Raw genomic sequence first — 129,065 nt, forward strand, 5'->3', positions numbered from 1 at the left:
AACCAACTAACCAACCAACCAGCCAGCCAGCCAACCCTCCAACCAACCAACCAACCACCCAGCCAACTAACCATACAGAGAACTAGATGGTGCATCTGCCGTCAGTTTAGTGAACTTGTCTCTCTGAGCCCCCCCTCTCAGGTACTGCCAGGATATCTGTAGGTGTGACAGCCAAAGTCCTTCATGTCTCCTTTGCAAACCAAGTTGGCCCTATATATTTGTGTTTTCTAAACTTTAAGAGAAACTGAGACACCGAGAAGGGCTCTACAGTTCAGAGGCAGACAGCTCGCTGATCACAGGTCCTGGCTGCTATGTCCTGAAAGACTCACAAGCCAAGCTTTTGGCCCTGGCTGAGGTGTATTCCAGACTCAGATGCCCTGTAGCTTAGCTGACCAGCACTCTGTGGCATGAGGACAGATGTGTGCACTAACCAGTCAGGTCAGGGTGTGGCTTCATCTCCTATCCACGACCCCAGCATCCTTGTTTGTATGTGATGCTGAGACCCCATGAAGCCTTCACTGTCCAGCCAGCCCTCCTCTGTTTCTGTCACTCCTTCCCTTTTCTGGCAAAAGTTACCTCTCTCTTGCCTCGGTCCTTTTGTAAACTGTCTTCCTTTTGTTTTAAATAGCCTTTCTTTTTAGAATGATATTTATATGTATGAGTGCTTTGCTTATGTGTATGTATGTATGTATGTATGTATGTGCACCACATGCATGTCTGGTTCCCTCTGAAGTCAGAAAGTTAGAGATGGTTGTGAGCCACCATGTGGGTGCTAGAGACTGAATCTGGATCCTCGGCAGGAATAAGAAGTGTTCTTAACCACCAAGCCATCTCTCCAGCTCCTCCTCTGTGGATTCCCGACTTGCCAGCAAGGAGGACGTCACAACAGGATTCTTCTGCACATGTTTATTGGAAGAGCTTGATAGCGAAGGCAAGAAGACCCCGAGCCCCAAAACTGGCACCACTTATATAGGCCTAGGAGTGGTGTGTCTATACCTGATTGGTTGTGCTTTCAGTGCCTCATTTACATTCCCAGGATGGGCTGTGACTTGACGCTAAACCCTTATGCACATGCGCACATTGTTTGTTTACCAGAACTTACGGGCGGTGACAAGCGGTAGCCAGCGCCATCTTGTAATGGTGTATGTGGCTTCCCACATCTCCCCCTTTTTTATTATTATGGCCTAATCCAACAATCTAGTCACTAGCCTCTTCAGCTCGCAACGATCAAGAAGGATCTCGTTTTTTGGCAGACCATGATCACCCTATCGCATGCAATGGGCATAGCCTCAGTGATGTGCAAGGGCTGATCAAGGAAATCGAGTCTTACTCATCCCAGTGCAATGGGTACACAGACCCGTGAGGTGCTAGAGCTAAGGACTCGAATGTCTATTATTTATGTAGCATGGATAACCATACTTCGGAGGAGGCCCTTTGTTCAATGGCCATGAGTGCTTGGGTGATGACCACCTTGTCACGTTTCTGTTGAGATCTGAACTTGCAAACCAACCAAAGCATGAATACCAATCCACAGGATATGGCAGCGCCTAAAAGAACAACTCTCACCCACTCCTTAAAATAGGAAAATGCAGAGGTAAGCCAAGAGGTAGTGAAGCATTAGATGTAAAGAATTGAGGAAACACTTGAATGTGTCAACAGCATGGGTTTCAGGAACATAGAGCTCTTCAGTTCTCACTAGCGGGAGCATTCCCAGACACAGGAACATCCACGCCCTCATTGTTCTGCTTGTTTTGAATTGCTCTGGTCAGCCGTTCTGGAACCCACAGCGGTTGTCGGTGATCCTGGGGAAACACAAGCAGACCCTCTCTGAGGACCTACTATTGTTGTGTGCGTGTACAAACATAATATACACATGTTCACACAAACACATACACATGTGCCACTAAAATAAATTTATACATGCACACACATAAAAATACACATGTGTACAAGTAGACATGTGTACACATAAACATACACATGTGCAAACAAATATAAATATACACGTGTACATATATAACACACATATACACATGGATGAGTATGCACATGTATGTACACAAACAGAAAGTTACATGGGCAGACACATAGATATACACACAAACATATATACGTACACACATTCAAATACACGTATATACAAATAAACATAAACATACTCATGTACACATATAAATATACACATAAGCATATACATATATGCATAAAACCAGAAACATACACATTGATACACTAAAGTACACATGTACTCACACATATATATTTATTTGCAAATATAATATATGTATTATATTTGCAAACAGATATTTAATGTTTACATATAAATAGACACATGTATACACAGATATAGTTTCAAACAAAATTATATGCATGTACACACTCCAATATATACATCTATATGTACATGTACACAGATATAAATTTACAACACGCTCAGATGTGCTGCAACAAAAGCAACCTCACACTGTAAAGCAGTGTGCAGGAGAATATTCTTGCAGCAGAACACATGGACATTGCATTAGTGCAGAAGCAGACAAATGCACACTCAAAGCCTACTATCAGTGTGTGAATGTGTTTGCTAGCACATCAGAACTCATGGGTGTTTGCATACAGTGGTCAAAAACAGGTGTGCTAGTACCGCCACATGCATGAGAATACAGGTAGAGGATTGTAGGGGAGAGCATGCATACTCTCATGCAGCATACATGGATGTCCAAGTACAGGCGAGCACAGAGAGACTAACAACACAGAGATGCAAAAGTACAGTAGGAATCATGGGTCTCCAACCTCAGCGCTCACAAAAGTACAACACAGGAGCATAATAGGATGCCCTAGAGCATTACTGTGCATGAATATGTTAGCAGAGCGCTGCTCACACATTCTCTCTCTGTCTCTTTCTGTTTCTTTCTGTGTCTCTGTCTCTCTCTGTGTCTCTGTCTCTCTCTGGCTTTTCTGTAGCCATGGCTGTCCTGGATCAGGCTGGCCTTGAACTCAGAGCTCCATCCACCTCTGCTTCCGGAGTACTGGGACGAAAGGTGTGTGTGCCACCACCGCCCAGCGATGCATTTATTTCTAAAGCATTACCCGATGGTGTCTTCACAGATGTTTTACTACTCCAGTGTAAACAGATGACATTCACAGCTTAGCAGATGGGTGAGCTGCTCTGCGCGCTTCTGCACCTGGCTGGGCAAGGGCTCAGTACAAATGCAAGCGTCTGTCCAACAAAAGCAAGCGCGGTTTTATTATTATTAATGCACAGTTTTATTATTATTAATGCACTGAGCACTGCTGTATGGCAACAGACACCATCGTAGATTTACCAGAAGCGGTACATATGAGAACACTGTCATAGCAAGGCACTTGGATATGAATGGAGTTGTGCAGAAAGAGAGCAATGAATATCATTCGGTGTATCTACGTGCTTTCTAGCAATCTGAGTACATCAATGTCCACAAACTGCAAACTACATGAGGGTGTTACTACAGCAGCAGACATGGAAATACAAGCAAAGAAGTGCACATGGATTCAATACCACAGGAGACAACACACTCCATGATGCCCATGTGTTTACTCGCACATCAGAACGCGTGGAGGTCTGTAAACAGTAGTCCCACAGGTGTATAATTATAGCAGCACACCTGGAGTGTAGGTAAAGGAGCATGCAAGGATTCAGTATTAAGTGAATGATCACAAATGTCCTCATAATGCAGCCCATACGGATGCTGTTGTACGACGGTGCACAGATGTGCTGCTACAGAGACATACACGGATCTAGTACTACAGCAGGGCTAACAAATGTACAGCATCAGCACCCAAGGGAGCGCTAGACCAGAGCACACAAGGATATACGGCAATATCGCTGCACATGAGTGTATTAGCTGAGCATTGCACACACATCTGGTACAAAAGCCCTACACAGTTTTCAGTGACTGATGCACCACTCCTGCAGTGTAAACTGATGGGGACTTACAAGACAGCAGATGGATGGACATGTCCTGCTCTTCACACACCTGAAGATCAGTGTCTGGGATGGACACCTACACATTGTAAATGGAGGTAAGGGTACAGCACCAATAATGGTTGTATTATTATAGCAGCACACCTGGAGTTGAAATGCTAGTGTAGACATAGGGCAGGGACAGCAATGTCCTAGTGCCTGTGTGTCCATGCATTTACCAGCACATCAGAGCACACAGATGTTCATGAACATCAGTCCATACAGGTTTACTATTATAGTAGTACAGATGGAAAGAGAACTAAAGGTCTGTACATGGATTTAATAGTCAATGGTCATGAGTTTCATTGACATTTGCATTCGTGGAAGAGCTAGAGGAGCACACAAGGCTATTCTAGTGTGGCATAACCAGTGAATGTACTCGAACAGCATAGCACGCACGTTTATCATGCAAGCACTGTGCAATGGCGCCTTTGCAAAAACAACGTACTAGCACTACAGTGTAAGCTGATGTGCATTTACCATAAAGATGAAGGTGTTAGTGTACAGCTATGACCATACCTGAGCTAGACCTGCAGTGCACATGATTTTAGGAATAGAGGCATGCACTGGAGTGGACAGTTACGCAGTGCAATAAAAATAATGAAAGCTGCAGGAACAGTTGCCCTGATGCACCACACACAGATGAGCTGCAATGTGGTGAGAGATTTAATAGTCACCGTGTCTGCTGTAAACATCAAAATGAAGAAGCTGTTTTCTGGGAGTACTTAGACCTTGAAGAAACCATTGTAGAGAACAGTGATTGCTCTCTGTGATGTATAGAGTTGTTTTTCTGAAGGAGCTTGCATGACTTTAGTCACAAGGTGTTCCTGGCAAACCAGGAATGTATTGCATTACTGAGTACTGCAGACAGAGCCCACAGTAAGCAGCAAAACTGCAGGGGTGAGCTGTTCCTTCAAGACACACGGGGATTAGAGCTGAGTTTTAGGATGAGGAATCTGTTTTAGTTTAAAAATAAGTTTAATGTAACCGATAAATATGCTTCTGCAAGGCTGTCTGGGGTTCAGTCCACAGAGTTCGTTTCTCCCTGTGGCTGCAAAGCCTGATTTCATCCTCGGGTGTCTCTCTTTCTTCTATTGTCCCGTGTGACTCTGGTACCATCCCTGTAACAGGAGTGATGGAAGATTCACTAGAAATCGGCTCATATGAGAATATCAGTATAACACTCCACCAGGACACTGAAGTGCTAATGCAGGCACACAACAGTGCACACTGAAGTCCCGGGGTCTGTGTTTCCATGCATGGCGTAGCACATCAGGACAGCCAGCTGTCAGGGACCTTTAGTCCACACAAGGATACTAGTACAGCACCATCCAGCATCCATGCAAATACACATCAAGGAGTGGGCATGGATTCCATGTTATAGGCATGATGCCATGTCCTTGTACAGCAGCACACATGGAAGTCTGAGTATAGCCATACATGGATGAATGTAGTATTACAGTTGGATTCATGGGTGTCAGTTATAAGCACCCGTGAAAGTAATACATAGGCACACTGAAAGGTACAATAGTGCCTCGGTGCACACAATGTGTCAGTCACCACACATGGTCAGGCATTACACAATGGCTTCTTTCCCAAAACTTGTTTACTACTACTGCTGCCTAAACTGATGCGCATTTAACAAATCCGACGGGAATTCACGAACAGCAGTCCCCAGTGGTGTACTAATGCAGCAGCTCACATTTAAACACAAGAGATGAGTGCACGTGAATTCAATAGGAGAGTGATCATACATGCTCTTTGTGTTTATACATAGTACAGCTGTGCATGGCTGTGTTCATACACCCACGAACACTGCTTTAGTTGTATTTCCTGTGTGCTGAGGCACTGGGACACGATATGGACGGATGCTGAGCAATTTCGATGTGTCTGGATGTGCTGGTAAATGCATATGCGTGCAGAAGTTAGGACATCTGCTTTCAAGGCACGTCTTCAATGCAGAGGGCACTGCCATGACTACCTCTCATTTGCACACCTAGTAAATCCATGCTCACTCCTGGTGCAGGACGCCTGCATGTGGTACATCAGGTTTTATTGCTGTGCACTTTCGAGTACATTGTGTACTTGTAAATCCCAGCTCTACTCCTGAAAATGTATACAGTGTTGTTCTATTGCAGGCATGTCCAGAGCTATATCTATCTGCTCTGCTATAAATGCATGTTAGCTCTGCAACAGTAGTACACCAGTTTTTGCAATGACCTCTATTACTGGCAGAGAGACAATCCATGGGAAGCAGTTTAATGCAACACGGATAAGTAGCTAGTGCTGGTTCAAAATTCTGGAGTAGTTTATCTTAGGCATATTTAAGCACAGCACAATTTGGTGAAATCTTATTCTGGTGATAATTATCGCAAGCCCATATGCACAGAAAAACATACATACATCTCTTTGAGGAGCAATGTAAGCTCAATATAGAGCAGACACGACTACATGGAGCCTCTTTGCAAAGCCCAGAATGACGGGCTCTGTAGATTGACTGAGAAAAAAGAAGCTGATGATAAAGGTCAGGGGGAGGACCTGCTGTGGTCTCAGCCACACGGTGCAAAGGTTCCCAGGCTATTAACCATATCCACTCCTGGTCTTCTGTGTAGACAACTGGTCATGCATTCTTTTCTTCGGAGCAACAACCCTGAGTGTTTAACAGTCCTGGCTCCCCTAGTGCTCATCTGTGAGCACAAGGACCTCTGTGGCTCCTACAGGGTTTTACACAGAGGCCATTGTGTAGTGCATCAGTAACCTATGTGCACATGGGGCTCTACTAATATGAGTCATGTGCAGAAAATACTAAGGTTATCTTTGTGGGTTCCTGTCTAGTCCTTTCATGAATGCTGATGTCCTAAACCCATGAGTCCCGCATTATTAAATTCATGTGCTTTTCTGAAATAAGACTTCTGCATATGGCTGAACTTGGGCATCCAGGTGTGCTGCTTTATCTGTGAGCACAGGGACAGCTGGGTCTTCTACAGGTTTTTACAAAGATGCTGTGTGTGCTGCTTTAGGTGTGTGTGTGTGTGTGTGTGTGTGTGTGCGCGTGAGTGTACGTGTGATGCTCTGCTAATATATTTCATGCACAGAAGATACTACTAATGCTTTTTAAATATGATTTATGTGCAGAGAACATGCATGATCAAGTGTCTTATAGTGAATCCACAAACACTCTTTTACTTTATATTTATGTGAGCTCCTGTACCCACACTCCATTGTAGACTGTTGTTCATGAAAATACAAGTAAAGGCGTGCCTATGGATTCCACATTAGAGAAGTGCTTACACATGTTCTTGTAAGGTTGTACTCGTGGATAAATGAATTCAGTGGCACACAGTACTACACCTGAAAAGCACACAGATATGATACTACAGCAGAACCTATGGGTCTTAGACATCCACACTCGTGGGATTATTAGACAGGCATGAGGACATATTAGTACCCCTCTGCACATGAATGTACTAGTGGAGCAGCACACAGGCATCTAGCACTAAATCTCTACACAATGGTGTCTTGGCCAAAGCCAACGGACTCACACTGCAATGTAAGATGATGTGCACTTACAACACAGCAGATGGCTGGACAGGCACAACTCCACGCAAGCCTGAACGAGGACAGCAGCACACATTGTATAGTATTACAGGGCTGAAGGGAGATGGAGCAGCACACTGTGCAGCACACCGTGCAAATGGGATTTACCATACAACTGCAAGCACAGTTATGCCACTAATGCACCACAAATGCCTGCAGCAGAAGTGATCATAGATTTATCAGAATGCAGCACTGCACCTGGACACCAAGGCTCTTGTTCAGGAGCAGAGGGGTGCACTCAAGGAGTCATATGTACACGTCCTAACAGCCTATCAGAACACATGGATGTCCCTGATATGGAGCACAGGCTACAACAGATACTAGTGCAGCACATGTGGAAATCCAACTGAGCACACATGGACTCAGTAAAACAGGAGTATTCTTGCATGTTCCTCTGTAGCCACAGTCATGGATTTCCAAGTGCAACTTGTATTACAGAAATGGACTCCAGTGTAATACTACTGCAGGACTCGAGGATGTAGACTCTTGGTGCTCACTGACGTTCTAGACAGGAGCACAGAAGGATAGACTGTGGGTGGATGAATGTGGATGGACTGTTAGAGCAGTGCTCATGCATCTATCATGAAAACGACATAGGGAATCCTTCAAAAGCCGATGTGCTGCTGCCATCGTGTAAAGTGCTGTGCATTTACAATAGAGCAGGTGGAATTCTCGTACAGCCTCACACGTGCTTAAGCTAGAATAGCTGAGCCCATACTTTTAGGAACAGAGCAGTGCATTGGGATGAAGAATTAGGTAGAGAAAATGGTAGTAAGAGTACAGTGGCAAGAATTACTGGGCTACTAAAGCTCCTCCCACAGATGTAATGTAAGAGAACTGATTGTATGTTGACTAGAAATCAGCAAACATGAGAACATTATTCTAACAGTGCTCCTGGACATTGACATACTAATGCAGAAGTAGATCAATGCACACTGAGGACCTACTATTGTTGTGTGCGTGTACAAACATAATATACACATGTTCACACAAACACATACACATGTGCCACTAAAATAAATTTATACATGCACACACATAAAAATACACATGTGTACAAGTAGACATGTGTACACATAAACATACACATGTGCAAACAAATATAAATATACACGTGTACATATATAACACACATATACACATGGATGAGTATGCACATGTATGTACACAAACAGAAAGTTACATGGGCAGACACATAGATATACACACAAACATATATACGTACACACATTCAAATACACGTATATACAAATAAACATAAACATACTCATGTACACATATAAATATACACATAAGCATATACATATATGCATAAAACCAGAAACATACACATTGATACACTAAAGTACACATGTACTCACACATATATATTTATTTGCAAATATAATATATGTATTATATTTGCAAACAGATATTTAATGTTTACATATAAATAGACACATGTATACACAGATATAGTTTCAAACAAAATTATATGCATGTACACACTCCAATATATACATCTATATGTACATGTACACAGATATAAATTTACAACACACAGTAAATATATACATGCGAACATATAAATGTACATATTAACATATGTATACACAAATGTATACATTCACACTCACATGATATGTGCACACACATAAATATACACATGTGTACCATTTCATTCAAGGGACCAGAGCATTTGTGAATTTTCATAGTGAGGGGCTCAGGAAGACACTGTCTTCTCTGCCCGTTACAGGAGTCAGTGTGTTACTCTCTAGCACTTCCTACATCTAAGCCACAAATAAGACTTTTCTAGACTGATCCCTGTGGGCAGCAGTTCCCTAATGCGTTGATCTGGTTGTGGCTTTCCTTGGGCTTCTCTGAGAGTCTATTCTGGAGGTGGGGTTGGGTGCGCATGTCAGTTACTCTTCTGCTGCCGTGATGAAATAGCACCACCGCAAGCAACTCTGAGAAAGGTATAATTTGGCTCACAGTTCCAGAGGTAGAGTCCATAATGGCAGGGAAGGTATGGAAGCAGGAGCAGGAAGCAAAGCTACCACATTCCGTCCATACACAAGGAGAAAGAACAGGAAGTGGGATGAGGCTGGGAGCCCTCAAAACCCGCCACCTAGTGATGCAATTCCTCGAGCAAGGCCACACCTCCTAAAGGTTCCACAGCCTCCTCAAACAGCATGACCACCAGGGACTCAGACACACGAGGGGCCTGTTGAGACAGGCTGACTCCATGACAGGCTTCAAATGGGCAGTTCAGGAGACTAGGCCTAAATCTCTGTTTCTAAGAACTGGGCAAGCCCAGGCCTCAGAAGCTGCCCTGCCACCTGGCCTGAGGCTGCTAACAATGGGTCAGCAGCAGTTTTCAGACTTCCTGAGCGACAGTTTCCAGACTTCTCCAGCAATGAACCATGTCCCTAGCAATAGAGCCAATGATAGAGGTCACCTACCCCTCCCTGGAAGTCCCCTAATGTGCTTTTAATTGGGCCTTCAAATTCACTTGGTTGTCCATCATAGCGGGGAGAACATAGTCATAGTTTAGGGGTGTGTGCTGATGACTCTGCATGCCAGGCAACCTGGGAGCAGGAGCCCAAACAGGATCAGGTCTGTCCCCAGCAGCCAGGACACACTTCCTAAAGGGTCCTCAGAATCCCCCAAATAACGTCACCAGGTGAGGGACAAGGGCTCTAAACATCAGTCTGTGGGGACCTTTCTAGATTTAGCACATGCTGGCTACTGTCCTGGCACAGGACCCCATTTTGTTTCCAGGTTCCCTCTGCATGAATCTGGACCCATTTAACTGGGGCTCTGATGGGGTCTGCATGGCCTCGGAGCTCCCTCATCTGAAGGGTTTCATGTCTGCCTTGCTGGAGAAGCCGAATCACAAGCGTGAAGAAGGCAGGGAGAATCTGAGGTAGGTCGGCAGGCAGGGGTCGAGTGTTTGAACATTCTGCCCTCCTGCCTCTGTGCCAGCTTCAGTCATTCCTCACTGGGCAGCCAACCAGCTTCCATTCTGGTCCCATGCTAGGGTATTCACTCAGTCAGTGGCTGTGCTGATCTTGGCTGGGCTCAATCATGGGGCAGGAGGTAGGGATGGGAAGAACAGCTAGCTATTGGCTGTTCTATTTGGCCTCTATATATTTTACCAGCCCCCTCCCCAGACCAGCCACGGCAAGTTGTCATGGTGATGGGAGATGTGTAAGAGTGAGCATGCTCAGTGTTCATTCTCTCATCGGGATTCTGCCAGCATCCCATTGGCCAAGGCCAGGCACGTGTCTGAGCCCAGCCAGTGCTGCGGACCCTGCAGCTCAATGAGATGCATGGGTACTGAGTCACTTTTGCTATTCACGATGTCATCCATGCCAAACTGGGTTTATACTTTGAATATCACCTCTGAGCCTTGTGCTGGGGATGACTCTAAGCTCATTTCCTGCTCACTAGAAGGTGTAGTATGATTGATTAGTAATGTCTGTCACGGGCATGGCTATGAGGAGTGGTTGTGTTCCCTGCCCACAGCTGATCAAACTGTCTGCTAGCTTTTTTGTACCCCAGGCCTGGTTCAGCATGGGGTAGTGTGAGCGCCTGTCTCTGACCTTTTCTCCCTTCCTAGCATCAGGCAGCGCCAACTTGTGTGGCTGGCCTGGGCCCTACTGAGGAAGACATTCCAGTGTTTGATGGGGCAACAGTGACTGTGGACTTAGCGATGGATGTCCCCACTCAGTCCATCATTCGGACACAGTTTGAAGGCTGTACTGTGCTCGCGGTTGCCCACCAGCTCAATATCACCACGTGCTATACAGGTGAGCCCCACAGCAGACCCATGGGCCTGCGGTGTTGACCCTGTTCACGGTGTGTAGGATGTGTTTCTGAACTCCAGCTCCAGCCTTTGAGAGCTCACTGAGGAATTAACTGGAATGGGGCATTGGGTCCCAGGGTCAAGTTTAATCTGCTCTGTGAAGAGGCAGCTGAGGGAAACATTAATCAAAGCAGGGCTTCAGAGCATAAGAGAAAGGCTCTTCCTTGGGGCTCTCCTGACGTCTGTCTTTAGCAACCCTACTCAGTTACACAGTCTGTCTTTCACACAGAAGCCACACTGATCCCGTGAACGCAGGAGTCAATGGTGTAACTCTGTCACAATCTTCCAGTGTCCTCCCCCAAGTCCTGGTTCAAACTGGCTTTGCTCCTCTGGTCTCTGCTTATTGGTCTCTGCTCATCCAGACGGTTTCCTTCGCTAGAGTGTCCCACACAGCTCCACATAGAGCCATGGTTCTCAGATAAGACAGAGCCTACGGATTGGACTGTTGTCACCAGGGCCTCTTGAACTTAACCCTTTAGGTACTGCAGATCCTGCATTGGTGTGGTGGTGGTCATCACACACCGCTGGCTGAGGTTTAATGGGTTTGCAACAGTTCAGAAAAACACCTGGTGCAGGGCCTGAATCCCGAGCCCACTTGCCAACCAGTGGGTTGTATTCACTAGTCCCTCCTTCCTGCCCTTGGCTCGCCCAATCAGAATGTGCTATGTCCATGCTGTGTGCTATGCAGGGCTCTGGAGACACACAGTGGACAAACCTCCAACTTCTCAAGCAAGTCTCTCAGTTGAAGAACAGGAGCAAGCACGTCCTCAGCTTCCGCCCTTGAGGCAGGAATCTAGGGTAGATGGATTCCAGGCACATGCTGAGGAGGTGGTGAGGCCTGGTGGCCGGGAAGCTGGCCTGCTGGGCCTCAGTTTTCTCTTCTGTCAAAGGGGTTTTAGTGACTCAGGACATCCACAGAGGGATGTAGGATGGAAGGAGCCGAATGATGGTGCCTGCCTCTTCTGAGTGACCTGCAGTTACAGCCATGCCTGGTACACAGTAGTACCTGCAGTGTAGAGGGACACTGTGGCATAGCTGAGACACTTTCAGTGTCACACAGGGAAGTAGATTAGGGATAATGTTTACCAGGCATGGGTTCCATCCCCAACACCACAGGAAAGAACAAGGGGCAGCAAAAGCCTGAGAATATGTGCCCTGTGACCTGCTGAGGACAGCCAGAGCCTGAGAATGTGTGCCCTGTGGACTGCTGGGGCTGACTGCTGATCCTTCCACAGGCTGGGCCCTGCAGGCAGGAGACCTTGGCTAAGGAATTAATGGCCTGGACTACCATGCCTGCCTACCTGAAGCTCCCATGTGATGGCTACCCTATGGGTCAGGCTCTATTCCCAGACCAAGCTGGGGTCTCCACAGAGTCCCCCCTGCACCCCCAGCTGGATTTGCAGACACACAGCAGCCTCTGCTCCAGGCCAGGCTGCTGAATGGCAGGCCAAGTGCTGTGTGCCCCATCTCTGGCTCCTCCAGGGCAGAACTGCCCACAGGACCTCTGGGACTGGGTCATTAGAAGCCCAGGAACAAGTTTCCACTTGGGCACTAGATACCCCTTGTCCCCACTTTTTGGCTCCAGTTTCCTTTTTTTGCACAAGAAAAGTAGCCATGGTGATGAAGCTGGCTCCTTGTCCCACAGAAACCCTCAGAATGAGCTGCAGGCTATACTAGCAAAGGGGAATCTTCTGGGCTGAAAGGAAACCCCATAAACTGTTTATTAAGGGTAGCTAATCAGAGATGCCTCAGGGTAGAGGAAGAACAGGCTCTGTGTCCTAGAAGCAAGCAGGAATCCTTTCCTGAACCCAACACATCACTGCCTGTGCATCATCAGGGAGTCATGGGTTCTACTAGGGCTGATCAGTCAGTGATTGAAGGGCACCTCTGAGTAGAAGCTAAGGATGCAACCAGCACACTATCATACACAGGACTTGCCAGCCCTGACCCACAGCTGACAGTGGTGGTTATGTCACTACTTAACTGAAGTGAGTCAAGATAGGTGTAGTGGCATATGCCTGTCATCCCAGCACTCCGGAGACTGAGACAGGAGGATCTTGAGTTTGAGGCCAGCCTGGGATACATAGTAAGAGACCCTTCACTATTACAATTTTAAACAGGTGCAGAACTGAGTCTAGAGCTGGGGAGGTAACGCAGTTGTTAAGAGCGATGGTCCAGCACACACAAAGCCTTGGGTTTGCAGGAGCATCAGACGTTCAAGGACATCCTCAGCAACAAAGAGAGTTCAGGGCTAGCCTGGGCTATGTGAAATCCTGTCTCAAAAACCAACGAGAACACAAAGCACTGAATCCAAACACAGACACGAGACCAACAGAGGAGTTGTAAAGACGAGTCGGTCAGAGTCGGTGTGATGCTCTAGAGTTGGACAAGGTGTCACCCTTGGAATAAACAGGGCAGAGGGGTCACAGTTTCTCTCCGTGTTATTTCTTAAAACTGTGACTGAAATCTACAATGACTTCAAAATAAGGAGTTAGGGAATATGTGCACACCATCACCTGGGTCCAGGGCATCCAATCTGATTGGCCTGGAGTGGGCGTGGCCTTGAAGTAGACAGCTTGGGCTGAGAGTTACCATTCTCTTTGGCCTGGGGTGGGCATGGCCTTGCTCAGGCCAACCTGGGCGTGCTGGGTTCTTCTGGGTCTGGTATCCCAATACTCCATCACTTTCTCTGCCATCTCCCTCCCAAAGAGGAGTTTAGATTGGAGTCTCTGGCATCTCCAGCCACTGCAGGCTCTATGGCTGGCTCCACGGGGGTTGGTAAGAATCCTTATTCAAGCGAGGCCCGACTCATGGGCTAGCCTGTAAAACAGGCCTTTCTGGGCCAGCAGCTGAGCAGGACTGCCACTTTCTGCCACCTGCCCCTCATCCATGACTAGGACTCTGCAAGGAAGACATGGGGCAGTTCTTGTGACAGTAGCTGAGGCTCTTGTCACTGAGAGAGAGCCCAGCTCGACTTTTAATTCACTCCCCCAGATGTCTGACTTCCCAAGCTGCTACCTGACCCCCCACCCCCAACTTCCTGGATGCACGGGTTCCGTGCCAAATGCCTTTCCCCGGGGGCTTGGTCATGCTCCTCACACAGTGGGCACTTTGTGAGCCATCCCAGGACACTTGCACACGTTCCATGTCTTCCCATGCCTCCCTGGCCCTGTGCACCACTGTCAGGAGGGACATCTTACCTGGCACAGTCCATCACGGAGCGCAGGCGGTGAGCGATAAGCAGTACGGTACACTGTGTAAACCAGCGCTCCAGGGCCGCCTGCATCTGCATCTCCGTCCCTGGGTCCACAGAGGCAGTCGCCTCGTCCAGGATGAGGATCTGGGTTTTCCGGAGAAGGGCTCGTGCCAGGCACAGGAGCTGTTTCTGACCCACGCTGTGAATAAGCTGCATGGTTAGGCTAAGGCGGTGTCATGGGTTAGTACAGGTCTGTCTACAAGCTGGCTCTGGAGACAGCTGCGGATGGAGCCTGTAGGTGTTGTCCCCATCCCACCATGAGGACCCAAGTCTTCAGGGGTGGGACGATTCCATTCCTGTTGCCTTGGTGTAGGTTGACTGTGGCAACTCATTCACACATTCTGGGCCTTGGGATCTCCACTTGTTTTCTTCTTCTTCTCTGCGGGTGCATGTATGTGTACATGTGTGTGGAGGCCAGAGGCTGACATCAAGTGTCTTCCTCAATCATTCTCTACTTTATCAACAGAGGCGGTTGATATCACTTTCTCCTTGAACCCAGGCTGAGTTAGCTAGTCTGCCTAGCTAGCTTGATCCAGGAATCTTCCATCTCTGCATCCTGAGTACTGAGATGATAGGCAGCTGCTTAGCCCACCTGGCTCTTACATGCACTCAGGGGATTTGAACTCTGGTCTTCCCACTTGCTCAGCAAGCACTTAACCCACTGAGCATCTCCCAGCCCCCATCACAACATACTAAGTGTTTAAGTGGATACCAGCCTCAGAAGGTGACTATTGCCCCTTTTGTGTGTCCCTTTATTTGAAACAGGATCTTACCATGTAGCCCTGGCTGGCCTGAAACTCACTGTGTAGACCAGTCCTCACACTCACAGAGATCTGCCTGCATCTGCCTTCTGAACGCTGGGATTAATGGTGTGGAACACAGCCTTACTTGGTCTTGTTTTTTTTTTTTTTTTTTTTGAGACAATGTCTCATCTTATTATGTAGCCCAGGCTGGTCTCAAACTTGAAATCTTCCTAGCTCAGCCCTTGAGAGCTGGGATCACAAGCCTGCACCACGAGGACCAGCTATGCATAATGAATGATGGTTCCTTCACGATGCTAACCTCAAACACAGGAAAGGCTAGGGCAGGAGAGCAGGAGAGCACTAGCGCATTTCCTCAGTGAGCACAAGGCTCTAGTTAATCGTCCTGCACTAGGAAAAAAATAGTACAATGTTTCTCTCCAGCCTCTGTTTATGTTATGTGTAGTTCATCTTTAAAACATTGTGGCAGAAGGCATTACTAGAGATGATGGTTCAGGCTGGAAAATTCCTGCTTTGCAAACATGAGGACCTGGGATCAGATCGCCAACACGCACACAGAAGCTGGTCACGATGGCACGTGTCTGTAATCCCAGCTCTGGGAAGGCAGAGACAGGGGGGAACCCTGGGAACCTTTTAGCCCACCAGCCTAGGAGAAGCAATGAGCACCTGGTTCAGTGAGAGACCCTGCCTCAAGACAAGGTGGAGAGCTATAGAGGCCAAGGTTGACCTTTGGTCTACACACACACACACACACACACACACACACACACACACTTACTTCATGGAAAGAACACACATTATCACTTAGCTACAACAAATCTGAGATCAGTGCCAACATCAAGCATAGTATTTTGTAGCAAAGCTGAAGGGACTGTGGCCAGGGTGAGCATGGGGGTGTGGCTCTGGCAGGCCTTGCCCTTCCCTCCCATTCCCCCTGCCTTGCTAAAAGCCATAAGCTACATTCCTGAAGCTAGCTACCAAGGTCTATTCTCTTATTTGGTTGCTTCCTCCTTCTGAGGCTGACTACCAAGATCCAGCTATCAAAATATTGAAGTGGGCAATCAAAAGCCCCCTTTGGCCATCCTAATTAACATGCCCAATCAAAATTAAACACCCCATCCTAATACAGGGTTTCCCCTTATACCTTTATAAACAAACTGCCATTTTCCCATGGGCCATATCTGTCTCCTCTCCACCCAGGGGCAGTCCTTTGTCCCTCTGGGGCTAATACCCCTTCCCTCTCTCCCTCTTCCCTTCCCTCTCTCCCTTATCCTCCAGCCCTTTATCACTGCCTTCTGCCCCTCTGGGGCATATAAATCTTGGTCTTGGGGGTCCTGAGCCAATATGTTTCCTTTCAAAATTGAATATGGAGTAGGATCAAGAGTCTAGGCTAGGTTTCGCCATGGGAAAAAGATCATAGTACGGAGATCCCGAGGGTTGGGACTGCAGGAAAGGATTGGGACCAATATTAGCAGAAGGGGGCTGTTCCCTGGAGTCTGTGCAGAGCCCAGACTGTCCCTACCCTTGCCCACTTCCTTCTGGCCCTGCCATTGGTGGATGGCCATACCTCAGGTCATCTCCCTGGCCTGCACACTCATATTGCAGCTGGCCAGGCAGGCTGGTCACGAAGGCCTTGAGCTGCACTGTCTCCAGCGCTGCCCAGATGCCTTCATCTGTGTGCTCCTGAAGCAGGTCCAGGTTCATCCGCAGAGAGCCTGGGAACAGGACAGGGTCCTGGCCGGAGGGATGCCGGGGTCAGGACTGGGGCATACCATAGCTCCCTCCCCCATCTCTCTCCAGGGTCCTAGGCCTCACCTGAGGGATGATGGTGATTCGGGACCTCAGTGTGTGCAGCCCCACATGGGTGATAGGGACCCCATCGATCCAGATATTACCCTCGGCAGCCTCCTGAAGCCGCAGCAGGCCCCAAGCCAGGGAGGACTTCCCGGCCCCTGTTCTGCCCACGATGCCCACCTGCCAGGTAACGGAAGACTGAGACCCACACAGAGCAGGTCTGCCCCAGCCCTGGGATTCCTGGATACCTATCTGAAAGACTCTTGCCCTGCACAGGACTTGTCTCTGTGCTCACTGTCCTGGCTGGTTTTGTGTGTCAACTTGACACAAGCTGGAGTTACCACAGAAAGGAGCTTCAGGTGAGAAAGTGCCTCCATGAGATCCAGCTGTAAGGCATTTTCTCAATTAGTGATCAAGGAAGGAGGGCCCATTGTGGGTGGTGCCATCTCTGGGCTGGTAGTCTTGGGTTCTATAAGAAAGCAAACTGAGCAAGCCAGGGGAAGCAAGCCAGTAAGCAGCATTCCTCCATGGCCTCTGCATCAGCTCCTGCTCCCTGCCCTGTGTATGTTCCAGGCCTGACTTCCTTTGGTGATGAACAGCAACGTAAGTGTGTAAGCTGAATAAACCCTTTCTTCCTCAACTTGTTCCTTGGTCATGATGTCTGTGCAGGAATAGAAACCCTGACTAAGACACTCACCCTCCACTGAGCATGCCCCCTCAACACATCGCTCATCCTTCCATCCCAGCTCCCAGCTCCCCTCTTCCCCGGCATCCTGATCTACCCATACCTTCTCCTTCCAGCCCCTGGTCTTTCTTCCATCCATCAACTAGTCTGTCCATGTATTCTTTCATTTACTCCCCATCTTTCCTTCCAGTCATTCCCGACATTATCCATGGGTCTCACTCTTGCCTACAGTCCATCCTCTCTCATCTATCCCTTATTCATCCTTCTATGCAGCCCAACACGCCCCTCATACAGGGAGATCAAGGGAGATCCAGGAAGCCACCCCTAGAGGCAGATCAGGGTGTGTGAGCTGGAATCTGAGAAACCTGGGCAGGGGTCTCAGACTTGGAGTCTGATGCCCACAAGGCGGTAACGCGAGGGCTGCCCACCTTCTCTCCTGCATGGATCTTCAGGGACACTCCCTGCACAGCCAAGGGCAGCTCTGGTCGGTGTCTGAGCCCAAAGTCCCGGAACTCAATCTGTCCCCCACAAGGCCAGAGAGGCTGGGCTGCGCAGGTGGGCAGCCTCCAGGGAGCCTGGGTCAAGGAACAGGTTGGGCACAGGTCAGAAGAGCTGTCCCCCCAAGCTTCTCACAGGTGGTCTCCTTCCCAGAACCTCAGCTTCCTGATACACCTTCCATTTGGAAACCACTCCAGGTCATTCTAGCATAGTTCTACTGTTGTTTTGGGACAAGGTCTCAGTCTACAGCCCAGGCTAGCGTCTCACATTCCTGTAACACTGACTAACCTCTAACTCATTATTTAACCCAGGCTGTCCTCCAAATCACTGTTTATCCCAGCTACACTGCAACTCTCTAGGTAGCCTAGACTAACCGCTAATTTCTTATGTAGCTACTGCTTGCTTTATATAGCTAAGACTGGCTACTAACCTACTATGTAGCCCCGGCTAGCCCCTAACTTGCTATGTCTCCCAGGCTAACTTCAAACTTTCTACCCAGCATAGCTTCTGTTTGGCTCAGACTAGTCTACCTCAAACTCACTACATAGACCAGGCTAGCTTCAACCTAGCAGCAATCCTCCTGCCTCACTTTCAAATGCTGGGGTTTAGTTGTGAACATTGACGCCAGCTTGATGCCACGTCATTACATCACTCTGTTCCTGTGGCATTGCTGCCATACTCCTGAAGTGTCATGCGCCACTGGTCTGTTCTGGCACACTGCAGCTGTGAGGCTGTCCTGTCCCTCCCTGGCTTGCTGCTTGGTTACGATGTCACTGTAACAGCATTGTTCTCTGCCTCAGTGATGGCCTTGTCCTGTCCTGTGCCCTGCTGCATGGCTGGACTACGCCACTGTAAGGTCATCACAAAGATAAGGGAACATCCCACCCTCTGCTGTTACAGGGACACTGTCACTACTGCTTGGCACTCAGATGAATGACATACCCAGCAGAGCTAGTAAGCAGGGTTTTAACTCTTCACTATTGCTGCCACAATGGCTGTGACTCCAGCCCACAGGGATGTTGCTTTGTGGGAAAGGAGGGGGGCAGGCACCACCCTGGAACCACGGTCCCTCATTCCATCTCCCAATCTTCACCTCTTTGGGGATGCGAGCGTAGTCCTGCACGCGCTCCACGGCTACCATGCTGTTCTCCAGATCTGTCCAGCTGCGGACCACCCACTGCAGAGTCTGTGTCACCTGGTATGAGACCACACCTCAGCTGGGCTTCTCTGGGTTCCCATAAGCCCTCCTCTCTACCCAGGTGCCAGGGGAGGCAAAGAAAGAGGGGCTGTGGGAAAAGGGAAGTTGAGGACCTGGGCCCACAGAGGTGGGGCTTGGCTAATAAGACAGTGCATAGAGCAAGCAGGTGACTCTCTCACAAATCTACTGGCACAAAACAGAGAGAGGATCAGAGAGTGTGCCTGGCCTTCCCAGAACCCCCAGCAAGATCTGGGTCTGTGGATTCCATTCAGGCAGCTTCCGCAGAGGGGCTAGGCCTCCCCAGATGTTCACTCTGAGCCTCCAAGCGCCTTGCCAGGACCTATGAGCAGTTCCATGGCTGGCCCTGCCTTGTCTCTACTCCTTCTTCTGGCTCGACCTCTCCAGCTGTGCCAGCCTGATACAGCAGGGGCAGCTGCCACATGACCCCTCCATGGCTTTTCCTAATGGTGGCTCTGCCCAGAGCACTGACCCTTAAAGGAGATTTGAACAGCAATTTATAAAGCTCTCGGGGCAACAACTTTTTTTTTTAATCTGATATTGCCTGTGTAGATATGAGAGAGAGAGAAAGAGAGAGAGAGAATATGTATATGTAAGAGTGTGTGAGAGTGTGTAAGCAGTATGTAAGAGAGAGGAGAATGTGTGTGAGTGTGTTTAAGAGTGTGTGTGTGTGTAAGCAGTGTGTAAAAAAGGAGAGAGAATGTGTGTATAAGAGAGTGTGTGTATGTGTGCATTTGTGGACAGACACTGTGACCAACACTGCATATTATCAAGAGCTAACAACAAACACACCACTGGAAACTGGCTCTCAACACTCTTCACGTGTCTCAGCTAATCTACAGGATGTCTGAAATGGCAGTGCCGGCCCATTATTCAGATGGGCACATAGTGGGTCTTGAGCTACTTGCTTGAGGTCACTCAAAGTTCCCTGACAAGTGTACTTCCCTAGTTCTGGGCAGTAGAGACTCAGGAGTCCTTGGAACTACTCCTGCAGGGGTCCATCCATCTCTGATCTGACCCACCTCCAGCCAGGGGTAAGATGCTGGAGTACCTGGAGGGCAGCGGAGACCGAGAAGCCCACGAGGCCAGCACTTAGGTGAGCCTTGCTCAGCACAGCACATGTAGCAGCCACGAATACCAAGCCATTCCCTAGAAGCTCCAGGTTAGTAGCCAGCCACCTGTGAAGGGAAACAGGGCTCAGCAGGGCCAGCAGGGCCCACTTTAGTGGGCACGGTGTGGACTGGTCATGGTAAATGCTCACCAGCCCCTGGGGTCCTGCAATGGGACCTAACTGCAGGAGGAGGGGTACCACTATTCTGTCTTACCCAATGACTCAGCTGCAGGCCTGACACATGCTGGGTGTTCCATAGAGCTTCCTGTTTTAGAGAGGTATATTTTCTACCCCTGATCTAGCCTGTTCCTCACCTGCCACCTCCCTGGTGTGCGGGTAACTACTCGTGTGTGCTAGCTAGAGGACAATCTCAACTGTCCTTCCTCAGGTGTCACATGCCATTTATTTATTTATTTATTTATTTATTTATGAGACAGGGTTTCTCTGTGTAGCCCTGGCTGTCCTGGAACTCACTCTGTAGACCAGGCTGGCCTCAAACTCAAGAACTCAAGAGATTCACCTGCCTCTGCCTCCTGAGTGCTGAGATTAAAGGTGCAAGGACACCACCCGGCTCTACCAGTGAGACAGGGTCTCTGGCTGGTTTAGAACTTGGCAAGAGAGTTAGGCTGGCTTGCCAGTGAGCCTTGGGAACTGACATGCCTCCATCCCAAGCCCCCTCTCGCAAGTGTTGAGACAACAAGCTTCTGCCATCATGCCTGGATTCATTATACAGTGAGCTCTGATGAGCACATCTCTCCCCTGCAAGGCAAGCAGCCCTGGCCTGCCTCCTCATTAGGCCACGTTCCCATCCTCGAGTGCATTCAGCTCCAACGTGCCCTCTCCCGGGAGCCCACCCTGTGTTTCTGTTTCTCCTCATGCACTGACCTCCATCAAATGATTCTCTTCCCAGCCAAATCCTGTAATGTCAGCAACTACTGTCACCATTAAGAGTCCCTGGGCTCTATGGCAACAAGGATCTTGTTTTCTCATCCCTGGCTCTAGTTCCAGTCCATACTTCAGCATGAAGCATGTGCTCAACAAATGCATTTTCAAAGGATGGGCACAGTGTATCTATCTTGCTGCGTCCTGCTCTACCATTCATCCATTCAACAGCTAGCATGCATTATGAGCCTGGGCGTGTTCACTGAGCTGGGGACCTAGCCTGAACAAGAGCCTCTCATGTCCCTGAGAAGGGAGAAGGATACTGATACCCATTTGATAGCTGAGAAAACTAAGGCTCAAGAAGGGCTGGAGCAGTGACAGGCATGTGGCAAGCACTCCCTGTAACGATTTAATCCTTAAAGCCACCTTGAGTGTGGTAGTAGTTGAATAAATGAGGCTCAGAGAGGTTGTGTAACTTGTTCAGGGTCTACCAGCTTGCAACTGGCAGAACCGGGAGTTGTCTTGCTCTTTCTTAGTCCCAAAAGGTGATGAAAGATTAAGGATACCAGATCCCTGTCATCAAGGAAACAGAGGTTGGTATGGTTGCCTGGCAACCATCCTTTCTGTATCTCCAACCCATTGACGGCCAGGGACTTTGGTTGTTCCGTGTGTTCAGATGTTCTGAGTGGGACTCAGTCTCAGATGGTCCCTAGCTTGTGTGACTGTCCTCAAGCCATGTGACCCCTCTAACTACAGAGTGCAGCTCTTGTGGGGAGTGGGTTCCAGATCTACTCTGATCCCAGGCTCATCCTACCTGTCAGCCACCAGTTTCGGGAAACTGACCCTCTGGTTCTCATCCATGAGAGCATCGTGCTGAGCCGTGAAGGATGCCTGGGCCCGGAAGGCCCTGACCACCAGACTTCCCTGGAAGGTCTCAGCCATATGGGAACACACAGATGAGTAGCGGGCCGACTCTAGACGTCTCAGCTGGCAAGATGTGGCCACATAGAGGCTCTGTGGCGGGAGAGGGGAGGAGGGGCAGAGACACAGAGAGGGGGCTGTAAGTGCACAAGGAGGAACAGATGCCCTCCGCTGGGCCTCCTCAGGCCCCTTGATTGCCTTCACAAGAGCAGGGGGATCTGACAGCTGCTGAATCCTAGCAATGGGACCCAGTTCAAGCTCTCTCTGCCTAATTCCAAAAGTCCCGCAGACTGAGAGATGACCTGGGCAGCTGGGGCCACTAGCAGTCATGATTGCTAACAGGAGGGTTGGGAAGGAGGTACCCTCAGAAATTGCCCTAGACATATAGATGGTCACATGGACATATAAATGGTCACATGGCCCAGCCTAGCAGATCGGAGCATTGGCCCTATGATTGGTTTAGAACAGGCACATGACCATCACAGGCCAATCAAAATCTTTCCTGGGTTGGATTCATGAAAGACTTCCTTGGTGTTGGGGAGGTTGGGGGGTGGGGGGGTGGGGGGGGTGGGGGGGTGGGGTGAGCCAGAGCAGAGGGCAACTGAGGTCTGCTTGTCCTCTTGTAAACGCATGTATAAACTGAGGCCTGGCTCGGCTAGCCTGAGCTTCTTAAAGATCAACTAGTTGAGTGTCCCATGCAGCCCAGACTGCCAGGCTGTGTGTCCACTCAGGCGGCAAAGCTCTGGAGTTCACATCTGCTTCCCAAAGAGATTTTTTTTTTTGAGACAGGGTTTCTCTGTGTAGCCCTGGCCTGTCCTGGAACTCACTTTGTAGACCAGGCTGGCCTCGAACTCAGAAATCTGTCTGCCTCTGCCTCCCAAGTGCTGGGATTAAAGGCATGCGGTACCACGCCCGGCCAAACAGACATCTTAATACAATATAATCCAACCCATACAGCATTGTGCCCTGCAGTGTGCAAATGCGAGGAGACTTTGCAGCCGTAGGATCCAACGTTAGACACAGAGGAACTCTTGGGAGGAGGTGGGGCTTCTAGTCTCTCCATCCCTTAGCAAGCTGCAGAACCTCTCCCACTGAGCCTTGCCCAGAGGCAGGGGACTGATAGATGTGACCTCAGCTAGCCCTGGGCTCTGACCTCTCCATACCTGAAACCCAGCATAGAGGACCATGAGAGGTAGGATGGCCACAATGGCCAGAGGCGTGGCCATCGTCACTGCCAGGCCGACCTCCAGGAGCCCAAAGGCGTAGGTCAGAAGGGACCTCAGCTTGTCCGGGATGTCCACATCCACTGTGTCTGTCTCCTTGGAAAAGCGGTTCAGCAGGTTCCCGACTGGCGTGCGCTCAAAGAAGCCGATGGGAGAGCGAGCCACGTCCCACAGGAGACTCCGGAAAAGGAGGCCTGAGGCCCGGGCTCCACCCAGGAACACCGCAGCCATGGAGGCAAACAGTCCGATGGCTGCAGAGGGAGAGTTGGGGTGGAAGCCACTGCTGGGCTGGGGCGGGTCTCCCAGCACCCAGATGACCGTGATGTGATAGATGCACTGCCGGAGGGGGAATAGTGTCTCCCCAAACTCAAACCTACCTCTACCTCTAAATACAACCTTATTTAGAAATATGAGTTTCATATGTACAATAAAGGAATATTCTAGATTTAGGGTGAGTCCTACACCTGTTCTTTATATCCTTCTAAGAACTGGACACAGGCAGAAGACAGATGCACAAGCACAGATAGAGACCGGAGTAGCAGTAACAGCTAAGGTAAACAAGGGTCTAGAAGCCACCAGAAGCTGGGAAAAGTTGCAAGGGGAGAAGCACTGCTAAGGCGACCCTACTGTCAATTAAAGCCCCATTGTACTGTGTAGGCAGCCACATGACTCAACTAGCCAATCAGAGCGCACCAACCATGGGGCTTTCTGTGATTGGTTCTTAGTGATCACCTGACTCATAAAGGGGCCAATCAGAATCTTCCCTGTGGATGAAGGCCAAGCTGGAGTGAAGTGCAGTGTTGGGGATGCTGAGGTGGCCTGTTGCCAGCAGGGTGCTACTGAATCTTCTGCACCTGCTCCCATGGTCTTGCCCCCCCCCCCGCCCCCCCCCCGCCCGGCAGCTCCCAAGGAGCTCCCTCAGCCTTCTCCAGGAGCCAGCTCCACAGCTGGATGCTCCACCTAAGTATGTGGAAGAATACGTTTCTGTGATTCTAGAGACTGCATAGTTCACAGATACGCTTTGTTTCTTTCGAGACAGGGTCGCGTGTAGCCCAAGCTGGCCTTAAACTTGTGATGAAGCAGAGGATAAGTTGAATGCCTAATCTTTCTGCCTCCACCTCTGGAGTGATGAGACTTAAGGGGCATGTCACCAGCCCAGGCTAGCCCTAGCTAGGTAGCCAACATGCAGCTGCGTGCCACCTAAATGGTTCATTCCAGCCTGGCTGACTGACAGCTCATAGTCTGTCTGGCTTAAACGACCATCTGCATTCAAGCAACTTCTCCCAGCTGTGGCAGACAGGTCTACAAACTGTAAGGGTTCCTAAAGCCAGGGTTGACGTGCCTATTTTCAAGCTAGACAGAGGCTGACAGCATCTCGCTGATGTGGCAATGGTCCTAGTGGATCGTGCTGAAGCCGCTTTTTGTCTGTAGTGCTAGGGAATGAACTCAGGGCTCCACACATCCTACGCAAGCACTGTACACTAAGCTAGATCCTCAGACAGTCCACCTTTTCTCACTTAAAAAAAAATCACATTTATTTTATACATGTATATGCATACATACATGCGTGTGTGTGTGTGTGTGTTTCCTGCTATAGCATGTGTGTAGAAGTCAGAAGACCACCTGTGGAAGTCAGATCTCTCTTTCTACCACATGACTTGCAAGAGTCAAACACTAGTCAACAGGTTTGGTGGCAGGAGCCTTTACACTGAGCCATCTCCCCAGTCCCCCATTTTACTTATTTTGCAATGGTATGTCACCAAGTTACCTGGGCTGTCCTTGAGCCCAGGATAGTCTTAACTTGCACTGGTCCTACCTTCACCCTCCTGGGTAGCTGGGGTTACAGGAGTATGTCACGATTTCTGGCTACCTCAAACAAATTTCAGAAGGGGCCAAACCCACGTGCCCAGCAGCATTTTCTTTTCACTGTGGCCATGTTTGACATGTAGGGGGATGGGGGATGGGGGATGGGGGATGGGGGATGGGGGATGGGGGTCAGGACAGTGTGGACTGGAATAGGGAGGAGGATGCTCTATGAAAGGGCACTGTAGCCAGTCCTTGCAGGGACATGGCTGCTCAGTAGCCTGAGTGTGGAGGTTGTGGGGATATCTACATAAACCATAAACCAGTGCCATTCCACATAAGGTCACAGGATTGGCTTAGATAATCTGGTGTTGCAATATGACAATATCACTTTGCAGCCTGGTGTCCCTGGCAGAGGCCACATGGGAGCTCTTTGCACCTTGCCTTGCGACAGAAATGAACCTGCAATCATTTCAGTAATAATAATAATAGTTATTATTATATTATATAATAATATAAAGTATAAAATATATGATATATAACATGCTGTATTATATATGTTATATATTATATACTTTATTATAAAATGAAAATTATCACAATTTTACCATTATCATTATTTTATCAATTATTATTATTAATTATTATCATTATGGTTTACTCGAATGAACCATTTGGGTGGCTCGCAGCTTCAGGTTGGCTACCTAGCTAGGGCTAGCCTGGGCTAGTGGCATCATTACAATATTTATTATTGTATCTGTAGTGGTACAGACCTGTAATCCTACCATGTAGGAGCTTGAAGCAGGGGGATCTTGAGTTTGAGGTCAGCCTGGACTGGAAGGAAAGACTGCCTCTGATTAAAATAATAAATTAAGCTGGGCTGGTGAGAAGACTCAATAGGAAAGGGACTTGCTGCTATGGCTGGCGGCCTGAGCATGCCCACCCTGGACTAGCTTGGTAGATGGAGAGAACGTACTCTGGCAGGCGTGAACATGCACGTACTGTGGTGTTTATGTGTTCATGCACACACCGAAGATGAGTGAGTAAAGGAATAGAAAAATGAGAAAGGGGGAAATGAGTGCAGCGAAGGAGGCAGAGCGTGTGCCGGGGAAGGGGTGGTTTGGGAGGAGGCTGAGCCTTGAGGATTGGCGGGAGATTGAGTCATTCACTAGCAAACTTCACAGACTCCTTAGCAGTAAGGCACTGTCCCCAGGCCCCTCTTCCCTCCAAGCCACACTTAAGGACCCAGGGATGGTTGGTCCTAGGACGTTCTGAGCAGACATTCAAGGACAGAAGACGTGGGGTGGAAGGCAGGGCTTGAGCCGTGCTCTCTGACATGGGTACCTTGCAGACAGCCAAGGAGCCCAAAGACCCAGCCACGCAGGGCTGCATGCATCTGCCGCCCATCCACAACCGGGTCATCGGCCCAAAGGCTCAGCCAGTAGCCTTGGGAGAAGGATGCCACTTGCTGGCAGAGGAAGAGGAACAGGGTGTAGGTACAGAGGGGTGTGCCCACCGCCCGCAGGTAGCTCAGGTATATGGTGGTCTTCACCTATGAGACATGTAAGGGAGGGGTGGCAGAGAAGGGAATGAGAGGAGAGTGAGTTGTGTGTAGGTCAGGTTCCCAAAGGCAGCATTAACAGAGCCTCGCTGGGCATGCCATCTTCCCCTACACACCCCTGCCCCAGGAGCCTCCTGCTGGAGACTGGAGACCATGTGGGAAGCCACGTCTGGGTGGGTAGATGAATGAAGGATGGCTGAGGGGATGCACGTATGGGTTCAGGATAAAGTGGACTGAGGGACAGATCAAGGCAGTATGGAAGGAGAGATGATACTGTGGATTTCAGATTTGGACTTTCCTAGTCTTGAGTGTTGGTTATAGAGACAAGTATTGGCCCATATACACCCTGGCTCTTTCATCTTTATAATGAGGCTATTGCCGGCTGGCTTTTTTGAGGGACCAAGGTGAGGTGGGATATTGTGAGGATTAAGAATCAGGAAGGTTACAATCCCATTTGGCCCACAGTAGGTACTTGAGAAAGGTGAGCACCCTCCCAGGTGTGTTAGAACTGAAGCAACAACAGTGGTCTTTACCCGGCCATATCGCACACTATCCTCTTCTGCTGTCAATCCTGTGGCCTCAGGGTCATCCAGAGAAGCCTCCATCTGTACCTCAGATGTGCTCCTGCCCTTCACAGGGGCTGCCTCCGTGGGCCTGGGCCTATGGTTTAAAGGAAATCAGGACATGTTAGCATCTCTTCCCATGGGGATTGTGAGCTCCTTCTGAAGGTAGCCAGTGAGCTCTGCAGGATTCTTTCTAGCTCTTCATTCACCCAGGAAGGAGGGAGGGGTTACACATCCATGAACACATGGGCAGATGGATAGAAAAGATGGCTGCATGGATGCATGGACAAAAAGTGTAGATAGATAAGAAGACAGAAGATAGATACAAGATGGATGGATAGAAAAAAGGAGAAGTGGTCACATGGATGGATAAAAGGAAGGGTGTGTGCACGAATGAGTGAGTGTGAATGCATGGGTGGGTGTGAATGCATGGGTGGTGTGAATGCATGGGTGGGTGTGAATGCATGTGGTGTGTGAATACATGGGTGGGTGTGAATGCATGTGGTGTGTGAATGCATGGGTGTGTGTGAACGCATGAGTAGGTGTGAATGCATGGGTTGGTGTGAACGCATGGGTGGGTAGGTGCATGGACAGATACATGGGTAGGTGCATGGTCCAGGCACCACACTTCCTCCTACATGACACTCAGCTCCATCACTCTAGAATCTTGTTTAAGCCTGTCCCCTGACGCCGTTTCACCAGATTAAAACGGTTGTTCACACACCATCACTCTAGAGTCTTGTTTAAGCCTGTCCCCAATGCCGTTTCACCAGATTAAAGCAGCTGTCCACTCAGGAAACTCTGTCTTCTGAGGTTCCACTCTGGCCTTAGCTCCTGTTCCATTGTTTTGTCCCTGCTGTTTGCCCTCAGACCTGTCGGTCCAGCTTGTCTGAATGTCAGTGTTTCACCTTTTCATGCTAAAGACATTCATATTCCTGTCATCTGTGGAGGAGGGCATTGATTTAACTATTCTGTGCTTCTGTTTCCCTAGATACAAGACGGAGGTCTCTATCATTTATTACCTGTTTATTGTCTTCCTAGCATTTATCTGTCATTTATTGTCTCTCAAGAATCATCTACCCACCCATCCTTTTTTCTATCCATCTATCTCTGCTTCTTTCCTTCCCTCCATCATCCAGCCCAGCATCCTTCAATCTGCCCATCCATCCATGTATCTAACCTCCGTCCTTCCATCCATCCATGCCTCTTTACCTTTCCTTCCATGCTTCCATTCATGCATCCACCACCTGCCCTTCCATACTCCTTCATTCTATTCATCCAGACAAGCATGAACATTTCTCTCCCTCCCTCACCATCACAATCCACACCCACATCCACACGTGCACGTCTACCTGATCTTACTCAGGTTCCTGTGCACTGCCCTACTTCTCAGGAGCACTCTCGGGGTGGCCATGATGTCAGAGGATCTGTCCCCATCCTCGGAATCCCTCAGGCCCAGAGCTTCCCTCAGCTTCCCTTGTATGCTCCCCCACTGCTGGTATAGAACCCCGGTCCACAGTGACCTATTGTCAAAGCCCAGGTCGATGTTGAGTTCACATGTGCCCTGGCTGCAGGGGACTGGTAATAAGGGGGGCAGTGGACTCCCTCTTGGTGCCCCCTACCTGTGTGCTCTGGACAGATTCCAGCCCAGCCTACATGGCAAAATTGGAACAGTGCAGAGTCCAGCACAGCCGTTTCCAGTCATGCTGAGAGGCTCTCCTGGAAGCCAACCTGCCCTGCTTTAATGACTGACATTGGCCCACTCCAAGGTACTGGTCTTAGAAGTGACAATTTGGAGGCTTATCACTCTCAGTTGACTGATGGGTCATTTGGGGGTGAATGAATCGTCCATTCCTGAGTCCATAGGGGTGTTAAGCAGGCACTCCATAAATGATTGTGGCTGCCCCCTCTGCCTGAGGCACAGAAGCCACAAGCAGATCTCATTTTGGCCTTAACCTGGCCGCCCCTTGCTCAGCACCCGTGAACCCACCTGTCTGGTCTGCATGTGGGCCTCCCACCTCCAGGAAAGCCTCCGAGGTCGTCACTGGTAGCTGCATCGTGTGTTCCTGCAAGGGTTAAGGATGTCAGGGAAGCCACACTGTAGAGTCCAGATGTTGGCTTTGACACTCCTGGCTGGGGTGCTTCTACCTCTCTGAGCAAACATCTCCTAGCACGGTTCCTGCTGCTGCTCTAACCACCTTCCTTAGCTCTCAGCTCTTCCCCGGGGTCACCAGAAGCATTACTGGTTCATCCCCTTTCATTCATTCAGAAAACACTGCGCGCATGCTGTAGAGTTGGGAAATAGCATGGCTATTGCGTAAGGTCAAGTTGCCTCTGCTTCCCCAACACACGTGCTCAGGCAGTGCACTGTGCCTAGAATGTTCTTTCCCAGCTAACTCACACGAACCTTCAGATGCCAGATTCCCCCAGCGATAGTCTCTTATCTGATGTTTCCCAGGTTGGGCCAGAAATCTGAGCAGAAATACAATAGCTTTGCTCCAGACCTCTGAACAAGAAGTAGCTGCTATTACAAACCACTGAACTATGGATGATGTTTGTTACACAGCCCTGGCTCAGCAAAAGCTGTCCAATGCAAATGGGCAAGTTCTGTACCCAAGCTACCATTTAAGCTCAATAACAATGACACTGTGTGCCGGGCAGTGGTGGCGCACGCCTTTAATCCCAGCACTTGGAGGCAGAGGCAGGCAGATTTTTGAGTTCGAGGCCAGCCTGGTCTACAAAGTGAGTTCCAGGACAGCCAGGGCTATACAGAGAAACCCTGTCTCAAAAAAACCAACCAACCAACCAGACAGACAAACAAACAAACAAACAAACAAACAAACCAATTACACTGTGAGTCAACTGTTAAGTGCTGTGGTGGTTTGAAGGAGAATGACTCCCTGAGACTCATACATTTGAATGCGTGGCCCCAGTTGTTAGAACTGTTTGAGAAGGATTAGGAGGCATTGCTTTGTTGGACGAGGTATGTCACTGGCAACAGGCTTTGAGAATTTTCAAAAGCCCAAGTCATTCCCAGTCTCTCTCTCTCTGCCCTGTGAATTGTGTTTCAAGATGTTAGCTCATAGCTACCATGCCTGCTTGCCTGCTGCCATGTTCCCCACTATGATGGTCATGGACTCTCAGCCTTTGAACTGTAAGCCCCAAGTAAACTTTTTCTTCTATAAGTTGTCTTGATCCTGATGTCTTATTAGAGCAATAGAAAAGTAACTAAGACAGGTGCTTTGTGTGTGTGTGTGCATGCATGGGTACATATGTGTGCATGCATGCAAAGTCTAGAAGAGAATCTTTCTTTCTTTCTTTCTTTCTTTCTTTCTTTCTTTCTTTCTTTCTTTCTTTCTTTCTTTCTTTCTTTCTTTCTTTCTTTCTTTCTGGTTTTTCGAGACAGGGTTTCTCTCTATAGCCCTGGCTGTCCTGGAACTCACTTTGTAGATCAGGCTGGCCTTGAACTCAGAAATCCACCTGCCTCTGCCTCCCAAGTGCTAGGATTAAAGGCGTGCGCTACCACGCTCAGCTTGCTAGAGGACAATCTTGAGTGTTGTGTACCTTGTTTTGTGAGACAGTCTCTCACTGGCCTGGAACTCATGAGGCTAGGCTGACGGGGCAGCAAGTCCCATGAGTCCTCCTGTCTCAGTTTCCCCAAAGCGGGGATTGATGTGTGTGCTACTACACCCATCATTTTACATGCATGCCAAGGACTGAACTCAGGTCCTTCTGTTGCAAGGCTCTGTGCCAACTGAGCCATCTCCCCAGTCTATCATTTAGGGCCAATGCTGTTTCTAGACAAGGCAGGACCCAAGAGTGGGAATAACATTAAATCAGGAGTTGAGACGTGGGGGGAATGGGGGACAACATGTCCTACCAATTCTAAAACATGTTCTCTGGCACCTAGCAGTTTGGCTTTGTGGCCCAGCCCTGTTGCCAACAAGCCATACATGTATGTAACCTTGGGCTAATTTCTTAACTTGCAGACCTCAGTTTCTTCATCTGTGAAATGGAGACAATTAGGTCCCATGCTGACTGAATGAACAGAAATGAGTGAAGTGTGCTAGTTGGTATTTCTCACTGCATTTGTGGCCGATGTCACTTCTGGAAGTTTGGTGTTTACCCTCTGGAATACAGAGGCTCCTAGGAGCAAAGCTCTCTGGAGTGTCTTCTGAGCATCTCTGAGCATAGACACTGGCTGCTACTCTAGGGCCACAGGTGTAGTCCTCATTTTCCTTTTCTGTACAAGGGCAGTAGTGGCTGTCCCCACCTCGGAGGGCTCTGGTGTCCTCAAGTGAAATATTGTACAATTAGGGCCGAGAAAATGGCTAAGTTGGTAAAGAGCTTATCTCATAGTGTGAAGACCCAAGCCCCAAACCCTGAACCTAAAAAAGAAGCCAGGCATGGTAGTGCATGCCCATAACTCCAGCCCTGGGAAGGTGGGAACAGCAGGGTCCCTGGAGCTCACTGGCCAGCCAGTCCAGCAGAATCAGGGAGCCTTAGATCCCAATAAAAGACCCTGAAAGCAAGATGGACTACTGCTGAGACTGACAGCTGAGATTCTCCTCCAGCCTCCAACCACATAGGTAAGCACACTGGAACACACATGTACACCTACACACATAAACATGCAGAGAGCCAAGAGTATGATGAGAGACACTGGGGGCCCCAGGCAGTGTCCTCGGCTCCTCCTTTGGGGGGGTGTGTGGCCTGTGTGCAGGACTGCAGTGCCAGGTGGGCCCTCAAGATGGGTATGGTTAAGTACTGCACTCACATCAGTGGGACCCTTGCAGCCTTCTCCTAAAGGGAGCCAGGCACAGAGACTCAGCGATGCCCAGACAATACGTCCTTCTCCTTCACCTGCAGGCTGTCTGGCTCCATCCAGAAGACCCACCAGGGCTCCGTTCCTTTGCAGAAGGTCCTGGTAGGAGCCCATCTCTGCGATGGTCCCATTGGCCAGCACCAGGATCCGGTCAGCCTGGGGCAGGACGTGCAGCGTGTGTGTTACAAGGATCCGAGTCTGGGCAGGGAAGGGCAGAAGTTACGCACGCTGGAGGGTCCCCAGGTCAGGGAGTGGGAATGCCCTTTCCTATGTACCTGCACTTCTTCTGGAGACTACTATATCTGAAGAGAATAGTGGGGGTATTGCAAATTTAGAAGATGTGGGCTTAAGGCCAACCTTTGAGAGCTTCTCATTCTAATGGGGTTATGGGGTCATCTGAGAAACTCACCTTTGGTTCAAAATATAACAAGTGGAAATACATTTAAAAAAAAAATTTTTTTTTGAGTCAGGGTTTCATGTAGCCCAGGCTGGTCTTCAAATCACTCTGTGGCCAAGTGTTCTAACTGCCTTTCTGTTGCTGTGACAAACACGGTGACCAAAAATGCAACGTAAAGGAGGACAGGATTTATTTGGGTTATACTTCCAGGTCACAGTCCATCACCGAGGGGAGTCCAGGCAGGCAGGCCTGCTTCCTATTCCATGTGGTATTACCTCCAACCGGGGCACTCACACCCAGCCCAGGAACTACAGAGGAGACATGAGGGTGTGGCTGGTTGGGTGGCACCCTCAAAGGACCACGCTTAGCTAGCTACATTGTGCAGCCCAGGACCATGTGCCTAGAGACAGTGGTTGTGGTGTCCACAGTGGACTGGGCTCTCCTGCATCAGTTAACAGACATGCCCAAGGGCCATTCTGATCTAGGAGATTCCTCAATCAAGGTCTTCCTCGCAGATGACTAGTCTGCGCTAACTTAACAGTTAAAGCTAGCCAAGCCATCAAGGATAACCTTAAATTTCTGATTATCCTGCCTCTGCCTCCCAACAGGTAGGATTACAGGCATACACCATGGCACTGGTTCATGAATGTGGGGGTGCAACTCAGGGCTCTGTGCATGCAATACTACCACTGAGCCATATACCATCCTGGGAATGCATTACACTTAATACGCCGAGCACCAGGCTCTGCCACAAGGTACTTCTCGGAGCTTGCTTCTTTCTCCTCAAGATGCATAACATATGGAGCCCCAGTTCACAGCCACAACTAGCATTGTGAGAAAGTATTGGGACTCCAGGGAAGGATCAAAATCTATAGATCTTAAAAAATTGAATGTGTACCAATTTTAGACCATCATAAAGTTGAAACATTATGGGTAGTTTAACTACACATTTCCTGAGAAAAATATAAGTGCAAGCCACTGATTTGGGAAACTGTTACACAGCATTGTTGCAGGAAGAGCTGACTGATACAAAGAAGAAAACTGGACTCAAGAAGGGCTGATGAGATGGTCCTTGGCTAGGACAGAACTCTCAGGACTTCCTCAGCTTCACTTACCGTACCCTGGAGCAATCCACTGGGCCCGATGACCTGTTTGAAGACCTGCTGGCTGACGTGGGCATCCAGCGCTGCCAGGGGGTCATCCAGCAAGTAGATGGCAGCCTTTTTGTACACAGCCCGAGCCAAGCTCAGCCGCTGCTTCTGGCCCCCAGAAAGATTCATGCCCTGGGAACAGGAGGGAGACAGGGACTCAGATGCACATCTGCTGGGGACATCAGAATGACCAGGGGGTGGCAGGGCAGTGGTGGAGCACACCTTTAATCCCAGTGCTTGGCAGGCAGAGGCAGGTGGTTCTGTGAGTTCCAGGACAGCCAGGGCTACAGGGTGAAACAATGTCTCAGAAAACAAAAGTAGGACAGCAACACAACAGAATGACATAGGCAAGGGACAACCCTGCTCACTCAGCCAGTGGCAGCTCAAGGTGCCTTGGGTCACCCTTGGCTGGAAACACTGAGCCAGCACCCTTGCTGGCTTGAGCCTGCTCCCTCCCCCTTCCAGCCTCCCTTCCAGAGGCACTGTGTGCACTGTTCTTCATCTCCCCTTCCAGGTTATGACTCCCCCCAGTCTCTGCCCAGTGTTTCTTCCCTCTTCTCCACAGCTGACATGTGCATTGAGGACACCACTTACTCCCCGTCGCCTTACACATCCAGTCCTTATTTTCACCCATCCATTTATTCAGCCAATGCTCACCCATTACTGCTCTACTGGGGTATGCCTGGCTGTAGGGCTCTAGCAGTGAGGAACCCGCTCCCACACTTTCTGACCCTTTCTAATGAGTGTGCACTGGGAAAGGTGCTGAGGGCAGGCCTGCCCTTGAAGGTGACAGTAGGAGGGGGCATATCCCTGTGTGTCCCTCTGGGAAAGAGCATGTATGTAGGCCCTGGACTATGAGTGTGCATGATGGGGTCCTGTAGCTGGAGAGAGGACCAGGGACATATGACCAGAGAGGAAGGAGAGCAAGAAATAGGCTCACATGGAAGCTTTTATGGGGATGGTCAAAACTTTTGCTCTGACTCTGAGGGAAATGGGGAAACCTGAGAGTTCTGGGAAGAGGGACTAGGTGAGGACCTGTTGGCACAGTGCTTTCTACCCCCTAGGCTGGGATCCGTCTAAAGGGAGAAGGAATGGAAACTTAGGGGGCCTGAGCCAGGTGTGGCACACGCTTGTCATCTCAGCACTCAAGAGGCTGAGGCAAAAGGATCAAAAGTTCTAGACCCCAGGAAGGCATGGTGGTACATAATCCCAGCACTCAGGAGGCAGAGGCAGACAGATATCTTTGAGTTAGAGGCCAGCCTGGTCGACATAGCAAGTTCTAGGACAGTCAGGACTATTACACAAAGAGACACTGTCCAAAAAAGAAAAATGGAACCCCCTCCCCAAATGTCCTAGGCCCCATTTCAAACAAAAACAAAGTAGGGGCTGTAGCTCCGAAGTGAAGCAGTTGCTCAGAATCTGCAAAGGGCTGGGTCTGATCCACAGGATGGAGCCTCAGTTCCCTAATTCAGGGCCCAGCCCGCTCTTTCCAGGATGGGTCAGGAAGTAACTCTTGTAAAGTTTGAGGGCCATTTGATGTCTGTCGCAGTTACCCAGCTCTGACATCTGAGAGCAAAAGTAGTCATAGACTGTGAGTCACTGGATAGATGGTTGTGTCCCAATAAAACTTTATTTACAAAAACAAGTAGTGGGCCAGATTTGGTCCTTAGCACATATTTTTTGATTCTGTTGGTTCTATAGCTTCAGATGCCTGTGTCCTGTGTGGGGACCATCTCTGCTCAGATACATTGGTGAGGCCAAGAGAGGGGAAGCAGACTCATTAACATCACCCAGCAGGCACTCCGCTCTCCCTTTGTCTTAGTTTCTCCTCAATAACTGAACAGTGCTGTATGTTTGGCCCTGAACTGGGGTCTCTTTCCCTCCCCCCTTTCTGTCCCTATTCTCCCCCATCTTCCTGCCCTCAGGTCAGGGAGACATAAGATCCCAGGGTCTCCTCACCTGCTCCCCTATTGGGGTGTGAACTCCTGCAGGGAAGCTGGCCACATCAGACCCCAAGGCACAGGCATCTAGAACTTTCTGCAACCAGGGCAGGTCCAGCTCTTGCCTGAAGCACACATTCTCCACCACAGAGGTATTCTGGACCCAGGCCTCCTGAGGCACGTAAGCCACGGAACCCTGAAACACTTCTTACTGTTGGTAGTTCATAGGAGAGTAGGGAAACTGGGTGCTCAGAGGGAGGGAGGCTGAGCCAGTGAATGGAGGGCTCTTGGCTGTGAGGGGAAGACACGCATGCAGCATCTCTGAAAATACACCTTAGCGGCCGGGGCAGGGAGGAATGGGGACGGTCTTACCTCAATGCTCACAGACCCTTCTACCTTCAACAGCTCCCCAAGCAGGGCAGACAGCAGGGAGGACTTCCCAGCCCCCACTGGACCCACAACAGCCAGCAGACAGCCCTGGGGCACGGTGAGGTTGATCCTGACAACACAGGGGAGATGCAGCCCTAAAGGCCCAGCCTGGGTGTGTACAGAAGCAGGCAATTCCAGACACACCCACCCCATCCGGCTACTCAGACCTTGGGGAGACCATTAAGAGAATATACAGGGCCTCTCCTGCCTGATTCGTGTTTGGCTATCTGAACTGCCTTTCTTCTGCCGTCTGAGCACATCAGATGTGCCTGCCACATAAACACTTACGGACATGCCACAGACATTAGTATACACAGTCACGTGCATAGCTAGTATGCAAATGTAAGTACATGTGTGTGTCTACATGTTTGCCACTGTATGCATATCCATGCACACATATACACACGTGCACACACAGAGGGGATCATGGCATGCTAGCTTGGCTGCAGTAGTGTCTTACTCAGGCCTTTGCAATGCATGCCTTGCTGCTCTCCCCACCTCTGCCCCAGTTTACTCCTGCCCATCTTCTGAAGTCAGCCCTTACCCAGAAGCCACAGGGACCTGTGAAAGAGCAAGTCAGGGCTGGGTGTGGTGATGTCCACCTCTAATCCCAGCACTAGGGAGCCAGAGGCAGGTGGATCACTGAGTTTGAAGCCAGCCTGGGCTATAGAATGAGAGTCAGGCCAGCCGAGACTACACAATGAGACCCTGTTTCAAAAAACCAAACCAGTTCATAACCCTTCCAAGCTTCGACAGAGTCAGAAGGAAGTTCTGGTGAGTATGAGTTACACTCAGCCGTGCTCTTAGTGCTCCCGCTTCTGCTTCTGCTTCCGCTCCTTCCTCTATCTTCCTCTTCCTTTTTCTTTTTTCTCTTCCTCTTTCTTCCTCCCTCCCTCCCTCTCTCCCGTCCTTCCTTCCTTCCTTCCTTCCTTCCTTCCTTCCTTCCTTCCTTTTTCTTTCTTTTTTCTTCAAGACAGGGTTTCTCTGTGTAGCCCTGACTGTCCTGGAACTCATTCTGTAGACCAGGCTGGCCTCGAACTCATGAGATCCTCCTGCCTCTGCCTCCCAAGTGTTGGGATTAAAGGCGTGCACCACCACCTTAAGCTTAGTGCTTCTTAAGCATAGCCCAGTGGCTTTCAGCAGGGGTGACTTTGCCTTAGTTGGGTGGGGTCATTTGGCAACATCTAGAGGTGTTTTTGTCCCGTGGCTGATTGGGGATGGAGTTCAGAAGCTCTTCTGCCAAACATTCTACAAGGCCCAGGGCAGCCAGCGGCGAGGACTTCTCAGCCCAGATGGCCACGGGGTGAGACCACAGGGTGAGACTGAGAGAGCCTGAGCCTCCTATGCTTCTGCCTCACAGTGTTTGCTTTTGGTTTCCCTGCTGTTCAAAGAGCCTTCCCCTGACCTCTGTTATACCCTCAGCTGGAATGCCAACCTACCCACATCACCAGCTTTGCCCCTTCCCCAGACTTTCCACTTGTGTCCCATGTCCATCCAATGTTACCCCAAGAGAGCAGAGCCCCAGCGTTCCCTCTGTCCCAGCATCCAGAAAAGAGCCTGTGCACAGCAAGCGAGTGCTCGGTAGCCACCCCTGAGAGTATGGATAGAGTTGGACACACATGGCCAGACTTTCTTTCTCTTTCTGAGGTATCTTGGGGCTGGGTGGCAATTGAAACTGATACAAGAGGCACAGAAGGAGGTCACAGCTGGTGAGGTTGGGCCTCAAGACTCCTCTTGGTCAGGTGGGAAACAGAGGTGTGTCTCCTGCATGATGGGGGATGCTCTGTGGGGTACCCTATGCCCCCTCTATAGGGCTGCGGCATGCAAGAACCCTTGCCTCCATGCACAGAACCCTGGCCTGGCCTGGCCTAGCCTATCCTCCAGGTCCAGGTAGGACAGTTTCTCATAAGCCAAGAGAATCTCTGTGGGGTTTCATACCCGTGCAGGCAGGGTGGGCTCTCCTGGGACCAAGCGAAGGTGCCATTGTGTACAGAAATTCGATCCTTCGAGGCTACAGGACACAGGAAGACAGTTACAGGGCTGGTACTAACTGCCCTCCCGGCATCCCAGTGCTCAGTGTTCAAGGCCTCGAAGGCTCCATCAACAAAACATCTTTTCAGCCAGAAGCTTTACAAGGCCCTGGCCCTGCTATCTACTTACTTGACAGCAATCCTACAACAATGACATTGTAATTCAGGGACAAGTGGCCTCATCCAGGGGTTCAAATCCTACCTGCTGCCTTTTTTTTTTTAAATAAATAAGGTTTGAACGAGGTGTTGTGGCTCATGCCTGTAATCCTGGCACCTGGGAGGTTGAGACAGGAGGGTGATGAGTTGGAGGCTAGCCTGGGCTACAGAGTAAATGTGATGCCAGCTTGGGCTATATATGAAGATCATCAATAAAGGTATTTATTTATGTATTTAAGTAAATAAATAAGTAATCTCAGTGTGATGGTTTGTGCCTGTAATCTCAGTATTTGGATGGTGGAGGCAGAAAGATCATGAGTTCAAGTCCAACCTTAGCCTCGTAATAAGTTCAAGGCCAGTCTGGTTTACAATACCCTGTCTCAAAAAGCCAAAAAATGGAGGGTCCAGAGAGATGAGTTAGTAGCTAAGAGCACTGGCTGCTCTTGTAAAGGACCTAGGTTAAATTCCTAGTACATACACATGGCAGTTCACAACCGGCTGTACCTCCAGTTCCAGGGGATCTGATACCCTCTTCTGGCCTCCCTGGGCATCAGACACTCACAGGTACACAGACATACATGCAAGTGAAACCCTTATACATGTAAAATAAAAATAAATTTCTCCTAATTTTTAAGCCAGAAATTTAAATAAGTAAATAAACGCATTAATTTTGCAAATGTTCTAGCCTAACTGTGGTACTTAATGTGATCTCCAAGACAGCCTCCCCTAACCCCCAAAGTAGATGCTTGGACCCTGAAGATGGGCACTGAGGCTCTAAGAGGTTAACGTGTCAGAGCTGGGATTCAGATGTGTCCCTGGGGTGAGGTATTCATCCCAAAGGCAGGATTTTAAGTACCAGTGGGCATGTTCCAGATAAGCAGGTTGACCAGATGTCTCATTTATATTAATTGAGTGGGAAACTGTCATCTGGTGACAGGCCATTCTCTGCCCTTCTTCCCTGAAGCAATTAATTAAAGTCACATTGGCAGTGGCTGAAAGTGGCAGGATTGAGCAGGGGTGAGAGGAAGTGGGGGTGAGGTAGGGTGAAGAGCAGAGAGGAATTGAGCGGGGGCACATGTGAGTCCCCTACACTGATGTGCTGATTTGAGTCTTTAGCTTAACAATATGTCTATGGTTCTCGATCTAGACTTCTGCATAAGGGTAAGTTCTTGATGGGGTACCTGCTTCTGAGCACCTAGGTAGCATCCCACAATGCTCCACTAGTCAGCACTGTACACTGGCAGAAGATGTTGGGTACCAAGTGACACGACAGTAAGATCTATGCTGTCTGTGGTGTCTTCGTCCCCCTCCCCTGCCCAGCTCAGCACTCACAGCGCCTGGAGTTACTCGCGATCATGCCATTGGGGTCTACTTCTTCCAGGCACAGGAAGGCAGCCAGCCGGTCAAAGGACACTCGAGCCTGGAGATACAAGAGTGGGCCAGACACCAGACTAGAAGGGCTTCCGGGGACCCAGCCCAATATTGCTAGATGCTGGAATATCTGTAGCTCATGGGAAACAATGACCTTGACATGGGTGGGGACTTTTCTCTGCTCCTCAAGTCAAGAGAGAGAGAGAGAGAGAGAGAGAGAGAGAGAACAGAATAAACCAGCTGCCTCCAACTAGGTCTGAGAAAGGGACTGCACCTTTTCCAACAGCACCCAGCAACACTGTTGAGTAACTTCCAACTCTGTTCACTGGGGGTGCTCTTGAGCACCCACTGCACACCTATACGTGGTGACTGGAGGTGATCATTGCAATACAGATGGCCTGGAGCTGAGGAAATAGCTCAGCGGGGCAAAGTGCTTGCTGTGCAAGTATAATGACCTGGGTTTAAATCCCCAGAGTCCACGTAAAAGCTGGTCACGGCAACCCATGTCTGTCTTCCCAACATTTGGAGAGTGGAGACGGCTGGCTCCCTGGAGCTCTCTGGCTAGGCAGTTCGGTCAAATGGTAAGCTCTGGGTTCAGTAAGAGACTGTCTCAAAAATTAAAGTGGGGTAGAGGGAGGGATCACTAGCACTAAGGATTTTCTAGTGGAAACCCTGCTATTTTAGAAGCTTCTATGTGTATATGCATGCAGGTATGTGTGTATATGTATTTAATTGGAGTTACCCTACACAAGGGATAGTACTTCTCTCACAAATCATGCATTACTTAATAAGATACTTAGTGTCAGATGTGGGATACCTCACCTCTGACCTAGAGAGACCCCTAAAACAACAGTTGCTCTCAGTGCCCACCAAAGCTCGATGGGAAGACCCTGTTGCTGAAGGCACAACATACTTTGGTCATAGGGAATGGAGAAACCGAGTTGGTTGGGTAGCTTCCTCCCTGCTGGCCAACTCTTATAGTACCAGGGAGGTGCTATGCAGGCTGCTCGAGGAGAAAGACACCGACTCCCTTCCTGGCTATGAACCCTGTGGGCCCCAATGGCCATGGAAAGATGTGCTTGTGTGCAATAGTGGTATGCATGCTATTGGGTAACCGAAGGTTTTCTGATTGGATTTCAGGCCTGCTCCACAGGTGGAAACACACATCTGTTACTATAAATCTGGCCAATAAGCCGTGGTTGGGGAGCTTATAGGCTATAGGAGTGAACCTCCTATTGTCATGTTGCCAAGTGGACTTCATATTGAACTGTCTTCTAAGAGTGTAACTCTATACCTTACGTTAGTGCAGCACACAGAAACTTAGAGCTGGTCTGAGTGCAGGGAATAACTGTCTGCAAAGAGCTCACCTACAAATGTGACTTCTGTACCACATCCCCTTTCTGCAAGGCTCAGTCAATGTAATGGAAGAGGGAGCAGGAAAACACACACACCATACACCACACATACACACATGTACTCACACACACACAACACACATACACACTCACACACATAACACTCACATACATATACACTCACACACATACATACACCACCCTCACAAAACACATACACACTCACACTTACATACATACACTCACACACACATCACCCTCACATAGCACACACACCCCACACTCACAAAACACACACAAACATACAAACTCACAGACAACACATACATACACACCACATTCACACAACACACGCATACACACTCACACCTACATACTCACACAACACACATACTCACACACAAACACACATGCCAGAAGACAGGAGAAGAGGAAGAGGAAGAGAAAGAGAAGGAAGAGGATTGGAGGAGGGGGGGAGAGGAGGAGGAGGGAGAGGAGCAAGAGGAGGAGGAGGAAGAGAAGGAGGAGGAAGAAGAGGAAGAGGGAGGAGGAGGAAGAAGGAGGAGGGAGGAAGAGGAGGAGGAAGAAGAGGAAGAGGATGGAGGAGGAGGACGAAGAGAAGGAGGAGGAAGAAGAGGAAGAGGGAGGAGGAGGGAGGAAGAGGAGGAGGAAGAAGAGGAAGAGGATGGAGGAGGAAGAAGAGGAGGAGGAAGAAGAGGAGGAGGGAGGAGGAGGGAGGAAGAGGAGGAGGAAGAAGAGGAAGAGGATGGAGGAGGAGGTAGAAGAGGAGGAGGAAGAAGAGGAGGAGGAGGGAGCTAGAGTGGGGAGGAGGAGGGAGGAGGAGGGCTGGAGGAAGCAGTTCAATCATTCACTCTTCCTCCTTTCCAGCAGGTCCCAGGATGTGTGTTGGGAAAGACAAAAGGCAGAGAAACAAAGGACCCCTCTCCAGGAGAGGACCAGGATGAGTTCCTGAGTGTAAAAGCAGCATGTTCTCTAGGATGCTTGCTGAGGCTCCACTGCACCCTCTGACCCACTTCTGATGGTCTGGCTCTACTCTAGCCCTTTCCCTCCCCTCCTCTGCTGACAGTGGTCCAGGTGTGCTGAGTGGGGCCCAGCTTTCTGACTCCTTGACCCTCCTCACACCTCACCTGAACGATGCAGTGCACAGAGAAGGGGAGGAAGGCCTGGGCTTTGTTAAGGATGCTGAGCACTGTGAGCGTCACAAAGGCCTTCTCTGCATCCATGGCATTGTCCTCTGCCACCAGGGTGTGGACAGCAAACACGACCAGCGCCACCTGTTGAAGCACAAGGGTGGCACTGAGCCTGCTGTCCATTTCCGGTGGACAGAGCCCACTGAGGTGTCTCTGCAGTCCATAAGATGCAATGCTGCTGGTACCGGCTCTCCACCCCAAGCATGCCCTCTCCCAAGCCTCTGGCATCTGCAGTGAGACCAGAATGACGTCACCAGAAATGTAGACACTTGGAAGGACACGAGAGACACAGAGAAGAGGAGGGTGGAGGTCTTCAGGGCGCTGAGCTCCTGGCCCCGGATGTGAAGGAGTCGCTCCAGGAAGGCATGCTCCCAGCCGTGGGACTTGATGGTTCTCACAGTTCTGAGCATGGAGCTGGTGAGCCGTGCTCTGGAGGCCTTCTGCCTCATCTGTTCTTCCTGAGACAGGAGAGAGGAGGCAAGAGAGGGACCAGCCTGGAATTCTCCATCCCTATGGCCCCTGCGGTTGCTCTGCTGCAAACCTTGCAGATTCTTTCCCCAGGAAAGCCCAGCCCAGCCCAGCATCTTCGACAGGGTCCTGAGCTACACTACCCTCACCCTGGGCTTTCACTCCTCCCCAGCGCTGTCTCAGCCACCTGGGCCTGCTGTCACTGCACCAATCAGAAGCCACCAATGGGCGTGATGGTGCTACCAAGAAGGCTTTCTGGAGGTATGGGTGTCACTTGAACTAGATCTTAATGAGGAGAACAGGAAGCTGCAGGTACTGAGTACATAGAGAACAGGCAGCCGCAGTAGGTAATCATAAGAGAGAGGGTCCTTCAGAGAGGGAACAGTATGACTCAAAAGAAATCCAGGGAGACTGCAGGAAAGGGAGACAGTGAGTTGGTTCTTCAGGGAGAGGGGAGGCTGCAGCAGGCAGGGCTTCGAGGTCAGGCAGAAGGGTTTAGGGTTTCATGTTTCATGCAAGAGTCTGTAGGGCAGCTTTGTGGACAGTGTCTTTGAGGCCACCTGGTTAGCAAGGGGAAGACAGCATGGACATCTACTGAGAGGGTGTCCAGGGATCTGCAGAAGCAAAACTAGGGAGGTGGCATGCGTGTATGGAGAGGTCAGGAGGGCTGGGGGAGGGTCACAGAGTGGAGTAAGGTACTGATGATAGAGAGGGTGGGTAACACGGGAGGATGGGTGACAGTGGAGGGAGGGTGACAGCAGATGGTGTGTGATAGGGAGGGTGGGTGACAGGGGAGGATGGGTGACAAAGAGGGTGGGTGACAGTGGAGGATGGGTGACAGGGACAGTATGTGATAGGGAGGGTGGGTAACAGGGGAGGATGGGTGACAAAGAGGGTGAGTGACAGTGGAGGGAGGGTAACAATGGACGGTGGGTGACAGCAGAGGGAGGGTGACAGTGGAGGGAAGGTGACAGCAGATGGTGTGTGATAGGGAGGGTGGGTGATAGGGGAGGATGGGTGACAAAGAGGGTGGGTGACAGTGGAGGATGGGTGACAGCAGAGGATGAGTGACAGGGAGGGTGGGTGACAGTAGAGGGTGGGTGACAGGGAGGGTGGGTAACAGTGGAGGGTGAGTGACAGGGAGGTGGATGACAGGGAGGTGGGTGACAGCGGAGGGTGGGTGACAGGGAGGTCACAGCAGAGGATGGGTGACAGGAAGGTGGGTGACAGGGAGGTGGGTGACAGCAGAGGGTGAGTGACAGGAAGGTGGGTGATAGGGAGGGTGGGTGACAGCGGAAGGTGGGTGACAGGAGAGGGTGAGTGACAGGGAGGTGGGTGACAGGGAGGGTGGGTGACAGGGAGATGGGTGACAGGGGGTGGGTGACAGGGATGGTGGATGACAGGGAGGTGGGTGACAGCAGAGGGTGAGTGACAGGAAGGTAGGTGATAGGGAGGGTGGGTGACAGTGGAAGGTGGGTGACAGCGGAGGGTGGGTGACAGGGAGGTGGGTGACAGCAGAGGGTGAGTGACAGGGAGGTGGGTGACAGGGAGGGTGGGTGACAGGGAGGTGGGTGACAGGGATGGTGGGTGACAGGAAGGTGGGTGACAGGGAGGTGGGTGACAGAAGAGGGTGGGTGACAGGGAGGTGGGTGACAGGGAGGTGGGTGACAGCAGAGGATGGGTGACAGGGAGGTGGGTGACAGGGAGGTGGGTGACAGCAGAGGGTGGGTGACAGGGAGGTAGATGACAGGGAGGTAGATGACAGGGAGGGTGGGTGACAGCGGAAGGTGGGTGACAGCGGAGGGTGGGTGACAGCGGAGGGTGGGTGACAGGGAGGTGGGTGACAGGGATGTGGGTGACAGAAGAGGGTGGGTGACAGGGAGGTGGGTGACAGAAGAGGGTGAGTGACAGGGAGGTGGGTGACAGGGAGGTGGGTGACAGGGAGGTGGGTGACAGGGAGGTGGGTGACAGAAGAGGGTGGGTGACAGGGAGGTGGGTGACAGCAGAGGGTGGTTGGGGCAGTGAAGAGGAACAAGTTCATCTTCCTTGACTTTCCTGAACACTCTCCTCTCCTTTCATCAGTGCAGGGTCTGCTGTGTAGTCCAGGCTGGCCTCAAACTAACTATCCTCCTGTCTCAGCCTCTCTAATACTGGGATGACGACGGGGGCCTGTTCTCCTCTCTCTCTCTCTCTCTCTCTCTCTCTCTCTCTCTCTCTCTCTCTCTCTCTCTCTCTCTCTCTCTCCCTTTCTCTCTCTCTCTTTGAGGTAGTTTCTCACTAGTAGTCCTGGCTGGCCTGGAACTTGCTATGTAGATCAGGCCGGTCTCAAAGTCACAAAGATCCCCCTATATCTGCCTCCTGTATGCTGGGTTAAAGGTGTGTGCCACTACACCTGGATCAACCGCTTTTGCTTTCATGTGCATTTATTTATTTTGTATACACATAAGCATGTGCGTGCTGCAGGGGGCATTTAGAGGTCATGGGACAACTTTCTCAATTTGGTTCTCTCTGTTCACCACGTGGACTGTGGGATCAAATTCAGGTGGTCAGGCTTGTGAGCAACTGTCTTTACCTGCTGTCTTTATCTCACCAGCCCTTATGGTGTCCTAAACGCCACCTACTGCCCGAGACGCTGAGCCTACCTCTGCCCTCAGTGCTTTGAAGCTTCTAGTCTCACAGCTGTGAGATCTCTGCTAGGAGAAGTGCTGTAGAGATAAAATCTGCAGACGCAGGAGACAGGGCTTGACAGACAAGGCATGGCTGTGTGGGGAAGCAGAGTGGGCAAGGGGGAGAAGAAGGAAGCAAGATCAGGTGACAGAGGCCGTGATGGGGTCGTAGGCTTCGACACTAAGCCATATCAGCAAAGGAGATTTGGTTTCTTTGGCTGCCACACGTCCCCCTGGCTGAGCGTGAAGGGGCTCAGAGTCAGGAGCCATTGAGGGACAACAGCTTGGGGCCACTATGGGAAGGGGCCACGCTCTAGAAGGAACAGAGGCTTGTCCAAGAGTCACAGGTCTGGCAACACAGGACAAGGACAGACCTAAAGCCTCCTCTTGCCTGTCCCTATCTCTGTCACCAACCAGAGACCCATGGTTGTTCCTCTGTCCAGGATGCCTGCATCCCCAAATGCCAAACCTGATGGAAGCCCCTCTTCTTGGTGATGAAGAAGTTCAGAGGGAGGAGGCTCAGGAAGACAGCAACGGCTGTGAGAGCAGAGGGTCCAAGGAGCTGGGGACAGAGGGCAGGGTGTCATGAGACTCCAAGGGTTTGGGTCACCCCACTTCCCAGGGTTGGGAATTCAGGCGTGTGCTGCTGTGCCTGGCTTTTTATATAGGTCACGGGCGTCTGCCCTTGGTTCCCCATGTTTACTAAGTAAGTACTTTGTCGGCTCCCGATCCCTGCTCCTTTTGAATGATTATCTATTGAGGTGACATGGTCACAGCACGCATGTGGAGGTCAGGAGATGACGTTGTAGGGTCAGTTCCCCCTTCCACATTTATATGGGCTTCAGGACCCAGCTTGGGTCTTCAGGCTTGCATCCTCGACAGCAAGCACAGTAATTTGCCCCCTGAGCCATTTTGCCAGCACACTCTCTGTTGCTGAGGCTGACCTAAACCCCTGCTCCTCTTTCCCTCACCTCCCAAATTCAGTTGTTACAGGTATGTGCCACCACACCCACCTCTCAGGGCTCGCTGTTAATCTACCCTCCATCCCACCTCTTAGTGGGGAGTTACCAGTCACCACATTAACAAACAAATCTACAAAGTTGTGGTTTCTGAGCTATATGGGCAGGTGTGTGTGTGTGTGTGTGTGTGTGTGTGTATTTAGTGTAAGAATGTCTCCTGCAATACTAGAGAAGCAGTTATACTGAGTGATTACTCAGTTTATTTAAAATGTCACAGTTAACCTGACACCTGTGTTTTGTTAATCTTTCCCACCAGGGAAATCTTGTAAGGGCCGGTGCCTTTGGTCTAGTTACCTAGGAGATATGGTGGTGGGAACAGACTAAATGTTAAAAAAAAAAAAAAGTCTTATTGTGCTTTTCTGAGATTTCCTCCACCCCAACTCCAGTCTCTGTTTCTCTCATCTCTAATCTCTGGACTACAGTGGGCCAGTTTGGTTTATTCATGCAACTATTCCACCACCTAGTGGCTCAGTGGAGAACTGTCCTGAAAGCCACTGGCAGCCTGAAGTAGTAAGGTCACCCTCCGGGATATTTTCATTTAGCCGTAGCACCCACAACCCACCATCTTAGTAAGCCTGGGGCAGCGTGGTGGTCCTCTGGTGCCAGGGCAGAGGCAGGGTGCAGGGCGTTACCTGTGGCTGCTGTGGTCTCTGATCATTACCAGCCTTGGCCTGCTCAGTGCTCCCAATTGTTTACCACATCCTCCCTCCTTCCCTGTCTTTCCTATGATAGTGGCCAGCTTTTCAACACTGCACACAGGTGCTGCTTGAATGCCTGTGTGTGCTTGCTGACCACCTACTGTGTGTAAGCCTTGGAATATTCAAATGTCAGTGTTCACAAATAGACTTCTAGCTGAGCATGACAGCTCACATCATTAATTGCAGCGACTCCTGAGGCTGAGGCAGGAAAAGCACAAACACCAGCCTGTGTTTACACCGAGGTCAAGGCCAGCTTTTTAGTGAGACCTTGCCTTGAAATTAAAAAAAATATATATATAAATATTTATATATAAACATTGTATATAGCCGGGCGTGGTGGCACACGCCTTTAATCCCAGCACTTGGGAGGCAGAGTCAGGCAGATTTCTGAGTTCGAGGCCAGCCTGGTCTACAGAGTGAGTTCCAGGACAGCCAGAACTACACAGAGAAACCCTGTCTCGAAAAAAAACCAAAAAAGTAAAAAATAAAATAAATAAACAAACATTGTATATAAATATATCTATATTATATAATATATTATATACTATATAAATATATCATAAAACATATGGTACTATATGTAATAATATAAATTATAACATTATATATAACATATTATATATAATATAATATATAAATATATAGTATTTATATATTATATAATTGTTATATAAATATGAAAATATGTTTTTTAAGGACCAAAGATGTAGCTCAGTGGAAAACTGCTTGCATGGCATACACGAGGCACCACAGAGATAAATAAGGAAACTTTCAATGGTGGTGATGGCTCCCCTCACATATCAGATGGCAGCTAACAACACTATGCAAGTGAGCACTAGGTACTGTGCAAAGCACCTTAGATACACAGCCCGAGAATACCTAATCCAAAAGTTGGAAACTAAGTTCCCCAGATTCTGAGAGCACCAACACGATGCCACATCGGGGAATTCATGCCTCATCTTACCCTGGTCACAGGCAAGATGCAGAGGGCTGTTAAAGGCATTGCTCAAAATGGCCTTTGGGCTATGCCAATAAGGCACCCACAAACCACATAGACTTTCTTGTTAAACTCAGCTTATATTCTCAAGCTCTCAAATTCATGTCTACCATTCCTGAATCCATACCCAGAGCCCCGCTGGACCCAAGTGATTGCATCAGACAGAGGCTGCCCCTCAGACAGAGGCTGCCCCTCAGACAGAGGCTGCCCCTCAGGCAGAGGCTGCCCCTCAGACAGAGGCTGCCCCTCAGACAGAGGCTGCCCATCAGGCAGAGGCTGCCCCTCAGACAGAGGCTGCCCCTCAGGCAGAGGCTGCCCCTCAGACAGAGGCTGCCCCTCAGGCAGAGGCTGCCCCTCAGGCAGAGGCTGCCCCTCAGACAGAGGCTGCCCCTCAGGCAGAGGCTGCCCCTCAGGCAGAGGCTGCCCCTCAGGCAGAGGCTGCCCCTCAGGCAGAGGCTGCATAAACTCTGTCAGGTTCTCTGGGTCTCACCCATGTAGAACCAGGAGCCTGCTTTTAGTTATCCTCTGTTCTTAGAACCAAGGAATTGTAGCACAGGGAGGGTGAGTTAGTAGTGTGACGTTTAACAGCAAGTAAATGGTAAGAGCAAGATTTAAACCCAGGCAGCAGTCCATGCACAGCCAGAGCCAATAATAATAATAATAATAATAATAATAATAATAACAATAATAGTGATAATAGCAGATGCTTTTGTATCATGAAGCAAAAGGAAGAAAAGGTTTCCCGGCTGATGCCATGGCACTGTGCTTTCTGCACGTGGCGGCAATTCTTCCCCGGCACTATGTTTCAGCCTTGTGTTGGTGAGCATGGTTCAGCGGCACCAGCCACTCCAAAACATAACGGATTCGCCTACTGAGTTCCCCGAGAACCCACTGAGAATTGGTAATAGTAAGGATCCCATCTGGGTGGGCACACGCCTGTAATCAGGCACTTACAAGGTGGAGGCAGGAGGATAGAAGCTCAAGGCTAGCCTCAGCTATGTCATGAGTTTGAAACTAGCCAGGGTTACACAAGGTCTTGCCTCAAAAAACCCAAACCCCAACCTGAACCAACCTAAAACCCCAAAGTGAACTCATCCACATTATCATCAGCATTTTGAGAAAGAGAAAGAACTCAGTGCTGGAGGGGGCTAGCCTGGGCTTGAACCTGAGCAGAGGTCACTCTAAGACTCTTCACTTTGTATCAATTTACAGATGGAGACTGGGTTTAGGGAGGAGGAGGAGGGAGGGGAGGAAGAGAAAGAAGAGGAAGAGGAAGAGGAGGAGGAGCAAGGGGAGGAGGAAGAGGAGGAGCAAGGGGAGGAGGAAGAGGAGGAGGAGCAAGGGGAGGAGGGAGAGGAGGAGGAGCAAGGGGAGGAGGGAGAGGAGGAGGAGGGAGAAGAGGAGGAATAGGAGGAGGAGGGAGGGGAGGAGGAATAGGAGGATATGGAGGCCCAGATCCACACCTGCCACAGGTAGACAAAGCACACAAAGATCCACAGGAAGAGCAGCCACAGCCCGTTGAGGTAGATGATGCTCTCGGCCAGCCGCTGGATGTCCACCGACACCAGGTTGACCACGTCCCCTGCTGCGCTGGACTTTCTGGAACCACTGGACAGGACCAGGACCTGGGCCGGTGTGAGGAAGAGGGACATGTGAGGAGGGAGGAATGGGAGTGGGCACTGAGTGCAGGCCCAGCCTCAGTTTACCACCTATGCAGTGAACCTGTAAACTTTCCCAAGCTAACTCCCAGGGTTGGGCATGGGGATCTGGGGGGACACTGTAAGTAAAAATTACAGAAAGCTAGACCCGGGTGATCTGGGCTCATTTGCCCCCTGTGCTAGGGATACCCATGTCTGTGCTGAGAGCAGCCTCCTCTCCTCAGATGTCAGGGACAGATGCAGGCTACACTGTACTGATGCTGGGGTCACTCTGGTGACTGCAACCAGGCCTGTGGGTACACTGCATGGACCAGCTGTTAAGAAGTGAAAAGTGATTCCAGGATCAATGTGGACCCTATTTTACAGCTAAGGAAACTGAGGCGCCGAGAAGCGAAGCAACTTGCCCTGAGTCAGAGTCAGAGCCAGAGACCCATAGGCCAGGAATTCAGGACCCCTAAGGCATGGCACAGACAGGACAGGGTGTTAGATTGTCCCAGCCTGACCTTCCTGACCATTACTGCCTCCAGTGCCTCTTTCTCCAGTGGCTTCTGATCTGCCAGCTACTGAGGTCTCAGGACCCAGCGTGAGGAACACTGGCTCTTCCTGCCTGCTCTGTGCTGTGTGAGAGTTAATGTGATCCAAGGTGTAGAACTCCCCACTCTGCAAGTCTTCACAGAGGGCCAGCTGCAGCCCCACCCACGGGGACTTCCCACCCCTGCTGCCTCCTGAGAACTTCAGTGGAGCCAGGCTTGTTGGCACAGCTGGAGTTTGAGTGACAGAAGCAGAGCTCAAAGATGTTTATAGTTCCTTTCAATGGGCAGCCATGCTAAGAGCCAAGAAGGCGTCTCCCTGGGGGTCAGGTTACGTCAGCCCTCTTCTGAGGATCAAAGGCTGCCTTGCAGGGCAGGCTGTGTTTCCTCTTGAGCTCAAAGCCTTGGAGACTCACAAGGGATGTAAGCATCCTGGCGGGACTACAGGTTATCCTGTGTCCCTCCTCTGCACAGGCAGGCTAGAGAAACAATGGATACCTGGAAACTGCCATTTCCCCAGGAGCCCCACGCTGGGAGAAGGAAAAGACTGAAGCCGGGGTGCCAGAGAGGAGCTTGTCTTGGGAGAGATCTCACAGTGTCTTAACAACTTGCCAGAGACAGATGGTTGGGGCCACCCCCAGCCAGAACTGCATAGCTACACATATCTCTTATTCTCACAGTCAGGATTCCAGAGAAAGACTTAGGGGGAAGTCACTGTCCCTTGCTTGTTTAATTAACAGATTGGAGAAGGTACCCAGATCAGGGCCCGATCACAGAGCGTTAACCAAGGAGGTAGGAGGACAGGAGACTAGGCCGTATGGATGCTCACACTCCCGCCCCTGGCGCTCACCTTTCTGTACACCAGGCCAGTGATGGCTGTTCGCAGCCTCATCTGCAGGACCTTGGCTCTGTACATGTGCTGCTGTTCAAACAACGTCTGTAGGCAGGCTGCCGCGAACATCAGCACAGCTAGGAGCCAGCCTGTCCACGCCGAGGAGTTGCGGTCACCCATGAACTCCAGAAACAGACTGGGATGCAGGAAGAGGGACAGCAGTGAGGCCTAAGCCATCTGGGTGCAGGGTCATCGGGGTCATGACCTCTACCCTGTCCATGTTTCTTTTCCATGTGACTTTTTTTTTTTTTTTCTTTTTGAAACAGGGTGGGGATGGAGGTCGTGTAGCTCAGGTTAGCTTCAGACTCACTATGCATACCATGAGCTTGAGTTTCTGATAGGATACGGGCATGTAGGTGCTAGGGATCAAACCCAGAGCTTGGTTGACAAACACTTGACCACTGAACCGACACAAGCTGAAGCCCTGGTTTGGCTCTAGTTGGGGCTAGGACTCATTCTGTGTTTCAAGTCTCAAGCTGTGACCCTACTACCCCCAGGCTCTTGGGCGCTGTCATCACAAATCCCAATGCCAAGCCTGGCTTTACTTTCCATTTAGTAAGTGATGTAGGCAGGCCTAGAGCCCATGGTGTAGCCCAGGCTGGCCTGGAACTTGCAATCTTCCTCCTTTAACCTCTTGAGTAAGAATGACAGCTCCTCACTGCCAGGCTTTGCCGTGTGTGTGTGTGTGTGTGTGTGTGTGTGTGTGTGTGTCTGTGTGTCTGTGTGTCTGTGTGTGTCTATGTATGTTTGTCTGTGTGTGTCTGTGCCTGTGTGTGTCTGTGTATCTGTGTCTGTGTATCTGTGTGTGTGTATGTCTCTGTGTGTCTGTGTGCCTATGTCTGTGTGTCTGTGTATGTGTGATTTTGTCCTGTCTCCCTGGCCATGTCCAGTAGTACTTGAACAGTCCTGCCCTAGTCTCTTAGAGATGGAAATTGCATGGAGCAAAGCCTCGGTGAGACCATTTCATACATCTCTGACCTACTCAGCCATCAGCCACAAACACTTGAGTGGGCCCATCCAGTGGGATCCAGCCCAAACTGCCCATCCATACATCCTGATCAGCTGAGTGCGTGAATGCCTGTGACTTTAAGCTCTAACCTTGGGGACGATAGTTTAGCAGCAAACCTTAACTGATACAGCCCTCTGCCCTCCCGGGATCAGTCACTTTCTCCTGACATGTGTCCCCCACTTCCGCAGACTTATTGCACATGTGCTGTGGTCCTGAGTCCCTGATGTACACACAGAGGCAGAATTTTTCCTCCCAGGATGCCACTGAGGTACCTCAGCCAGAGCCAGAGCCTACCTGAGGAGCTTGGGAACAGCAAACCTGAAGGCATCGCTAATGACCAGGCTGAGGGTCCCCAGCAGGAAGGTGGACCGGAACACGCGCCAGATAGCCCTGAGTAGTGGGCCCCTCTGACTCCTCTCTGGCTGCAGGAAGGCCTCTGTCTCAGGGGCCCCCACACTACTGTGCCCTTTGTGCCTGGAAGAGAGGAAACATGGGCACAGGGCCCAAGTTATATTCAATGGCTGTAGCAGACCAACAAATTCTGGTCATTTATTATTGTTGTTTTGAGACAAGGTCACTCTGTAGCCCTGGTTGACCAGCTGACAAGTGCCCTAGAGGCCAGCTGCTGAATGCTCTAGAGGCCAGCTGATGATAAGTGCTCTAGAGGCCAGCTGATGAGTGCTCTAGAGGCCAGTTGCTGAATGCTCTAGAGGCCAGCTGATGATAAGTGCTCTAGAGGCCAGCTGATGAGTGCTCTAGAGGCCAGCTGATGATAAGTGCTCTAGAGGCCAGCTGATGAGTGCTCTAGAGGCCAGCTGATGATAAGTACCCTAGAGGCCAGCTGCTGAATGCTCTAGAAGCCAGCTGATGAGTGCTCTAGAGGCCAGCTGCTGCTGCTGAATGCCCCAGAGGCCAGTTAATGGTGAATGCTCTAAAGGCCAGCTGACGAGTGTTCTAGAGGCTAGCTGCTGCTGAATGCTCTAGAGGCCAGCTGATGATGAGTGTTCTAGAGGCCAGTTGCTGCTGAATGCTCTAGAGGCCAGCTGATAAATGCTCTAGAGGTCAGCTGATGAGTGCTCTAGAGGCCAGCTGATAAATGCTCTAGAGGTCAGCTGATGAGTGCTCTAGAGGCCAGCTGATGAATGTTCTAGAGGCCAGCTGATGAGTGCTCTAGAGGCCAGCTGCTGGGTGCTCTAGAAGCCAGCTGCTGCTGAGTGTCCTTTACCAGGATCTCTCTTGAGCTCCGGCCCACCCCTCACTCACCCTGGCAGCCCATTGCAGCTTCTCCTCCATTCTCTTTCCAGCTGGGAAACGAGTTCTTCTGAAGAGTTTTCTCTCCCAAGTGACCAGAGGTCTTTTGGTCCCAGCAGCTTTTTGTAGCCCCTCCATAGCAGTCTGTGGAAGAGGGGTCAGCAGAGCAAGCTCCTCCTGCTGTCTCCACACCCCATCTTGCTCCCTGCAGGTAGCTGCGTGACCCCTGGGAAGCCACCTCTGCTAGGTCCTGAAGGCAGTAGCCACCCCTGGGGGAACCCAGGTACTTTTAAAAGACCCCCTTTTAAAGACCTGGGACATAAAAATGACTGAATACTTAAAGGACACTGGCATAAGAGGGGAACAGACCCTCTCTGGAGTCAGAAGTTCAGGGTCCAAAAGTTGTTACAGATCTTTGATCTTTCCAACAACTCGAAGGGGAAGCTCTTGTTGGGTGCTGGTTGTCTCTCTAGGTCCTGCCAAGTGTCCTCGTAACAAACGAGGGCAAGCAAGCAATAGACCACTCTGTAAATGGTTAATTGCTTGGGGGTCCTAGTGAGCAACATGACAGAGTCTGGGTGACATTTCAGTAGGACACAAACAGACAGCACAGCTGATGGGTGCTGTGGTTGGGAGCAGGGTTGAGGCACTCGCTCGCTCCTCCAGCCTGGGATCCTCTAGAAGATAGACTTGGCCTTTTCAATCTCACTCCTGGGGCTTAGCTTGCAGTAGATGCTTAGTTAACACATCAAGTGACAGAGGCTGCGTAATAGATGTGATTTTATTCCGTACCTGCTATGAACACGCTGAGTATAGTCTATTTGATAGAGGTAGAATTGCACCCATTTTACAGAGGGCAAGACTGAGGCTCTGGTGTGCCTAACAAGTCCACTAAGAGGAAGAGCCAGAGTTCAAGGTCACATCTTTCTCTGAGGAGTGAATTGGGACAGATTGAGAGGAATACTCTGGAAAGCAGCTCCGAGCTGGGCAAAGGAGGCGTGGGTAAGGGCAGGAGGGAATGCTGTGGGGATGGGTAGGGCTGACAAGCCGAGAGAGCATAACGCCAGTCAGGGGACCCCACCTCAGCCCTACACCTCACTCACCCAGAGGCCCACCAGAACATGGCCTTGGAGGGAAAGGAGGCCTCAGCCTCTGGACACGGATTCTGGAAAAGACAAAAGGCCAGGGGGAATCAGGTGTGACAGTGTCCACCTGTCGTCCGGGGGAACCAGATGTGACAGTGTCCACCTGTCGTCCGGGGGAACCAGGTGTGACAGTGTCCATCTGCCGTCCAGGGGGAACCAGATGTGACAGTGTCCACCTGTCGTCCAGGGGGAACCAGATGTGACAGTGTCCACCTGTCGTCTGGGGGAACCAGGTGTGACAAAAAGGGCTATGGGCTAATGGAGGCGATAACTCAGAGCAAGAATTACTCAGAATAGCTATGACTTGACTGAGATCAAGAAGTTCTCAAACATCCGGGTGTGGCAGTAGCTCATGCCTGTAATCCCAGCTCTCTGGAGGTAGGAAGATTGCTGTGGGTTTCAAGGCTAGCCTGGGCTTAACTAGTGAATACCAGGCCACTCTGGGCTTCAATATGAGAGCGAACCTCAAAAACAACACAAAACAACAACAACAACAACTCAAAGCAAGGACCATGTTATGAAGATGAGCTAATGGGGCTCAGTGATGGAGTGTGTGTGTGTGTGTGTGTGTGTGTATGTATGTATGTGTGTCTGTGTGTATGTGTGTGTATGTGTGTGTGTTTTAGAGGGAGGGAGTGTTGTGGGCTAGAGCTTCCTGTTTGGTCCCCTTTAGTGTGAAGAATTCCCTCCACACGAATCCATGCCCCCCCAAACTGAGCTTCCCCCATATCATGAGGGACTGACAATCTCTGCAAGTGTGAGTCAAGATAAGCACCACCTTCAGTTGACAGATACTTTGTCACAGTGATGAGACAGTAACCAATCCACCAGTCATAAGAATGATGTATCCTGTGAGTCTGCAGTCTTCCTGCCTTCCCAGAGCTGGGATCAAAGATGCTCCCATGCTGGGCTGTGGGGTTCAGATTTTGCTAAAGGGTTGAATGAACGACAACAGGGAAACACTTGTGCTCTAGGCCAACACACATTGGTCACGCGCTGTCGTGGGCATTGGAAGGGTCTGGGGTTAGAGGACGCCAGGATTGACTTACCAATGGCTGGGAGTCTTCCGAGAAGAAGGGTGGCTGGTCCACCAGACAGGACAGCACCAGCTCAGCCACCACCAGGGACAAGCACAGGTAGGTGGCCAGGTGGTGGAGGGGCTCCTGACGGAAGTTCTGTGGGGGACAGAGAAGCCCCACTGAGCCCAAGAGTGGTGGTGAGAAAGTGAAGGGGGCCCAGAGATCTGGGCTGAGGCTGGACATAGTTCCTGAGGCCTGGAGCAATTTCTAGATGGGAACCAAGCCCTGGTGCACGAAAGCCTGGTCCTAGCATTCCTGGTCATCCTGGCTCATGGCATGTTACTGCCATATATCAGACTTTCTGCATGAGTGACAGTCCCCAGGACAATACCACAAAGCAGCGCTGGGTTTTCTTCCATTCTCCTTTCCAGCCCTGTGGTGGTTTGAACAAGAATGGCCCCTCCACTCTCCATCCCCCACCCCCACCCCGTGGGCTCACATATTTGAATGCTTAGTCATCAGGGAATGGGAAGAGCATTCTGCCTTCTGAAGCAGAAAGTGGAAGGGGTCTTACTGGAAAATGAGGGATGCAGGCAGGAAGGGCAAGGACCCGTCAACCTCCTGTGTAAAAAGAACACTGGAGTCCTGTCATCCAGGAGGGCAACTGCCATTAACAACACTACAATGCCAGGCATAGGGGTACCTGTAATCTCACAAGCAGGAGGCTGAGGCAGGGAAGATCGGAAGTTTAATATCGCCCTCCTCTACACAGTAAATTTGAGGGTAGCATGGGCTATATGAGACACTGTCCTGAAAAAATTACAACATTGAACTATTTCAAAAGAGCTGGGAGAAAGGATTTTGAATTTTTTAAAAAGCTGTATTTATTTATTTATTATGTACACAGTGTTCTGCATGTGTGTATGTCTGTATGAGAGGGCACCAGATCTCATTATAGGTGGTTATGAGCCCACGATGTGGTCGCTGGGAATTGAACTCAGGACCCCTGGGAGAGCAACCAGTGCTCTTAACCGCTGAGCCATCTCTCCAGCCTGATTCTGAATGTTCTAATCACAAAGAAATCAAAGCTGCCCAGGTGGCTAACTGCCCTTATTTGATTATTATTTAGTTTACCCATGCATGAAAATATCACACTGCAGGGGCTGGGAGATGTTTCTGCAGTGCTTGCCAAAAAAGCATGAGCCTGCAAGTTTACATTCCCAACAACTACATAAAAATGTAGGAGTGGCTCCAATCCCTTGGAGTAGAGAGACAGGATAAGCTCGGCTTGCTGGCTGCCAGTCTAGCTCCAGGTTCATTCAGGGACACTGACACAAGAGAATAAGGCAGAGAGGGTGGTAGATCTAGACACAGCACATCCTCCTCTGGCCTCTGCACACATAGCCGTGCACATCCGCATATGCACACAGCATACACTAAGCATACTGCATCCTACAAATGGGTATAAATAATCATGTATCAGTTCAAAACAAAACAAAGTATGTGGGATTGGCGGTACTGATGGGGGAGGGCGTTATGTGTGGAAAGGGGGGCAGGAAAGAGGTCTGACTCTGCCACATAGATTTTCCCAGGTTGCACTCACCCCTGCAGAGGCCTGCTGCACAGTGTTGATTCCTGGCAAGATGCAGCAGAGCAGCCAGTACCCGAACAACACCCCGGATGACCGGACTCCCTTCCTTCTCTCCATGTGGATCAGAAAGGTGGCAAAGCTCTGGATAAGAAAGGATGGAGGGTAGAAAGGATGGAGGGTAGAAGGGATGGAGGGTAGAAGGGATGGAGAGTAGAAGGGATGGAGGGTAGAAGGGATGGAGGGTAGAAGGGATGGAGGGTAGAAAGGATGGAGGGTACAAAGGATGGAGGGTAGAAGGGATGGAGGGTAGAAGGGATGGAGGGTAGAAGGGGACGCTCCCACCTCCCTCGCACTCCCACAGCTACAGGAAAGCAGCTATTGGAGCAAGCCAGGCTCCTGCAGAAGCAGCAGTTACCATGGTGGTGAGCCACACAGTAGGGTGAATTAGAAGCTCTGGGGCCTGGGGCACGCCCTGGTGGATCCTCCACAGAGGCACGGCCACGTTGAAGGTATACAGAAGGATGAGGGCCAAGCCCAGCACCTGGAGGGAAAACAAAAGTGAAGGCAGACTGGAGAAGACCTCATGTGCAATGCCTGATGGGGGCTCTCTCAGTGACATCACCGATGTGTCATCCCTGCTTGGGAGGCATTGAGACCCATCCTGATCTTCAACTCTTCATGTCAAAATGCTCTTCAGTAGCTTGAGTTGGTCCAGTGTTTCCCAGGCCACAGAAGAAGCTGGAAGTGCGTGTGTTGGTGTGAGTTAGGGTATGAAGTGAGAGATACTAGGTGAAGAAGTTTCCTATGGGATCCCCTGTAGGATGAATGGTCCTGCTGGACTGGTTCTACCTCGAAGCAAGAGATCCACGCTGCCTAAATGCCAGGTCGTTGCTAAACACAAGCCCCAGTTTCAATTGCTCTTGGGAAGGTGATATTGAAACCCACCTGACTGCCCCAGTAGGCTAAAGCAGGCCCTGAAATGCCTCTCTGCGGATACTTTCCGAGGCCAGCCAGTTACAACTGCACCACAGTGCAGTGGCCCAGCTATTAGCTCTCTGCTTCTGTCTTTTTGGTGAATTCTTTCAACACCCACATCTGTACAGCCTCCCCTGGCATAGTATTTTGGTGGTCTATATGGGGACCTTTCTCCTCTTCAGAGTAGGGAGGGGACAGAATGAATGACTGACAGCAGTTGAGCCCAAGTGGTTATATTCCTGGCCAGACTTCCAGGCATGCTTCTCTTTTTTGTCTTCCAGTTCTTGGTTTTTTTGTTTGTTTGTTTGTTTGTTTGTTTGTTTGTTTTTGACACAGGAGTTCTCTATGTAACCCTGGCTGTCCTGGAACTCCATCTGTAGACCAGGCTGGTCTTGAACTCAAAGATCCACTGCCTCTGCCTCCCCAGTGCTGGATTAAAGGCATGTGCCACCACTGCCCATGTCTGGCTATCTTCCAGTTCCTGATTTCCTGCATGAGGTATGGCTGTCCGGTGGCAGCAGCTCTTCCTAGGCTAATCTGCACACACTGTGGGAGTCCTCTTAAGGCTTGCTGTCCTGTTCCATCCTGAGATCTTCTGCCTCTCATCCAGTAAGTGGAATCTCTCCTTCGCTGTGTGAACCCAGACGGCTCATCTGGAGAATTTGGCCACTGGCTGTAAATTGTCCTGATGGCTGTAGACAGTTTGGCTATGTGTAGGAGGGATGTCCCTGTAGAGAGGTACCCCAGTTCTTCTATGGGAGAGCAGATTGATCTGTTTACCACAGAGGGCATCTCATAGGAACACCCATTCACAGACAGACCCATCACGGGACATCTTCTCTCCCTCCCAACTCCCCACTGAACTGCATGCTTAACAACAAATTTTATGCTCAGACTTTACAGAAAAGACATTAAACTGGCCTTGAACTCACACATCCACCTGCCTCTGCCTCCCAAGTGCTGGGATTAAAAGCATGTGCCGCCACCGTCTGGCTTTAAAAGAAGTAGACAGTCCCTGATTAAAGCAGGCCCTGGAATGCCTCTCTGCGGATACTTTCTGAGGCCAGCCAGCTACAGCTGCGCCACAGTGCAGTGGTGCAGCTATTAGCTCTCTGCTTCTGTCTTTTTGGTGAATTCTTTCAACACCCACATCTGTACAGTCTCCCCTGGCATGGCTTTAAAAGAAAGCCTTTAAACAGTTTAAGCAACAATAAAGTCCTCCTGAGACCCACAACAAGCAAGACCCTTAGAGTTTAACAACGTGGAAGTGGTGGGGTGGGGGGTGGGGGGTGTCGGGGTGGGGGTGTCGGGGTGGGTGGTGGGGGGTGTCAGGGTGGGGGTGTCGGGGTGGGGGGTAGGGGGTGTCGGGGTGGGGGGTGTCGGGGTGGGGGGTGTCGGGGTGGGGGGTGTTGGGGTGGGGGGTGGTTCGACTGCAGTATCAGTGCTGGAGAGGTGGAGGCAGAAAGCAGAAATTGAATGTCAGCCTGAGCTGCCTAGCAACTTTCAGACCAGCCTGGGCCACATGAGCTACATGTCTGTCCCAAAAACAAAAACAAAAACAAAAACAAAAACAAACAAACAAAAACAAAAAAACCCTAACAAAGTAAAAAGTATAAGTAGGTAATCTTTAATATGTTACATTATGTCACAAATGCAATTTAGACCCACCCTCCTTTTAGTAAGGTATTAAGTGTCTTATGCTGCTCTAGTTATGATTTTAATAAGAGGAATAAAGCAATAAAAAAGAAAACCAATATGCAGAAGAGAAGAAGCTGTGAGAGGGAATCTAAGTGAGGATATGTTCTGGGTAAGGAAGGTTAAAGGACGAATATTAGCTTTGGATAAGGAAGGCGTGTGTATGATAAAATTAGATTTTTTCCCCCCTGAGGTAAAAATGATTTGTTGCTTCCAAAATAAAAAGTGAAAGCTGAGGACAAACCCGAGCAGCTTAAGCGCCCTGCAGAAGGGCAGGAGTCACAAAGGACAAGCCTTCAGGAGGACGGGGTGGGGGGGGGGGGGAGGAGGAGGGTGAAACGCAGGTTCGAAGACACGGAGGTATAGACATACTGCCGAAATACACCACTCGGCAGAGCTGAGAGGGGCTCTTCAGATACTGTCTGCTCTTAGCGACCTTACAGAAAATGAATTTAAAGAACAAACATTTTATGTTTGCTTAAGAATCTTACTTAACCGGGCGTGGTGGCGCACGCCTTTAATCCCAGCACTCGGGAGGCAGAGGCAGGCAGATTTCTCAGTTCGAGGCCAGTCTGGTCTACAAAGTGAGTTCCAGGACAGCCAGGGCTATACAGAGAAACCTGTCTCAAAAAACAAAACAAAACAAAAACCAACAACAACAACAACAAAGAAGAATCTTAAGTTTTGTAGGAACTTTCTTACTCGGCTTTTAACTACTTAGAAAAAATAGTCTTATAAAAGTTTATCAGAGGGGCTGGCGAGATGGCTCAACGGGTAAGAGCACTGACTGCTCTTCCCAAGGTCCTGAGTTCAAATCCCAGCAACCAGATGATGGCTCACAGCCATGTGTAATGAGATCTGACACCCTCTTCTGGTGCATCTGAAGACAGCTACAAGGTACTTATGTATAATAATAAGTAAGTCTTTGGACCTGAGCGAGCAGAGTTGACCGGAGCGAGGGGAGGTCATAAAATTCAATTCCCAACAACCACATGAGGCTCACAACCATCTGTACAGCAACAGTGTACTCATATACATACAATCTTTTTTTAAAAAAATTTTTATTAGAGAGCCGGGCAGTGGTGGTGCATGCCTTTAATCCCGGCACTTGGGAGGCAGAGGCAGGCGAATTTCTGAGTTTGAGGCCAGTCTGGTCTACAAAGTGAGTTCCAGGACAGCCAGGACTACACAGAGAAACCCTGTCTTGAAAAACAAAAAACAAAAAACAAAAAAACCCAAAAGTTTATTAGAAAGCTGTTTGTTTTGCTGTCCATATTGCCTAAATATTAAATGAAAGTTAAAAACTAAAACCTATATCTATTGCTTCATTTACAATCCTGGGAAAACTTTCCTGAGGGGTCAAAAACCAGATTTAGAGACCAGAGCCAGTAAGGATAAAGGCAGACAAGAAGGACCAGGGATTGACAAGAAGGACCAGGAATGGCAATCCCTCTAAATAGGTCCTGGAACTCTGGGAGCCACTTCCTCCTCCTAAGCAGCTGGACTACAGATGCAAGAGGTTAGGCTCGAACCAGAGCACCCCCTGTAAAGAGGCAAATGATAGGGGAAAGGTGTCCCCTGCATGTCTAAGGCAAGACACATGGTGAGAAGAAGTGTGTTCCATCCACAGGTGATGTGACCAGTATAGAGAAAACTATAATAAGAGCAACCCCCATGAGCCTTTGGCTGACCTTAACAGCAAACAGGTTAATGTGTGGCCCCCATCATTAATGATATTACAAAACAAAATTTCACTGAATCCTGACCAGAATTCCTATCCAAATCCAGTTTAGCTAGAGATCTGGTACTCTCAAGGGTTTTAAAAGAGCCACCCAGGGGCTTGGCTTCAGGTCATTTAAAGGAGCATTACTGGGTCTTAGTGAGTACTTGAATCCCAGGGAGACAAGTCCCTATTGTAAATTTAATTTTTTTCAAATTCTATTTTTAATTATGGTTCTTAAATGCTTTAATGTCCCTGCTATCCCATCACCCACCAGAGGTAGTGGAAAAGAAAGGATACGGGGAAGGGGGAGATGGGGGAGGGGTGGGGGGAGTGAACCTATTTGCTAAGGTTCTCTGAAGTGACTCTTGCCTATGTTGTCTGGAAATTGGCAATTTAGTTCATTAGTCAGCAGTGACAGCTTGATCTACTCACAAACACTTCACGGATATACCAGCCGTCCAGTTCGGTAGAGTCGGGATAGCAAACATGAATCAGTAGCGGTGATATTACGTAGCAGAGACAGCCAGGCCTCCGCCTTGGCTCAAGTCAGCAGGAGGGACCTGGAGGGACTCTAGGTAAAGTTCTCCTTGGCTGTGCCTCTCTCAGTGAAGAGCATTGCACAGTTAGCTCTCTCTACAAGCAAGCCAAGCTCAGCCGCCTTCACTGTCCATCCAGTCATTTTATCCTCCCTCCAAACATCATATATCCTTCATGGGTCTTGCCCCAGTGTGTGTCTTGCCTCAGCATGTGTGTCTGTCTCTGCTAACATCACTCTGCCAATCAGCCCGAGTCCTCGGAAGCAGCAAGAACATGCAGCACACACCACCAAAAGGGTTTTTGGTTTATTGGTGCGTTTCTCTCTATGGACACCTGACAAACGCAGCTCAACTGTGCAATGTAAGGCGGAGGCGGACTAATACGTGCATATTGTTAGCAAAGAATCCTTCATCACGTGTCGTTTCACATGCTTGCTTTAGCAGAACATCCTCTCTCCCGAGTCTGCTTCAGTGAAACGTTCCTTCATGAGTCTGCCTTAGTCTTCCCACCTGTGTCCACTTCAGCTAAACACTCCTTCACGTGTTTACCAATTCCACACAACTGACTTTCCAAAGAACCCTTCAGTTTCCACTTCACCCTATTTTTTTCAAAAAGCCTTCCAGACGAGAGGCATGAGGCCATTCTGGAGTGACAAGCCAACGGAGGACTTCAAGGTAAAGGGATTTACTCTACAAGGCCAAAGAGCTCTCGTAAGCCAAGCCAACTTCAGAGAAGTAAGTCTGATCCATAGCTCCTGTCTTAAAGTCATTCAAGGGGGAGACAGAAAGCAATAACATTTTTATCACACTTCTTTATTAGTGTGGAGCGCCTGTAGGTGCTGCGTGCCACACACAGCAGGCATGTGGAGGTCAGAGGGCAGCCTATGGGGAGAGTCATTTCTCTCCTCCCGCTGTGTGGCCTCTGAGGTTTGAACTCGGAACATCAGGTTTGGTGACAAGTGCCTTTACCCGGGAGGCATCTTGCCTGCCCTCCCTTTTAAACTGAAGACAGGTCTCACTATGTAGACCTGATTGTCCTAGAACACCTGCTAGGTAGATCAGGTTAGTCTCAAACTTGAAATGATTCTCCTGCCTCTGCCTCCCAAGGGTCCAATCAAACAGATCCTTTCTTAACTGCCACAGAGATGTTGGGATAGCGTTCAGTCAAATCTGCTTGCCTCCGAATAAGTAAAACTCTAGGGTCCCCTGTTTAGGGTTCAAGACCTAAACTAAAAAAAAAATAATAATTCTTCATTCCTGCTGGGTCTGTTGGATGCATCCCCAGGCTTCATCTACACAGCTTATGCTTTACCGCAAACTTTTAAACATACCCTTTGGGCCAGTGAGGTGGCTCAGCCAAGCCCTAATAAATTGAGTTTGAGCCCAGGACCCAGGAAGGGAAGGGCAGAGTCCTGAAGGTGACTCCTGCTTGGTGAGCTCACACACATAAGCACACACAATGCATTTTAAAAAATGTAATTTTAAAAAAAGAGCCAAGAGGTGGTGGCACACGCCTTTGATCCCAGCACGTGGGAGCTCAGAGGCAGACTGAGTTTGAAGTCAGCCTGGTCTACAGATCGAGTTCTAGGACACACAGTGAGAACTTGTGTCAGAAAAAAACAAAACAAAAAAAAAACAAAAAACAAATGAACAAACAAAAATCCAAAACCAAAACAAACAACAACAATAATACCCAAACCACATCTTTTAACTCCTCCCATGAGTCTGAGACCCCAGTTGCCTTCCCTGACTGACAGGTGCTCTTCACACGCCCACCACTGTGGTCTCTCCAGCCCCCTCAACTTAGGAGAGTGCAGCCACGTCAGCCTCCTGTTCCTCTAGCAGGTTCCGGACACTGCTTTGTATTTTCAGTCTTCCAAAGGCCAATCAAGTTTGTTTCTTCCAAATGCAACAGATCTGACTTCATATCGTTGTACATGCTGGGTATGGTGGCATATGCTCTTGATCTAAGCACTGGGGAGTTAGAGGTGGGTGGATCTCTGTGAGTTCGAGACCCAACTGATCTACATACCAAGTTCCAGATCAGCCAGGGCTACACAGTGAGAAAAAGAACCTGTTTCAAGAGGGAAAAAAAAGTTCTATAACAAAGATATTAGCCTATCTTTTCTGGACTGGATCCTGAAGTGCCAAGTTGTTGCTCCTTCTCCTCCTCCTCCTCCTCCTCTTCCTCTTCCTCCTCCTCCTTCTAATCCTTCTCTTCTTCCTTTTTCTTCTCCTCCTCCTCTTTAATTTTTTGTTTTATTTTGTTTTCCAAGACAGGGTTTCTTTGTGTAACCCTGGATGTCTTGGAACTCACTCTGTAGACCAGGCTGACCCTGAACTCACAGAGATCCTCTTGCCTCTGCCTCCCAAGTGCTGGGATTAAAGGGTGTGCTACCATTGCCCAACTCCAACTTTTACACTGGATCAGACTGGATAAATCTTCCAGACAACTTGTTGTCAATAAACTCGTTGTTGTTACTTACACCAACAGACTCACATCCTCAATCTAACCAGCCTTAATATCCCACCAGAACCCACGACAGGCTATTGCACTCCTAAGATCTACAACTTCACCTACAGGAAGTGCTCTTCAGAGTCTCCAGCCCCTCCCTGAAGAGCCTTCACCGTTTTGTCCCTCAGAATGGGCCATCCTCAACTCTGTCCCTCTCATGAACATCTGTCAGATCAACAATAGCCAGGGCCACATCGCCTCTGCTCGGGTTGAAGAAGTCACTTAAGATGGGACATTCACCCAAAGGTCTATGTATGGTTTGATATGGTCCCATGTGTTGGCGGGTGAAATGTAGATGCCAGTTTAGGGTGGATGGAAACATTGAGCCATTCTTACCCAAGGCTGGGCCATCATAGTTTTGAGGGCAAGTTGTTGCCAACCACCAGTTCCGAGATACTACAATTGGGTCTGCTTGTCTCTGCAGAGCCCCAAGGAAACTGCCCCTAGGTGTCCTGACTCTGCTGACTCGATGCTGTGGCTGTACCACAGCTTACCCAATAAACGCTACTTCTGCCTTTTTTTCTGTGGTGATGGTTATGGGCATGGCACGCTCATGAGTAGGGTCAGCTGTCGTCTCGATAGTAGGTCCAGGAGAGGGCAGGCAGGGCTGTGGGATGGATGGTTCAGTGGGGGATTTGATGAATGAGTGGAAAGGCTCGTGCTTGTGATGTCGGTGTTTATCAAAGTGGTAAAACAAGTGTAGGACAGCTTGGGAAATGTTCAGCAGGATTATTGGGCAGAAGACATGGAAACACGCATGGGACTGGTTGGAAGTGTGCTCAGTGGTGAGCTCTGCTGTGTAGGGACGAGGCTCTGGGATCGACTGCCAATAGAGAATGGAGTAAGACATTAAGGAGCGGGGTGTTGTGGACATGCCTGTAATCCCAGGAATTGGAAGGGGAGGCAGGAGGATCAGGAGCTCGAGGTCACCCTTAGCTACAGAGCAAGTTTGAAGCCAGCCTGGGCCACATGAGACCTTGTCAAACAAACAAACAAACAAACAAACAAAAAACCACACACACACACAAGCAAAATACCTGCTAAAGTTATAAACAAGCAAACAAGCAAAAAACGCAAAACCAAAAAACCACCCATCATTCTTGTGTGGCTCTAAAATTACCATTTACACTCGCAAGGTTCCCACAGCAAATGAGAAATGCCGCATCACTTGTAGCTATGTGTTTCTTTGTGTGAGAGTGGGTGTGGCTTTGCAAAGTCACAAGATCTGTTTGTGAGAACTTTGACCCATGGGGTTATCTCAGTCCCCTCTTCACTATTGATCTGGCTGGTTAACGGCTTCCCTTCTTGCCTCTGTGCCGTGCTCTTGCTGATGGGAGGCGTGGGACCTCTGCCAGGTTCTAGTCTGCCCTCAACCCTGCTACCCTCCCCACTCCCTGGTTCAGGCTCCCCGTGGCTACCATTTTGGTTTTGAAGAGGTGGGACATCCGGAGGTAGCACCGGCCATGGCGATGGATGTAGAGAAGGTAGATGGGGCCGAGGACCCAGAGGTACATGGGGGGCACCCAGCTGCTGGCGGCTCTCACAAAGCACAGGCTGAGCAAGTGATAGGCCGCAGGCTCCTGCTCTGTCTGGTTCCAGACCTGAAAAGAACACCAGGGACACCATTAGGATGTTAGCCACCCGAGTCCCAATCTCACCTGCCCGTGGGGACAGACCGAATGAAGATATTCCAAGCTCTATCTGGTGTGCCTTTTAATTCTCAATGCTTTTCAGCCTAACATCAGCTCTGTAAGGCAGATGGAGTTATACTGACTTAGTTTCTGGGGAAGTAGAGACCCAGAGAAGGTAAGGAACTTGCCTAATTCTACTCAGATGGGAAGCAGTGGTCCCTGGGGCTGGCTTTGAACTTGTGGTCCTCTGGCCTTAGTTTCCCAAGTGCTAGGCTTACAGATGAGTGACACCACATCTGGCTTGGCTGTTACTCATTATAAGAACTCTTGGAGCCGGGCGTGGTGGTGCACGCCTTTAATCCCAGCACTTGGGAGGCAGAGGCAGGCGGATTTCTGAGTTCGAGGCCAGCCTGGTCTACAAAGTGAGTTCCAGGACAGCCAGAGCTACACAGAGAAACCCTGTCTCAAAAAACCAAAAAAAAAAAAAAAAAAAAGAACTCTTGGTGCTATTGTCCCCATTTCATAGATGAGTAGACTGAGGTACCAAAAGGGAATTGCCCCATTTGCATCCACACAAGCAGGAAGTGACAGAGCCAACTGTGCCCTTCTCTTTCAAGGAGGAATAATAGAATCTCCCCTTATGTGCTGCCTGAAGCTACCTAAACAGTTGGGCTCACAGTACGGTGCTAAAGCACAGAACCAGCTCTCTGTGAACACCATCTCTTACTGCTAATCTGGCCCTGATCTGCTGGATTTCAGGCCATAGACTAGTGTAAGATAGGGACAGAAGAAATGCAAAAGTGGGAAGGTTTGGGGAGCGGCCCACTAGCACTATGCAAATAACAAAGTCCCCAGTGGCTGGCAGGGGCTCTACAAGAGCAGGGATTTGGTGAAAGTGTCATGATCTGTAGCTGCACTGTTTGTCTTACAGCTTCCCGCGGTTAAGAACTTGAAGTCCAGTGCGGCTTTCCCCAGCAGCTTGAGTTATCCTTGGAGCAGAGAAAGGAGTGGGGCAGGCTGGACTCACCCTCAGGCCGGCGCACTGCTCTCCAGGCGTGGCCATGGAGCGCCCTCTGTTCATCAGTCTGAGTCTGTTTGTCCCAGAGCAGCCTTCAGAACTCAGCTCCAAGCCGAGGAGGAGGAGGCGGGACCAGGCAGGTTTGACAGGGATTGGAGCTGGATAGCGGAGGCCCCAGGGCAAGGTCCAGCTGCATACAGAGGTGGAGCTGGTGCCCGGGGAGGTGATTCTGGAACCCCTGAAAAGTGCCGGGCCGGCCACCTCCATGCTTCCTCTCCGTGAGAAGTCCCTCCCAAACTTGCTGCATACTTTGGACTTAGCAATGCAGGAAGGTATCCTGCGGAAAGAGCCAAGAGACTTAGTAATTTACAGGACCAGCAACTCGGGACAGATGTTGTCTAAATGCAGGCGCTGCGAAGAATGAGAAGTGCCTTACTTTGAAAAATATTTATTTACGTGTGTATTTGTCCTTCTATTTATTAGTTTTTGAGATAGGGTCTCACTATGCAGACCAGGCTAGCCTACAACCCAAGCCCCTGCTGGCCCAGCCGCCTGTGTGCCTTATTAAGAACAATCTTAATAAAGACCTTAGTATGAGCTGGAGAGGTGGCTCAGGCACTCTAAACTCCCACTGCTTCTGCAAAGGACTGGGGTTGGGTTCCCACGACTCTCTTCCAGCTGCTCACAAGCATCTGCAATGACAGCTCCAGGGGACCCAACACCTTCTCCCGGGCCTCCACACTCCTGTGCATACATACAAATGATGAAAATAAAACAACCCTTGAAATGGCTTAAGCAGTGCAAGTCACACAGCATGGCTCGGTAAGTTAGTTATTAGTACTGATATTACAGCAGCAGCAGCAGCAGCAGCAGCAGCACCTTAAAATGCTACGGCAAAACCCACTAATATGGAAATGTGGCCTCCAAACACTCTGAAATAGATCCCAGCACCAGCAGGGTATGAGAAGGAGAAGTGTTCCTAAGTCAGGGCTCATTTTCTTTTCTTAAAGCAAGGGGTGTGGCTAAGGGGACCATGGGTTGTGTCCCAGCAATGCAATACAGACAGACAGACAGATAAGACAAGACAGATAGGCAAATAGACAAGTGACTCTGTGTTGTCTTATCCTGTTTGCACAGATACACAGTTGGAGATGTAGTAAAGTTGAGGTCACAGGGAACCCCATTTCCTTTCCACTTTTCTCTTTGTGTAACGAGTTTGTACTCCTTCCAAGGTAGGGAAGAAAAACTGCCCCAGACAGACCAACCCAGGTGCTCTGCTCCAGTGAGGGAGGAATGCAGACCTCTGCCCTGTCCAAACCCTGCCACTTCTCTGGTCTTGCCCCCACCTTTTCCCACAGCCTCTCTTTGGCAGGGCCCAGGCGGGATGGGTTCTCCAGCTTGGCTTGCCCCACCTTTTGGGGTTGCCTGTGCCCGCAGTATGATGCACAGTGTTCTTTCAGCCGGCTTCTTCTGAGCTTTCAGCAGGAGAGGGCTCTCGAAGAACTCGCAACTGCGTCTGCAAGCTGTGTGCGGCAAGCCTGCTGTCAGTGAAACTTCACATCCTCTCTGTTTATTTGGGTCCGTTTTGGTGGGAGGTGGAGGTGGTGGTGAGGACAGAGAAGCCATGGCCCTTCTTCCTGTGAGTGTCACTCCCCCCTCCCCCCCCCCCCCCGCCCCTGGCACTGATTGCTCTAACCTGCAGCAGCTTTATTTCCTGGCATAAAAAATTATTTATTCAAGTGTATGAATTCATTTGAGAGAATGAATTCAAAGGCAATTAAACTGGATGAATTTCAGGCTTAAGAGAGAAAAAAAACCTCAAAGTGTTTCTATACAAGTTAGAGTTGGGATCAAAATAAAACGTAAATATCTTTTTTAAAAAAAGATTCATTTATTTATTATATGTAAGTACACTGTAGCTGTTTTCAGACATCCAGAACAGGGCATCAGATCTCATTACAGATGACTGTGAGCCACCATGTCGCTGCTGGGATTTGAACTCAGGACCTTCGGAAGAGCAGTCAGTGCTCTTAACCGCTGAGCCGCCTCTCCAGCCCCATAAATATCTTTTTAAATATAATTATGAACTTAGTTAATATGTTTTGCAGAAGAAAACATCATTTAGCCAGGTAGGTGGTATATGCTTTTAATCCCCAGCACTCAGGAGGCAGAGGCAGGGGGATGTAAGTGAGTTTGAGGCCTACCAGGGCTACCTAGTGAGATGAAGTCTCAAAGCCAAGTACAGCATCATTTGTAATGGAAAACCATGTCAACAGAAATACATCATTGGTAATAAAGAAGCCAGATGCACAGATTTCTTTATGTGCACATGTGTGGGTGTGTCAACACAAAACCAGAGCTCTCATCTTAAGGGGAATAATAGATAGTTTATTCTGGAGCCATTTTGAGCCATGGCCCAGGAACACAGATTCCAGATTACCTCAAATTCTATCGTCCATCATGGAAGCAGTGTGAGGTGTCAAACCTGGGACACACCGCTGAGGTGCCTATTTAACATATTAAAGCGGACCTGGCCCCCAGGTTCTATCAGCAACACTCAGCTCCTAACTCTTACAGGGCCACCATGGCTGACATCCCCCATCCCCTGCCCTGAACTCTCCAGGGCTACACCTCTGTGCCTCCTGGCTGCTGCACTTGGTTCCCCTCTCTCCACTCTCCCTTCCCCTCCCTGTCTCTTCTCATGGCTCAGGGTCACGTTCACTCTGGACTCTCCCAGATGTTCCCGCCTCTGGCTGTGCTCTCCCAGATGTCTATAATAAACCTTCTGCCCCAGCACATCCATCAGAGGACGCCTGGAGTATCACTGTCAGGTAGGAAGGTGACCCACATCCTCGGAGACTGAGCTTCTTACTGTTCTCCCCTTAGACTAGACAGTGAGCCCCGGGGGTCCTCCAGTCTCCACCTCCCCAGTGCTGAGGTTGCTGGTGTTAGCATGGTTCTGGGGGTCAAACTCAGATCCTTATCATTGTGAGACACTTTACTGACTGCCGTCAACCCAAGACACCCCCCAACCCCCCACCCTTACTCTCTGGTTACCCTAGTACTCTCTATGTAACCCAAGCAGGGCTAAAGTTGCCCAGGTTGGTTTTGAATGTGCCCTGTGGTTCAGGCAAGCCTTAGACTTGTTTGGCTAAAACAAAATTTTAATATACAGTCAAGCACTGGTAAGAGATGGCGTCGTGGGAAAAAGAACTAAATAACACATTTCTAAAGGGCTTTTTGAAATTACATCTGGCGTGAAATATGTGAGTCAAAAAGACTTGGGCTTTGTTGAATACATTAATCAACAAAAAAGCTCTTAGCCGTGACGATGACTCTGAAGTGGAAGCCTGTCTGGGCTGTTCCTTCCAGAGGCTGCGCAGAGTCCTCCAGGACGCCAGAGGCGCAAGCGGCCATCATTCCGGGCGGATCGCGTGTCGCGTCGGTCTTTCTTGGGGGCGTGGGCGCAGGGCCGCGGCGCGCCTGCGCAGAGCAGCTCCGGGGCGGGTCCTGGGCTTGTCAGCCCAGCGAGGAGAAGGAAGGAGCCGGCTGCGTGCGGTGTGAGGGGCGGGACCGGGCGGGTTGCGGAGGGTAGGCACGCGGAGGCCGGGCCATGCGTGCGGGCCGGTGTGCCGCGGCGCTGCTGCTGCTGCTACTGAGCGGCGCGGGGCGCGCGATCGGCTCCGAGGACATCGTGGTAGGCTGCGGGGGTTTCGTGAAGTCGGACGTGGAGATCAACTACTCGCTCATCGAGGTGAGCCCCGGCCGCGCGTAGCCGGGTGGGCTGGATGACCCTTGGCCAGGCTCTCGGCTGCTCTGCACTCTTCCTCAGCCGCGCCGAGGAGCGGGAAGGCCGAGAGGGTCTGCCCGACCCCGGCTCCCCCATACCAGGACCTCCGAAACTCTAATCTGCCCAACCCATATTGCAGAACTTGGAAACCACACGTGTCACTCTCCGTACTAAAGACCCCAAGGCTCGGACTTACCGCTCCTCCATCCTCCCTGGGATGAATTTAAAGATGATCGATTCCCATTGCTAAGTCCTGACATGGAACAGTGTAACAACCTCTGGGGCTGCGAAGCTGCCCTACCTTCCCCACCTCTCCTTTTTAAAGTTGCCAGCCACCTTGCATAGTTGCTGGAATTACACTAGAGATTTGTGGAGTTATTTTTGACTGAGTCGAAAGTTAATGTGAAGTGGTTATCAACCCGGTGGGATTCTGACCCAGAAAGCCTGTGAGAAGAGGGGGTGGGGTAGAAGTAGACACAGGGGATTGGAGAGAGAGCTAGGCTAGGTTTTCCCAGGAGGGCTGGTAGTGCTGCCAGAGAAAGGAGGGAGATGGGAAGAGGTAAAGACTGGTGCCCAAGGAGGAGAAATGTGGAGGTGCCAAAGAGAAGGGCACCCGAGAGCCCTTTGAGCTGACCCAGTGGGGCCGGGGGGAAAAGGTGAGAAGCCGTTCCCACCCTGAATTCCTGTGGGCGTAGCCTTTCTTCAAACTACCTTTCTTCTAGGTGGGGTTAGAGGTGGTGTAAGATTTCCCGACGCGGAGAATCAACTGTCATCTTCCAGGCTTTCTCTGTAGAGTCCCTCTACCTCGTTGGTTGATTTATAATTGATTTTCCAATTTTTTGAGACACAGTATGGCCTTAGATTTACAATATACCCAAGGCTGGCTTTGAACTCTGGACACTCTTGCCTCTGTTTCCCACAGTGCTGGATTACAGGAGTATGTCCTGGTTCCATGTCACCAGGGGCCGTGCCACCTACTGGCTTTGTAGCATTGGGCATCTCAGAAGCTGCCCTGGAAGGCTTTTCAGCTTGAGCTTTCTGCAGCTTTGAGAGGAAGGAGAGGACAGTCAGGGGTGTCAGAGGACAGTCACCTCACCCCTAAGCACTAACAGGGATTACGAGAGCAGAGAGTAGGTTTTGTGGTCCATTGTGAACTGTGGTGCTCCAGCCTTAGGGCTCCTTGTCCTCCTCTCTGAAGCAACCCATCCTTTTGTAATCTCTGCTTACAACATCAGACATCTCATGCATGTTATCTCCACGGAGGGTTTTCTGAGCTGTACTTCACAAAAGACTTGTACTGCATGGTCCAGAGAGAAGTATGGCAGCCATGCTTTTGATTTTGAATTAATGGGCTTCTTAAATACATGTATAGTGAGAGTTTGAGTTTTTTTTTTTTATCACAAAAAATATTATATGTTGTCATTTTAATCCCATGTGTGGGACATGGGGCTGCCTCAGATTGTCCCCAGTATCTGATGATGATCTCCCTCAGGCACTAGCAGGACAAATTTTGCCAGCTGCAGATAGTTTCTGTGAGTGTGTGACATTTGGAATTCTGGGGACTCTTCAGAGGGAATATAAATGCTAGGGCCCTGAGAGGTGGGGTGTTGGTTGGTTGTTTTAGATATCCTGACAGTAAAGATCAAACTTGCCCTGAGGAACTGGTTGGTCACCCCTAATCAGCAGGAAGCAAGCAGTCTAGCAATGACTTCGCCCCCTTTCCCCTCTATCGGTTTTTCTCTCCTATCTGGTGTTAGGGACTGAAAGGGTGGAAGGAAAGGGGGTGGAAAAGGCTGGAAGAAAAAGAACCCACAAAGTAGCTAAAGGTATGGTTACAATGTAGCAAGCCAGAGTACAATAATAAACAGCAACCAGCAGATACACAGATGACAATGCAGCATCAAAATGAGTGTTCAAAACAGCCATTGACTGAAGAAGTCCGCTGGACGCAATACAGGGAGCCCTGGACAGAGCAGGGTGTCCTTCCTCTCACAAACAAGTAACAATGTATGGAGGTGATACCATCAATTCAGGTGCTTACAACAGCTGGGGAAACTGATGGGGGAATTGAGGAATCAGCTGGAGTCCTGGTTGAGCTTTCTCTCCATGATTGAGTATAACACTCCTGAACTTGTGGCTTCCCCAGGCACTTTTATATCATAGGAGGAAGAATAGTAACATCTGTTGGGAATGGTCCACCTTCCACCTGTGCTCAGTGGTATTTTACTTTTGGGGTATTTTGCTGTTCTTTTCCCTCCCTGTCACAGGGATGGGGCCAGCCAGTCCTTGGAAGACACTTTGAAACAAGCTTGCTTAGGTCTGACAGGGAGAAGGGACATCACTGCTCCCAGAGCCAGCTTCCGAGTGAGCTCAAACAGCATGTGACAATTTACCAATATAGTCTTGTCTTCTTTCTCTCTCTTTCTTTCTTTCTTTCTTTCTTTCTTTCTTTCTTTCTTTCTTTCTTTCTTTCTTTCTTTCTTTCTTTCTGAGACAGGGTTTCTCTGTGTAGCCCTGGCTGTCCTGGAACTCACTCTGTAGACCAGGCTGGCCTCGAACTCAGAAATCCACCTGCCTCTGCCTCCCAAGTGCTGGGATTAAAGGCGTGCACCACCACTGCCTGGCGAGTGTATTCTATAACATGTAAATATTATGGGTATTTCACAGTCTTTCCTCCCCTTCCTCCTCCTCCTCCTCTTCCTCCTCCTCTTCTTTTGGGGGCATGCCCAGGCAGTCTGGAACTTGTGATCCTCCTACCAGGCCTCCAGGCCTCCAGGTGCTAGGCCTACAGGGCTGTGCAGCCACGCCTAGTCTCCCACTCTTTTCAGTCGTCTTCCCTCTGTTTCTACCTGAGGTGCCTTCCTTCAACAACTGTTTTGGTACACGCTGAAGACTTGTCCCAGGTGGGGGATCGTAGTGCAGTAAAAGGACCAGACAAAGCTCTGAACTGTGACATTCTGTCCTTTAATAGTAGCCTGTATAAGCTAAAAAGAAGAATTTTGTGGCTGGAGAGATGGCTCAGCTCAGAGGTTAAAAGTCCGTGCTGCATCTTATTGTGAGTCCGCGCATGCTGTGCGGGAGGCCACAGGATGGCTTTGTGAACTCAGTTCCTTCCTCCCACCCTGATGTTGGCTCCGGGACTTGAGCTTAGGTCTCCAGGCTTGTGCAGTAAATGCCTTAACCTGTTGGGCGTCCTGCTGGCCTGGGAATCTGGATTTTCACAAGTGCCTTGCTAATAGCAAACTTAGAAAGTTTTAGACTCAGACATTTACATAAGCAAAACAGAAGACAACTACTGAAGCCAAGGAAAAGCTTCAAAGAATGAGACTTTAGGGGTAGGTTGAAGGTGGTTTCTCTAAGAAAAATATAAATGACATTATTCTGGGGTGCTCTGACTTCTTTCCCTGTGTCCCTGTAGCCGTTTCAGCAGCTAGCCAGTAATAGGTGCTCAGCTACCACGGGCCAATAGAACGCATGGAGGTGTCATGTGGAAACTTATTCTCTAAGCCAATATTAGAGCTTTAGGGTTTTTTTTCTCCTTTCTTTCCAGATAAAGTTATACACCAAGCATGGGACTTTGAAATATCAGACGGACTGTGCTCCTAACAACGGCTACTTTATGATCCCCTTGTATGATAAGGTAAGAGGTAGAGGGACTTCAGTCTCTATGAGTGACTTTTATGATAGGAAATAATTAGTGTGCCCAAGTGACAGTGGTGGCCAGGAGCATGGCCTTTCTCCCATGTGCAAACATTTTGTTGTAAAGATCAGTGGAATGCAGATTTCCAACGGTTGAGTGGGCTCGGTGGGGCTGCATGTCTCTGGCATGCTTGGCAGTGTCTCCAGATATTGCCCATCACAGCCACAGAGGGGATGCTACAGGCAGCTTAGCAAGAGGAGGCAGAGGTGAGCCAGATGTTCTGAGCGCTGCACAGTTTACGGCAGTTGTCATATGTGCTGCCATTGAAAGACTTGGATTCCATAGAATCTTGTGTTTTCTTTTAAGAAATATTTCAAAAACACCCATTTGTTTGTTTGTTTGTTCGTTCATTCATTCATTCATTCATTCAGCATGTGGAAAGTGGGAATGGGTACAGCCTGCCTACTTTGGTGTGTGTGTGTGTGTGTGTGTGTGTGTGTGTGTGTGTATACAGTGCAAGGGAGAAAGAGGATCAGCAGACAGAAAGCAACCTTTGGGAGCCAGTTTTCTCCTACCTTTTTGTGGGTTCCTGGGATAGAATGCAGGCCGCCATGCTTGTACAGTGAGTTCTCTATCCACTGTGACGTGTCGCCAACTCAAGTCCTCAGAGCTCACACATGGGTTTCCTCATGGCCATCTCCTTGCTGCTAGATGGAAAATCCTGGGTGTCCAGAATCCAGCCGGCTGCCCCTGGAATGCAGCCACCACCACTTAGAAGAGCCTGGTGTAGGATTTTATTTCAGACAGGGCTGTTTTGGGTGAATGAACTACACTTCATTGTCTGCCCAGGGCCGTCTGGTCTCCTGCCTTCACCTTTCATGGCTTTCCTTGTAGGGGGATTTCATCCTGAAGATCGAACCTCCTCTGGGCTGGAGTTTTGGTAAGTGAGCTGAGTAACGGGGCGCTTCGCAGGGACCGCAGTGCACGCTGGTCATTTTCCTAGAAACTCCTCCCTGGTCTGTAGTAACTCTTTCTGAAAAGACAGCTTTGGTAGAGTCAGTTCATTGTGCAGGCTAGACACAAGAACAGGACCTTCTTCCGGTTCCAGTACTAGGACCAGGGCTGTTTGTGGTTTTGGGTTTCATGTGTAGCCCAGGCTAACCTCATACTCAGTGCTTTCTTGTGTCAAGCTCATGCAGTTGAGCTTACCAGTGTGTGCTGCTGTGTCTGGCTCCCCCCACCTCTAAGCAAAGGGAAGTGTTTGAACACTGTAAGATTCTGTAGTAGAGTCCTAATCTGTGTGGGGCTGGGATGGTGGCTCTGTGGAGGGAAGACTTGTCCTTGGGCAGTGAGAATGGTCCTTGTCTATAGTCTGTACAAGAGTGGGGCCCGAGGGGTTCCTTACAGTGACAGAAGGGCCCCTGCAGCTTCTTTCTCCAGAGAAGCCCTATTTCAGCAAGGTTGGGGCCCAGAAAGCTGGAGGGGGCCAGCCTGACTGACCCCCGGGGAGCGTGGGTCACTTTTCTGGCCTGCCCGGCCTTTTGTTTCCACTCCCTCCAGCCAGCCCTTCTCATGAACTATAGAAGTTCACAAGCAGTGAATGTAACAGAGTCCTGCAGGTATTTTGATGGAGCTGATTTTTACAGAGCGTACACGCCTGGCTAACTGGCAGATAATGTGGTAGAATTGTTAGCACCCCGGCAGCCCGCCACGGTGCTCATTAATCTCCTGCGGTGCCTACAGATGACAGCCCTCACCTGCAGTGACAGGGGCTCTGATTTTCTTCCTGTGTTAAAGACGAGCCTACGGTCCTGTATAAGCGATGTCTCCAGCGCTCTTAACATGTTTACTTTTGGATTTTCTTCATTTCCGTACAGGGAGTTGTTAAGTTGTCCAGGCTGGCTTTGATCCTCTAATCCTTCAGCCTCAGCCTCCCGAGCAGCCTCGATGAGAGCCTGGGGCACCATGCTTTGTGCCGGTGCATTTTGTTTTGAACTTGAACTAAGTGAATTCCTACAGGCTGCTCTTTGTGTCTGGTTTCTTCCAGTCTTGCTTAGGATGCTCACCTGTTTTCTGTATGGTTCTAAGTCATTTCCTTCGCTGTGTAGGAGTCTCTGTGTGTGTGCGCACATGCATGTTAGGGTTTCTGATGCTGTGATAAACCACCATAACCAGAAGCCACTCCGGGAGGAGAGGGTTAATTTCAGCTCGCTCTCTGTGGTCCACACTCCATTGCTAAGGGAAGCTGGGGCTGGAACTAAAGCAGAGACAATAGAGGAAATCCACATGATAGCTTGATCGCCCTGGCTTGTTCCACCAGTTTTTTTTTTTTTTTTTTTTTTTTTAAACACAGTTTTTCTTATACATCTTTCCAGGGATGACATCACCCACAGGGGGTGGACCCTCCCACATCAATCATTAATCAAGAAAACGCTCTACAGACTGGCCTATAGGCCAACCTGATGGAGAGATTTTTCTCAGTTAAGATTCCCTCTTTCCAGATAGGTCTAGGTTTCTATCAAATTGGCAAAAAACAACCAGGACTTGTGTGTGTGTGTGTGTGTGTGTGTGTGTGTGTGTCTGTGTGTCTGTGTGTGTACACACATGTACATATGTGTGTATGTGAAGGCCAGAGGTTGATATCAGGTGTCTGTCTCAGTCACTCCCCACCTCAGTTTTGAGACAGGCTGTCTTACTGAGCCTGGAGCTCACTGAGTCGGCTAAGCTGGCCGGTCAGCCGTTGAGCCCCAGGGATCCTGGGTCTGTCTCTTCAGTTCTGGGGCTACAGATGCACACTGTGCACCGCTGTGCTGTGGGTGCTGCTGGGATCAGACTCAAGTCCTCAGGCTTGTGTGGCAGGTGCCTTGCCGACCTCGCCGTCTCCTCAGCCTTTTCTAGTGTTTTAAAAGCTCAACTTTCGTTTCTATTGTGGTGAGCCTTTTAGTGTTCTAAAGTGAACACATTGTGTTGACATTGAAGGATGAAATAGATTCTCTCCACACTGGTATTTGTGAGGGGTTGGAAGCTCTGTCAGAGGGATGGGGTATGTGTGTGTGTGTGTGTGTAAGTATACATGTGGCAAGATTCAGTCAGGGCTGCCTCTTTCTTTTGTCATTGTCCCCTTACCCTGCTCTGCTCAAGTCCCTCCCCATGTGGTTCCTGTTGTCATGGGGCTGACGGACCTTGTTAGATATGGAACCAGTGTGCGGGATCACATTGGAGCTGTGTCACATGCTCTGTGGAAAGATCCTCTGACCTTTTCATGACTCCACTTAATGCCTCTGAAATTTTGAATCTCCTGAAGAGTTGAATGCACTGGCCTTGGTGCCTGGTACAGAGTGGATGCTTTGGGGCTGGGGAATGGCTCCGTTGGTAAAGTATTTCTTGTGTAGGCCTGAGGATCTGAGTTCAGATTCCTGTCAGAGCCAAGCAGGGCCGGCATGGCTCTGTAACCTAGAGCTAGGGTCAGAGGAGAGAGAGGGTCCTGAAATGCCGGCCACTCAGCCAAGGCAGGGAGATTCGCTCCAGGTCCAGTGAGAGACTCTGCCTCCAAAGCTGTGGAGGCCTACGATCAACACTGACAGCTAGCCTCCAGGTGCGCGAGCATATGCCCAAGATGTACCCCAACGCCACATCAGTGTGGTTCTCGGTGACCCCTCAGTGATGGACGCCAGGTGGCTGGGCGGGTAGGATAACTTCTGCCACACGAGGGCATCACATGTAGAAACATGTAGACGGGTCTGGCTGGGAAGTGTATCCCCAGCACACGTGTTGCCTTGCATCTCATGTCCCTACCTCTCCTTTGCCGGTTTTCCTGCAGAGCCAACCAACGTGGAGCTGCGAGTGGATGGTGTGAGCGACATCTGCACGAAGGGCGGGGACATCAACTTCCTGTTCACTGGCTTCTCTGTGAATGGCAAGGTCTGGCTCCGGGCTGCCTCCTGTCCTCCACACTACTCTGCCTTGTCTCCTCTCAGCCTTATAAAAGGGAGGTGTCTGTGCCCATAGGTCACCCGCAGTGAGCCTCAGGGGTCTGTGGTGTGTGGGAGTCAGCTTGAACATGGAGGATGTCCTGTGGTGGGGGTGCAGATAGGGAGGTGCCCAGGACCTGAGTTGTTACACTCGCTGTGTTAGAGCTAGGTTGTTAGGCTTGCTGTGTTAGAGCTAGGTTGTTACACTCGCTGTGTTAGAGCTAGGTTGTTACACTCGCTGTGTTAGAGCTAGGTTGTTACACTCGCTGTGTTAGAGCTAGGTTGTTAGGCTTGCTGTGTTAGAGCTAGCCTCAGCTCCTTCCGGGGAGGTTCCTGCTGGAGGTGGCTCCTCCCCAGGCTCTGCGCTGCTGGGGACCGATGTGTAGACTTGCAAGTCCTCCTTTGCGTTGAGAGCGAGGCCCTCAGCTCTGTTTCCTGTGTGAATTTCTTACTGGAAGAGAGGATCTTGGGCGTGTTTCTTAGAGACTTGTAAAATAGTGATACTTTTTATAAGATTTATTTTATTTTCATTTATGTGTGGATATATATATGAGAGTGTATGTGTCCTTAGAGGCCAGAGGCATGGGACCCCCTGGAGTTGGAGTTAGTTACAGTAGTTACAAGCTGCCTGATATCGGTGCTGGGAACCTAACTGCAGGCCTCTGCAGGAATGTACCTTAACCAGGCACAGAGCAGCCTCCAGCCCCCTCTTAGACTCAGTGGAGCTCTGTCCCCTCTCCACCCAGCCCCCAAAAACCTTCCCTGACTACTTCCACATCAAATAGGCCCTTGACTGAAAAAAAATGTTTTAGGTGCCCTGTGGGGAGCAGAAGCAAGCATTAAACTCCTCCCTGAGGAGGGGCCTTGCCTGGCTGAACTGCCCGTTGGGCCCCAACGTCCTCCTTTTCACAGGTCCTCAGCAAAGGGCAGCCCCTGGGCCCAGCAGGAGTTCAGGTATCCCTGAGAAGCACCGGTGCTGACTCGAAGATCCAGTCTACAGTCACGCAGCCTGGCGGAAAGTGAGTAGTCACGGGGCCGGGCTGTGGGCATGTGGAGAGCTTTGGGTTGAGGTGGGCTCTGGGCTCGGGTCCTCATCTGGCCTCTTAAGCAAGTTCATGCTTTCCAGTCCCAACTTCCTCTTGAAGTGGGGTCCTGTGATGCGGTGTGTAGGAGGTGGCTGATTGGTTATCACCTGGGCGATTGATTATCAGCTACTGACTGGAAAGGCCATGCTCCAGACCTGGGGTACACTAAGCCTTTGGGGTTGGCTTTGGAGCCCAGTAGCCATGGTCAAATCTGGGTGCCTCTGTTCGCTCTTGGACTTGGGACAAATCACCTCTCTGTGCTCTGTTTCTTTTAATTTGTCCATGAAGGTCATGGTAGAAGTTACGGGGAAGACAGTACTTGTCTCAGATTGTCCAGCTTGGTGCTTGGTAAATGGTTGTCGACGACCAGTTAACTCCGTTAGGATTTAAAGACAGCATCATTTTATCACTTACAGGGAAGCCATGTGGTAGCTGGACCTGGCGGTTATTTAGTTAACTTTGCAGCGTGAAATGTAAAGGGCTATTTAGTTGCACTGTGAAGTGGGGCGAGCTCAGCTGTAACCGCTAGCAGATGTGTGAGGATTAATACAGGAATCTTGGAGCTGGTACTGTAGGAGGCGCTCAGAACATGTTTACAAAGTTCACAAAGTCCACCACAGCAGTACCTGAAGCTCCTAGTCAGCTTCTGGTGTCTTATCCAACCTAAAATTACTGTTGTTGATGGTGTCTCCTTGATCGGAGCCTAGTCCTGAACTGGTGGAGCACGGGGCTGTGTTTCTTCATGGCTCAGCCTGGGCTGAGTGTCCCTCAGCCAGGTTCTTGGGACCAGAAGGACCTCTGATGTGGGGTTTTCTCGAATTTGGTATGTTTTCATACATGCACCATTCTTAGTTTAGTTTCTCAGTGCCGATTATACACAATTGATAATCTGTCTGGCTCATGGTTTTAGACCATGGTCACCTAGCCATCATCTTTCTGGGCTCCTGGCCCAAGTGACACACTTCCTGCTGCGCGGCCCCTTTCACCATGGTCCTCACTACCTCCCAATAGTTGATCCTGCCTTCTCCTTCAGCAAGCTGATCTGTTGGTTAGGCCAAAGCCCTCCTGACCCAGAGCTTCTCCTCTGAACTCTGCTCTGGAGAACCAAGATTTCAACACCCGTGCCTTCAGGGATAGGGCTCACTTCTGAATGTGAACTTCATTTATGTCTGGTGCACATCTTAAGTATGCAGACTGGAACTACTCATACAGCATTTTACATCATTATTACATGAGACTGTTTCACGGTCTAGAGTTTTCCACTTTTGTGGCATAATATTGCTACTCAAAAAGTTCTGGGTTTTGGAGTTCTGATTATTCCAATGCGGGATGCCCCAGCCTATGCCAGGAGACAGTGGGTTGTTGGCCGTCTGAGTGCACAGTGCAGTTTTCCTTCTTCCCGGCACATGGGGAGTGTTCAGAGAGTGGGTTTGGACAGAACTGGATTGAGCAGCTCTTAGAGGCTTACAGTAATCCCTATATGGTCCCTGTCTAAAACTAAGTGAACACTCTTTTGTGTTTCTCAGGTTTGCGTTTTTCAAAGTTCTTCCTGGAGATTATGAAATCCTTGCAACTCACCCGACCTGGGCGCTGAAGGAGGTGACCTTTGACCCATGCCTGCCGCGGTGTCAGTTTGGGATCAAATGTGGGGACAGATTTAGGACATGAAGTCACAGTTTCTCCTGATGCCTTGGAAGAACAGGGGTGCTGAAGATGCGGTTGTTACCAGAGGGAACTCCCCTGCTGCAGCGGTGCTGCTGCCGCCGGTCCCTTCTGTGGGTGGCGGATTTTATAAAGTCCAGCAACCCCTGTCGCTGCTTTGAGCAGTATCAACACCAGAAATTCCCAGTGAATTTTTGTTGTTTTTCTGTCAAAACCAGAAGTCTACAAATATGCTAAATATTCTAGAGGCCTGTTGTCCGTGTACCTTAGGGGAGGAGAGCTCTCAGACAGCTTGTGTGACTGTTAAGGGCGGATGGGGTTGTGGGTCAGCACACCCTGAGTGTCAGGCGAGTGTTCGAGCCAGAGAAAACCTTTTGTTCCAAGGAAAGGAAAAACAGTGATTTCCCTTCTGGTTTAAAATTTCAACCTTTTTTTTCTGTTTTGTATCTGAACTTTTAATCAGAAGTGGCTGAGATGTTAGCAGCAGTCATTGAAGGAATGTCTAAGCAGGGAGTGGCACATACCTGTAATTCTAGTACTTTGAATGCTGAAGCAGGAGGATTGCTGTGAGATTTTTGGCTAGCCTGGGCTATGTATAGTGAGTTCTAGACCAGCCTCGGCTATAGACCACCCTGTCTCCAAACAAACAAACAGCCCAAAGAATATTTAAAAGGTTTTAAGTGTTTGAACTGTCATATAAAGGCTGATTTCTAAAATATTATAGTAGTTAAATTTCTCTTTGAGGCTGTCACCCTCTGTCTAGCCCAGGCTGGCCTCTAATTCACAATAATCTCCCTACTCCAGCTTCCCAATGCTGGGATTGCTGGTGTCAGCCGCCAAGTTAGGCTGTCAGGGTTTAGTGCTATTGAATCTGAAGACCCTTTTCTTTTCTAGGCAAGTACCACGGTGCGTGTGACGAACTCGAATGCTAACGCAGCTGGTCCCCTCATAGTGGCTGGCTATAATGTGTCCGGCTCTGTCCGCAGTGACGGGGAGCCCATGAAAGGGGTGAAGTTTCTTCTCTTTTCTTCTTTAGTGAACAAAGAGGTAAGCATACAAAAGTGAGGAGCCAAGGTCAGGGCGGGCAGTGGCAGGCAGGGCCGCCGTTGAGCATACCAATGGCGGTTAGTTTCTCCAGTGATGGCACCACAAGGCTGTGGAGGTGGCCGGTGCTCAGGCTTTGACGAGGTTCACACAGTATCAGGTCCTAATGAACGCCCTTGCTCTGTGGCATCTTGGGTGCATCGTTTCCCTTCCTTGGCCAGTTTTCTTTGTTATTGGGAGGAGCCTCACCGTCTTCCCTAAGGAGACTGCTCATTTTTAACTTTGGAAGCTGGATGTAAAGATTTGTGTTCCATTTGCCTGCATGGATCCCCTGGCTTGAGAAACCCATGCATTGACCTCTACAAGTTGGCCTGGCCTTACCTGTGGCTGTTGGGCAATCGGAACGTGGAAATAGAAATCTCTTCTTTCTCTCCATAGGATGTCCTGGGCTGCAATGTGTCCCCAGTGTCCGGGTTCCAGCCCCCAGATGAGAGCCTGGTTTATCTGTGCTATGCGGTCTCCAAAGAAGACGGCTCATTTTCTTTCTATTCCTTGCCGAGTGGGGGCTACACTGTGGTGAGTGAGTGGGTGGGCAGGTCTCTTATCTGTTCGGGACACCATGGCTTGAGAGGAACCTGTGTGAGTCAGCTTTCCATATGATGACATGTATGATGGGGTAAACAGATGTCCCGGAATAGAGCTTATCTTAGATCATAGTTTCAGTTCCTGACTGATGGAGGTGAGGCACGAGGGTGCGGGCAAAGCCCGTGGTAGGGAATCCTCTTCACTTCATGGAGGCTGAAGTGCACAGAACTTGGAAGAGCAGCCGGGCTGGGATTTTGACGTGGCGTCAAGGGCATGCTGCCAGTGAAGTGACCTTCTTCCACTGGGTTCCTGAGGGTGCCACCACCTCCCAGCAGTGCCGACAGGCATGCCTGTAGCACAGGAGTGGCTAGCCTTTTGACACTGCAACATGACCCTGCTGTACCCGGATGTTTGGGGGCCACATCCATAGCTATCCTGCGACATACCAGCACATGAGCTTTTAGGGGAATTTCAGGTCCTAGTCATACATATTGAATGACCAAATGGTGGGTTGACCGTCGTGAACACTTGGCCTAGCAAGGATAGATTGAGTGTCCCTAAAACTAAAAACCCCCAGACCTAAAACACTGTAAAATCTGAGGACACTGCTAAGTTTGCTACCAGCCTGTGACTCTGTAAGGTGTGTGTGACATACACTGGATCTTGGATTCAGACTCAGACCTGTCCATAAGGTGTCTCATGATGCCCGTACAGGCACTCCGGCACCCGAGCAGTTCCGCATTGAGAAACACTTAGGTTGCAAGTGGGTCACAGTAGAGTGCAAGGCTTCTCCTTAGACCACCAGCAACTGCGGTTCACGGTCCTCTGGGTTGTTTGGCTGCTAGACCTTGGTGAGCGCTGATTGCTGCATGGCGATGCAGATGCTTCCTAATCCCCAGCCCGCCCCTCCCAGGTGCCCTTCTACCGAGGAGAAAGGATCACCTTCGACGTGGCGCCCTCCCGGCTTGACTTCACGGTGGAGCACGACAGCCTGAGAATCGAGGTGAAGCCTCCCAGTGCTCTCTGCAGGTGTTTGGGTTCCCAGCCCAGGGCGCAGATGGTTCAGACGTGTCCACAGCAGCACCTGTCCATTGCTATCGGAGGAAATGGGACCGCATGCAGTGGCCCGGGGTACCATAGGTGTACTTCCTCTCTTACACAGCATCTTCATCTTGCAGAGATAGCTAGTGTCTTAGTCAGGGTTTCTATTCCTGCACAAACATCATGACCAAGAAGCAAGTTGGGGAGGAAAGGGTTTATTTGGCTTACACTTCCATGCTGCTGTTCATCACCAAAGGAAGTCAGGACTGGAACTCAAGCAGGTCAGGGAGCAGGAGCTGATGCAGAGGCCATGGAGGGATGTTCTTTACTGGCTTGCTTCCCCTGGCTTGCTCAGCCTGCTCTCTTATAGAACCCAAGACTACCAGCCCAGAGATGGTCCCACCCACAAGGGGCCTTTCCCCCTTGATCACTAATTGAGAAAATGCCTTACAGTTGGATCTCATGGAGGCATTTCCTCAACTGAAGCTCCTTTCTCTGTGATAACCCCAGCTGTGTCAAGTTGACACAAAACTAGCCAGTACAGCTAGGGTCCCGGTCAGTGCTGTTCTTTCAGTAAGATGTCTTGAGTTCTGTTCCACGTTGGCCATGCAGTAGGATGCAACAGTCTTTCTGGAAGTTACGATTTAGTGATGGGAGAAGCCAGGCCTGTTTATCTAAGCAAGTTAGTAAGTGTTTTAGAAGGCAGTAAGGGCTCTCTGGGACAGAAGGGCCTTGCAGTTCAGGGCAGGGCTACAGGGCAGCATCTCATGTTGGTTCTCTCTGAAGGTGACTGAGCTACAGTCTGAAGGGGAGCAGGCGAATTATACCTAAAGTGTGGTGAATGCCAAGGTCTTAAGGCAGGAGTGTGTCTGGAGTGTGAGGCACTGAGTGGGTCAGGGAAGCTGGAGAGGAGGGCACAGAGGCTTGGAGAGGTGATGCCTCAGAGCCTGGTGTCCACTTTCCTCTTGTGCTGCCGAGAGCTCCTGAGGAGAGGTGAGATGAGTGGAGCCGGCCTGGGCCAGTTACAAGGCCGGGGCAGTGATAACCACATGAGCGTGGACCACGTGGTAGGAAGGCATGGCGGGATCTTCACAACACTGTAAATGTGTTCATCCTTCTGCTGCGACTTTAAGAACCGATGACAGGTGGTCCCTGCTGGCAGCTTGCAATATGGAGGAAGCACCCAGGGGCACCCGGAGGTAGTGTTAGTGAAAAGCCACTCTATATTTTCATACTGTACTGAAAAGCAATCTGCTAAACTAGTGCAGGGTCAAAGGAGCTGGCCCCGCCTTCCAACCTTGCATAGGGCATCTAAGTGTGGGAGCAGGAGGCCAAGAAAATGAGCCTGGAGCTTTTATTGCCTGTACAACCTTGCAGGAAGGGTGCGGCAGGTGCTTGGGCAAAGTACCCAGATGGAGGTCAAATGCAGGTCTTAACTGGTAAAAAAACATGGCGTTTCAAGTGAGGGCCTAGAAGGTTCCATCAGGCCAGGAAGCATCCTTGTCTCACCCGTGTGCTGCAGCACCTGGCACACAGTAAGAGCCTGAGAAGAACGTTGGTTGGCTGTGAGTGAGTAAGGGGATCCTTAGCTGCTTACCACATACTCTCAGAAGGATTATTCCTAAAAGGAACCGCTTTCTTATTCTTCCTTGCCCCTCCTTTCTTGTTTTGAGATAGTACCACTGTGTATCCCAGGATGGCCTTAAACTTATGATCCTCCTGGCTTAGCTGCCTGAGTGCTGAGGTCACAGGTGTGTGCCTCCTGAGTGCTGAGGTCACAGGTGTGTGTCTCCTGAGCAATGAGATCACAGGTGTGTGCCTCCTGAGCAATGAGATCACAGGTGTGTGCCTCCTGAGTGCTGAGGTCACAGGTCTGTGAGATCACAGGTGTGTGTCTCCTGAGTGCTGAGGTCACAGGTGTGTGCCTCCTGAGTGCTGAGGTCACAGGTGTGTGTCTCCTGAGTGCTGAGGTCACAGGTGTGTGTCTCCTGAGTGCTGAGGTCACAGGTGTGTGTCTCCTGAGTGCTGAGGTCACAGGTGTGTGTCTCCTGAGTGCTGAGGTCACAGGTGTGTGTCTCCTGAGTGCTGAGGTCACAGGTGTGTGCCTCCTGAGTGCTGAGGTCACAGGTGTGTGTCTCCTGAGCGATGAGATCACAGGTGTGTGAGGTCACAGATGTGTGAGGTCACAGGTGTGTGCCTCCTGAGTGCTGAGGTCACAGGTGTGTGTCTCCTGAGTGCTGAGGTCACAGGTGTGTGTCTCCTGAGTGCTGAGGTCACAGGTGTGTGTCTCCTGAGTGCTGAGGTCACAGGTGTGTGCCTCCTGAGTGCTGAGATCACAGGTGTGTGTCACCATGCCCTGCATAGCCACACCTACTGCTTGTATTATAAGAGTGTGAGTGTGTTGTCATGCCAAGCTAACACTGTACCACTTTCAAGCTCTCTTTCATAGTGCCTGCCTTTGTTCATCAAGGAGGCACTGGGTGCCTGCTGTGTAGCAAGTAGCTAAGGCAGGATAGGCATCAGTGAGTCTGCAAGTCTACATTTTTAATGAGACAGGGATAAGGTATAGGAAGTCAAACAAGCATTCCAGGCCCTGAGGAGTTGGATGAAGATATGAAATTAAGTTAGTGGGGTTTCAGTTGAGGAGCCAGAGTTCAGGGGGATTGGAGCTCAGTGCCTCCCGGGAGAGCCCAGGCTTGGTGCTCTGAGCACGCAGGACACACTCAGACAGGGCACCAGGCTTGTTGTGAGGAAGGGTGGGTTGGAAAGAACCTGTCTTGGCCTGGGTTCTGGCCGTTAGGTGTGGGTTCTTGGACTTTGAAAGGAAAGGGCAGGCCAGTGGTCTTAGGTGATATTGGTAGAATAGGGTGGGGGTTTCAGGTTCTGCTTGAAGGGACGTGCTGAGAGTGAAGGAAAAAGCCATAGTCCCAGATAATGTTTGGGGTGATAGGTCAGCGGTCTCAGGGGATGCAGAAGTCAGGTCGGGGTTGCCAGGGAGACCCACAAGCCAGAGGCAGTAATCTGTGTGAGTTGGGAAGTGAGTCTGCAGGCTGTTTTTATTCAACTCTGATCATGCATGCACGGGAAATGCAGCCAAGAGGACAGCAGCAGTGAGAGGGAGAGGGGCTGGTGGAATTAGGGCTGAGAGGGAGGCATGGCACCAACACATGGTGCTGTGCAGGAGGGGGTCTTGGTGGCATGGTCATGTGAAAATCTGCTCTTCACTTTTGCAGCCTGTATTCCACGTCATGGGCTTCTCTGTCACCGGGAGAGTCTTGAATGGACCTGACGGAGAAGGCGTCCCAGAGGCTGTGGTCACCCTGAACAACCAGATTAAAGGTGGGCAGGCACGGTGGTCCTGAGTCTGATTAAAGGGCTTGTTTTGCATCATGGAAGGATGTAGACACAAGGGACGAGCTCAGTGACCTTACAACCTGCTGCGTCCTCATGTACCTGTCAGGTGCAAACTTTTGCAGCTCAGCTTTTGTTCACGTGCTTTGGTTTCACAGTCAAAACGAAGGCTGACGGCTCCTTCCGCCTGGAGAACATAACGACAGGGACATACACCATCCACGCTCAGAAGGAGCACCTCTACTTCGAGATGGTCACCATCAAAATTGCCCCCAACACCCCACAGCTGGCTGACCTCATCGCTACAGGGTAAGTGTGCTGTCCAGGTAGGGTTTCTGTTGATGTGACGGAACCCCGTGACCAAAAGCAAGTTGGGGAGGAAAGGGTTTATTTGGCTAACACATCCATCATATCACAGTCCATCACTGAGTGAAGGCAGGTCAGGAATGTGAAGGCAGGAGCTGAAGCAGAGGCCATGGAAGGCTGCTGACTAGCTTGCTCGGCCTCCTTTTTTTTTTTTTTTTTTTTAATTTATTTTATTTTTTATTAGGTATTTTCCTCGTTTACATTTTCAATGCTATCCCAAAGGTCCCCCATACCCACCCCCCCAGTCCCCTACCCACCCACTCCCCCTTTTTGGCCCTGGCGTTCCCCTGTACTGGGGCATATAAAGTTTGCAAGTCCAATGGGCCTCTCTTTCCAGTGATGGCCGACTAGGCCATCTTTTGATACATATGCAGCTAGAGACAAGAGCTCCGGGGTACTGGTTAGTTCATATTGTTGTTCCACCTATAGAGTTGCAGTTCCCTTTAGCTCCTTGGGTAATTTCTCTAGCTCCTCCATTGGGGGCCGTGTGACCCATCTAATAGCTGACTGTGATCATCCACTTCTGTGTTTGCTAGGCCCCGGCATAGTCTCACAAGAGACAGCTATATCTGGGTCCTTTCAGCAAAATCTTGCTAGTGTATGCAATGGTGTCAGCGTTTGGGAGCTGATTATGGGATGGATCCCTGCATATGGCAATCACTAGATGGTCCATCCTTTCATCACAGCTCCAAATTTTGTCTCTGTAACTCCTTCCATGGGTGTTTTGTTCCCATTTCTCAGCCTCCTTTCTTACACAACCCAGGACTTTGATGGTGGCTCTGCCCTCAGTGAGCTGGGCTCTCCTGCATCAGACAGTCAAGAGAGCGAACCACAGGTTTGCCTACAGGCCATTCTTGTGGTGGTATTTTCTCAGTTGAGGTTCCCTCTTCTGAAATGACCCCAGCATATGTCAAGTTGACATAAAACTCACCAGCCCATGGGTACGTCCCCGCTCCTCTTGGCAGTAGTAGAGAAGAAAATGAGCTTTGGTCTGAAAATTTCTGTCTAGGATTCACATCGAGACAGCTGTCGAGTCACAATGGCTTCCTTTTGGAAAGATGAGTGGTGAACCTTGATAGCTGCAGGCACTTACATGTTGGACACAAAATTGTTTTCTCTTGCTTTCAAGTTAAAATGGGTTTGTTAAAGTAGAAAGAGAAGGGGACAGGAGATGGTAAGTGCGTTGCGTGCCTGGCCTGGTGACTTGAATTTGATACCTGGGGGGTTACGGGCTGGAAGATGAGAACAGACTCAGACAGGTTGTCCCTCCCAGACTTCCACATATGTACAAACACAATAAAGAAATGTCTGTCTGTCTGTCTGTCTGTCTTATCTGTCCATCTATGTTAGCAAAAGATTTCTGAAGTTCTCCCTCCCTGAGAGTACTTTCCTGTGTGACCCTGAGGGCTTTGTGGGGTGCGCTGACAGTGGTGGATGTGGGGTGTGCTAGGAGGCATTTCTGGTCATTGGCAGAGTTCATCACTTAGTCACTGATATGTACAGCAAGGACAGGATGGACAGACATTTAGAGGCTCACAGCCAATGAGAGGTGGTGTTCCAGACAGGTGATGAGGGTTCAAGTTTGGTGTCACATGACCACTAGGTGGCACACAATCTCCCAGATTGGATCTGTGTACATCCAGATGATTGGCATACGGGTGGCCTGGGCTGGTTTGCTAAGTGGGTAAGGGCAGTCTTGCCCACTGAGACCATTGGGTCAGCAAGCGCCTGATGGAGATGTGGCATTTGAATTCTTTTTTTTTTTTTTTTTTCTGGCTTCTGGGTGGGTGAGTAGGAATTGGTGGGGAGCCAGGGTGTTGGCAGAGGTGCAGATAGGGGCCCATGGCAGTTGTCTGGAAGAGATGAGAGTTGGAGGTGTCTTAGCCAGGGGCTGGCAGGAGAGGAGAGGAGAAGCAGATGGACTTGATAGATGATCGGATGCAGAGAGTCAGTGAGCACATACTGACAGGCTGGTGTGTGTGTGTGTGTGTGTGTGTGTGTGTGTGATAAGTTTCTTATTTAAAGTATAGTATTTGAACTAAAGTTAAGAAAACAAGACATTTGAACATCTTTGGAAGAGCTTGTTGCTTTTTCGGAGGAACCCAGAGACCAAGCAAGCACATTTGCATTTATTTTTGGATGGTGTTGGGACACAAACCTAGACCTTTGTGCACAGGCAGACGTATTACCTCTGAGCTTCATATGCCCCTCCTTAATGCATTGGTGTTCCTTGCCTTTTTTATTTATTTTTAAATTATTTATAAAAACACATTTTAAAAATACTTAACATTTATTTATATGCGTGTGTCTTGCTTGCATGTATGTCTATACACCATGTTTGTGCCATGCCCTCAGAGGCCAGAAGGGGGTGTTTGTCCCCTGGAACTGGAGTTGCAAACAGTTGTGAGCTGCCCTGTGGGTGGCAGGAATTGAACCCAGGTCCTCTGCAAGAGCAGGTAGTGCTCTTAACTGCTGAGCCATCTCCCCAGCCCCTATTTAATTTTTTAAAATTTTATTACATTTACTCATTTATGTATGAGTCAGTCTCTCTCCTCGCTCCTCCCCCACCCTGTGTGTGTGTGTGTGTGTGTGTGTGTGTGTGTATGTATGCACACATATATGCACATATGTAAATGGTGCCTGTGGAGGGCAGAAAAGGGTACCAGGTCTCAGAAAAGGACACCAGGTCTCCTGGAGTTGGACTTGAATGAAAATGAAGACCTGACCAAGTTCTTTATTGTAGATGTGAGAAGAGAACAGCCAGAGGTTTCTGGAAGAGTCCAGGCTGAACATGGTCAGCAGAATAGATCAGGCCATGGAGGGGATGAGGGAGAGAAGAGAGAATAGAGAGAGGCCAAAAGAACCAAGAGAGCCTGTGGGCTCTCATTGAACCAAATGGCTGGGTTATATAGGAAAGAGAAGTGGGGATTTGAAGGAGCCAAAAAGGGTAGGGGGAGGGTGGGGAGTACCGAGAGGAGACAGGACTTTGGACTAGCTGGGAGAGCCTGGCTGAGAGCCTGGCAGCCAGCATCTGCCTTGATATGTTAGTTGGCACCTCAGTCATTTGTCCTGAGTTTCTTTGGGATGTCTGTGCTCTACACGGTAGCATGTGCTCTTATCCCCTGAGCATCTTTCCAGCTCTGCAACCATTTCTTTATCTCTTCCCTGATGATCCAGTTGGGACAGACACGCTTCTACAGTAGTCAGTCTGGCCCGTGACTGTCAGAGGAGAAAGTTCTTCAGTATTGCTGTGTCCGAAGCGGCAGGGCCTGCTCTGTGTTTCTCAGAGGGACTACTCACCCGGAATCTGGAATCCAAGTCACTCCTGTCCGCAGGGTCCTTCCGCCTCTGTGAGAGGCATTTGTGGCTTCCAACTCCTGAGGAGTTCAGTTGAGGGCCACCTAACTGTAAACGAGGAAGACCCTTTGGTATTCTTATGGTCTGTTAATGGTATTGTTTTGCAGACAGCTGACCACTCTCCTTTTGAGAGGTAGCCCAGGCTGCTGTAGTGATTGGGTTATCTGAAGCAGTTTTTCCTGCAGATGGTCTCTGCAGCCGTGGGGATAGGGGCTCACGCTACCCAGTTCATCCATAGCTCTGCCCTGGGCCCAGTGCAGACTTTGGCAGGTGGCCCCTGAAAGTGAATGTCACAGAGTCTACAGTGGGTCCAGAGGGCACTTGTCTCGGGTCCTGGGAACCTGCCTGCTGCGTGTGAGTCTTGCTGGGATGATCAGGCTTCTCCCTGCAGGTTCAGCATCTGTGGTCAGATCGCCATCGTCCGCTCCCCCGACACCATCAAGCAGATGAGTAAATACAGAGTGGTCCTGTCCTCCCAAGACAAGGACAAGGCTTTGCTCACTGTGGACAGCGATGCCCATGGATCATTTTGCTTTAAAGCAAAACCAGGGGCCTACAAAGTCCAGGTACATGATGGGTTTGGTTTATAGTGTCGGAGGGCTGGGAAGGCTGGGAAGTGGCTCAGGCAATAGAATGACTGCTGATAAGGCTCTCTCATCCCCAGAGTCCATATGAAAAGCCAGATGTGCTGGCAGGAGCTCGTCATTCCAGGGCTGGGCAGGCAGAGACAGGCTGGTCCCTGGGTTCACTGGCCAGCCAGACTTGCTTACTGGAGTAAGCTCCAGGCCAGTGAGAGATTCCATCTAATTTTGAACAAGCTAGATAGCTTCTGAGCAAACAACACCCAAGGTGGTCTCTGGTCTCCATACACTCACATGCCCACCGGCCCCCAAACTGAAAGAGCAAGGGTTTTCCAGAGTGTTAGGAGCTATAGCGGGGCACAAGGAGCCTTTCATTTCCTTCCTCCTGATGTCCAGCTGATCTCACAGCCCATGGATGCTGTGAACAGAGAGGCCTGCCCTTTCTCACTGGCTGTAGGTGCAGGGTTGGGAGTGAGCTCTTGTACCTCCCTGGGCTCTGGCTGCTCTAGGATGTCCATGAGGCCAAGAACAGAGCAAAGCTAGCTCTTGAAGCTTCTGAGAGCCTGAAGGCCAGGGAGGAGCCCTGACTCCAGGACAGCTAACAGGCCTAGGGAGCCTGCCCAATCAGGCAGAGAAGCAGGGCAGCCCCTGGCCTGGAGTTTCCCCACAAGGGAGTTGCCCTGAGCGCAGCTGGGCTGAGCGACAACACAGCCAGAAGTTTGCCCTGTTCACCTTCTGGTGCAGTGGCCCTGTCCTCTTTGGATAGACCATGTATCTGTAGCTGACAGGGCTTGCCAATCAAATCAGCCCTGCTCCCAGCTCTAGGGAGGGAGGCCTAGGAGTGTCCCCTAAGCGTGGGTCCTCTAGAGTGAGCCCTTCCTTCTGTAGGAACAAGTGGAGATGGGCCGTCACCGGCACAACTTGTCTGAAGGTAGCCACAGTGGCATCCTGCAGAGATTCCATCAGATGTTGGAGTTGGGCAATTCCTTACTGCTGGTAAAATAGGGGACGTCTGTCCTGTCACTCAGAGAAAAGGGAGCCAGGTGTGATGGCTCATATCTGCAGGCCCAGCCCTGGGGAGGCTGAAACAGGACTGTGAAGTTCAGGCTAGCCCGGGCCACGTAGTCTCTGTCTTAAAGCAACGCACAAGAAAATAAGTACAGGCTGGAGAGATGATGGCTCAGCAGTTAAGAGCACTGACTGTTCTTCCAGAGGTCTTGAGTTCAATTCCTAGCAACCTCATGGTGGCTCACAACCATATGTAATGGGGTCTGATGCCCTCTTCTGGTGTGTCTGAAGACAGCTACAGTGTACTCACATACATAAAATAAATAAAATCGTAAAAAAGGAAAAGAAAAAGAAAAGTACATGGAAAAAGAGTGAGCTAATTCTGCAGGCGCCTCGGGAGGCATCAGACACAGCCTCTCTCTGAGACTTGGTTTCACACAGCCCAGGCTGACTCGGGCCTTGGGTGTTCCTTGTGCCTCGGCCTCCTGAATGTGGATTGCAGGCTGGTGCTGCTGTGCCCGGCTAGGACTGTGTTACTATAAAAATATTACTTCTTAGGTTTGCTGTGATTACAACCTTCACCCTTCACTGTCTGCTTAGCTTGAGGCTCAGGTGAAGCTTCTAGCACCTCGTAGGCCGAGGGAGAGCTGTTCCCTGCAACCTCTAGTGTAGCAGTTCTCAACCTGTGGGCCTGTGGGCTGTGACCTCTTTGGGGTTGAGTGACCCTCTCACAGGGGCCACCTAAGACCATTGGAAAATGCAGATACTTGCATTATGATTCATAACAGCAGCAGAATTACGGTTGTGAGGTAGCAACAAGAGTAAGTTATGGTTGGGGACGCCACACCGTGAGGAAGGCTGAGACGCCCTGCTCCAGTGTCTCGTGTGCTCACAGGTGGTGGTACCCGAGGCTGAGACCAGAGCAGGGCTGATGTTGAAGCCGCAGGTATTCCCCCTCACTGTGACCAACAGGCCTGTGATGGATGTGGCCTTCGTGCAGTTTCTGGCATCGGTTTCCGGGAAAGTCTCCTGTCTGGGTAAGGTATCAACTGCACGTGAGAGCCTCTAGTTCAGAGTGGGCAGTGGGAGGAGCTGGGCCCAGGCGGTTCTGAAGGGGGTGGAGAGAAAGGTGGTCTGTCCCATCCTGTCTTGGTAGGTCTGCAGGGGCTGAGCAGAGGTGTAGAGGAGGGCCCGACCCCCTGCCAGGGCGTCACTGCCTGCTGCTGACCACAGCCTCGGGGTGCTGGGAACTGGGTCACTCACTGTACCGAGCTTAGGAAGCGGGGCCTCCAGGGCTTGACGCTCAGGCTAAGCACTCAGAAGCTTGTAGGGTTTGCGATGGCAGTCAAGTGAGGTCCTCCGGTCTCTCCTCTACAGATACCTGCGGTGACCTGTTGGTGACCCTGCAGTCCCTGAGCCGCCAGGGTGAGAAACGCAGCCTCCAGCTCTCAGGCAAAGTCAACTCCATGACTTTCACCTTTGACAAAGTTCTGCCTGGGAGATACAAAAGTAAGATGGGGCCTGATACTCTCAGGAGCTCGCTCTCCCAAGCCTGCTCCTCTGTGGGCTTACTGTAGGCCTCTCCTAGGGAACTCTGTCCCAGGACCTTACCTGCCAAGTTAGCTCCTTTGTCACAGAGGTTCTGCCCTGCATGTGCTCTGGGACGGTGCCTGGCAAAAACTGTTTTATTTCTAAATGCCAGAAGGAGCACGATAGTTCTGTTCTCATGTCTGCCACTTAGGCCTAGCTAGAGTGACCTTGCCCAGTCATTCTTTCTCCTCCCCTGACCGATACCTTACCCTTGAAACGGTACAGTGGCCTTTCTCAAGGAGAGACTAAGAGGCAGAGCACAGGGCCTGGTCGGCAGGGCAGGGCCCCACGCTGGTGCCCTTCCTGCCCTCGGTAAGCCAGCTCTTGCCTCTGTTTTGAAGAGCAGCTTGCAGCTGGTGGCAGGGACTAGACTTCTACCTAGTGAGGTAGACTTTTCTCTTGGGGGCTTGTGTTTCTCTGTCTCAGAAAGAGCTGGCTGCCTGTTTCTTTAGTTTCACAGAGTCCTGACGTGCCCATGAGCTCGTATGACTGTTGCTGCTCACAGTTCCCTGGCAGAGTCCAGAAGCCCAGACCCGCAAAGCTGACTAGAATCCGGGTGCCGGGCGGGCGGAGGAGGGAGAGTCTTTTGAGTCAAGGAGTTTGAAATTTGCCAAAACAACAACAAAAGTCAGACAATTTACAAAAAGTGTAGCGGCCCATGAATATCTTGTAACCTGGCATCTTCTGCCTAGATGGATTTCCTTATTTGTGGTGACAGTGGCCACTGATGTCAGTTTTTCTTTGGCAGCGACCTGCCCTGAACATTGCTTCCTGCTTAGGTATTTTTATGTAAAGTGTATTTTCTTTTTAGACAGGGTACTGAGCTGAGGAAGCGGGGCCTCCAGGGCTTGACGCTCGGGCTAAGCACTCAGAAACTTGTAGGGTTTGCGATGGCGGTCAAGTGAGGTCCTCCGGTCTCTCTACAGATACCTGCGGTGACAGGCTGGCTTTGAACTCTTAATCCTTGTACTTCAGCCTTCAGAGTACTAGGATTAAAGTGCACAATTCTGTGTTTAGTACATGTGTACTCCTCTGCAGCTAGCTAGCAGGTCCCCAGTTGCTCAGTGCTGCAGGCCCCTAGTTGCCCGGCACCGTGAGGCCCCAGCCCCATGTGTTGGCTTTGCAGTAAGCATCATGCATGAGGACTGGTGCTGGAGGAACAAGAGTCTGGAAGTGGAAGTGCTGGAGGACGACGTGTCTGCGGTGGAGTTCAGGCAGACCGGTTACATGCTGCGCTGCGCACTCTCACACGCCATCACTCTGGTATGTGCTGCTTCTGAGGGACCTCAGAGAGAGTGCCCAGCGGGGCGGGCAAGACAGCTCAGCCTCAGAGAGAGGGCCCAGCGGGGCAGGCAAGACGGCTCAGCCTCAGAGAGAGTGCCCAGCGGGGCGGGCAAGACGGCTCAGCCTCAGAGAGAGTGCCCAGCGGGGCGGGCAAGACGGCTCAGCCTCAAATCCTGCAAGTTACCCTCTGGTCTACACACACACACACACACACACACACACACACACACACAGAGAGAGAGAGAGAGAATGAGAGAGAGAGAGAGAGAGAGAGGGAGAGAGAGAGAGAGAGAGAGAAGTAAATGGCTTATAGCAATTGCTGGAGCCTGGCACAGCAAGAGTGTAATGACAGTTAAGCCAAGTTCCCTTTTCTACCCTGGGTTCCCACCTGCCAGGGAAGGCATCCTCAGCCTGCAGTGTTACAGGTCCTCCTCAGCCCGTGGGCAGCTGGGCAGCTCGGTGTGGTGCGGTGCGGCTGCGTGGTCTTGTCTCTTCCTGCCGCGTTGGGATCACAGTGCCCGCTCCTCAGGCTGTGGGAGGTCAGCAAGCTGTGCTGTGTGTAGCATTTCTGTGGTGTGCCCAGTACACTGTTGACTAGTGCAGCTGAGTTCTCTAGGCTGCTTCCTGTGGGCAGAGCGCACTCACTCGCTTCTTCTCTTGTTTTCCTTTTATTTTCGTTTTGCAGTTCTGTGGACCAAACCCAGGGTTTCAGACATGCTGGGCCAACGGTTACTGCTGAGTTGTATGTCTGGTCCTTAAACCATTTTTAAAGTTATTATTATTTTGTTGTTGTTGTTTTTTGGTTTTTGTTTTGTTTGTTTGTTTTTGAGATCAGCTTTCTCTATTATGTAGCCCTGATTGTCCTGGAACTCACCATGTAGACCAGGCTGGCTCAAAACTTAGCAGATCCAAATGCCTTGCCCTCCCTAGTGCTGGGATTAAAGAGGGCGGAACCGCAGCTGGCCTAGATTATTGTTTTTTTTTCTTTTGTGTATGTGGGTGTTGTGCCTATGTGTGTCTGTATTACCTGTGTGCTGTGTTTGTGGAAGCCAGATGTGGGCATGGATCCTCTAGGGCTGGAGTTACTAATGGCTGTGAGTCTCCACGGAGGAATCAGAACCAGGTTCTCGGGAAGAGCAGCCAGTGCTCTTAACTGCCCAGCCCCCTCCCACCTTTTCTCTTTCTGGTTTTGAGGCTGAGTTGTGCTGCATTGCCCAGGCTGGCCTCGCACTTTCTGTCGCCCGCTTCCCTCAGTGGAGTGCAGGCCAGTGCCTGTCTGCTTGGCCGCAGGCACGGGGGCTTCAGGGATGATCTCTGTCGTTCCTTAGGGGTAGGAGCAAATGTCATTGTTGGATCCCACCAGAGAGCTGGGCGGATGGCAACAGCATGGCTGCTTGTGACACTGGTAGGACCCGAGCCGGTGTCTCCAAGGCCAGGCTGCTGCCTCAGCTGCTACAAACCCCGAAGTACCCTTTTTATTCCAGGGATGGGTTGCTGTACAGTCAAGAGTCAGCTAACAGACACCCCTCCCCCTAAGCCCTGTAGATTTCTGCTCTCTCTAGACTATGTCTGAACTGTGTAAGGAAGGCTGCCTTTCCTCCCTGTGCACTGGTCCCCAGGGCCCCAGTGGCACTTGTTTCTCAGTCCTAGCTGAGCTGCTTGTCTCTGCTGCGCTGGCCTTTCACATGTGCATCCCTGTGCCCGAGGAGCTGAGCCTTCTTCACCATTGAGGCCCAGCTACTGTTTCCTCCCAAGACGGGGGCCCAAGGTTAGGGCCCCAGAGCTCCGGAACACTTCTCTGTGGCGGGTGGCCCCTCTGCTCACTGCCTTGGCCTCTCTGCTTTACATTCTGTCTGAAACCACTGATTTCCCAAATTAAAAGGTCACTCTGCCCTCCTCAAGGGTCCTGACCTGAGTCTGACCCAGAGCAGCCACTCTGTACACAGGAGCTGACTGAGTGCAAATAGCACATTTCAGTCATAAGTTTTTGAAGGTTTGCAGTTTTCTTGTGGCACCCAGTTGTTTACATGAATAATGGGCCAACATGATGGCTAGTTCAGAAATGGAAATCTTTTTTTTTTTTTTTTAATGTAGGAGTTGCTGTGTCCGTATGTTCACCTGTATTTGAGAGCATCAGTTCTCTTTATAGATGGTTGTGAGCTACCATGTGGGAATTGAACTTAGGACTTCGGGAAGAGCAGCCAATGCTTTTAACTGCTGAGCCATCTTCCCAGCCCCACTGAAATATTCTCAATCACCGTAGTGTCTTTCCCCATGAGTCACCATGTTGCCTTTGGCCCTACAGGAATTTCATCAGGACGGAAATGGCCCTGAAAATGTGGGGATTTACAATCTCTCCAGGGGAGTGAACCGCTTCTGCCTGTCCAAGCCTGGTGAGCCTGGGAGGTGGGAGTGTGGCGCCGGCCTGGGCCTGAAGGTCGGAGACCCCGGGTCCAAAACCCTCAGAGATGTTAGTGACATTGCTGCCAGCAGTCTATCTTTGCAGTGATGTGATGTCCTGCCTTGCCTCCCATCCTCCACGGCCGCTCCAGCTCGATCAAGATAGAGTTTACAGGGCGTGAAGCTCACCTGCTTCGGGGCTCAGTGGTGGAGCACTAACCCAGTGTGCTCTCAGAGCCTCAGCTTACCCCAGTACCACAAAAAAAAAACAACAAAAAAACAAAAAAAACAGCATACATCCCCTTAAGATGTGTGATACATGCTTGCCAGCAAGCTGACCAGGTTGTTCAGTCATGGCCACAGACCCAGCCCTGGCTACAGCTTAGTTACGTTTTATGCCTCCGCCTGATCTCAGCCTTGACTTCTTAGAGGTAGCATAGTTTTGGAGTTGAGCTACATTGTAGTATAACAGTGCTTTGTTCTTTTTCACTGCTGAGTTATATTCCACTGTGTGTACGTAGCACATTCTCTGTGTGTAGCCGTTTTGCACATTACCTGCGTCTGAGCAGGTGCAGCCTCAGGGAGTCATTGAGTTCCCGACAATGTCAGCACTCCTGAGTGGGTGAGAAGGAGGGGGCCCGTGGCACAGGAGAGCCCGCCCGGTGTTCGCAGTCCCGTTACCTCAGGTCTGTGATAAGCTTAAGCTTTCAGTCTGAGGCGTGCTGCCTCCCTAGCGAGCACGCGTGCTGGCAGAGCCTTCTAGGCTCAGACAGTTACACTTGGTTTTCTCTGTAGGTGTGTACAAAGTGACTCCCCGCTCCTGCCACCGGTTTGAGCAAGCCTTTTACACCTATGACACGTAAGCTTGGGGACAGAGTGCCTTGGGGGTGTGTGCTTTACTCTTTTGTCTCTTCATCTGTTCCCGGGCACACGGGTGTATTTCTGTTGGGTGTCGTTTGTTTGTTTTCCTTTGAAAGAGGTAAGATTAGGCATTTGAGTGAAATCTCGGTATAGGTTTTCTGATATCCTAATGGAGGCGGGCCGGCAAGAGGGCTCCCTGAGTAAAGGTGTTTGCTGAGCCAGCTTGGAGACCAGAGTTCGAAACCGGGAAACTGTGTCAAGGTGAAAGGAGAAAATGGACTCACAGGCTGTCCTCTGACCCCATGTGTGTTCCATTCAACGGGCTCCACCCTCCCTGTGAAAATCACAACAATAACGATAATAGAGTTCTGGAAATTCAGATGGGAGGGCCATGCTGTTAAAAAATGGTCTTTGAACTAATTCTGTTCTTAAAATATCACACCCTTATTCTCAGTAGATCACACACACACTTCTAAAAATATAAACATGGTGGCCTGAGCCTGAGTTCCTTCCCATCAGTGAGGGCCCGGAGGTTTGGCATCTTTGGTGGATGTGTTCTTTAGGTTTCTATTGTGGTGGTAAACACCATGACCAGACCAACTTCGGAAGGAACCGTTGGCTTATATGGCTTGTATGTTCTAATCCCAGTCCATCATGAAGGGAAGGAAGTCAGGGCAGGTACTGAAGGAGGAACCTGGAGGAGCGGAGGCAGAGGCCGTGGAGGAGTGCTGTTGACTGGCTTGCTTCCTTTGGCTTGCTCAGCCTGCTCCCTTACTCACTCCAGACCACCTGCCTGGGTGTGGCTCTGTCCTCAGTGAGCTGGGCCCTCCCAGGTCAACCATCAGTCAAGAAAATGAACCACAGGCTTGCCCACAGCCGGCCCAGTGGGAGCACTTCCTCAACCATTCCCGCTTGTGTCAAGTGACAAAGAACTAGTTAGGACATTGTACTTGTGAGGTTTCCTGAGTTTACCCACTCCAGCCTATGGGTTGTTTTCTCTCTCTCTCTCTCTCTCTCTCTCTCTCTCTCTCTCTGTGTGTGTGTGTGTGTGTGTGTGGTCCAAGGCTGTACCGCGACCCCTTGGAGTACCCCTTCGGGGTTGCTGCTAGCAGAGTGTCTGTTTGATTTCTAGGTCTTCACCCAGTATCCTGACGCTGACAGCCATTCGTCACCATGTTCTTGGAACAATCATTACTGACAAAATGATGGACGTCACAGTGACTATCAAGTGAGATGGGTGCCCGCTGTGGCCGGGGAGTGGGGGCTGCTCTAAGTGTGTACACCGGTGGCCTCCCTCTCTTACACTCTGGTGACACAGCAACTGCGTGAGGAGGGGCTTCCTGACAGCTGGGTCTTTGTCTTAAGTCTTAATTGTTTCTTTTCTTTTTTTTTTTTTTTTTTTTTTGGCTAAGGGAAAAATCTTCTAGGGTTTGTTCACTGTAATTCAAGCGCGTTAGTGACTTAAAATTGCTTCATTTTCTTTAGCTCTTTTCTTGAGGTCTTGAGTTGCGATGGCTCCTGTATAGGTTGGAGAAGGTCCTTGGGAGACAGGCCTTGCTGAGGGATGTTCCATGCTGGTGAGGTGTATCTGACAGCACAGTTTTCTTTGGGCAGCATGGCTGTCTCACACAGATGAACCCTGAGGAACTCACCCCCTTCATCTGGTTGAGTTGGCATTGTCTCCAGCCAGATCCCTGCCCATCTGTCATGGATGCTGAGGACACCACTCAGACACACATACATGTGCACATCCACACCCACAGATATGTACATACAGACGCACACACAGATAAACACATAAACAAACACATACATGTATACACGTTCCCCACACGCGTACCCGAACACACACAAACACAGAGTAATGTTTGTTTATTGGTCCAAGGGATTGAACCCAGAACCCAGGACCTTACACATGCTAAGCAGACTCTACACCAAGCCACACCCACAGTCCTTAACTTTCATTTCAGTCAGGTTGTCCAAGCTGGCCTTGAACTTGCTGTGTGATCGATCCTTCTCTCTCAGCATCGTTCGTAGATGAAATGCCCAGCCTGTGACATGGCGCCATTGAGAACAATACCATTGAGAATTGTCAGGGTTGCAGCCCAGGGTTTCGTGGGCTGTAAATGACCCTGTGGTACTGAAGCAAACACACAACTATAAGTGTATGACTGTGACCGTGTTTGAGTCTGACCTTTGAGCCTGTGACAGGGAAGACTGGCAGCGTTTTGACAGCAGAGCTGGCTGGGTGGGAACAGGGTTGAGTGTGGGGAGGGTCCATTGCTGAGTCTCTGGGGTGCAGGCCCTTCGGGTGCCCTGGCTTCATCCTGCTTGCTAAGTGTCCATCATTGGTCACAGTGACTCCAGGGCACTGGTATGCGTCTTCATTATTAACTTGTTTAGCTTTGGGAGTGTGTGGAGGAGTCTTCTGTCACCGGCTTGTGCTGACAGACAGTGTGAGCTGTGTTTCTGGCTGGACATTACCCCTTGGACCCTTCTGGGGGACCCTGACCCTGCTAGGCTGTACCCCAGCTGCTGGCTCTTGTGTCAGTCGACCTGCCCTGTAGTCTCCCTTTGTTCAGAAATGGCAGCTCCCGTCCTTTTCCTGCTCCTTGGTCATTGTCCTCTGCTTCCCCTGGTCCAGCCGACTCAACAAAGCTTTGCCTTTACGGTGAAAGTACGTTCAGGTCTCTTCCCGGTCCAGTACTTGACTGTCCACACCGTTCCCACTCACTGGTTTTGAGCCTCTGCAGCAGCCTCCCGTCCTTCCAACTCTGTCTTGGCTGTGCCTCATGACTCAGTGCTCTCCACGCAGTGGCCAGAGTGATTCTGCTGCTGTGGAGGTCAGTCCTGCCTCCACTGAGAAGCCCAGACTCACCCAGAGCCCACACAGGACTTTGAAGGGTGTGTGACCCTGCTTCCCGTCTGGCCCCTTCTGACCTGTCTGCCCTGGGTTCTCTGATCTTGCCGTCTCTTGAACACACAGTGAATTTTCCCCCAGGGGACATCACCCCACCATGACCCACTTTCCTGAGGCCTCTCCACCCTCACCCTAGGCCACTCTCCCACTCTTTGCCACTGTCACCGTTCCAGAATGATCTTGACCAAGCATCATGGCACTCTGCTCACTGTGCCCACAACGGCTGCTTTTCTTCTTACATGGTGTCTGCTGTGCCTTTTCTGTTATCACGCTCGCCTGCCTGTGCCTGCCTGCCTGCCTGCCTGCCTGCCTGCCTGTGCTTGCCTGCCTGCCTGCCTGTGCCTGCCTGCCTCCCTCCCTCCCTCCCTCCCTCCCTCCCTCCCTCCCTCCCTCCCTCCCTCCCTCCCTCCTTCCTTCCCTTGCTCCCTCCCTCCCTTTCTTTTTGTTTCTGTACAGGGTTTCTCTGCATAGCCCTGGCTGTCCTTGAGCTTGATCTGTGCATTAAACTGGTCTCAAACTCAGAGATCCGCCTGCCTCTGCCTCCCGAGTGCTGGGATTAAAGGCATGATCCACCATTGCCTAGCTCCCTGCTTCTTCAGATTCGTAAAAGGTGGTGTAAAAGGGCAGAGGACCGGGTCATGCGTCCAGGCACCAAGTGCAGGCGGGTGGCTTTCCATCAAGTTGCAGGGTCTTCTATTCTGGCTTTCTGCTAGTGTCTGCTGCTGTGTTGCAGCTGATGTTCCATCTTTATTTATTTTATAGTTTGTATGTGCACACATGTATGTGCAGACATGTATGTGCAGGTGCACACATGTATGTGCAGGTGCATGTGTGTAGAGGTCAGCAGCCAGTCTTAGGTGTTGTTCCTCAGGAGCCATATACTTTGTCTGAGCCAGGGCCTCTTACTGGCCTGGAGCATGCTGCTCAGGTTAGGCCGTCTGATGGGGTCTGCCTGTCTCTGCCTCCCCAGCACCGGGATTCTAAGCATGCTGCCACATAACTGGCTTTGAAGACTATTTGGGTTTGGGGACTCAGATCCTCATGTTTACATGTTAAGCAAGTACATTCCCAGTCCTAGTTTTTATTTTTTTGCTAAATAATTTGTGATTATTATATTTTTATTTTAGTTTATGTGGGGTGTTTTGGGTGCATGTATGTCTGTACTATGTACGTGCAGAGGCCAGAAGAGGTCCTGGAATCAAACCTAGGTTCTCTGGAAGAGCAACCAGCTGTTGAGCCATCTCTCCAGCTCCCTAATTTGTGTTTCTAGAACAAAAGAGTGTGCCACTGTGATGTTGTTGTAAGGTGTCTGGCTTTTGCTCATGACTCCCCAGTTGTGGAAATGTCACGTTCCCATCTAATGCAGGATGAGCTCCGCATCCCATAGCCTGCCTGTGTCTCCTCCAGGTCTTCCATCGACAGCGAGCCAGCCTTGGTCTTGGGACCTCTGAAGTCTGCACAGGAGCTGCGGAGGGAACAGCAGCTGGCAGAGATCGAGACTCGCAGGCAGGAGAGGGAGAAGAATGGCAAAGAAGAGGGCGAAGAAGGCAGGGCCCGGCCTCCTGGGCAGGAGATGGTGGATGAGTTACAGGGCCCCTTCTCCTACGACTTCTCCTACTGGGCCCGGTAAGCGCTTGGGCCGTGCGTGGTCTGTCTTCCGGGGACAGAGCCAACCAGCCACGCTGAACTCTTCTCACTCCTTCAGGTCTGGAGAGAAAATCACTGTTACACCCTCGTCCAAAGAGCTCCTCTTTTATCCCCCATCCATGGAAGCCACTGTCAGTGGAGGTATGCGTCCACCCCATGAGCGGGTATTGTGCCTTTGTTTCTCTATTTGTGTGTGTTTAAATGGGTGCTGTGCTATATTTGTGCAGCCATGTCTGCAAGCCACCCAAAAGCCTCTTTGGTGTCATTAGTGGATGAATGCATGGATGTATGTATAGATGTGTATAGATGAATGCATGGATGGATGGATGCATGGATGGATGATAGATGGATGGATGACAGAGCCAGCTTAGTCAGTCAACAGGGTCTCAAGAGAGGGAGGGAGGATTGAAAAGAAAAGTACAATTAGGCAACAGTATAACCTGACTCCAGCCAGTGCTGAGGCTGAAGCAGGTTTATTTTTTCCCAGCCACTTTTATACCATTCTAGGCACTTGCAGAGAATAGGGTCAGTTCTTAGATCAAAGACAGAGTAATCAAACGAGGTAATAAACAAAGCCCCCTGGTCACTGTTTCTAGGGGCTAATCAGGATGACCAAGATAAGAGGCGTGTGACACATTCCTAGGCTTCGTTCTCCCTGAGCTTTATGTTAACCCAGGTGTGAATGTTCTTATCGGAGCCCAGTGACAGGTACTTGCCAAATTTCTATAAGTGGCACCAAGAGTTTTCCACAGATGTATGCATGTATGTATGTATGGATGAATGGACGATGGATGGACGTGTGCATGGATGGATGAATAGTCTAAGTAGAGATAGCTTCTGTGACTATAGGTGTAGTGGTGTGCAGTGAGAATTTTGGAATTTTGGTTTCTTTAAACACACACACACACACACACACAGAGAAATACTATAAGAATATGTTTTTGTTTTAATCCCAGGTGTGGGATGTGGGCTGTTTCAGATAGTCCACAGCAGCTATGATTTGCCTCATGTTCTAGTAGGGCCGTGTTTTTGCCAGCTGCAGATAGTTTTTGTGATTGTGTGACATTTGGAATTCTGGCGACTTCTCTGGGGGATATATAAATACTAGGGCCCCTAGAAGTGGGCTGGTCATGGTTTGTTAAATAGTTATGTGAAAAGCAGAAACAAGAAGAAGAAAGAAGATACCCTGGAGCTGAAGGACCAGCTTGCCCTTAGTCAGCAGGGAATAGTCTAATGACACTGTTGCCCGGGTTTATTCAGGGATCTCTTTCCTTTCCTCTCTGTCCTTTTTCTCTCTTATCTTGTGTTAGGAGGTTGAAAGGGTGGAAGAAACAAGAACCCACAAAGTAGTCAAAGACAGTTGCAGTGGTGTTTTCTGGAGGACCAGTCTTCCTTTGATTTTACTGGTCCAGAAGGCAGAGGAAGAGTCACAGTACCAGTTGCCAAACTTGCTTGAGTTTGGTTCTTCTGATGGTTTAGGTCTGCCTGTTCCCAGGTGTGGAGGGAAGGTCTTCTTCAGGAACAGGTTATCACAGTGATTTGCCCAGGGAACATTTTATGGCATCTTTAGAGTTGAGTATGTTGGGAGAGCGAGTTTCTGCTGTTTCTTCCTCTCCCCTCACCGTCTTCACACCGGGTCTGAGTTGGACCAGCACCTCTTTGGAAGATTTTAGGTGGCTTGCTCTGTCTCCAACTTACTCTCTGGAGACAGGGTCTCTCACTGAACCTGGAGGTAGACTGGCAGCCAGCAACCCCAGCCATGCTCTTGCCTTCATCCCCCCAGTGCCAAGGCTACAGGCACATGGCTAAACTTGGCTGCTTACATGTGTATTGGGCTTCAAGCTCAGGTCCTGATCCTTGCAGCACAGCACGGTCTCTCCAGCCCGAGTTCCTCCTTAGTAACCTCAGGTCTGGGCTCCCTTTGCTCAGAGAACTCCAGTTGAACACCTGCTTCCCTCCTGTTTTCTTCCTTCTTAGAAAGCTGTCCAGGGAAGTTAATTGAGATCCATGGGAAGGCGGGCTTGTTCCTGGAAGGCCAGATTCACCCAGAGCTGGAGGGAGTCGAGATTGTCATCAGCGAGAAGGGAGCAAGTTCACCCTTGATCACTGTCTTCACCGATGACAAAGGTGCCTACAGGTATGTTCCCAAAGAGAAACCACTTGGCTGGCTGCAGGGAACGTCCTGAGGCAGGTCAGACTTCCTGGCGAGGGCTGGGCTTCCCTTGAAGCTGAAAACAGCCATTTGTAGGGTTTGGCTCTCTTTCCTGCAGTGTTGGTCCCCTACACAGTGACCTGGAGTATACTGTGAACTCACAGAAGGAGGGCTACGTGCTGACTGCCGTGGAAGGAACCGTGGGAGACTTCAAGGCTTATGCCTTGGCCGGCGTGAGCTTCGAGGTAATGTGCGTCCAAGGCCACTTCACTGAGGGCAACGTACACGATCATAGAACACACAGGAAGTAGACAGTCAGTTTCATACATGGCCAAACACCATACAAAGCGCAGTCCTTCACGCCGGTACCTCCTCTTTCTGTCAGCGACTTTCCATCTTCCAGAACATTTATTATATAAGTGGAATTGTGCCCCGTGTGCTGGCCTGGCTTCCTTTACTGGGGTAAGCTGTGGAGAGAGATCAACTTTCCTGTGGCTGTGCATGTTGGCTGTCATCCCCTGACTTTGGAAGCAGGGCGTCTAGCTCAGATTAGCCTCTAACCCTCTATCTCTCTGTGTAGTCTAAAACACATCCTTGAACTCCCAATCCTCTTTTCTCTCTGTACCAAACTCTGAGAAGACAGGCTCAGTATATGCAGATGTCCATCCTCAGTCTAGGCAGCCCTGGGGATGGCGCCCAGGGCGTCCGTCGTGCGTGCTGGGCAGGCACTCAAGCAAGCTCCCTCCCTCCCTAGGACCTAGGCTGCCATTCCCATGGTGGTGCCAAGTGTCTCTTTTGTCCCTCATTCTCTGTGTGAGGTGTGGTGTGACATGGGCTGGGCAGGAGTTGAGTGTGACTCTGTAGCGCACTTCCCATGCAGCCGGAGGCGTCACTGCCGAGTGTGTGTTAGACCAGATGCGGTCATGGAAGAACCGTATGCACCATAGATGGTGCCCGTGGTTTATAAGACACCCCTAGATCACTGAGAACACAGCCATTCGTGGAAGCGATTCAATGGCTAGGAAGATGGAAGACACACTCTGATTCTACAGCTACTGAGCAAGTGCCAGGGAGATTACCACATAGATGCTATTTGGGGGATGGAGTTGTAGTAAGTCCAAATTCTTTATTTGTGGCGTGAGCCTATTTGGCCATGCAAAGGTAATTTATGGTACTGCTGTGGCAAAATGCCTAACCTAGTACAAGCAATGAAGGAAGGCAGGATTGCTTTAGGTTCATTGTTTGAGGGTCCATGTCCGTGTTGGTGGGAAGCATGGTAGCAGCTGTAACGGGTAGGGCACAGCTGGCCTGCTGGCTATGGATTGCTGACCTCAGTTCTAGAATGTTCTGATCGATTACCTTCTTCCAGATTAAAGCTGAAGACGACCAGCCGCTCCCTGGGGTCCTCTTATCCCTCAGTGGTGGCGTGTTTCGTTCCAACCTCCTGACCCAAGACAACGGCATTCTGACTTTCTCAAACCTGGTAAGGCCCTGCCAGGGACACAGCACAGGTCACTGGATGTGTGGCTGGACAGTGTAAGAACAGTTGGCCATGTAACGGGCTCTGGAGATCCACCTGTTACAGCATGGCTCTTACTCAGGACCCGGCTGCTTCTGACCAGTGTTTTCTTTACAGCAAGGCAGTGTAACTAACTGCCTGGCCACAGCCGCTCCTCCCTCAGGCATCCTTTTGTTTTCCACAGATGTGTGTGTGTGTGTGTGTGAGTGTGTGTGTGTGTGTGTAGGGGAGTATGACAGTGACTGGCTTACTTGTGTTTCTTTGGCAAAGTCCGCTCCATGTGTGAAGGTCGTGATATACCAAGTTTTTATCCGAGGTGGCATACAAGGCCACCGCCAGTGGGGTTCATTCATGCAGGAACATGCGTTGACAGCTGGTCACTCCTGAGAGTCGGGCTAGCACGGGCCTGCCCACATAGAAGGGCACAGGCTTTGCATGCCCAGCCTCAGCGCATCCCTGCCACTTGTTTGCTGAGTCCTTTCCAGTTGTTCATGCTGGTTCTGATTCTTCCTAAAGTTGAGGCGTGGCTTCTGTTCTGCTGATGTGCTAAAGGTGGTAACAACTCCCTGTTCACAACATGTAGGAACCACCATTTCTGTGTGTCTGGGAGGCTCTGCTGCCCTGTCATCTGATTGTAGCTCACAGTGGCTTTAAGCCATCTGAAGTGTGGCAGCCACCTCAGTTGTGCCTGTCTCTTGGCAGAGCCCTGGACAGTACTACTTTAAACCCATGATGAAGGAGTTCCGCTTTGAGCCATCCTCACAGATGATAGAAGTGCAGGAGGGGCAGAACCTGAGGATCACCATCACTGGCTTTCGAACTGCCTACAGGTGCGTGTCCTCCCCAAGCTGCAGGTGTGTGCCCTCCCCAGGCTGCAGGTGTGTGCCCTCCCCCAAGCTGCAGGTGTGTGCCCTCCCCAGGCTGCAGGTGTGTGCCCTCCCTCAGGCTGCAGGTGTATGCCCTCCCTCAGGCTGCAGGTGTGTGCCCTCCCCCAGGCTGCAGGTGTGTGCCCTCCCCCAGGCTGCAGGTGTGTGTCCTCCCCAGGTTGCAGGTGTGTGCCCTCCCCCAGGCTGCAGGTGTGTGCCCTCCCCCAGGCTGCAGGTGTGTGCCCTCCCTCAGTCTGCAGGTGTGTGCCCTCCTCCAGGCTGCAGGTGTGTGTCCTCCCCAGGCTGCAGGTGTGTGCCCTCCCCAGGCTGCAGGTGTATGCCCTCCCTCAGGCTGCAGGTGTGTGCCCTCCCCAGGCTGCAGGTGGGCTATACTGGGACTCTGATCTAGAAATGCCTGCCAGGGTTACACAGTGACTAAATTTGGGGAGGGCTTTGAGGTAAGGTAGAGGTCAGAAAGGTGGCTCTTTCTTGCGATGTGTAGGTGACTACTACCCTCCTCCCACTGTCCCCCCACTTTTGTGCCCTCCTTCCAGTATGTCACCTGCTGCCCACTCACCAGCATACTCTCTGAAAACTTGTCTATGGCAGCCTAGTGCCTTACTTAAAAAAAAATTGTTTTAAAAATGTTTGAAATATGATTATGTTTTTAAGAGGAGGAAACATCATAATGAGCAGAACTTGCAGATGTTGGAAGAGAGTCGATGGCGGAAAGTTAGCTTTCTGACTGGATATAATGGTGCACACTGTTAATCCAAGGCGCAGGCAGGCAGGGTTGTGAGTTCTAGGCCAGGCCTGATTTACATAGTGAGTTCCAGGACCTCCAGGGCTACACAGAGAGATTCTGTTTGAAAAAAATCCGGAACTGGAGAGATGGCTCAGTGGTTAGGAGCACAGACTGTTCTTCCAGAGGTCCTGAGTTCAGTTCCCAGCAACCACATGGGAACCATCTGTAATGAGGTCCGACGCCCTCTTCTGGTGCGTCTGAAGAGAGTGACTGTGAAGTCACATGAATAAAATAAATAATAAAATAAATCTTAAAAAAAAAAAAGAAAAAAATCCAAATTAAATGGAACCAAAACAACAACAAAAACCCCACCAAATAGATAGATTGACAGACAGACAGAGAGACAGACAGATAGCCTTTCTGTTCTTGCCTCCTCAACCCCCAGGTTCCCTTCCAGGAGGTGTCCAGAATTTCCATTTCTTCAGAGTATTCTCAGGGGCAGCTGAGTGATGGCCACGAACCCTGTGCATATGAGCAGATATACAAACATGCATGTTTACATGGGTTTATAAAAGCACTTTGGATGAAGGATAATCAGCTCAGGCATAGAAAAGGGGATCATTTTAACTGATTATGTGGAATGAAAACCCTTATGGGTTATTTACATTATCCAGTGCATCACAGTTTCAGATCAGCAGCGGTGGAAGCATCCTTATGATAAGAGCAGATTTGCCCTGGAACCGCTGGTCCACAAGTGCCCTGTGCATCAGAGACCCCAAGGTGATATATTCCATTTCTCCTCTTGTCACCCCAGCTGCTACGGCACTGTGTCGTCTTTAAATGGAGAGCCAGAGCAGGGTGTCGCGGTGGAGGCTGTGGGGCAGAAAGACTGCAGCATCTATGGAGAAGACACGGTGACAGACGAGGAGGGGAAGTTCCGGTTACGTGGGCTGCTGGTGAGGCTGTGTGATTTCTCGGGTGTTTCCCTCTTGCTGTCAGTGGTGTCCTTCTGGGATAGCCTGGGCCAACAGGCTGGAGGGAGAGACTCTGGAATCCCTGTGCTCGTATTTTGGCCGACAGGGTGTGTGTTTAGCCAACATGCCTGTCTTGTTCTGTGGGAAAATAAGGCCCCTAAAGGGGGATTGGCATAGCTTTGCCCAGGGCTGAAATCTCTTGAACCAGCAGGCCTTCACAGTTCAAATCACGCTCAGTGCCACCACGTTCCATATTCCTAGGATAGACCGTTTGGCCCCACTTAAAGCAATCCACAGTCCCCAAATCCACATCCTCCCAAGCAAACACTTGGTCAAGACTACCGCAGCCATACCCTGCTCCTGGTACCAGCTTCTGTCTTAGGGTTTTACTACTGTGAAGAGACACCAAGACCAAGGCAAGTCTTATAAAGGACAACATTTAATTGGGTCTGGCTTACAGGTTCAGAGGTTTAGTCCATTTTCATCATGGCAGGAGCATGGCCGTGTCCGGAAAGACATGGCACTGGAAGAGCTGAGAGTTCTACATCTTGTTCTGAGGTCAAACAGAAGATTGACTCCCAGGCAGCTAGGAGGAAGGTCTCAAAGCCCACCCCCACAGTGACACACTTCTTACAACAAGGCCACACCTCCCAGTGCTACACCCTGGGCCAAGCATCTTCAAACCACCACAGCTGGAGATGCCTTCTTAGATAAGAATCTCAGAGCCACTTTCGTGATCCCTGGCTGCCTTTGCTTGTCTCACTTAGCTGACCAGGGTGCCTGTGGAGATATCTCTGACAAGGCATGGCTGCTTCATGGCTGAAGTCAAGTTGGAGAGGAAAGGGTTTATTTCACATCACTGCGCATCATCAAAGACAGACAGGGCAAGAATTCAAACAGGGCAGGAGCTCATGCAGAGGCCATGGAGGGGGGCTGCTGACGGGCTTGCTTTCCCCTGACTGGCTCAGCCTGCTCTCTTATAGAACCCAGGACTACCAGTCCAGGGATGGCCCCACCCACAGTGGATGGAGTTCTCTCACATCAATCACTAATTAAGAAAATGTCCTACAGACTCACCTATAGGCAAGTCTGATAAAGTCATTTTCTCTCCCAAAATGACTCTAGCTTGTGTTGGCTGGCATAGCTGGCCAGTATAGCTGCCAGAGGCTATAGGCAAATCCTTGGCACAGCTAGCCAAGGGTTGAAAAGGTTCCTCGAAGGTGTGGCCTGCAGGCCCTAGCCCTGGGCAAGTGGCAGTGGCCATATTCCCAGTGTTAATAGTCCCATCTCCTCTCTTGAGTCTCTTACCCTCAAGGAGCAAATAACTATTTAACTGGAATGTCCAGGCCTAATTGGACATGTGTCTAATTGTGGCCTCACCTTTTAACTGGCTTCACAGTGTTTTATTTATTTTTAATAATGTTTTATTCTTTGAGAATTTTACACACTATATTTTGATATTCTTTCCCCTCTTCAACTCCTCCCAGATTCTCTCCACCTTCTTACTTGCCCACCTTTGTTTTTTTTTTTTCTCTCTTCAAACAAACAAATAGAAACAAAGACAAAGAAGCTGAGGTAAAGTGAGGGATTTAGTGTGTGTTGGCCGACTTCTCCCGAGCAGAGGGCATGCCCTAAAGTGGTTGATGGTATTCAGTGTCACTTAATTGAAGAAAACGGATTTGTCTCTATCCCAGTTACAGATGGCTTGGGTATGGGTGGGTCTCTGTGCCTACTTCTCCATGCTGAGCTTTTTGTCTGGCTTAAGCTGAAGTTCTGTGTGCACTGTCATACTCTCTGAGTTCATGTGTGTATCTATCTGCACTGTTGTCTGTAGAAAACAGTTTCTTTGACATCTCCTGCCCCTGGCTCTTACAGCCTTCCTGCACAGGCCCTTGGGCAGTAAGGTGAAGAGTGTGATAACAGACACCCCACTAGGGCCGAGCCCCCCCAAGTCTCTTACTCTCTGCATGCTGTCCACTTGTGGATTTCTATGCCATTGTATTGCTATGTTCATTTGGCATCTTAATAGTGGTAGCAGTAGGCTTTCCTGCAGGCCCATGGCCTGTCTACGCTTACATTCTTAGCAGCTGTAGCAGTGTCAGGAATGGGCTCAATCCTGTGGAGCAGGCCCTAAATCCAAAACTAAAGAAGACTCCTGGACATTAGAGCCACCATCTCACTAATGGGCACATGGTACACACAGGTTGTGCCTGTAGCTTGCAGGCTGTGCAGTTAGGTGAGACTTGTAAGTACTTTTCACTCTGGTGTTGCACCTGGCACCTTCCAGCTCTAATTAATAATGCTAGCCAGCGGGAGTGATGCTTCCAGGCGAGTGCCAAGGTTTCTCTATGTTCTGTGACATAGGTGTGCAATCTTAGCAGTAGGCACTGCCATCAGCACTGGGACCATGGTGTAATGTTTGGAGGTCTAGGGCTCATCTTTGGCACAATGTTTTTATTTTTCTAAGTAAAAGATTTACTGTCCTTGTAAAGATCTCATGTCTCCTTTGTAGAACTCAAGTAACATGTGAAAACGAACATGACTCTAAAAGGGAGAGTGGCCTATGGAGCCCTTGCTCTGCCCGTGGCGTAGGGCAATGCTCAGAGCTGTGTAGCAGCATGAGACCAGAGCTCTGCTATCCAGTCTGTGCTGGCTGAAAAATCACTGCTCACCCTGGGCTGCTCTGCTCCTGGAGGCGCACAGACACCTGGGACCTTAACCCAGTGCTTCAGAGCATGGCCTTACAGCTGTGCTGTTGGCGGCCGGGGGTTGGTACCAGAGCTGTTTCAATAGTACTTTTTTGTTTGTGTTTCGAGACAGGGTTTCTCTGTATAGTCCTGGAACTGGAACTCACTTTGTAGACTAGGCTGGCCTCGAACTCAGAAATCCGCCTGCCTCTGTCTCCCGAGTGCTGGGTCTAAAGGCGTGCACCACCACTGCCCGGCTCTATAGTACGTTTAGTGAACATAATAATAATCCTGTAAATTTGAGTAATAAAACAAAGACATAAATAAGGACATTTAAGTCTCTCTTTTTTTTTTTTTTTTTTTAAAAGAAAAGCAGCCTCAAATCCTATCCATTGTCAGGACCATCAGTGTGGTTGCAGTTGTAACTGGACTGTACAGGTCAAGGAGGGGGTGAGCAGAGGCCAGAAGAGTCTACAAGAATAAGGGAGACGCTCGTAATCAGGAAACGAGCCCCATTTAACCTGTGAAATGAGAGTGTGCTTCAGTAGGAAGGGTTATTAGCACCGGTGGCATCTTGTCACCAGGGCACTTCTAAAGGGGTCTCAGTGGAAAGTGCAAACTGGGAAATGGGGGGATACAGATGTCCTGTGTGGTGACCACTTGTCGCAAAGTCACTCTCAGGTCATGTGTGACAGACTTTATAGAGAAGTAACAACGGATGTCTTCATAGCCAGGGTGCATGTACCACGTGCAGCTGAAGGCAGAAGGCAATGACCACATCGAGCGGGCGCTGCCCCACCACCGGGTGATTGAGGTAAGTAGGCATCACTCCTGCCACGTAGCGCTGTGGCTTCCGGTTGGTGCTCTCGGGGTGGCTTGTAAGTCCTACCTTGGCATCCTTGCGAGTGGCGTCTGAAGAGGGTTTTTTTTCTTGGTGTGGTCTTTTTGTGTACATGTGTGGTGGTGTGTATGTGTGTGGGTGTGTGTACACCTGTGAAGATGTGTGTGGAAGCCACAGGTTGATGCCAGGCATCTTCCTTGATTGCTCTCTACTTACTTACTTACTTGCAGAACCTGGAACTCACAGATTCAGCTAGCTCGGCCAGCCAGCTTGCCCTGGGGAGCCCTTGTCTATACTTCCTGAGTGCTGGCGGTATAGGCTGCCCACCCTTGTCTACACTTCCCGAGTGCTGGTGTTATAGACTGCCCACTGTGCCCACCTGCCTTTTACATGGGCTCTGGGGATCTGAACTTTACTCTTGACACTTGTGTAGCAAGTGTTTTATCCACTAAGCCATCTCCACAACCCTTAAGAGAGGTTCTTTTGCAAAAACTAATTACTTAGCTGGGCCATAGTAGTGCATGTTTTGAACCCCAGCACTTGGGAGGCAGAGGTAGGTGGATCTCTGAGTTCAAAGCCAGCCTGGTCTACAAAACTAGTTCCAGAACAGCCAGGGCTACCCAGAGAAACCCTGCCTTGAAAGACAAAAATCCAATTATTTAATTATTTAATATTTTTATTTATTCTTTGAGAATTTCACACATATATACAATGTATTTTAATCATACCTACCCCTCGCCTCCCTTTTTCTAATCCCCTCCAAATCTTTCTCAACATCCGTCCTACATTCATGTCTTTTTATTTCGGTAACCCACTGATTCAGTGCTCTCTGTACACGAATGGGTGTGGCCGTCCACTGGAGTGTGGGCTGCCTGCCAGAGGCCACACCCCCAAAGGAAAATGGCTCCTCCTCCCCCTGGAGCTGTCTACTACCTGTAGCTCCTGAGCTAGGCCTTGTCCCCCCATCTGTGCAATGGCTTTGAATGGCTTGTCATGTTGGGGTAACTGCAGCCTCTGTGAGTTCGTGAGGGCACTGGCCATCCGGAAGGTGGCTTTCACAGCTCCCCTCTCACCGTCTTACCTTCTTTCCAGTGTCCCTGAGTCTTCGAGGTGGTGGCTTGATGCATTGTCCCATTTAGACATGAGTACTCATGGTCACTGTTCTCAGCAGTGCAGTGTGTCTCTGCACTGACCATTGTCCACTGCAAAATTAAGCTGAGTAGCACAGACCTGTGGGTTTCTAAACATACTACGTGGAACAACAGTGAGTTCCACTCTAGGGCCCGGAAGCCTCTCACCTATACGCTTTTGGCCTATGCCATTCACAGGAAGTGGCTCGGACACCATTAAAGTGGTGTTCTTTCCAGTAGCCTGGAGGGTTTCGGGGCGCAGAACTACCTACCAAGGCCCCAAGAGTGGGGGCCTTGGAGCAGAGTGGGGGGCCCTGTGGGACTTGCTGATCTAGAGCTGGATTGCTGGCCTCTGCCACTTTAAACCGCTGGGCTGCTGCTCACACCAGAGGCCTTTCCTGATTTTTCTCTCCGTGCTCAGGCCGGGCTCTTGGGCAACAATGTAGACTGCAGTCAAGCAGGTCTGAAAGAGCAGTGAGCCCTCTGGTGCCCCCGCGTGGGTGGGCACAGATAGCCAGGGCTCTGCCTTGCTGGAGCTGCCAGACGAGCTTTAAAAATGTTGGCAGGCAGTGAAAACTTAGAAAACAAATACCCTCATGTACCACTGTGTCTGCGAGCTGGCTGTTAGCCAGTTGCTGCTGTGTGTGCCTGGGACAGAGCCATTTGGAAGCAGCCCCCCGCACTCTGCTCAATGTGCGCCTCTCTCTTAGGTTGGGAACAATGACGTGGATGACGTAAACATCATAGTTTTCCGGCAGATCAACCAGTTTGACCTGAGTGGAAACGTAATCACTTCCTCCGAGTATCTGTCTACCTTGTGGGTAAGAGTCCTGAAAAAGACCCAGAGTCCACGGGAGAGATGGTTGTCCTCGCTGACTCTGGCTTTAGTGTGCTACGAGGTCACACCTGGCTTGGGAGCTGAGTATCAGGTGATGGGGGAGAGTCTGGATTGGGATGTCAAAGTTGTCAGCCCTCACTCAGCCTGGCAGCCTGCAGTAGAGCAATATGAAGGCTCAGCGCAGTGGAGCGCCCATGGGAGGGTGCAGTGTACCCCGTGCAGTTCATTCTCCTAGTCTGGGTGCTGAGCATGGCCTGAGCCAGGCAGGCTGGCTGCCAGGACCACACATCTTACTTCCCTATCTCTCTCTTCTCTCTTTTAAAACCTGAACCTTGGACCTCCACCTTTCTCCCAGCTCTGACCAATTCCATGGAAGATGTAGAGCTTTTATAAAAAGACTTGTGACCTCTGGGAGTTGTTAATGGTTTATCCCTGGGGTCTGGGCAGTACGCTTAGAACACAGTGAAAGGTTAGCCCGGTTAGGATGTACTTGGCCTCTGACTTGCTCTCAGTACGCTTAGTTGGGACCTGGATGACATCTGTGTCAGGTGGGTAGATAGTGTCAGAGTGCCGTGAAGGTGAGAGTGGACTGAGTAGCCACACTCCTATTTTGAGGGGAGGGTTCAGAGGGGAGGATGGTACTGTGGCCTGGTTTCGCCTGGTTGGTGCTGGGCTAGAGTTTTGGTTCAGGGTTCAAATCACTTGAATTTTCTAGAAAAGCTAGAAATCGGAGTCAGCTGAAATCACCTCCTTTTCCACGTAGCCCATAAATTAAGATTTACTCGCAAAGCTGTATGTGACCAAAGAGCACAGACATGGTCTAGCCCTCATACCTGTGCCATGCCATACCTGTTGATCTGTGGCTCTCTCCTGCATCCTGGTGCACGGTAGAGAGGGTGGCCTCTATTCCTGCAGATCAGTGCAGAACCGGAGTTTGTAGGAAGCGCTGCAGATCCAAAGGCCACTGCACACACGTGTAGTTCAGGTCCCAGTGAGTGAGGTCACATGGGTGACGCTGCCTCTGGATGAGACTTTGTGACCCCAGGTGTGTTTAGCTCTCTGGAGCTCAGTGGAGGCATGGCGTGCTGTCCTTAGGACAGGTGACATCGTTGAGAAAGTGCTCACTGCACGCATGACACACGGAGGCTGTTCTTTTCCGTCTTTGCCACCAAGGCATTACTGACTGTTGGCCTTGCTCACACTGGAGTCGTGGGGGCAAGGACTGTATCCTGAGACCTGTCGGGAGGGAACGGCTGCTTTCTCATGAGCCACACTGCCCCATGTGCAATGAAGTCACCTCAATATCTTAAGCTGTGCCCTTTTCTTTCTGCGCCCAGGTGAAGCTGTACAAAAGCGAGAGTCTCGACAACCCCATCCAGACGGTGTCTCTGGGCCAGTCGCTCTTCTTCCACTTCCCACCGCTGCTCCGAGATGGCGAGGTAAGCCAGGCTGGGGCACGCCAGCTTTGCAAATGACTCTCACTTCTTAGTCTTAATACTGCTCTGCAGAGATGAGTGCCTGTCAGTCAAAGGGGGTTGGGGGGAGGATGAATCTCTCAGTTCACTGTCTTTCTGTTTACAAAAGCAATACATATTCCTAGGAGGCTTGGGAAACAAATTGAAACCGTCAGACATAACGCCACATCCAGAACTAAGGAGTGGGAGGTTGTTGATTGGCTTCCTTTGGGTCTTTTTCAGTGTGTGTGTGCGCGCATGTGTGCCTTCCAGTGTGTGTATATAGTGTATTATGAGTGGGTTTGTATGTGTCTCTGTGTATGTATGTGTGTACATGTGTGTTTATGTGTAGTGTATATGTGTGTCTGTGTGTGTATGTAGTATATGTATGTATTTGTATGTATGTGCACATGTGTGCTCGTGTGTATGCATTTGTATGTGTCTATGTGTATATGCATGTGTATGTGTGTGTATTTAGTATTTATGTGTGCCTGTGTCTGTATGTATATGTAGTGTATGTATGTGTTTGTATATGTGCACACGTCTGTGTATGTATGTAGTCTATGTATGTAGTCTATGTGTGTGTGTGCACGCGCACGCGTGTGTACTAAGAATTGCAGTTACTGTGCAGATTTAGAGCTGCCCTGCTCTGTCCACTGTTTGGAGTCAGTGCTGTTCAGGGATGGGTCTGTCCCTTACCTGCTTGCTGTCATCAGCTCTTTGATTATATGCTACCCAATGGTTGCTTGTGGCTCCACTGTTGGGAAGTGTGGTAACCGAACCAGGGCATCCCATACTCTTAGCGCTCCCGACCGCTGTGCATCTTTTCTTGGCCTTCCTTGGTCTCATTGTGTGCTTCTTTCTCCTGTGTGGCAAGTCTCTTGCCGCTCTGTGTATCCCCATCGCCAAGGATAGGACCAGGGTCTCACATATGTCTGGCAAGCTCTGTCACACAGAGCGGCATCCCCTTCTGTGTCTGGCAATCACAGTGTGTCTCTGAGTTCTCCTGCTTGGCCTTTTCTGAGCTCTGGCCTGGGTGTCTGTCCTCCACCCCAGAGTCGGGTGGTTTCCGGCCACTGTTGTCATCGTCAGTTATTGACTGTCCGTTCACTTGACAGGTGTGCCAGAGAACTTGGTTTCCATGGCTTTAGCTTGGGGCTGTTCCCTGTGAATCTAGGGTATAACGCCCTCTCCTGGAGCTCCCTACTACCCTGGAGGGCTGCTGCATGGCGCCTCTTTGTGTAAACTGTGGGGGCTGTCATGGAGCTTGAGGCTGCTGTCCACTGTGTCCATCCACATGCTATTTATAATGCTTACTCCTGATCTGTGAGATAAAGTGAGCACCGCAGGCCTCCCACGGTCACGGCCAGAGGCCAGAGTTAGATGCAGACCTCTGTCTTCTCCACGACCACTGTAGAGGCACTACTTTTCTAGAACTTGCCAGCTTAGGAGCCAGTTAAGTCAGCTTTGTTTCCTGTCAGCGGCAGCTCCCACGGCTCATCACACCGTCTTTCGTCAGAACCGCCTTGTAGGAACTTGTGTGTTTCCTGAAGCTGGTCCTCAAGGACTGTAGTCACCCAGGCCCACTATGCTCATAAAGAAGTCCCGTGGCCCTGACAGAACCCAGAAGATGCAGGCCCAGAGCCACCAGAGACCTGTGGCTCTTACAGCCTGAGAGTTGGTGATCAGGGGTGGATGCACAGACTCAGGGGAAAATGTGAAGTGCCGTGCATGGCTGCCACGTGTCCCCTGCTTTGCCTGAACTGTCTGTCCTCCTCCACCCACAGAACTATGTGGTGCTGCTGGACACCACGCTCCCCAGATCCCAGTACGACTACGTCCTGCCGCAAGTCTCTTTCACTGCAGTGGGCTACCACAAGCACATCACTCTGGTTTTCAGTCCCACGGTAAGTACGAGTGGGAAGTTAAAAAAAATCCTTAGATGGAGGCCGTGATCACAGCATCTCCTCCTGCCACATCACTTTCCCATGTTGGAGCTCCGTGGACACCTTTCTTCCTCTGTGCACTGACGCCTGCTGTTGGGCAACTAGTTGTGAGCAAGCAGAATGGTTTAGGTCACTGGCTTGGTGTTTGAGGAGGAGGGACACCGTTTCCCTTTAACCTGTGGCATTACATTCCTTCATGAGGAGGAACATTTAGCAATGCAGAGGACACGGGAGTGTGGAAGTGTCAGCAGGCATGAATAAACAGGAAGCAGGTGACAAGATGGCCGTGGGGAAAGACCCTGGTCAGTTTATCAGCCCCTGTAGTAGGCCCCTTCACTGCTGCCATCAAAAACCAGTGCGTTCCACATTCAGGAGATCATTTCAGTTGCCTCTGGAAGCTTGTGTGTGGTGGAACCACTATAAACTTAATAGAGATGTCTCTGGTGGAAGAGGTAGGGTCCAGGTCCAAGCTTAGGATCGTGGACTCTGAACATGGTTAGGGCCGAGAGTGGCACCCCAGAGACTGCCTTACAAAAGAGAAGCCATGCCATCGAGGTCACTCAGCAGGTAAGGGCACTCACCACCACGCCTGGTGACCTGAGTTCAGACCTGGAACTCCCACAAGTTATCCTCTGACCACACACACAGTGTAAAACATTCTTTTAGAAAAAGACAAGACTTACTTTGCAGCTATAGTTGCTCATTGCTTCTGGGGAAAGTAAGAATTTAATAAACGTTTCTTTGAGGTGTCTGTGGAGCACTAGGCTCCGTAGCTGTACTGTCTCGTATGGAGGCACCCTGTGTCTCAGTCTGTTCAGGCTGCTAAGAAGTCCACGGTAGAGCAGGTTACTTCAAGCAGCATCTGCTCCTCATGGTTCCGGCACCTGGGCTTGGCGAGTCCACCTGCAGATACAGTGGGGGAGTGCCAGCTCCACTCCGCTCCATCAATGGCCGTGCCTGGAGCCACAGGTGGCTGAACCAGCTCCTCTCAGCCGGACTTCAAAGGGTGCTGACCCCATTGATGAAGGATCTTCTCTCATTACTTAATCACCCTTCTGTCAGTATGTCATCTTAATTTCAGATGGGACAGGTCTCAATAGAGGAATTGGGGGAAGACAGTGTTCATAACCACATAGCACGGTGTATCCAGCTCGTTCCCAGGTGGTGCACACAGCTAGCTGCTTGCTTTTAGCTCTGGCATTCGGGCTTTTGAGTGGTTGTCAGTCTGTCTTTGGAACTGACGGTGGTGGGGGAGTTGCTGAGTCAAGAATCTGCAGAGCAGGGATGGAGCAGCACTGGTGTAGAGCCCTTGTCTAGCACACACAGAGCTCTGAGCTAGATCCCTAGCACACATCAGCCAGGCATGGGCACATTCCTTTAATCTCAGCACTGAGGAGGTAGGGCCAGGAGGGTCACAGGCTCAAGGTCGTCTCAGCCAGAGTGAGCTTATTTGTGATAGTAAGAGAATTCTAAGCCACTGGAGTCTCCTTGTGCCTGAATTCCAGATCTGAGTTTCAGGGCTTGGGTGATGCACACCCACACCCCAGTTAGCTTCTTTTTGGATATCAAGGGATTGTGGGTAACCTTGGGTGCCAGTGTGGGTGGCTGAGTGGGTTGAAGCTCTGGATGACAGTGGTCGATGAGTGATAACTTACAAGGAGTCATGGCTGTCTTGTTGCAGAGGAAGCTCCCTGAACAAGACATTGCGCAGGGGTCCTATATTGCCCTGCCTCTGACGCTGCTGCTCCTGTTGGCGGGCTACAACCATGACAAGGTAGGGAAGCCAAGGCCTCATGGGAAGTCGGGGGGCAGGAGATAGGCTATGGGAGGGTGCCCGGTGTCATGGAAGTTGTAGAAGGTTAAGGTTGGAGGAGACGAGGCAAATTCCTACATCTTCTTCCAGTGATGTCATTTCCAATCCTCAGGGAGGTGTTGCCTGTAGAGAGTCACAGCCTCTGTAAAACCTCTCTGCCAGCCTTCTGCAGGCCCGGGGCTCCCATAAGGGGATGCACGGCGCCTTCCAGGTGTTCATGGTCTCTCTCATTCCAGCTCATTCCTTTGCTGCTGCAGCTGACGAGTCGTCTTCAGGGAGTCAGAGCCCTTGGCCAGGCGGCCTCTGACAGCAGCGGCCCAGAAGACATGAAGAGACAAACCAAGAAACAGAAGACCAGACGCACGTGAGGAAGAAGGAGGCCCCGTCTCCTGCAGATGACACAGCCAGGGCTGCCGCCTGCCTGGGGACAAAGGCACATGCTCACTCACTTCAGGCAGGCCCTGGGCCCTGTCACCCTTGTGTTGGTGTCCTGCCTGTCTGTCCTCTCCTGTGTAGCCCTGTGGTGCAATGCGACGAATGGACCCTCCTGTCACCCTGCTGAACACAATTTATTTTCTGAGTTGAAGATAATTTATTATTATTATTTTTGTCAGAGAAGTATTTAAGCTGAGCTGGTGGCGTGAGAACATAATCTAATCTTCCACATTCGTTTGCAAGAAGAGTCCAGGAAACATGGCGTTGGTCTGCTGTGCCTTCTGGACTTTCCCCAAACCGCCCCCTGCACTCGAGGCCCGTGCCAGAAGCTGCAGCAACATCTGTCCCTCCCAGAAGGGTCTGTCAACAGCTGGATGAATAAAGTCAGCCACTCGTTTGTGTTGTAACTTGGCATAGTGTGGGGTGCATACAGAGCGGGTGGGCATTCAGCCCCAGCGACAGAGGCTGTGGGGACTGCCCTGTGTGGCACAGCCAACCTGTGGCTGAGCTCAGCTCACTGTGGTCCCTGGATGTACGTCCTGTATCTTAGAGAAGCCAGAAGAACTCTGTTGTGCTGGGCTTTAAAAGTATTTCACTTCTTGGGGAGGGGTGTCTGTCCGTCTGTGTATATCTGTGTCAACTGGCCACTTGACACGCATGTGGGTTTGCTTGCTGCACAGGGGAGGTGAGCCTCATGAGCCTCTGGAACAGATGAGACATAATCTATACGGTGTGTGGATATGGGTATCCATTCTAACTCTCCAAGTGACAGCACAGTGAACACCCCCCTTAAGTACTAATGGGGCGTTTAATTGACACTCTATAAAGGCTGAAAGCCTGTGGGAGACAACTAGATGTCAGTGGGCTCTGTCCCTCTGCAAAGGTAGCCATAGGACTTTGTGTATTCCAGGTGGCCGCCAGGTGGGCGTCGGGCTGTGAGAAGCTGCAGGACCCTGCGCCGGGGGTGGGGAAGCACAGGCTGAGGTCCCCGTGGAACTGCTGGAGTCAGGCTCTGACTCTTGGGCACCACAGATGCCTCTGGTTGCCGTGGAAGAGCTGGCTCTGGGGTCCCCGAGCCACACAGATAACAGGGACTGCAGGTTCTAGCTCTTGGATACCACAGATGCCAGTGGCGCAAGAGCTGAGGACAGAGTGGGGGCCTGTGGGGCCTCTGGCCCGGGGCCAAAGGGAAAAGGGCAGGAGGAAACCAGCTCCGGCTGGTTTCCGCAGGGAGGGGAGTCTTTGCCTTGCTTGGTCTGTGGCTTGGGTTGGTGTAGACAGTGACTGGGAGTGCTGAGAGGCCTTCCTGCGGGAGCTTAGATGCGCGGCTCTTTAGAGGAAGACCTGCTCCATTGCTCCAGCACAGCGGATCCTGACGAGAAGAGACAGTCTGTGGCCACGTGGAGAGAGTTGGGAAGGGAATGCCGAGAGAAGGGAAGCAAGAGGTCAGGAGAGAAGCAATCAGGAAGCAGGTGTAGAAGTAAGAGGAGGGGCAAGCAGCCCCGTTTATAGTGGGCCAGCTCACCTGGCTGTTGCCAGGTAACTGTGGGGGCGGAGTCCAGACAGATCACCAGGAGCTTGGGGTGTTGCCCTATGTGACTGATGGTCACAGAATTATGGATCTGGGGCCTCATGTCAGGAGCCTAGTTAGTGTCTGGGACCATGGCAAACAGGCCTTCTGTCCCTTGCAGAGTTATCTGCTGGGTGTCCGGGGTTTAAACCTAGTTCGACCAGAAAACAGGCTGCCTTTCACGGTCCCACACAAAGTGGGTGTACACCCTGTGCTCCAGTACTTGGCAGGTGGAGGAAGGAGGATAAGAAATTCAGGGTCATCCTCAGCTACATAATGAGCTTAAGGCCAGCTCGGGCTACATGAGAAAATGCCAAGAAAACAAGCCTAAGACATGACTAAGGAAGGATACCTCGAAACGCTTCCAGCTATAGCTCTTCAATCCAAGCTTCACGCTTTCCCCCTGGTCTCTCCTGTTACATGAGTGAGCACCCAAAGCCAGGAAGAACCAGTCCCTACAGGCCAGAGTAGCCTGAGAGAAGCGTTGGTCAAGCTCAGGGGACAAGGCTGCTTGTTACCGTGATGGTTAAGTGCTGTCAGCTTGATGGGATTTAGAATCGCCATGGAAACAAATGTTGGTCCACCTCTGAGGGATTTTCTAGATTAGGTTATCCATGTGGGAAGATGCACCTTAAGTGTGGGTGGTCCCAGACCACGGGCTAGGATTGGAGACTGTGATCTGAGCAGAGTCCACGTCTCTGACTCCTGACTGGGGACGTGGCAGGACCAACTGCTACACGCTCCTGCTATGCTTTCCCTCCATGGGGCTCCATATCCCATGAAGCACTGAGCTTAAGTACATAGCCTTTATAAAGTGTTTTCTATTAGCTTTGTTTGGTTTTTGTTGATAAGATAGAAACATGTGGATGTTTGTGGCCTCTTGGCTGCAGCGGGTACTGGAGGCAGACCAGGCTCAGGATGAGTCTCCTAGAATCCACATTGCCCTGGATAGTCTCCACTTCTGTATTAGTCAGGATCTTGGCTCTGCCGGGATCTTTCTGGGGCTGAGCGGGATGGTGAGCCCAAAAGAAACACAATGAGCGGGGAGACTTGTCGAAGCAGGAACTCAACTTTATGGTGTCAGCCTCTCCCTTATATAAGTTCAGAACATAGGGAGGGGGATTATTGGTGAGGTAAGATGACATAGGAGGCGGGGAAGGGTGATGGAGGATATGGGGTGACTGACAGGGCCAATGGCAAAGCTCTACCTCAGCAAAGGCGGGGCAGAGGCAGGGCCAAAACAGGTCTTGCTGAGTCACTGAAGTGACTGAGACAGGTCTCAAAACTCAAGCCAGGCTTAGGCTCTCCCACAAGGCTGCAGAAACTCGAGCCAGGCTCAGGTGTGTCCTCAAGGCCCAAACCAGGGTCAAAATGGGGCCCAACATTCTGGAGTGACAGAACTTCTGCAATGTTTCTATATATTAAGGGAATTTATTGTAATGACTTTCAGTCTGTAGGCCGACTGACCCAACAGTGGGCAGCTGCGGGTGGGAAGTCCAAGAATCTAGTAGTTGCTCAGCCCCACGAGGCCAGTTGTTTCAGCTGGTCTTCTGTAGAAGCTGGGATCCTGAAGAAGTAGGTTCCAGCAGATGTGCTGGCAGGTAAGTGCAAGCAGATGAAGAAGAGTGAGCCCTTCCTTCTCCCAAGGTCCTTACGTGGGCCTCCAGCTGAAGGTGCGGCTCAGAATAAAGCTGTGTGCCACCACGCCTGGATCTGGAACTTGCTTTGCCCCAGGCTGGCCTTGAATCAGATCTGCTTGCCTCAGTCTCCTGGGATTAAAGGGGTGCACGTACCCTGCCTGGGCCACTATGGCCACTATGTTTCATGGCCACTATGCCTCAAGATCTCCATGTCAAGATCTGGGTCAGAAGCCTGAGTCTTCCAGCCTCACGATCTGGATCATGGATACGCCCTCCACTTCTGGATTGTGGTTCATCCCAGATGCGGCCAAGCTGACAACCAGGAATAGCCGTTACAACACCCAAGAATGTGCATGGCCCCTGTGACCAGTAGAATGACAGAGGGGTGAGAGTAGCTATTTCTTAGGTCAGATCATAAAGACGTTGTACTTATCATATGGACACTGGGGACACAGGATATTTAGTGTGAGCACAGGGCATCCCAGGGAAACTGAGAGCCTGCCAGAGATGTCATCTGGTCTGAGGAATGTTCTCAGTTTGGGCACAGCCCACCGCCATGTCTGTTGCTCTGTGGCTATTTTCGAAAAACCAAGATGAAAACCTCACAGGTTCTAACTAGGAAGGTGGCACCTGGTGAACTGTTTCTCCATTACCTTTCCTGGCTGCTCTGAGCTCTCAAGTTCTCCCTCTGCAGGAGCCACTGTCCAGCCTTCCTGTGGTCATGAAGTCATTCTAAGGATGTTACAACACTCTCAGAATACTACTGGTTATATTATTTATATTAATGTCTGTACGTGTTCATTTTGAACTATATTAAGATGACCAAATGCATGTTAGTTCTAATATCTACTTTTTGCATGTGTATGAACATGTTGCACGCATGTAAGGTGCAGATATATATGTGTGGTGCACTGTGGAAGCAGAGGCTGCTATGTTCTTCAATCATTCTCCCCATCGTTTAAAGAGGCAGGATCACTTGCTGATTCCAGAGCTCATCAAGTCAACTAGTCTGGCTACCTCCAGAGATCCTGTCTCCAAGTCTAGCATTCTGGGATGATAGGCTGGTCTCTACTCATGCCTGGCTTTCATGTGTGTGCTGGGGATCTGAACTCTGGTCCTCAGGCGTTATGCTCCGAGCATCTCCTCAGATCATCCTTTTCTTTACATCCCAGCACTCTTGGGGATGGAACCCAGGGCATTGCCCAATCCATTAAGCTTTATCCATAACGCCTGGCAATTTTATTTTTTTTGTGGAAAAACATAAACTGGAAGATGTTGAGAGAATACAGTTTGCATATTCAAACACATGAGTCTGGCTGGCTTGTGGAGTTTATGATTGTTGCTTCTGTGGTGCCTGCCCTCGGCAGGCAGGATGCAGATGGAATGGGAAGGAAGAGGGAGAGGCTGCTGTATCCTGCCGTCCCCGGTGAGCTCTGATGGGTTCCCACTTACTGTGGTTGTGGCTCCTTCACCACACCTGCACGCAACGCTCTTATGCATAGAGCAAATACTGAGTGATTGCTCATCCAGGCTTTGAAGACCTACAGTGTGCAGTTTGCCTTGATTGTAGACCTTTCGGTGCCTTGCTACTTCACCCATGATGGGGGAACTAGGGGGGAAGTTGGAGAAAAACTAGAAGACGACAACGACGGCTGACTCAGCACAGACCAACAGATTCATGGGATTTATTTCCCTGGTTACTGCTGAGACAACGCAAATGCTGTGCACAAAGTGTTTTCTGTGACACTGATGTTGGCATTTATTCCTGTCTTTTTCTGACTCTGATACAAGTGCTGTGGCCATCCTGCAGGAACACTTACCTAAAGAAGGGCAGGAAGCCTGTGGCTGGGCCTGGATCTTGGTACGCTCGTTCCTCTGTCTTTACCTCATCCTTCACATCTGGTCTTGGTGACTCTGGATGTCCAAGCTGGCAGCCCCTTGACTTGGGGCTAAACCATTTGACATGCTTTTTGCTAAGAAAACTCAGGTTGTATTTTTTTTTAAATTATCTTCTACATGAGATACTTAGTCATGAAAACACAATGTGCCAAAACTTCCAGTGGAAACAGCCTGCAGGTGAGGTCTCCAGCTCTAAGTGACCCCTACAATAAATAACTTAATGATGCACCATAGGGCCTTGGAAAAACAAGCTGAAGCCATAAACCCAAACCAATATTTGGAAAGAAGTCAGATCAGGGCAGAGATTAATCAAATGGGAATGTAAAACCACAATAAGGATTCCAAGGTCCAAAGGGTTTGTCCTTTGTAAATCAGATCTACAAATCCTTTCCCAGACGGTCTTGTCAGAAAGCAAAGCCTCACCTTAAGTCAGAGGTGAGAAAGGAGCCATTTGGAAGCTGGGGGGTCATTAGGATGTTCTGAAAGAAAAAAAAAAGGTATTCTCCTAATTGGAAACTTTTAAAGGGTTTGATGAATTACTTGGTGTATATGATCTACCAGAATGAAGCCCAGATAAGATCATTTAAGGAGATCTTTGAGGAGCAGTGATATTGGTGTAAGAACAGCAGCAGCAGCAGTCTCAGATGAAGTAGTGCTGAGGCCCTGATGGTGACATGGACCAGATCTTCAAGGAGGTGCTAACACAGCTGTTCTGAAGAACACTGCTGATCTCTTAACTCTACAAAACCAGCATTACCGTCACACCACAATTGCATGGAGACAAGAAAGAAAGGAAGAAAGAAAGAAAGAAAGAAAGAAAGAAAGAAAGAAAGAAAGAAAGAAAGAAAGAAAGAAAGAAAGGAAGGAAGAAAGAGAGAAAGAAAGAAAGACTCTTTTTGTTGTCTATTTAACATACAACTGTTTATTTATATATATTGTGTGTGAGCATACCTGTGGAAATGGATGTCAGAGAAAATTACCATGGTTTCAGGAAATGCATGTCTACTTTCTCCACCCTCTTCAGTAACCTTCTGGGAGGCTTAGCTAGGAGAATGTGACAAGAGAAGCAAACAATTATTTATTTATATCTCTGTTTATCCATTGTCTGTCTGTCTCTATCTGTCTGCCGGCCTGTGTGTCTGTGTCTGTCTGTGTGTCTCTTTATGTATAATCGAGACAAATAGAAGGTCTATCTCTGACCAACTAGATGGGTCAGCCTGGGCACCTGAGTTTCATCCCCATCACACTAGTGAATGTGGAAGGAGAGAGCCTACTTTATTTTTTTCCTTTTGTTGTTGTTTTCAGACAGAGTTTCTCTGTGTAATAGCTCTGGCTGTTCTGGAACCCATAAATCCTGTGCCACCCCCACCTCTTTGAGAGCCAACTTTGTATAGTTGCCCTGTGACCTCCACACTCCCAGTGGCTTGCCCTCCCCATCACGCACATACACAGTACAGCTAGGAGTGTGGAGGATTGATGGAGAATTGCCAAGGTCTCCTTCTGGGCAGGAGATACACAGGAGAGACTGTAATAATTCCACCAGCAAACGACTCATGTTGATGCTTTTAGAATGACCTGTGTGTGAGCAAGTATGTTTAAATACCACCACCAAAACAACTTGGGGAGGAAAGGACTTATCTGGCTTATATTTCCACAGCCTTCACTGTTCATCAGCAAGGGAAGTCAGGATCCTAACTCAAACAGGGCAGGAACCTGGTGGCACGAGGTGATGCAGAGGCCATGGAGGGGTGCTGCTTACTGGCTTACCCCTCATGGCTTGCTCAGACTGCATTCTTATAGTACCCAGGGTCATTTGTTCAGAGGTGGCCCCACCCACAGTGGGCTGCGTCCTCCCACATTGTCTGTGTTCTTGGTGTTCTCCATGGGGATCTTGGCCCTGCCATGTGTCACAGCTCTCAGAGGAGAAGCCAGAGCAAGGCAGGATGTCATGCCTCTTCTGCAGACACTGTTGCCCCAGAGACAGTGGCAGGTGGAGAGATACAGCAGATAGCCTGGAGCCAAGATCCAGGCCACTGCACGGCTGGCTGAGTTGGATGGAGATCCGACAACGAAAGCTTTGTGAGAGAAAACTTTCCTGGGGAGCTACAGTGCAATAAGACAGGCACTCTTAGACGATCTTTGGTGAAACACCTTGTGTACCTTATTCCTTGTGGATAGGACCTTATAAACATTTGGGGGTGGTGGTTTGGGTTCAAGAGGCAGATGCTTTCTATTGGCTTGGTCTGAGATGCTAGGGATGCCTCATCTGCACGTGGAAGGACTTCATGCTGTCCCTACTTGAATGATTGTCACAATCCTCTCCCATGGGGTATTGTGGTCATGTGTTCCAGGACAGGAACCTACCTAGTCAGGAGTAGATTTAAATGTCTACCTTTCTCAGTCATGAAAACTGCCAGGGTTCCTGAATCTGCTTAACCCCACCAGGTTTTTGTCTGGTGGCACACTACCCTGATCCACACCACATTATTCACTAATTATGAGAATGCCTCACAGTCTTGCGTGCAGCCCAGTCTTATGCAGGCCTGCCCTCCCTCCCTCCCTCCCTCCCTCCCTCCCTCCCTCCCTCCCTCCCTTCCTTCCTTCCTTCCTTCCTTCCTCCCTCCCTTTCTTCTTCTTCCTCTTCCTCTTCTTCCTCTTCCTCTTCTTCTTCTTCTTCTTCTTCTTCTTCTTCTTCTTCTTCTTCTTCTTCTTCTTCTTCTTCTTCTTCTTCTTCTTCTTCCTCCTCCTCCTCCTCCT

At 50.2% G+C, this 129,065-nt stretch overlaps 2 protein-coding genes and 2 long non-coding RNA genes across 10 annotated transcripts; 2 read left to right on the plus strand and 2 right to left on the minus strand.

Annotated features, from left to right (window-relative positions):
- Positions 1-891: 891 nt before the first annotated feature.
- On the minus strand, positions 892-8,618 carry Gm45983. Its single transcript, XR_001778117.1, has 2 exons — positions 8,538-8,618; positions 892-1,835 (listed from the first exon to the last, which is right to left on the minus strand). It is a non-coding gene; the product is annotated as a predicted gene, 45983 (long non-coding RNA).
- A 2,889-nt stretch (positions 8,619-11,507) lies between these two features.
- Abcc6 (ATP-binding cassette, sub-family C (CFTR/MRP), member 6) lies at positions 11,508-67,889 on the minus strand. 7 transcript variants are annotated; one of them, NM_018795.2, is made up of 31 exons: positions 67,626-67,684; positions 66,386-66,568; positions 57,939-58,064; positions 57,536-57,664; positions 55,963-56,088; positions 54,872-54,933; positions 53,781-53,912; positions 52,812-52,991; positions 51,467-51,644; positions 49,892-50,053; positions 46,184-46,276; positions 42,835-43,038; positions 42,518-42,664; positions 39,976-40,063; positions 38,396-38,468; positions 36,401-36,527; positions 36,048-36,224; positions 34,053-34,220; positions 32,579-32,738; positions 29,706-29,781; positions 27,686-27,812; positions 26,936-27,143; positions 23,729-24,039; positions 22,459-22,658; positions 20,703-20,829; positions 19,529-19,630; positions 18,366-18,512; positions 17,274-17,432; positions 17,026-17,192; positions 14,642-14,836; positions 13,778-14,342 (listed from the first exon to the last, which is right to left on the minus strand). In NM_018795.2, the coding sequence occupies exons 1-31, from the start codon at positions 67,677-67,679 to the stop codon at positions 14,234-14,236; spliced, it is 4,497 nt and encodes a 1,498-aa protein (NP_061265.2). In that variant the 5' UTR covers positions 67,680-67,684; the 3' UTR covers positions 13,778-14,233. The 7 variants fall into 7 exon arrangements, 6 of the variants coding, with proteins under 6 accessions (XP_006541008.3, NP_061265.2, XP_006541009.1 ...); XM_006540945.4 differs by lacking the exon at positions 46,184-46,276 and having other exon boundaries at positions 11,508-14,342; positions 67,626-67,889; XM_006540946.4 differs by lacking the exons at positions 13,778-14,342; positions 14,642-14,836 and adding an exon at positions 14,843-15,076 and having other exon boundaries at positions 67,626-67,889.
- Positions 67,890-71,093: 3,204 nt separating this feature from the next.
- On the plus strand, positions 71,094-121,610 carry Nomo1 (nodal modulator 1). The gene is made up of 31 exons (NM_153057.4): positions 71,094-71,370; positions 74,957-75,046; positions 75,941-75,986; positions 78,867-78,967; positions 79,930-80,036; positions 81,629-81,701; positions 82,659-82,811; positions 83,247-83,384; positions 84,307-84,396; positions 87,668-87,773; positions 87,944-88,094; positions 91,900-92,074; positions 93,993-94,134; positions 94,475-94,606; positions 95,814-95,950; positions 98,277-98,364; positions 99,167-99,230; positions 100,365-100,460; positions 103,560-103,778; positions 103,858-103,940; positions 105,777-105,936; positions 106,070-106,196; positions 107,321-107,434; positions 108,173-108,300; positions 109,896-110,037; positions 113,473-113,556; positions 115,424-115,534; positions 116,889-116,990; positions 118,793-118,912; positions 120,633-120,725; positions 121,001-121,610. The coding sequence occupies exons 1-31, from the start codon at positions 71,230-71,232 to the stop codon at positions 121,130-121,132; spliced, it is 3,645 nt and encodes a 1,214-aa protein (NP_694697.3). The 5' UTR covers positions 71,094-71,229; the 3' UTR covers positions 121,133-121,610.
- Positions 78,976-79,821, plus strand: Gm39010. Its single transcript, XR_882071.1, has 2 exons — positions 78,976-79,158; positions 79,271-79,821. It is a non-coding gene; the product is annotated as a predicted gene, 39010 (long non-coding RNA).
- Positions 121,611-129,065: the final 7,455 nt, after the last annotated feature.

Source organism: Mus musculus, chromosome 7, assembly GCF_000001635.26.
Source record: "Mus musculus strain C57BL/6J chromosome 7, GRCm38.p6 C57BL/6J".
NCBI classification, from domain to species: domain Eukaryota; kingdom Metazoa; phylum Chordata; class Mammalia; order Rodentia; family Muridae; genus Mus; species Mus musculus.

Excerpts from the sequence above, each read along its gene's own strand:
- Nomo1 (NM_153057.4), top strand. The coding sequence starts at position 71,230 with ATGCGTGCGGGCCGGTGTGCCGCGGCGCTGCTGCTGCTGCTACTGAGC. Across the intron at positions 94,135-94,474 it reads CGGGAAAGTCTCCTGTCTGG|ATACCTGCGGTGACCTGTTG; the intron begins GTAAGGTATCAA and ends TCTCCTCTACAG. Across the intron at positions 98,365-99,166 it reads CTTCTGCCTGTCCAAGCCTG|GTGTGTACAAAGTGACTCCC; the intron begins GTGAGCCTGGGA and ends TTTTCTCTGTAG.
- Abcc6 (XM_006540945.4), bottom strand. The coding sequence starts at position 67,883 with ATGGAGGTGGCCGGCCCGGCACTTTTCAGGGGTTCCAGAATCACCTCC. Across the intron at positions 36,225-36,400 it reads AAGGGTCTGTGAGCATTGAG|GGTTCCGTGGCTTACGTGCC; the intron begins GTAAGACCGTCC and ends GAAGTGTTTCAG. Across the intron at positions 27,813-29,705 it reads CCCACATGCAGACCAGACAG|GCCCAGGCCCACGGAGGCAG; the intron begins GTGGGTTCACGG and ends TTTAAACCATAG.